This window comes from Cynocephalus volans, chromosome 10, assembly GCF_027409185.1.
Source record: "Cynocephalus volans isolate mCynVol1 chromosome 10, mCynVol1.pri, whole genome shotgun sequence".
NCBI lineage: Eukaryota > Metazoa > Chordata > Mammalia > Dermoptera > Cynocephalidae > Cynocephalus > Cynocephalus volans.
This window is the reverse complement of record NC_084469.1, coordinates 116,716,887-116,860,319: the sequence shown is the minus strand read 5'-3', so window position 1 is coordinate 116,860,319 and position 143,433 is coordinate 116,716,887. Positions and strand designations below refer to the sequence as shown.

The window sequence follows — 143,433 nt, the reverse complement described above, 5'->3', positions numbered from 1 at the left end:
AGCTAGTCACTATTTCTTTTCTGGAATTTATATTTAAAACAGTTTACTTAAGAATTCTGGAAGTCTCAGTGTGCTGAGATATGGTTTGCACATTAGAAATTTATTTGGGAAATCTGGAAGTGTCTAGACAGACACTGGGCCCGAAAGCCTGTGTGACGTCCCCAAGTTGGCCGTCACCTTATTTCTCTTCTTTGGGCACTGGATTGCTCAAGTCTCCAGGGCCCGAAGGTTACAGTGTAAAACCCACTGTTGCTTTGACTTCTGAGTCTCTTTCTCCTAAAACCAAATCTATTTCAGTGTTTTGGTCTTGTTAGTTCTAATGGCAACACTATGTGATATGAACCAAAGAGAAAATAAAATTCACTGAAAAAAAAAAAATAGAAGGCATGGGCGGACAGCTTGTCCACCTCCTGGGTCAGAGCTTCAGAGTCTGCCCTCCATGGAGCAGTAGCCACAGCAAAATGTCCTCTGCAGAGTCTGGCCAGTCCGCTGGGATGGAATGAAGTCGAAGCTTGAAATTTCAGCACAAATGGAAATCCCAGCTCTTCAGAACTGCCCCGCTGGCCCACCAATCTTTGAACACTGACTGGTTGTTGACACCCTAAGGCAGGGTTGTGGCTGAGCAGGGAGGGCTGGCCCAGCACTGTTTTCACAGAAATGATGAGCCTGTGAGTGCGGAGGCTGTGTGTCCTTGCTCAGCTCCTCGGCATGGGCTGCTGAGTATTGGGAAAGAGGGCAAGTGGCTGCCCTGCGTCTGCACGGTCATGTGGTTCCCATTTGCCTTGGAATACCCCAGAGCTGAGCCCTCTCACTGCGCTTAGTAAAGGTGATGTATCGACTCCTGTTCTGCCCTTAAAAAAGAGAGGCAGCGAAGATAGAACACAAAACCAGGAGCCATCACTTACCTGGAGCATGGGTCTGGAGGGAGAGAGAGAATGCCAAATGCGCAGATCATACGTGTACAGTTCAATGGTTTATCACACATTTACACACCCATGTAAATGTACAGAGCATTCCCAGGGCCCAGCAGTCCCGAGCTCACTCTTTGTCACTACCCCCGTCCCTAACAGTAACCACTAACCTGCCGTCATCATATATCAGTTTCTCAACATTGGCACTATTGACACCTGGGGCCGATATTTCTTCATGGTGGGAGCTGTCCTGGGCATTGCAGGATGTCGAGCAGCATCCCTGGCTTTGAGCCACTAGATGCCAGTGGCACTCCCCTCCAGTCCTGACAACCACAGATGTCTCCACTATCCCTGGGGGTACAATCACCCCTGGTTGAGAGCCGAGGCCGTAGACAGTTTTGACTGTTTGGAACTTTATATCAGTGGCATTGTATAGTCTGTAGTCTCTGTGTCTTCCTGCACTCAACATTAGTCCTCTGAAACGCATCCACGTGGATGTGTGCCCGGAGATCCTTCCCTCTGGCTGCTGACTAACGTTCCATTTTGTGAGTATACCACAACAGATCTGTCCCTCCATTGCTGTGGAAAGTCTCTCATCCAGTTAGGGCTCTCACGAACATGCTCCTACGTGTCTCCAGGTGGACGTGTACCCTGCTCCTCTTGGGTGCACACTCGGGAGTGGAACTGCAGTGTCCTGCAGGCATCGGTTTAGTGAGGGTAGACATTGTCACAGTGTTTCCAATGTCCACTCCCACCAAGCCCATGAGAGGATGCCAGTTATGAGCTATGATCACGATTTTAAATATGCTGCAGGATTAATGCAAACATTTTGATGTGCTGAAAGTTGTTTTGTGTTGAAATTTACTATAATGGGTTTAAGCTCACAGAAATATATCCAGAGTTTGCCAGTTTTAATAGCAGTATATATTCACTAATATATTACAGACAGTCCCAATTTAGGATGTGTGGCTTAGGAGTTTTTGACTTTACGATGTTGTGAGGCCATTCTGGTTTTCACAGAATGTACAGTATTCAGTAAAGTACATGAGATATTCAACACTTTATTATAAAATAGGCTTTGTGTTACATGATTTTGCCCAACTTCAGGCTAATGGAAATGTTCAGAGCACATTTAAGGTAGGCTAGGCTAAGCTAGGATGCTCAGTAGGTTAGGTGTATTAAATGCATTTTCTACTTAAGGATGTTTTCAAGTTACGATGGGTTTATGGGGACATAATCCAAGCAGCATCTGTGTTCTCAAAATGGCAAGCTCTCGTAGTTCTGAACTATGTAACCCTTTTCCTCCTGGTTGCCGTTCATTGAACACTCAGTGAGTGATCAAGTGCCAGACTGAATGGCTGGTATTAAGTCTTTGCACCGCATCTTCCTGTCCTCACCAGAGTCTTCGGGGATGGAGGGATTAGTCCCATTTATAATGAGGAAATGGAAGCTCAGCTAGTGGTGGTTTTCAAAGTCACCGTGTTCTGTGCACCAGGGCACGCCTCCTCTCTCCCCTAGTCAGTTTCCACGACCTCTGGGAGACAAGCAGAAACTGGAGCCATATTTTCTGGATGATGTTTGGGTGAGTGGCAGGTGCAGCTGGCACGGGAATCCTGTCTCCTTGTCTCTGGGCCCTGCCTCTGGCTTGCCACCCTGCTGTCCCCTGCTACACACAGCAGGGCTACCCAGGCCATCTCTGGGTGTCCTTTAAGCCTGGCCAGAAGGGCCCACAGCTGATTAATCACAAAACCCTCCCTTTCATTTCAGCCACACGTTTGCCATCTTTTTGAAAGCCAATTCCCAAAGTACAGGGAAAAAACACTGGGAGGAAATGCCCTAGTCTAAAACATTACCAGGGGTTGTCTTTGTAGGGTTGGGTTTTTTTTTTTTTTTGGGACCGGTAAGGGGATCGTAATCCTTGGCATGGTGTTGCCCACACCGCGCTCAGCCAGTGAGCACACCAGCCATCCCTATATAGGATCCGAACCCTCGGCCTCAGCGCTCCCAGCGCCACACGCAGCCGAGTGAGCCACAGGGTTGGCCCATAGAGTTGGTATTTTGTTTGTTTGTTTTGAGTATTTTTGTTTGTTTGCATATTCCAAGTTTTCTGCAATGGGCATTTTGTACTTTTTAAATTTGAAACTGTTTTGTCCTTCTGTGTCTCCATGCTTGAGTGTTGCAAGCCCAGGGTAGCAACTCTCTCTTCTGTCCTCCACATCTCTGAAAACCAAGGGTCTCAGTTCTCTGAGGCCTGTGGTTTGGCCTTGTTACAACCCAAGAGGCTTATCTTGATCCCAGTAATTGAGGGACACATTTGCAAAGTTTATACTCTCTTGAAACTGAAGTACTAGTTTGAGAGTAAACGTGAGATTCAGTTGCATACATGAAATGCAAGAATCTAATTCCACATTTAAAATACAGGGAGCACAGACTTCTTGGGCATCATATGCCATTCCATTCAGATGAGTTAAACACAAACAAATCCTAAACCTAAGCATTAAATTCTCCTTTAAATACTATGGGTTTCCAACTTCAGGGGAAAATATGCCTGGGAAAAATGTCTTGGGGTTTTCATCAAACACTTGGAAAATAATCTGAAGACATTTTTCCAAACCCGTGAGTGGCTCCAGCCTGATTCCTAATTGATACTTAATAACTATGTCTATAGGGGTTTTCTCAGTCTATTATTATTACTGTAAATGGCTAAGAAGACATCTGAATGAGAACTTACACTGGTACAAGTTGGGTCTGGGGATCTCCAGTGGTCTGGTCTGGCCAAGCTCTCTCTACCACACAAACAGCTTTTTTTTTTTTTTTTTTTTTTTCACAGAAATACTTGCCCCAAGTCTGCTGTCAACCATCACCAGAATCAGATCTTGGGCCAATATCAAGTGTACTTATTCTTTCATCAAACACTCATCAAACACCGACTCCATGTCAGGTTTTGTTTATAGTTGCAGGGAGATCAAAAATGAAAGGAGATGAGGATTTTGACAGCTCCTCTCTTGATGAGCTCACAGTCAGTGGGAGAAAGCAAGACCCAGGTGGCTGGGAGAATGCCGGTGCATCTGATGTCCGAGTCGCAGAAGGAGAGCCCAGGGGGCTGGGTGAGCCCAGAGCAGGGGTGGACGGGGCACTGTGAGTTCGCCTTTATTCTTCTTTTTCAAAATCACTTTATCTATTCTAGGTCCTTTGCCATTCCGCATAGATTATTAGTATCCACAAAAACTTATGCTGGAACTGTGTGTATGTTACCCTTTTTTAAACTGATGATAATTGTACATAATTATGGGGTTCTGTGTGATATTTCAAAACATGTATACATTGTTTAATGAACAAATCAGGGTAATTAGCTTATCCATCACCTGAAACATTTGTCATTTTTTGTGTGGGGAACATTCAAAATCCTCTCTTCTAGCTCTTTGAAAATATGCAATAAATTATTGCTTTTGTTTTGTTTTGTTTTTTAAAGATGACCGATAAGGGGATCTTAATCCTTGACTTGGTGTTATCAGCACCACGATCTCCCAAGTGAGCCATGGGCTGGCCCTACAATAAATTATTGTTAACTATAGTCAACCTACAGTGCTGTAGAACGTCAGAACTTATTTCTCCTGTCTAGCTGTAATTTCATATCTGTTAACCCATCTCTGTCCCTCCCGGCTACCATTCCCAACCACTAGTAACCACAATTCTACTCTCTACTTCTATGAGCTCAACTTTTTTAGCTCCCACAGATGAGTGAGAATACTTATGCTGGAATTTTGACTGGAATTGTGTTAAACCTATATATATATCAATTTGGGGAGAATTCATACCTGAGTTACATTTGAGGCTTTCAATCCATAAACATGGCATGTGTCTGCATTTATTTAGATCTTTGATTTCTTTCATCAGCATTTTGTTGACACACACAAGATCATGCTTGATTTTGTTAGATTTACACCTGACTATCTCATTTTTGGAGAGCTATTGTAAATGCGTTTTTTACAACATTTTCAGTTATGTGTTGCTTATTGTTAATGTATAGAAATATGGTTGATTTTTCTATGTTGACCTTGTGTCCTGACATCTTGCTAAACTCATTATTTCTGTAAGCTTTTAAAATAGGTTCTTTAATCTATTCTATGTAGACAGTCATGTTGTATGCAAAGAGGGCGAGTTTTATTTTTTCCTTTCCAGACTGTATGCATTTGATTTCTTTTTCTTGCTGTTTTTCACTGGCTGGGCCCCTCAAATGTGGAATAGGAATGGTAAGAGTGTATACATTGCCTTGTCCCTGCCCTTAGCAGAAGGCGCTCTATCTTTTGCCATGAAGTAGATGCGAGCTGTGGGGTTTCTGTGGGTGCACATTATCAGATTAAGGACGTGCACTTCTGCTCCTGTTCCACTTGCAGTGTTCCGAGAGTTTTTGTCAGGAATGGATGACAAAATTTTGTCAAATGTTTTTTCTGCATCAGTCGATATGATCATGTGGTCTTTCTTCTTTAGTCTGTTAATATGATGGATTACATTGATTTTAAAAATATTCCACAAGCCTTGCACTCCTGGGATTAACCCCACTGGGTCATGGGATGTATATTTTTTTATGTATTGCTGGATTCGGTTTGTTAATATTTTGTCCAAGATTTTCATGTCTATGTTCTTGATGGACATTGGTCTGTACACATTTTTTTTTCCCTCCTTCTGTCATTGTGTGGTTTTGGTATCAGGATAATACTGGCCTCATAAAATGAATTGGGAAGGATTCCCTCCTCTTTTATTTTCTGGGTTTCATTGTGTAGAATTGGTGTTATTTCTTCTTTAAGTGTTTGGTAGAGTTCACCAGTGAAACCATCTGGGTCTGAAGATTTCTTTTTGGGAAGGTTTCCAGCTGCTTTTGAGTGTAGGCCAGGAGGGAGAGAGAAACATGGAAACCCCCCGCAGGTCAGTGTGCTTGAGTTCTGGTCCCTTCCCCAGGCTGTCTGCCGCTGTTTACTCTCCAGAATCCCTGGATAGCAGCACCCTTGCATTCTGTTCAGGGGGTTTGCTTGCATTCAATGGGACAGGCAGGGCAGACAGCACTTACTCCATCTTGTCGAACCAAGCCTGCATGTTTTATTTTTAGTAAGAATAACTTGTGTGGTAGTCTGTGGCTGCTGAGGGTGTGTGGAGTCCCAGCCGTCTCCTGGCATCACAGGGGCCAGGAAGTCATCAGATTTAGATTTAGGAAGCTCTCCTCCTTTATAATACTGTAAGATCCCACTCTAAGACTTGAGCTTTTCTGGGCATGTGTGCATTCCTCGGCTCCATTCCACATTTTGAGTGTTGAGCTGAATTTAGTTTGGCTTTGGAAAGGTGAAGGTCAGAGTGTAGGGATTCTTGGAGAGCTTGCCAGCCTGATCATGTTACCAAGTGAGAAGCATGTGGCCTCCGTTGTGGCACAGCCAAGAGTCACTGCAGTTCCCCTGCCCTTCCCAACATTAGGTATCAGTGTGAGTGAGCCAAGCCCCAGCCAGCCTGGACGATGCTGGAGGGTGTTTGGGGTCTCTGTTAACAGCGCCTGACTCATCCAGGGAGTGAAAGTGCTCAGGTCAAGCACGCACAGCCAAGAACCTATATTTTAAATAAAAATGATAAGAGCCCCATTTATTACACCCTGAGCACTGGACATTCACTAAGCACTTCATGTGTCCGCTTGTCTGTCCCCGAGGCAGCCCAATGAGGCGGATTGCCTTTGTTATACTAATTTACAGAGGAGGGGAGTGAGGCCCAGTGAAGGAAGTGACTTTCCCAGGGGCACACAGCAAAGATTCGAACCCAGGCCTGAGTTTCTGGTGCCTCATAGCCATGAGAGCCCAGCCGCAGTGTCCATAGACACCTCCACCTCATAGAAAGGCTGAGCTGGTGCTCTCTCAGATGACTTCAGTTTATTGGTGGGAAATGTTAGTAAGGAACCATTTCCTTGAAAGGTTTGTACATTTATAGTGTTTTGTTTTGATTAAGGATTCTGGGAAGGCTGAGACATCTTTCTGCCTAGAGCTGTCCCCGCATCCCCCAAACTGGCTCTTTCCAAAGATGGAGCAAGTTGTGTCCCTCGTGGGAACTTTGTGACCTTCTCTGCAGCTGAGCCCATCCCAGCTTTGGTCGGCAAGGCTGACTCAGAGGGGCCTGCACCCAACTTCATTTCTACAAAAAAAAAAAAAAAAAAAAGAAAAGCTTGTTGAGATTTTGATTGGTATTGCACTTAATGTATAGACCAATTTAAAGAGATCCTGAAATTCTGGGTCATGAACACAGTGCACTTGTATTTCTTTCTATATTTAGGTCTTTAATTTCATTCAACAGTGTTCATAGTTTTTAATGTGCAGGTCTTGTACATCATTTGTCAGACTTAAGCCTAAGCATTTCATATTTTTTATACTATTATAAATGGCATTTTAAAAATTTCATTTTACAATTATACTTTTTTGGTACATAGAAACACAATTGATTTTTGTATATTGGTCTTGTGTCTTGTGATCTTACTAACTCACTTATTAGTTCTAGGATCTTTTTTGTAGATTCCACAGGATTTTCTACATGGCTGATCACACTGTCTACAAGTAGAGTTTTACTTCACCCGCACATCCTAACCTTGTTCCAGATGTCAGGTGGAAGCGTTCACGATTATGTTAGCAGTAGGTTTTTGAATAAATGCCCTTTATTAGGTGGAGGCAGTTTTCTTCTATTTTTAGTTTGCTGAGAGTTTCTGGTTTGGGTTTTGGTTTTTTCCTTGCTGGTCCATACATGCTGAGAGTTTTTAAATCACAAATGGATGTTGTTTTGTCAAACATTGAATCTTTTGAAATGATTGTATGGTTTTTCTTCTTTAGTCTATTCATATTGTGAATTACGTTGGTTGATAAAATAAGCTTTTCAACTTGGAATCATTTTAGATTTTACAGAAATGTTACAAAGATAGTATGGAGAGTTCCTATACACTGCTTGGGTTATAATTGGATGTTACATTATTTTTTTGCTCTTATTGTTCCAGCTTTGGTCATTGGGAAGTCCTTCAGGTAGGCTCCTGTGTCCCTTGGACATGCCCGTATCTTTTCGGTTTTTTTTTTGGGGGGGGGTGTTTTTTCTTTTGTGTTTTATTTTTTGTGTTTGTTTTTCTGTTTGTTTTGAGTACTTCCTCACTTTCTGGTGCTGCAAGGTGCTCCAAGCTCATCTTGCGTTATCCTTGTCCCAGCTGTCGAATCTACTATTTCTCCAGGAAGGCCTGGTTCCTTTTGTTTGAGGATGGTATACGGAAATCAAGATGTGGGTTCTGGGTGAGCTCCTTTTCTGTATTGCCGGATTTGATTTGTTAATATTTTGCTAAGGATTTTCACACCTGTTCTTACAGGGTATTGGCCTGTCTGATTTTGGTATCAGGGTGATACTGGCTTCATAAAATGAGTTGGGAAGTACTCCTTCCTCTTGTGTCTTCTGGAAGAGCTGGTATAGAATTGGTATGATTCTTCCTTAAAAGTCTGGTTGATTTCACCAAACTCACGTAAGCCATGTAGTCACAAATTTTCCTTATGGGAAGTGTTGTAACTAAAAGGTCAATTGCTTTAATAGATTTGGAGGTATTAAGGTTACCTATTTCTTCTTAAATGAGCTCTGGTCTTTCAATGAATTTGTCCATTTCATCTAAGTGATCAAATTTACTGGCAAAATATTTTTTACAGTATTTCTTATTATCTTTTTAATGTTTCTAGGATCTGTAGTGCTGTTCTCTCTTTCCTTATATTGGTCTGTCTTACTACTTTCTATCTTGTTTAATATGGATAGAAGTTTATTGATTGTACTGAGATTTTTCAAAGAACCAGCTTTGGGCTTTGCTGTTTTTCTCTGTTGTTAATTTGTTTTCAATTTCATGAATTTAAGCTTTTGTCTTTATTATTTCCTCCCTTTTCTTACTCTAGATTTGCTCTTCTTTTTCTGGTTTCTTAGGATGGAAACTTAGGTAATTGGGTTGAGATTTTTCTCCTTTCAAATGTCAGCGTTTGACCCTGTTAATCTCTAAGTGCTGCTTTAGTTGCAGCCTGCAAATTTTGTTAAGTCATGTTTTCCTTTTACGCAGTTAAAAAACTTCCTATTTTCCTTTGTGATTTCTTCATTGACCCATGGGTTATTTAGAAGTGTGTTGTTTAATTTCCAAGTGTTCAGATATTTTTCTTTTATTGCTTTTTTAAGCTTAATTCCGTGGTAGTCAGAGAACATATTTTGTAAGATTTCAATCTTTTAAAATTCGTTGACATGTGGTTTTTTTTTTTTTTTTTTTTTTTTTTTTGGTTCAGGTTATGACCTTAGTGAACATCTTATACATTTGAAAAGAAAGTATATTCTGCTGTGGTTGGGTGGAGTATTCTATAGATGTTAATTAGGTCAGTTAGTTGGCAACGTTGTTTAAGCTTTCTGTAACTTGCTAGTTTTATGTCTGCTTGTTCCATCAGCTAGTGAGCGAGGAGGTGTTAAGATTTTCAGTCATGATTTGGATTTCTTTTTCTCCTTTCAGTTCTATACATTTTTGCTTTATGTACATAGGAATTTTATATACAGTCATGTGCCACATAATGACGTTTTATTCAATGATGGACCACAGACGTGAGGTGGTCCCATAAGATAAAACAGCTGTACCATGTAGCCTAGGTGTGCGGTGGCTCCACCCTCTAGGTTTGTGTAAGGGCACTCTGTGAAGTACCCACAATGACAAAATCACCTAACAGCACACGTCTCAGAAAGCATCTCCATCGTTAAGCGACGTGTGACTGTATTCTTGATGAGTTGGCCTTTTTGTCATTATGCTAAGTCCCTCTTTATCCTTGGAAGTATTCCTTTTTCTGAAGTCTACTTTGTCTGATACTAATATCGCCACTCCAGCTCTCTTTTGGTTAAGATAAGCATTGTTCCATCGCTTGACTTTTGACTTATCTGTACCTTTGTACATAAAGTTGGTTTCTTGTAGACAGCCCTAGCCAAAGGATACTTTTCTTTAACAAGTGCTTTCCACTTCTTGTCCTCGCTAGTACACGTTCTTGGGTTACGTCGCTCCAGTATATCAATTTTAGGGAGTATTATGGGGGGCTCACAATGTGCCAGGCACTCAGTGCAGAGTTTTGCCTATGTTTGCTCATTTAATCCTCCCAGCAACATTGTGAGATTGAAGCTGATTAACCTCACTCTGTAGCTAATGAAACAGGGCTCACGGAGGTGAAGAAAGTCGCTGGAATTCTACCCTGTGCTGTCCAACCATCAGGCCCAGATCTTAGACCCTAAGTCATCCCAGGGAGGGCCTATTGTTGCTCAAATTTCCTGTTTCTGTATTTTTTTCTCCTGGTTGAAATTAACAATAATTAATTTCACAGGGCCTTCTGAAATTTCTTTCCCTTTCAAGTAGCAGTCTTGTGCTGGGGCTGGGGATACAGAGGGAGTAACACATGGTCTCTACCTTATAGGTGCTCACAGGAGAAGAGATGGGACTGTTCATTGGAACAGTTACTGCCACAGTGATGCTGAGAAAGCCACCTCCAACTCGATGGCTTTATTTTTTCTCCCATGTCTGCAGATCATTGGAGGGGGGTGATGGTGTGGGGTCATCTGATCTATGCTGGGCTCAGCTGGGCTTGCCTGCGAGCTGTAGGTTGGATCCAGTTCTATGCCATGGATCTTTGTTCTGTGACCACTGGGTTACCTGGGGCATGTTCTCCTTGTGGCCATGGCAGAAGCCCATTAGTCAAAGCAAGTCACATGGCCAAGCTCAAAGTCAAGAAGTGGGAAGTACTCTTTTCCCACCATGAGGCTATGGTTAGCCCCAAGGCCATGGGGCTGTAGAATAGTCTTCCAGTAGAGTGAAGAAGTGGGACCGTAATTCAATTTATCTCATCCATTTTAACAGGTGAGGAAAGTAATTTGCGTGATAAATGCGAAAAAGAAGAAGCAAGATGCTGTTAAGGAAGAAGAGATATAAGCAACTACCTATGCTGCCAACCACATGCCTTCACAGAAGAGGTGATGTTTGTGCTTGAAAGGTGGGCTTTCCCAGGTGGAAGGCAGAGTGTGTGCAAAGGCCCAGAGGCACAGAAGGCCTCTATGGGTTCAGAGAGCAGGAGAAAGTTTGGTGGAGCTGAAGCACAGGGTGGGCGTATGTGTTTGTGGGTGGGCAGGAAGGGGGCAGAGCAGGGAGGTGGGTGTGGTAGAGGACCCAGAAAGATGCCATTGATAAGTAAGCAGGAGCGTATCTGCCCAGGCTTGGGTTTTCAGATGATAATTCTGGCTGCAAAGTGGAGAACAGAGAAGAGGAACCACGGTAATAATAACTAACATTTATAGGTTTCAAAGAGATGCTGGACACTTTAAGTGCCTAATTGCATTTGAACCTCACAACGACCTAGTAAGATAGGTATTATTAATTTCAGCATAGAAATAAGTACATTTTTATTTACTTAAAAATATTTCCTTGTTGGCCAACCTTGATGAGCTGGAGGCTTGGATGTGCTAACCTGTAGGGATGCTGGCATTTAGTGTAGTTGCTTGTTCCTGCAGCATGGAGGTTGGTATTATCATCCTTATTCTCTAGATGAGGAAACTGAGTTCTGGAGAGTCTGAGCAACATCCCCAGAGTCTCACAGTGAGGGAACAGTGGGCTAGGATCCAACCCAGGAGCTAGGCAGCTAACCACTGTGCAGCATTGCCTCCCTAAAGGGTGAGGCCAGAGGCCCAAACCAACATGGCGTAGGGGCTAGTAGGGAGGACTGACACGACCTCTACCCGTGTCACATGGACAGGACTTAGGACCAGTTTGAGGGTCGAGGTGGGAGGATAAAGGAGGGGTCAAGAGCCCTCCTGAACATGCTGTATGATTCCAGCTATAGAACATTCTAGAACTTGCAAACAAGTCTACAGCAAAGCAATAGAAAGCAGATCAGTGATTGCTGAGGGAGGTGGGAAGCCAATGGGAGGTGAGGACTAACTGGGGTGAGGCATGAGGGTGATGGAAGCATTCTATGTTGCGATTATGGTGGCAGTTACGCAGGTGTAGACATCTGTCGAAACTCGTGAGCTGTACGCTAAAATGGGGGCACTTTATTGTGTAGAAACACCTCCTTAAGGCTGATGTTAAAAATGCCTCTGAGGCCTCCTGCTGGTGAGACTGGGTCATGGCAATGTGTCGGTCACTGTCAGGAGGATTGTATTTTTTAAAACACAGGGACATGTTTTCTTCTTTTGCATTTTGGGGTGGCTGACATTTTCCCTTCTCAGCTGAGATCCCTGTCTGCCTCAGGGGACTAGGAATGCTTAGCAGGAGATCAGCAAGAAAGAGTCAAGTTTAGCTTTTAGAGTTCTTAGTGAGACAATAGCCCTGAAAACTGACGTAGGTCAAAGAGAAAAGCATTCCCCAAACTCCTTTAGCAGCCACTTCTGCATCAAAAGTCAGGCCTGTTGAACTTGAACTTCAAACTTATTATCAGCCAGAGGGGAAGTAAAACCCAGTGCTTCAGGTGAGGGATGTCCTTGTGACACAGGGAGGTGGAAAGTCCTGCCCTCCCAGTTCCAGGGGGCTGAGGGGGAGGGATGAAAATGAGCTGCCGCCTCTGGGTCTGAGCTCTGGAGTTGAGGGAGGATGTAGATTAAGGGGAAGGCTGTGCGGTTTGGAGGGGACGCCACCGTGCACGGCTGCTGGTGTGGCCTGGAGAGGAGACTGGCCAGACGTAGAGCCCAGGTTTGCTGGGGTAGGTTAGATGATGTCCCCTAAAAAGATATGTCCAAGCCCTAACCCTCAGAACCTGTGAATATGACCTCACCTGGAAAAAGTCTTTGTAGATGTGTTAAAGTAGAGGGTTTCAAGGTGAGATCATCCTGGGTTACCCGAGTGGGCCCTGAGTACAATGACAAATGTCCTTAGAAGAAGGGAAGACAGCCACATGAAGACAAAGGTAGAGAATGGAGTGATGTGGCCACAAGCCAAGGAACGCCTGGAGTCACCAGGGCTTGGAAAAGACAAGGAAGTCTCCTCCACTAGAGCTTCTGGAAGGAGTGTGGCCCTGCCACACCTGGATTTCAGACCTCTGGCCTCCAGCACTGGGAGAGGATACATTTCTATTGTTGTAAGTCCCTCAGTTTGTGGCAATTAGTTAGAGCAGCCCCAGGAAACGAGTCTTGGCTTCTGTGTTGTGTAAAATGATCTGGGGGTGGGCTCCTCCTCCCCTTCCCTGCAAAACCAGGAAGACCCTAAACTCCTTTCTTTCGCCCAGGCGTCATGTTAGGGAGGGGAGGACTACTTTCCTGGGAGAGACTGTTTCAAGTGAGCAGAGATGATAGAGCGGGACGGGGGGGACCGCTTATCGTCCAGTCTAAGTGCCACCCCCACCACCTGTGACAGCAAATAAGTGCGCCACATTTTCACACACACACCTGAGCAGCTGCGGGCGTAAAGGTGGCTGCCCTGTCCCAAAGATGAGACACACACGAAGGAGTGATTAAGGGTAATGCTAGGGATGACTTGGTCTTTCTGTCCATGGACTCGGCCACTTTCCAGTCCAGCCTGGCCAGAGCTTCTGCAGGCACCTCCAGGCTCCCCTGATGGTACACAGGCACCTGGGGACATGGGGGTGCAGCGGTGGCCACCCAGGCTAAAGAACCCAGCAGCATCTCCTGCGCGGGTCCTCCCAGACCAGGCAAAGTCTGAGATGGGCCATGGTCCAGTTTTTGCATCTGGAAAGTGTTCATTGATGGCTAGAAAAATCATCAGGGTGAAGGCAGGGCATTTCTGGTAAGGAGGCTCTGAGAGACACCTTTCGGAGCCAGATGACTCAGGGCTGTGCTGAGGTGTGTGTGGTCTGTGAGCCGCTGGCTGCCTCGGCTGCGCTGCGCTGCCCGGAATAGTCGGTTGCGCTGCGGGCTGATTCACGGTGGGTTCCTCCCGGAGGGCAGCGCAGGGGCTGTGACCAGTTCTGCGGCCTCCCTGACACAGCTAATCATGGATCTGTACAAGTTTCCTGTGGCTCCTCTAACACATAACTACGAATTTAGTAGCTTAAAATAGCATAAATCTTATGGTTCTGGAGGTGAGAAGTCTGAGACAAGTCTCACTGGGCTAAAGTTGAGGTGTTGGCAGAGCTGGTTCCCTCTGGAGGCTCCAGGAGAGAATCCCTTTCTCTGCCTTTCCCAGCTTCTGGAGGCCCCTGCAGTGCTCAGCCGGTGGCCATTTCCATCCTCAGAATGCGTTGCTCCAATCTCTGCTTCCATCATGACAGCAGCTCCTCTGACTCTACCCTCCTCCCCTCCTATGAGGTACTCTTGTGATTCCCTGGGGCCCACCGGCTAATTCAGGATAATCTCCCCATATCAAGATCTTTAACATAATCGTATCCACAAAGGCGCTTTTACAATGTGTCCTGGGCTGAATAGTGTCTCGCCAAAATTCATGTCCGCCTGGAACCTCAGAATGTGTCCTGTAACACGTTCACAGGCTCCAGGAATTAGGACGGGGGCTTATCTGGGAGTCACTATTCAGTGGACCACAGATCCTGAACAGAAAGGAGGAACAGGGCAGCCCCATGCCGGGCAGAGCTGGAGACTGCAGACCGTGCCATGGAAGGGGCCCTGCTCAGCCATCGGAAGATGTGGGTCTTCTAGAACAATGCCTGCCACATAGTAGGTGTTCAGTAAACCCTCGCGTAGTAAGTGGATGCGTGAATGTGGATGCTGTAGTCGCGACTGTCCCACATGGCCAGGCACGTCTCGGGACCGCACCTCTCGCCGTGTGCACTTGGGGAGGTTGGGCAGGGGCCTCAGCGTTTCACCAGTGAAAGAGGAAGGAAAGTCACACCCACCTCCCGCCTGCAGTGTGAACGAGTGTTGAGTGAGCGCCTGTGGGGGTCTGGCAGGGGTTGGGGCTGGAGTCCCCTTCGGATTTCACCAGGACTTTGACTTAGTGTCCCAGCTCGGGTTGGCGAGCTGCTGCTCTTTGTGAGAAGGTGAAAGCGTTCAGTCGGAGCTGGGAGACACCAGCGACCCAGGAGGAAGTTCTAGCCCCTGGGGGTTAGCACATCACCCAGGCACTCAAGCCTGTGCTGTGCAAACCTGGAGAAAAGAACGTGGCCCTCGGAGATAGAAACCTTTCACTGTCCCGAGGATGGCAAGCGGTGGTCACATTGAGGTGGACGCAGGCTTCTGACTCAAAGGTGCAAAGAAGCCAGGAGGCAGGGACATCGCTCTGAGCTGACAGGGCCTGGCCAGAGCCGTGTCCGAAGCTGTATTCTTCTCTAGGGCCATCATGACAAAGCACCACACTCTGGATGGCTTAAACAACAGGAGTCCCAGATCGAGGTGTGGCGGGGCTGGTTTCCTCTGCAGCCACTCTCCTTGGCTTGCAGATGGCCTCTTCTCCCTGTGTCCTCATGTGGCCGTCCCTCTGTGCGTGTCCATGTCCTCATCTCCTCTTATAAGAATACCAGTCAGATTGAGCTAGGGCCCACCCATATGACCTCATTTTACCTTAATTGTCTCTTTAAAGGCTCTGTCTTCAAATACGCTCACATTCTGAGGGACTGGGGGTTAGGATTTCAACATATGAATGGCAGGGGGGTGGGACACAATTTAGCACATAACAGAGTACAAAATATTCCTCAGAATTTTTCTGTGGACAGTTGGCTGTCTTGGAGAAGAAATATGTGGCTTCCAGAACATTCTCTGTTTGATAAGGTTTGTCATTCCATGTCATGATCTGTTAGCTTTTGTTGCATAACCAAGGCCCCCACATTGCAGAGGCTTCAAGCAGTGATGTTGTCCTGTGGGTTGACAACCTGTTGGTCCTTCCACCGGCTCGTTGGGGCTCCCTCAAGCAGGTAACTGAGCTGACGGCTCTAGGAGGTCTGGGGTGTCCGAACCGGCTTGCTCATGGCGGCAGCTGGTGCGGCTGCTGGCCCATGTGCCTCCATGCTGGCTAGACTGAGATGCTTCATGACATTGTTGTTGTCTCAGGTCCCAAGAGAGCAAGAGCTGAGGCAGCAAGACCCCAGAGTCCCCGGCTGGGAACAGATGCACCAATATTCCCCATATTCTATGGGCCAAAGTGGCCACATGGCCATCCCAGGTACAAGGGGGCGGAGATGAGGGGACGATGGGCAAAGCCACATTGAAAAGGGATGAGCACACAAGGAGGCAGGGTGCACTGGGGGCCGTCATTATAATGATTTGTCACATGGTCCTTACTCTGAAGAAGAGATGTTTTTGGCTTTGGCTTGGGTTGAAAGCAAGGTCCAACGAGGAACAGACCCCAGTCATTCAGCTGACGACAGTGATCTGGGATAAGTGCATGCAGGATGAGATCACTCTTGTGGTTGTCCCCAGGTCAAGGCACCCGCCAGGACTCGCATGTCTCTGGACCTCGTGAGTTCACTTACTCACCCACTAAAGCCTGCCAAGGACTGCAGAAGGTCTGTCTTCCATTATGGGCCAGTATTGCCTACTCAACAGGAATAATGAAGCCACCCCAACATGTGGAAATAAAACTCTCAATCTGTCTTGGTCTGGGCAAGAGGGAAGACAGAGCCCTGACATGTTCTATCGAATAGGTCACTGCGTGTTAATGGCATAAGTGTTGCCACCGTCAAGGAGTTTCTTGGGGTTAAAGATGAATCTGTTCCAGTCAGCAAGCATTTGGTGAATGCCTACAGTGTGCCCAGCACTGTGTTGTAAAGACAAGGACTTGATTGATCTGTCCCGTGCCTGCTATCTAGTGCTGTGTAACAAACCACCCCAAAACCTAGCAGTGCGGAACAACAATCATTTCCTTTGTTCATGCATTTGCGGTGTAGCCAGGGCTTGGCAGGGAAGGCTCATCTCCGCTCCACATGCACCAGCCGGGGCTGGGGGGTCCATTCCCAAGACGGCCCACTGCACAAGTGCAGGTCGGTGCTGGCTGTCGGCTCCTCCCCTGACCATCGGGGGAGCTTGGGGTCCTCACCGCATGGGGGTCGGCTTCCAGAGTGAGCGTCTCACGAGGAAGAAGTAGAAGCTGCCAGTGTCTTCTGGGCCCAGAAATGAGCACAGCCTCACTTCTGCCATATTCTTGGTCATGAAGTTCAGAGTGCAGGGGAGGAGGACACAAATGCTACCACCCAATGACAGGAAAGTCGAAGACTTCTGGGGCCATTTTCAAATAGAGTACATTGACCCTAGCTGGGTGAGCTCACTGAACCATCTCAACGTTCTGGGGCAAGATGTGGAAGGAAGCTGAGGGAGGAACTGGGCCTGGGACACTGGGGTCCCGAGCCCCGGCCCCCTCCGTGCCCTCAGCACATCCCCCTTCTCATGTGGGCCCCCCTAGCATCTGGCTCTATTTCAGACCTTCTTTCATGTTCCAAAAGCAGTAGGTGACCCCTGCCATCCCCGTGGTAGCCAAACCTCCCCACTGCCCACATCCCCAGCTCCACGCTGCTCTCCAGGGTGGGAGTGGGTGCTCACGTGGGCTGTCAGCCCTTCTGCCCCCAGTGCTGGAAGGGGCGGCCCCTCCCTTGTGGCCACATTAGGTCTGTGGAGAGTAGGTGATCTGTGTCCCCTCTTCCCCAAGTGACACATCCCTAGAGTCTCCATCTGTCCCAGTTCCTGTACCGCGAGCTCCCCGTGAAGGTCAGTGTGGGGAAAGTGGATGCCACGCCCTGTTATTTTCTATCCCAGTAATAATACTGTTGTTGTCATTAATATTGGTAATAACTAATCTTTATTTAAATCTTAATAACAATAGTGATATTTACTGTGAGCCCAAGCTCTTCATGTTTTCACCTACTGTACTGGACTGGATAGTGTTCCCCAAAATGCATGTCCACCTGGAAACTCATTTGGATATAGGGTCTTTGCAGATGTAATTAGTTAAGATGAGGTCATACTGGATTAGGCAGGCCCTCATGACTGGTGTCCTTATAAGACGAGAAGACACAGACAGACAGACGCACAGGAGGCCATGTGACCATGGAGGCAGAGGTTGGAGTGATGCAGCCACAAGCCGAGGAACATCAAGAATCGCAGGAGCCACCAGAAGCTGGAAGGTGCAGGAAGGATCCTCCCCTAGAGCCTTCAGAGGGAGCTCAGCCCTGCGGACACCTGGATTTCAGACTTCTGGCCTCCAGAACTAGGAGAGAACAAACTTCTGTTGTCTTAAGCCCCGCAGTTTGGGGTACTTTGTTATGGCAGCCCTAGGAAACTAGTGCTCTCATTTACCCTGCTTCTCAAACTTTGACCACAAAATATATTTATTTGATGTTTTTCTAGGGTGAGGGTGACTAGGGTGTCCCATAGGAGGTAATGATTGGCAGTCACAGTATTTGTAGAGAAAGGAGCATCGACAACTCAGCGAACAAAGATGAAAGGGAAAATACTAATGCCTAAGAATTCTCAACAGTTAACTCATTTAATATACCAACATTAAAAAGTGAGTTTTATTATTCCCATTTTACAGATGAGGAGACTGAGGTACGGAGAAGTCAAGGCACTGAAGCCAGGAAGTGGTGGAGGTGAGATTCGAGGCCCAACAGGGACCCTGAAAACTCAGGGTGGGGTGATGCTGACTCCTCGCTGAGGCTGCGGGGGGAGAAGTTTCCATTCTGTCCTGGGCTGACATAGAGGGGTCCTGGCTCACGTAGAGGACCCAGCACCCACCCTGGGGCCGAGGATGCCATCTGTAGGAGGGCTAGCTGCATCTGTAGCCTTGGCTTCCCTGCACGCAGGCTGACAGAAAGGCTCAGAATCTTCCAGAAACACCACACCCTGGGCATGACATCCAGGGCCCATCCTCCTCTGGAAAAGCCTCCTGATTGTGCTCGGGGGAGAAAGATGTCATGGCATCGTTTACCAAAGGAGCTGAAAGCCGGGCGTTTTCCTGAGGAATTCCACTCCTGGTCATCAGCCTGGTTCTCTGACTCCTGTGCTTGGACGTCAGAGAAACCAGAGGGGGCAGGGACACAGGAACCGAGGTGTGTTTCAGATATGGGTTTGGGCTGTCCTGGGTTAGTGATTACAAAGCAGTATGAGCAAGAAGTCTTACAAAACTGTGTAATGGAGCCTCCCTCCTGTTTGCAGAGATGTCATCATACTTCCGTTTTGTGGTTTTCCCCCACGGATGAAGAGGTGCCAGATGGAGGATTCAGAGGAGAGAAAACTCAGAAACAATAACGGAAAAAATTCCCTTGTTCTAATGTTAGATCTAGTTTTACTTTTAAACTAAAGGTGTATCAGGATTAGCCTCTGTAAGTAACAAAGACCATGCCATTTCTCACCACCTAAGTAGGGATAGAACCTTATTTCTTGTTTATGTAAAGGAAGCCTGACAGGCAGTGGGGCTGGTACAGAGATCTATAGTATCAGGGACTCAAAGTCCACTGTTTATGGCTTCTGTTCCCAAGGCACCTCATGGTCCAGTATGGCTGCTGTTCTCCAGCCATCATACCCACATTCCAAGTAGGATGAAGAAAGGAGAAGGATGAAGGGCACACATCTCCATTCAAGAAGATGTCCTGGAAGCCATATACGACTATTCCACTCACTGCTTTTTGGCTAAAATTTAGTTCCACAGACAGGAGAAGCTACAGGCCGCTGAGAAGTAATTGTCTTTTGGCCGAGTAACTCTTTGCTCATTCAGAAATTAGGGTTGTTAAGGAAGGGAACAATAAGATATCAGGAGGTCACTTGAACAGTCTGTGCCACTGCTGGGGACTTTGCGGTAAAAGGGGTCTGACACTGAGATGGAGAATCGGGAAGCTGGCATTATAGTCCCAGCGTGGCCACAGACTGTCACCCTGGGTGTTGAAGACTTGGCAGCCTCATCACTTTTTATAAACTTTTCCTTGGCTGAGGAGTAAGGATTCATGAGTATTCCAGGATAGTGTTTATACTTCAAAACTGTAAAAGCATTTCCATCCCAAGTCCTGTGGCAAAAGACTTCCTGAATATTCCAGTTTGTTTTTTTTTTTTTTCTTTAACCTGCATTTGCAGAGTCTCCAGCAATGAGCTTGTACTGCCTTTATTAAGAAACTCCATAACAACTGGGTCCAGGACACTCACGGGGACCCCCAGCTCCACCCCCACACATGAGAGGTTCCCAGTCTAGTATTTTCTAACCCATGAATTCGATAGACAGCCCCTTCTGGCCCCCTCATTGCCTTTGCAGGTATCCCTCACTAGCCAAAAGCTCACAATCAGAACTCAGGACCCAAATAGATTGAGACTGAGTGAGAGACCTGCATTTGACCTATTAGTGATTTCACAGAATTGTTAAAAGGTCAGGTTTTGGAGTCTGCCGGGTTCATTTTCTCTGGATCTCCTGCTGTGCCACCCTGGGCAACTCGTTTAGTGCATCTGAACCCCAGTTCTCTTCTCGGTTGGATGGAGATCCTGCAGATCCCACCTCATAGCACTGGCATGAAGGTGGAATGAGGATTCCTATAAAGCTTCAATAGATGATGAACCGGGCATTCCTAGTTCTCTCCAGCATGTTCACCAGGCAGTGAGTGGGGTCACCGGGTGCCCAGCATCTTCTTTGGTGCCAGGAGCTTCCCTCCCAGGCCACCCTCATGGATGCCCCATGCTCTGCTTGAAATGGAAATCTTGCTCTCTGGGGCTCCTGATTCTCTGCCCCCTCAGGTTAAAGCCTAAATGCTTAGCAGGCTTCACTCAGGCGTCCACCTCTCCAGCCTCGCCGCCCTCCCACCTGCGATCCTTTCTCACATGCCCTGCGTCTCCTGCCTCTATCAGCGACCCCCCGAACCTGTCTCCTGTTCATCCTTCCAGATCCATCTGCTGTGGCCATCTCTCTGTCCAGCCCCCCTTCCTTGGAGCAGCTTCTCTCTCACTCTGATCATGTGACTCTGATGGGACAGCCAGTCACAGACCATTACCCTGGCCACTGGGTGAGCATATGACCCGGGTCAGCCAACCAGAAGGTCCCATCCCCTGGCCATGGGCTTGTTCCAGTGGCTGGATGTCTCAGTTTGGATCCCCCAAACAGACTCTGAGGTAGGATGTAAATGAAAGTGGTTTATTTGGGAGATGATCCCAGGGAATACCAGTAGGAGGGTGAGGAAGTGAGCAGGGGAAAGCAGCCAGTAAAGCCTGGGTCATCAAGTCAGCTGCCAGTGTGGGCGCCTGGAGCATAATCTCCCAGGGGACTCTGGGAGTGTGTGGAGCACACCCCAGAGTTCTCCCACCTGGGGAGCAGGGGAGTGAGGGCATTCATTCTCCAGTGACTGTTAAATTATGGGTGGATGCTGCTGCCACCGAGGGGTGTGATTGTACACTGGTTCTGGCCTGCGATGGGCTCCTGTGCCCAGAGCAAGCTGTCAGGCAAAGGAACGCACAGACTGGCAGTGGGAGGTCGGGACAGGAGCACCAGGATGGGGCATGACATCATTTGCCAGAGTCAGCATGTGACCTGAGCCAGCCAATCAGTGCCTTTCCCTGAGATTTTGTTTCTCAATCTGCAGCAAGGGGAGGTACCTTCCTGCTGGGCACAGAGCGGGGATGGGTTGAACTGGTAGCCGCCAGTGGCCATCGTCTCTGCCTCATGGGGAAACAGGAGGGAATGTGGCCACAGAGAGCCAGGCAGAGCCAAGAGAGGAGCAGAGAGATGGGGGGAAGGGAGACAGACAATGGCCATCGTGCTTGAGGTCATAGACTGAGGCATGCCTGATGCCTGTGCCTCTCCTGGGCTCCTTAGAAACTTCTGGATCCTTCTGTTGTTGCTTTGAGCCCAGAGGACAGCACCAGCCTCTCACCCAGGATCCCTCCATCAAAAACTTTGTCTCATGTCTGCCTTATTCCCCTTATTAGTCCCTGTCTCTTTTTCCCCTTAATTCCTGGTCCCAAGAAAGTTCTCAATAAATGCGGTCAGATAGAATTTGTCAGATAAATTTCCAGTTTTCTGACCCTATCATTCTTTTAAAAAAATCTCTTTACATTGCCTGTGTTACTTCTTGTGGGGTAACTTAGGTTGGATAAATTTGCTATTCACTGTTGGATGAAGAATTTCCTTGAACTTGCCCTTAATCACCTCTCTCAAACCTTAAGGGGATGCCCATCATATCTGGGATTTGGTATTCACTTTTCCTATGTGAGTCATAGTTTGTCCATAATTAAATAATGCCACAGCTCAGCCTTTGGCTTCCCACACTGTTCTTGTAAAAAGCCGTCCTCTCTTTATACGGTTATTTGGACTTTCTCGATACTCTTCCGTTCTCTCCTGTAATTGCTCATCAAATATTCAATGGATACATGAAGGAAGGCACAGATAGCCTAAGAGAATAACACTGACTCCTGGGCCCCTCTCCCCAAACTTTGGGGTCCCTGTCTTAGTTTGGGTTCTCAGAAGCAGACCATGAGCCCAGGATTCGAGGACAGGCAGTTTATCTGAGAGGTGCAAGACATGGAAAGAGATGGGTGAGTGGTGCAGGGAAAGGAATGAAGCGGTCAGGTGTGCATCACGGTGAACTTGGCATTCCCAGTTCCCTCCTGTGTGTTAATCAGGCAGTGAGTAGCATGCTGGGAATGTAGGCTGTCACAGCATTCTCGAGACAGCTCACAGGTGTGTGTCCCTGCTACTCTCTGAGCTGGACGCCAACTTTCCTTTCAGTCAGGGTGAAAGGAGGTGGTGAGAAGCCTCTGTGGGTGATGCTATTCTATGGGCAGTTCAGTGACCCCCAGGGGCCCAGCATCCTCTGTGGCTCCAGGAACTTCCTTCCCAGCCACCCTACCATGTGGCTGACTGGCAAACTCTCCTGGGGAGCTCTGGGAAACAGCTCTGAATCATGCCAGCCAAGGATGAGGGATCTGGGGTATTTATACCCCTGCCCTGATAGCTGTTGTTAACCAATGTCCTAGGGGATATTAAACCCTAGGCACTTCTGGGCCACCATGCTTATGGGCTAAGCGGGTTCCAAGAGGCAGCCCTCCGACAAAGACAACAGAGCCCCACACCCGCGGCTGCTCCTCCTGTGTGGAAAGCTCATGCCCCAGATCTCCCCATCAGCAGGGCCTCCACTGCCCCCAAGAGTTGCCTGCCAATGTAAGACATGGGGCTCACCCTGTACCCCTCCTCTCCAGCTAGGCAATGAGTCAGCCCCACTGAGAGCCTCACAGGGCCACACGACTGGCACCTGTCAATACAGAGGTGTCACCATCTTCCAGTCCTTTTGGTTCCTCTTTCTAAGCCACACACATCACGAAATGATACCCCCACGTCTCCTTGACTCAAATTGCTAGTGGTCTCGATGCCAAATTGAGGCCCAGTGACATTCTGCAGCTGTGGAATGGGTGTGGTAGGAGCAAATGAGAAGCGGGAACTCCCCGGCCTTGGCACTTGATTCCAGCTCAAGAGCCTCCAATGAAAATAACTGGTGAATAAGAAAATTGGTGCGAGGACAAGAGCTATCAGCCCCACAGCTGTCACATCGAGATAGGAAAGAAAACTCCCGGTCTCTGCGTTGATTAAACATTCATGACCGCTGGTCCCGCCCCACCATCCTGCAGTCACATGTGTGGTCTTCCCATCAGCCCACCTTGGACCCAAGAAAGAGTGGGCAGAGGGCTGAGTCCCTCCAGGATGTCCCTACCAGGCCTTTTTTCAGGTTGGGCTTCAGTGTGACCACAAGAATTTTTTCCTTTGTCTCCGATGCTCCATGACTTAACTCCCTGCCTGGGTTTTACAAAGATACTGCAAGGATTCTCTGCGGGGTTTTCCGAGGATATTGGTGGACAGTCGCTTCCAAGGGGGACACTTAAGTGCATCTTGGCTTTGTCCCATCCAGGACTTCCCAGGAGTCCATGTGGCCCATGACCCACCATTTCCTTCAAATTCAAATGTTATTTTTTGGAAATTAGATTCTAAGATTGCCAAGTGATGGAAAAGTTAATCAAAACTAAACTTCTCTCCCTCTTTATGCTTTCCTGGCTCCAATAACAGTAATATTAACTAATACTTGCCATGTGTTAGGCCCTGTTCTAAGTACTTTCCATATATCAACCACTTAATGGTCACAGAGACAGAGAGACGCCATGATTATCATCTTCATCTTATAAGGACGCAGAGAGCCGAAGTGACTTGCTCAAGGCTACCCCCTGCAAGGGGGGGAGCCGGGATTTGAACCAGGCCTGACGCTAAGAACTCTGTCTGCCCCTTTGGTGATCCAGCTTGAGGAGCAATTGTGACTCAGAGAGGTCAGGCAATTGGAGCACAGACACACAGAAGGGGCATAGTGGAGTCAGGATTCAAACTCAAGTCCATTCAGATGCAAAGATGTGCTCACTGCAGCGGGCCACTTGGCCCAGCTCCCTAAGAAGGATGAGTTGTCTTTTATTTATTTATTTTTAAATTTTATTTTATTTTGTCTATATACAATGTGGTTGATTATTGTGGCCCATTTCCGAAACCTCCCTCCCTCCACCCTCTCCCCTCTCCCTCCCAACAACCTCATATCTGTTCACTTGTCTATCAACTTGAAGGAATTGTGATTGTTGTGTCTTCTTCCTTCCCCCCCGCCGTTTATTTGTGTATTTATTTATTTATTTTTAGCTCCCACAAATAAGTGAGAAAATGTGATATTTCTCTTTCTGTGCCTGACTTGTTTCACTTAATATAATTCTCTCTAGGTCCATCCATGTTGTCACAAATGGCAGTATTTCATTCTTTTTTATAGCTGAGTACTATTCCATTGTGTAGATATACCACAGTTTCTGTATCCACTCATCTGATGATGGACATTTGGGCTGGTTCCAACTCTTGGCTATTGTAAAGAGTGCTGCAATGAACACTGGGGAACAGGTATACCTTCGACTTGATGATTTCCATCCCTCTGGGTATATTCCCAGCAGTGGGATAGCTGGGTCATATGGTAGATCTATCAGCAATTGTTTGAGGAACCTCCATACCATTTTCTGTAGAGGCTGCGCCATTTTGCAGTCCCACCAACAGTGTATGAGAGTTCCTTTTTCTTGCCAGCAACCTCGCCAGCATTTATCATTCACAGTCTTTTGGATATTAGCCATCCTAACTGGAGTGAGATGGTATCTCAGTGTGGTTTTGATTTGCATTTCCCGAATGCTGAGTGATGTTGAGCATTTTTTCATGTGTCTGTTGGCCATTCGTATATCTTCCTTTGAGAAATGCCTATTTAGCTCCTTTGCCCATTTTTTAATTGAGTTACTTGTTTTTTTTGCTGTAAAGTTGTATCAGTTCCTTGTATATTCTGGATGTTAATTCTTTGTCAGGTGTATATTTGGCAAATATTTTCTCCCATTCTGTTGGTTGTCTTTTAACTCTGTTAATTTTTTCTTTTGCTGTTCAGAAGCTTTTTAGTTTGATATAATACCATTTGTTTATTTTTCCTTTAGTTGCCCGTGCTTTTAGGGTCATATTCATGAAGTCTGTGTCCAGTCCTAGTTCCTGAAGTGTTTCCCATATGTTTTCTTTAAGAAGTTTTATTGTTTCAGGGTGTATATTTAATCCTTTAATCCATTTTGAGTTGATTTTAGTATATGGTGAGAGATATGGATCTAGTTTCATTCTCCTGCATATGAATATCCAGTTATCCCAGCACCATTTGCTGAAGAGGCAGTCTCTTCCCCAGTGTATAGACTTGGTGCCTTTGTTAAAGATCAGATGGCTGTAGGTGTGTGGGTTGATTTCTGGATTTTCTATTCTATTCCATTGATCAGTGTGTCTGTTTTTATGCCAGTACCATGCTGTTTTGGTTATTATAGCTTTGTAGTATAGCTTAAAGTCAGGTAGTGTTATGCCTCCAGCTTTATTTTTTTTGCTCAGCATTACTTTGGCTATGCGTGGTCTTTTGTTATTCTATATAAATGTCTGGATAGTTTTTTTCCATTTCTGAGAAAAATGTCATTGGAATTTTGATGGGGATTGCATTGAATTTGTATATCACTATGGGTAGTATGGAATTATCAGAATGTTGATTCTTCCAATCCAAGAGCACAGGATATCTTCCCATCTTGTGTCCTCTTTAATTTCTCTTAGCAGTGGTTTGTTGGTCTCATTATAGAGATTTTTCACATCCTTGTTTAACTCATTTCCTAAGTATTTTATTTTTTTGGTGGCTATTGTAAATGGGCAAGCTTTCTTGATTTCTCTTTCTGCATGTTCACTATTGGAGAATAGAAATGCTACTGATTTTTGTGTATTGATTTGTATCCTGCAACTTTGCTGAAATCATTTATCAACTCTAAGAGTTTTTTTGCATAGGCTTTAGGCTGTTCAATATATAGGATCATGTCTTCTGCAAACAAGGACAGTTTGACTTCATCTTTTCCAATCTGGATGCCCTTTATTTCCTTATCTTCTCTGATTTCTCTGGCTAGTACTTCCAACACTATGTTGAATAGGAGTGGTGAGAGTGGGCATCCTTGTCTAGTTCCTGTTCTTAAAGGAAAAGCTTTCAGCTTTTCCCCATTCAGGATGATATTGGCAGTGGGTTTATCATATATGGCTTTAATTATGTTGAGATACTTTCCATCTATATCTAACTTGTAGAGAGTCTTTATCATGAATGAGTGTTGAATTTTACCAAATACTTTTTCAGCATATATAGAGATGATCGTATGGTCCTTGTGTTTGATTTTATTGATATAGTGTATCACATTTAAGATTTGCATATGTTGAACCAACCTTGCATCCCTGGGATGAATCCCACTTGATCTTGGTGTATAATTTTGCATATGTGTTGCTGTATTCTGTTACCTAGTATTTTATTGAGGATTTTTGCATTTATATTCATCAAGGATATTGGCCTGTAGTTTTCTTTTTTAGTTGTGTCTTTACCTGGTTTTGGTATCAGGGTGATGTTTGCTTCATAGAATGAATTTGGGAGAATTGCCTCTGTTTCAATCTTTTGGAATAGTTTGTAGAGAATTGGTGTCAATTCCTCTTTGAATGTTTGGTAAAATTCTGCTGTGAATCCATCTGGTCCTGGGCTTTTCTTTGTTGGGAACCTTCTGATAACAGCTTCAATCTCTTTTATTGTAATTGGTCTGTTAAGATTTTCTACATCTTCTTGGCTCAGTTTAGGTAGTTTGTGTGTGTCCAGAAATTTATCCATTTGCTTCAGATTTTCAAATTTGTTGGCATATAGTTGTTTATTGTGGTCTCTAATGATTCTTTGTATTTCAGAGGTATCAGTTGTAATATCACCTTTTTCATTTCTAATTTTTGTTATTTGGGTCTTTTCTCTTCTTTTTTTAGTTAGTCATGCTAATGGTTTGTCAATTTTATCTATCTTTTAAAAAAAACAACTTTTTAATACATTGATCTTTTGTATCATATTGTGGGTTTCAATTTCATTAAGTTCTGCTCTGATTTTAATGATTTTTTTCCATCTGCTAACTTTGGGTTTGGATTGTTCTTGTTTTTCTAGTTCTTTAAGGTGAAGTATTAGGTTGTTCACTTGCCATTTTTCCATTCTTCTGAAGTAAGCATTTAATGCAATAAATTTCCCCCTTAGTACTGCTTTTGCAGTATCCCACAGGTTTTGGTATGATGCATCATTGTTTTCATTAGTTTCAATAAATTCTTTGGTTTCCTGTTTGATTTCTTCTTGGACCCATATGTCATTAAGTAGAATGCTGTTTGATTTCCATGTGTGTGTATAATTTCCAGAATTTTGTTTGATATTGATTTATAATTTTAATCCATTGTGGTCTGAAAAAATACATGGGATAATTCCATTTTTTTAAACTTGTTGAGACTTCATTTGTGACCTAACATGTGACCTATCCTGGATAATGATCCATGTGATAATGAGAAGAATGAATATTCTGAGGTTATTGGATAGAATGTTCTGTAGATATCTGTCAAGTCCAATTGGTCTAGAGTATTGTTTAGATCTTGTGTTTCTCTGCTGATTCTTTGCCTAGATGATCTGTCCAATATTGATAGTGGGGTGTTCAGGTCCCCTGCTATTATGGTATTAGTGTCTATTTCCTTGTTTGGGTCTACTAGAGTTTGCTTTATAAATCTGGCTGCTCTGACATTGGGTGCATATATATTTATGATTGTTATATCTTCTTGATGGATGAATCCTTTTGTCATTATGTTGTGGCCCTCATTATCTCTTTTTATGGTTTTTAGCTTAAAGTCTACTTTACCAGATATAAGACTAGCTACTTCAGGTCATTTTTCATTTCTGTTTGTGTGGTAAATCTTTTTCCATCCTTTCACTCTTAGTCTATGTGAGTCTTTATAGGTGAGGTGGGTCTCTTGAAGGCAGCATATAGTTGGGTCCTCCTTTTTAATCCAGTCATCCAGTCTGTGTCTTTTGATTGGGGAATTTAATCCTTTTACATTAAGAGTTGTTATGTAGTTGATTTACTCCTAGCATTTTATTGATTTTTGTTTGGATGTCTTAAGTCTCTTTTGTTCCTTTCTTTCTGATTTACTATTTGTCTTCTGTATTTGTTGGTTCCTTGGGTTGTAGATAAACTTTTTTTTCTCTTCATTGTTGGCATTTTTATCTTACTAGTGGGTTTAGATTTTTCTTGGGTTTTTATGGCAGTGGTAGTTACTTTTCAGGTACCAAATGCAATACTCCCTTGAGAATTTCTTGTAAGGGTGGTCATGTGGTAGTGAATTCCTGCAGTTTTTGTTTGTCTAAGAAATATACTATTTGCCCTTCATTTCAGAAGTATAGCCTTGTGGGCTAGAGTATTCTTGGCTGGCAATCTCTGTCTTTTACTATTTTGAATATATCATCCCATTCCTTTCTGGCTTTTAGGGTTTGTGATGAAAAGTCTGATGTTAGTCTGATTGGGGCTACCTTCTTGGTGATTTGACAGTTCTCTCTTGCAGCTTCTAAGATTCTCTCTTTGTCTTTGAGTTTTGCCAATTTGACTGTAATATGTCCTGGAGAAGACCTTTTTGGGTTAAATACAGTTGGGGATCTTTGAGCTTCCTGAATCTGAAGATCTGTGTCTTTTCCTATACCTGGGAAGTTTTCTGCTACTATTTTGTTGAATATGTTTTCAATGCCATCTCCTTTTTCCTCCCCTTCTGGAATACCCATGACTCAGGTATTTGAGCGCTTAAGGTTGTCTGATATCTCTCTTAGACCGTCTTCAATGTTTTTAATTCTTTTTTCTTTTTTGTCTGCCTGTGTTATTTCAAACAGCCCATCTTCAAGGTCAGAAGTTCTCTCTTCTGCTTCTGAAAGTCTGCTGGTTAAACTTTCTGTTGTGTTTTTTATTTCATTGAATGAATTCTTCAGCTTGGCAAGCTCTGTTACATTCTTTTTCAGGGCATTGATTTCCTTGTACATTTCTTCTTTCAGGTCCCGTATACTTTTCCTCTTTTCATCATGTTGTCCAGCTGAGTTTTCTTGTATCTCATTTAGTTTCCTCAGAATTATCACTAGAAATTCCTTGTCAGACATTTCAAGGGCTTCTTGTTCTTTAAGATCTAGAGCTTGAGAGTTATTACCCTTTGGTTGTGTACTTTCCTGATTTTTCATATTTCTGGTATCTTTCCTTTGATGTTTAGTCATTGAGGCAGGGGATTTCACAGTCTACTCATTCGACACTATTGTATGGCTAGGATTCTGCTGGGGCTGTCAATTTTGTATGGCTGCCTCAGTGTCTGCTTGGTTGCCCGCTGGCTCCTCGAGTGTGTGGTCGCCTCAGTTCTTGGGCCTCTCTGGGGAGGCACCTCTCTGGTTGGCTCACACTCAGCCGGGCTGGGGACGGAGACCGGTGGTGGCAAGGCCTACCTTCTCGGTTGCGCGCTGGCACCACAGGATGTTTGGTCTCCACAGATCTCGGGCCTCTCCAGTGGGGCACCTCTCTGATCAGCATGCACTTGGCTGGGCTGGGGATGGAGTTGGGTGGCGGCGAGGCCTACCTGCTTGGTTGCGTGATGGCACTGTGGAGTGCATGGTCTCTGCGGATCCGAGGAGTTGTCTTTTACTGAGTGTTTGCTCAGTGCCAGGCACTGGGTTATGTGTTTTCATATATCTTGTCTTCTGGAGAGGTTTTTAAAAGTGTCTGCGAATCCCTCGATCTCCACCTATACAGAGGTGTCCCCTCATCTTGAATCTGGCAGGCTCTGTGATTCATTCAATAGAGTGTGGAAGACTTCCAATGCTCTGTCATAAAGGGTCATGCATCTTCCACGTGGTTCTCTGGGGAGGCTTGCTCTAGGGGAAGTCAGCCACCAAGTAAAAAGTCTGACTACGCTGACACTGCAATGCTGGAACGGCCACATGGGGGCACAAGAGCTTCAGCTGATCTCCCAGCAGACATCCAGCATCAACCGCCAGCCCTGTGGGCGAACCAAGTGAAACTTCAGCCCATATGAGCCTTCAGGTGTCTACAGCCCCAGCCAACACCCGACTGCAGCCACATGAGGGACCCCTCAGGAAGAACCATTCAACAGGGCCTGACCCAGATTCCTGACTGACAAAATTATGAGCAAAATAAAATGGTTCTTTTAAGCCACTACATTTTGGGATAATTTGTTATGCAGTAATAGTAACCATAACATCCCACTTAAGAAATTTATTTATTTAGCTCCTCAGAAATATTAAAGAGAAATGAAATAGCTCAGAAACATCCAATGGGTTCATATCACAGCAAATGGCTCAGAAACCAAGGTCACAGGCCATCTTAGTCCATTCAAGCTGCTAGAACAAAATATCATAGACTAGATGGCTTATAGACTATAGAAATTTCTTTTTCACAGTTCTGGAGGCTGGGAAGTCCGAGATCCAGGTGCTGGCAGATTCAGTGTCTGGTGAGGACCCGCTTCCTGGTTCGCAGAGGGCGCCTTCCTGCTGTGTCCTTATGTGGTGGGAGGGCCAAGCCAGCTCTCTGGGGCCTCTTGCACAAGGGCACCAATCCCATTCATGAATGCTCCACCCCAATGATTAATCACCTCCCAAAGGCTCCACCTCCTAATATCATCACGTTGCTGATTATGTTTCAACATATGAATCTTGAGAGGGGACACAAATATTCAGACCATAGCATGGGCTCCAGTACCGGAGTGCTCGAGTTGGAGTCCCAGCCCTACTACTGAACAGCCAAGTGACCCTGAGCAAGTGACTTTACCTACCTGAGCCTCAGTTTCCCCATCTATAAAACAGGGCCAATGATAGCTCCTTCCATTATGGGGTTGTGAGAAGTTCACCAAACAATGCCCATGAAGCCCTGTGAACACACCTGGCCTATGGAGGTGCTCGCTGGATGTCATCCGGCAGTGGTGGGCACAGTTAGGCCCTGGAGGTTCAGCAGAGAAGGTGAGAAGCAGTGAGACCAGGTGAGGAGAACACAGAAGGAGAGAAAGAGAAACTGAGGGAGAGGAGGAGGTAAGGGTCTGGAAAGTTCTGGAGCTAGGGCAGCGGCTGGCAGGTGAACAGGAGATGGCAGCTTGGCCAGGGGATCACATGCTTGTAGAGCAGTGATCTCTGGTTGCAGCTATGCCAATGGTGTCCCTGGGAGGTCTGGGCTGGGAAGGGTGCCTCCAGAACCCTGCAGGATTGCCATAAAAAGCATCTGGGAGGAGGTGGAGGTCAGATTAGCACAGTTGTGGACATTTCCTTATTAATAACCACTAACCCCTCATCCAAATGTTGGATCCATGAAACATCTGATTCTGTGTACCTTCCTTTCCTCTTTGCTAGGGTGGGTGTGGAGCAGGGGCCCCATTTATCCCGTTCTCCTGTACCCAAGGTTTAATGGTCACAGGCCATGGCAGCTGAGTGGGCAAGAGGCTGAGTTCAAATCTCAGCTCCTCCATTTGGGAGGTGTGTGGCCTTGGGAAAGTGCCTTACACTCTCTGTGCCCAGTTTCCTCGTTGGAAGAATGGGGCTGATAATATCAGTACCAGTCTCAGAGGGCTGTTGGGGGTGAGCGGTTTTGACAGGATGATGCTCGTGAGGCCAGGTACATGTTAATACCTCTGTTATAGCACCTGTTAATACAAATCTCTTCTCTCCTTGGGTTTGTCCTTTGTCAAGCAAGGGCTATTGTTCTGGAACAGTTTTATTGAACGTTGAACCCTCCAGTGCTTGGAAGAAAGCCCAGCACATGGTAGATGCTCAATAGTTTTCGGATGAGTGTCAGTCTGAGATGATGCTTCAAAAGCTGAGAGGAGCAAGAAAAATAAAAGAAATGGGAAAAAAAAAAAAAAAGGTAACAGAGAATACCTGCATTGCTCTTTATCTGTATTTGAGCTGCACCAAAATCTTGGGCAAGGGTTTCCAGTTTGAACCCATGTCACACACGTGGTCTTCCATCATCCTTGCCCCTCCCATTTCCCATCCCTTTTCCCCCCACAAGCTCTGACCTGTCTAGAAGCCCCAGGCTCTGAGGTGTCAGAAGGGTCTTGTCTGTGCCAGCTCAACAGTGCGTAGCACAGCGCCTGGCACAGTGGCTCGATGACTATCTATGGAAGGAGTTCATGATGAATGAGCTAATTCTGGTGTCTTCGTGCAGAAGTAAGCGACGTGGGCAGGCTCCCTCCTGCTCTTGGGTGCCAGCATCATGCCTGCACACAGTAGGTCCATACTACATGACTGAGAGGGAAGCATGGGGGAGTCCCTCAGCTCTGCTAGCCTCAGTTTCTTCACCGGCCAGGAAGGGACTTGGATTTCTATGTTTTAAATGTGATTTCTTCTGGCTTTAAGTTGATTTATGTATAGGTACACCTGCATTTTTAAGTATGTTACCTGCCTTCAGGCAAATGTAGTAAGAGGAAGGTTTGAACTGCTAACTAGCTAAAGAAAGTGGGGCACTCTCTTTTCCAAGCCTCAGTGACCCAATCTGGGAAATGTGATACTTTCCACCTCACTGGGTTCCTTTAAACATATACTGGGATAACGAAGGTAAAAGGTGTAGCCTAGACCCGTATTAGTGTCCCCGAACGGTGACATCTCCAAGTTTTCGTTTCTTCATCTGCACATTGAGAATTGGGTGTGCATATGTGTATGTATGCATGTGTGTATTAGGGTGGCAGAGTGAAGTTTCCTACCCACGTGTAGACAGAGGGTGCGAATAAACTGCCCCGCAGTTTACAGAGCCCACGCCCTCGCCGATTTCCTCTGCTACGGTCCTGGGAGGTCGCCTCCCTCTGTTCCCATCTTCCAGTTGAGCTGGAGAGCTGGGATTTAGTAAATTTGCAAACGCCTGGTGGAAAGCGCTTGGCACCGCGCCGGGCGCATAGTAAGCGCTCAGTGAAAACGCTACTTTTATGGTCACGCTGAGGAAGCTGAGCGCGTCCTCTTCCCAAGCCTGGCTCCAGTCGCCAGCGGTCCTGGCCCCGCTAGCGCAGCCCGGGCGCCCGCGCCTCCTTCTGCCGGCGGAGCCCGCGGGGCGGGGCCTGGGGGCCGGGCAGGGCGGGGCGTGGCGGGCTGCGCGGCCCTATCAGCGCCGCCAGTCACGGGGGGGCGTGGCCTCGGAGCTCCGGGCGGCCTATAAGAGGCGTAGGGCTGGCTTCAGGATCCACTCGCATCCCTCGGTGTCTCGAGTGTCGAGTCTGGCGATCGGCCCGCTGTGCCCGCCTTGCCCGCGCTGCCGCCGCCGCTGCTCGACGCAGGAGAGCGACGTGGTGACTGGAGCCCGGAGGAGGTAAGTGTGACTTTTTGCAAGCCGCGAGCTGCTCTCCCTAGGCTGCGAGGAGCTTAAGTCACCAGAGCGGATGCCATCTCTTAGGGCTGACTGCGGGCAGGCACCGTGCGGAGTGCTACGCCTGCATCTCGGAGCCATGCTTTGCCGCGTGCCCTTTCACAGATGAAGAAACTGAGGCTCAGCGAGGACAACGCACGTGCCCGGGCCTTCACAGCTAGGAAGCGAAGGAGCCGGTCTGAGCGCATCCCGTGCTCCCGGGAGGCTGCAAACCCTTCTGCCTTCCCCGTGCGGTTCGCTGGCCTTTGTCGCTCCCGTGTTCACAGTGGGTGTCGGTAAACGGAAAGCGGAGCGCGTGGATGAAGCAGGTGTTAGAATGTGCTCCATCCACGTGTGGAGGGCTGGGGTGATTTTGGCAGCATGTGCCTTCTGCGCTGAAGTTTACAGGGCCACGCCCCTTTATGATTTCATTTGCGACAAACCTGCAAGCTAGAATTTTTCTTCCCATATTTCAGATGACACTGAAGGTCAGAGAGGTGAAGTGAGTTGTTCAGACACGGGGCCATGTCAGAGTTCTTGCAGTTTGGGGGAACACATTTCTGGGTCTCTTTAGCCAGAGTGGGCAACTGCAGAATTCCTCCTATAGGTAGAATTGTCCTGAGAGCTGAGGGCTCGCTCTGGGGTCCTGGGGAGATCGGCTGCCCCAGATGGAGAGAGCCAGGGTTAGCCCCCTGTGCAGTGCAGACACAGAGCCTCCCTTGCCAAGGGCTGGGCTGGGTTGGTGGACAAGCCAGGAAAGGTTTAGCTGATGCCTGCTCGCTGCAGTCTGACTTGATGGGTATTTTCCATCCTAAAGGTGAGTTGCTGCTCTAGTCCAGAGAAGCATCTGGGAACCTGTGCAAATGCCCAGCTCATCTTGCAACCAGGAGTGGGTTTGTGAGTTTACACCTTGAGCCTTTGAATCCTTTTCCCTGGTAGAATGGGGTGAGCCTGCCTTCCTGTCTAGAATCATATCTGACAGCTGAGAGACCGGAGTCTTGCAAAACAAGACCAGGGGCGTTCCTCCCAACCCCCCAAATAGACTGATAGGGGACCTCCCAGGACTCTTTGTGTATGTGCCCCTGATGTTTGCTTCTGCCCCTGATCTGGCTCTTCCACACAGGAGAAGGAGCAGGAGGCATGGGGCTGTACTGCTGCTGAGTCAGGTACTTTACTTGCGTTATCATCCCTGCAACACATCTGGCGAGTAGTTCTCTTGATCCCCATTTCACAGCTGAGGAAGCTGAGGCTCAGTGAGTGAAGTGTTTGCCCATGGTCCCCCAGCTGGTATGCAGTGCTGTCACCCCCAGGTCGATCTGGCTGGGTCTTGCTTCCTTTAGACACTTATCCACCCACTGCTAACTTCATCTCTGAACCTGACCTTCACATAGGCATTGTTTTGTCTGAGAGGGGCTCCAGGTAAAACAGCTGGATGGTGTATCCAGGGAGAAGAAATGAAGAGAGTCCATTGAGATAAAGAGTAGGAATAGTAATAACATCATTTATAATAATACTAGCAACTGACATTTATCCAGCATTGACTACAGGCCAGACATGCCCAGGGTTTTCATGAATGATCTCACTGACTACTCTGTGAGGTGGGCACTTTTCACAAGGAGTAAGGTGAGGTTCAGAATGATTAAGGCATGTGCCCAGCATGACAAAGCCAGGGCAGGGTAGTGCTGCCATCCTGGCTGGGCCCCACCCTAGATTCTGGGGGAAGGTTCTGGTCCAATGACTAGCCACACAACTGTCACAGCAGAGCCTGCTACTGGTCAAGGCTTTTCATGCCATGTGGGTACTTTTAATGTTGCCAGGGATCTGGGTTCCCATCTCTGGTTAGCGGTGGAGCTGGAAGGGGATGCGCTGACACAGGGGCTTGGGCTCAACTCTGTTGACAGGTACCAGTATCAATGTACTGAGAGTCCTGCCCCGGGACCCAGATCAGTGCTGCGTCAGGACTGGAGAGGAGAGCTGGCTGGACAGGGGGAGCCTGGATCAGGGGAGGAAGAACGTGAGGCCTCTTAAAGCCCCCGCACTTCATTCCTCAAAGACCCCAAGTTGACTATCTGGCCTTTTGTGGGCTGTGTTTGAAAATTTATAGAGGCAGGACTCCCAGTGCTGACCTCCTTGGCCTCTGGGGACTGGAACATTTCTTTTCTCTGTCACCAGGGTAATTTGCTATGTATGGGAGGTGCCTCCATGTCTGCCTGCTCCTGACTCAAGAGGCTTTTTTTTGTTGTTTTTTGTTTTTGCGAACTCACTGGTTTTTGATCAGTCCCAGATGTGCAAACCCAGCATCACTCAAAGGGGCTGATGGCTTGTCAAGAAAGGAAACTAGACAAGGGTGTGATTTTATTTCACTTCATCTCCAGTTCATTGAGCTGAACAGATGCTCAGACCTTCATGGGATGGGGACCCAGAGCAACCTTGTAAATTCCTAAGTGGAGCATGTTTTGTTCTGGAACAGGCAGGGTCAGGCAGATCCGGGTGATGATTGGTAAGACTGGCCATGTTCTTTTTCTTTTTCTTTTTTTTTTTTTCCCTGAAACAAATTTTTATTGTGGTAAAATACACATAAACATAAAAGTTACCACTTAAACCATTTAAAAGTATTCAATTCAGTGGCATTTAGTACACTGACAATGTTGTGCAACCATCAGCACTATCTAATTCCAGAACATTTTCATCATCCCGTAAGGAAACCCCATACCCAGTAGCAGTCACTACCCATTCCCTCCTTCTCCCAGCCCCTGGCAGCCACCAATCTACTTTCTGTCTCTATGGATTTTCTTATTCTGGACATTTCATATAAATGGACTAATATCATATGCGGCCCTTTGTGTCTGGGTTCTTTCACTTAGCGTAATGTTTTCAAGGTTCATCGTGCTGTACCATGTATCAGAACTTCATTCCTTTTTATGGCTGAGTAATATTTCATTATATGGATAGACCACATTTTGTTTATCCATTCTTCATTGATGGAAGTTTGAGCTGTTTCCACCATTGGCTATTATGAATAGTTCTGATATGAACATTTGTGTATAAGGTTTTGTGTGGATGCACGTTTTCATTTCTTTGGGTACATACCTAGGAGTGGAATTGCTGGGTCATGTGGTAACATTATGTTTATCTTATTGAGGACCATGCATCCTCTTCTTCTGACTTCCTTCTTGAAGAAGCATCAGCTCAGTACATCTCATTCCAGAATATGCTGAGGTCTTTCCCCATGGGTACAGGGAAATCCTGGCATCGGGATGTTTTATGGACATTGTTGACATTCCACCCAGCGTGACAGCAGCAACTGCCAAAGCATCCTGTCTGAGACACTGCTTTGTACCCGAGGCTGTGCAATTGTGGGTACTCTTGGACAGACAACCCCCCCCCCCTCAAGGCTGTGAGGACATCATGGTCCAGCCCGAGGAAGATTTATCTTCTTTGATTGTCTCAAGTGCTAGGTCAGCTTAGACAAAAACCAGAGTCAGAGCAAAAAAAGTTCTAATAAAGATTATGCAACTTCTGGACCATCATTAAAAAATATTATAAATTATGAAATCCCACATTTTCAATCCCTATTTTGGAACATGTTCCATTTTGAGTGCAGAATGGCAAGGCAAGGTCCCCCAGGTGGAGGCACCATGTATACCTGGAGGAAGGAAGGGGTGGGGGCCCTTGCAGACAAGCAGGAAATTCTGCGCAGCTCAAGTGTAAGGTTAGGCTCTGCAAGGGTCTGCCCTGCAGGTGTGCCGAGCTGTACCACTAGGCAGGCACCACCGAGGGGGGCACTTCACATAGGAGAGTAGCTCGCTGGCATTTGCATTTGAAAACAGCTTACTCTAGAATGAGCTGTGTCTCCCAAAGTGTGGGGAGCCCATTGCTGGTTGTCCCCAAGATGGCTGTGTGTGTGCATAGAGCCAGGAGCAAAACCCCCCAGTCCAAGAGCTGTTCTTTGAATTCTATGTCAGTTCTTCTGCTTATGGTGAGGTGGAAGTCTCAGGTGGTGCCATCTGTCCCTAACACATCCCCTACACCCTGATCTCCCTTTACAACGAAAAGTGAGCATCCCTGACAACAAAGCCTTTGGCCAGCATTGGCGCCCAGCTGGGAGGGAATAACTTTGTTCTGTTTTCATCGTGTTTCATTTCATTCCTCACTCCCCTCCATGGCAGAAGCGGTCAGGTGTCTACGAATGGTGGCAATAAAAAATTATCTTTTTTTTTTTTTTCCTTTTTTGTGACCGGTAAGGGGATCGCAACCCTTGGCTTGGTGTCGCCCGCACTGCGTTCAGCCAGTGAGCGCACCAGCCATCCGTATATAGGATCCGAACCCGCGCCGGGAGCGCCGCTGTGTTCCCAGTGCCACACTCTCCCGAGTGAGCCACAGGGTCGGCCCCAAAAATTATCTTTTTAAAGTAAATTTCTTGGAACCCAACTTAAATAAAATATGAAATATGTACTGATACAGGTGGATGGCAGGAAGGTGGGCAAAACTTGGGAAGGAGGGATATGAAGGGCTGGGGTTTGGGAAACGCTGGATCAAGGTGAGGGAAGGGGAAGATCTGAGAGATGGTTGCCACCACCTAGAGCGCCCTTTCTCCAAGTGGGTTTCTTGGAGCAGCAGCAGCAGCCTGGGAAGGGGAGTGGGGCCTGCAATCTGTTTCTTAACAAGGCATCCAGCACTTTCTGATGCAGGTTCAAGTGTGAGACCCGCTGCCCTAGAAAGCTGACAAAGGCTTACCCTGGGGCCCTGGCATGAAGACGGGGTATGGAGGGGCTGGCTAGAGAGGGCAGATGTGAAGCCGGATGGAAGGTCCTGTCTACAGGGCTGGTGTGACCAGAAAGAAGTTGCATCGCAAGAATGGGGGAAGTGGCTTGGGAGCTAAAAAACCACTCCCTCCAGAGTCAGTGAGGCTCCCTAAGAACAAGTTGGTGTATTTATAAGCTGTTGGCACTCTGTGCTAAGGGCTGTGATTCCTGGTGCTCTGGGGCCTGAGCAAGTGTCCTGAGGATTCCAGCATCTTCCTTTACAGCATTTAGTGCCCCTGTGTACTCAGGAGCCTGCATCTGTTTATAACCCCTAAAAACCACCCCTGAAAGAATGCACGGTTTCCTCAACAGCACTTAACAAGTGTGCATGTGCATGTACATCATCTGCTGCCATCCCTCTCTGCCACCCAGGCCAGCTCCAACACAGCCGGTCTGTTCTCGTCGGGAGGGAAGTGCCCACTGCTGAAAACGTTGTTTATTCCTGGGGACCTTCAAGGCCTGGGCTGCCCTGGGACTGAGGAGATATTTTCAGCAGGGCTTTGGCGTCACTGGACAAAGTGCTCTCTCAGACGTGGGATGAACTGGGCCCTGTCTGGGAGAGCTGGTGCATTGGTCCAAGGGGGAGGCCCAGCCGTCAGCAGGGCTGTATCTGGGCTCCGACGTAGACGTTCGCTTTGAAGGGCTGTCTGGACCAGACCCAGCCCTGTCTCAGCTCAGAGCCTCTCGAGGGACAGCCCATGGGGATTTTCTCCTGCATAACGGTGGAGTGCTCCTTGCAGCCACTCATGCACCTCCTAACCCATCCTTCAAACTGACGTCAGAGCGATTCCAAACTTTCTTTTCCTGCTTTTTGTTGAAGTTGAGCACACTAGAGAAGAGCGCACAATCGTTCGTGTCCTGGTGGATGAACTTTCACGCGGTGAGGCAGCCCCAGGCCAAGTTGCAGAGCCTGGGCAGCCCCCAGAAGTCCCTCGGGGCCCTCCCATTGCCCTGCACCCCCCAAGGGTAACCATTTCCGGACTTCTAATGGCACAGGCTGCTTTTGTCTGGTTTTGAACTTTACATAAATGGAAACATGCGTCTTTAATCATAGGAGTCTGGCTTCTTTTGTTCAACGTGATGTGTGTGAGGTTTGTCTGCGTTGCTGCATGCCAACAGGCTTTCGAAACATAAATCAGACCCTATCGCCATCCGGCTTAATTCCCCCTGAGGGTTTTTTTTGTGTGTGTGCATTTGGGGCAAAATCAGAACTCCTCACTATGGCCTTCAAGGCCCCTTGCCACCTGGCCTGGGATACCTCTGTGGCTCATTTCTCCCAGGCCGCACTGGCTTTGTGCCTGTCCCTGGTCATACCCCCCTCTGGGCCTTTGTCCTCACAGTTCCTGCCATCTGGAATTCCCTTTCCTATCTCTGTCCACTGGACTAGAGTGGTCTCTGCCCCCTCCTCTGCCCCCACTAACCATCTCTTAGCCAGGGCTGTTTTCCTCGCACCACTCTGGCTCTGAAACCTTCTGTGTTTACCTATTCGCTGCCATGTTTACTGTCTGTCTCCTCCCATTCCCGAGGGCAGACTGTCTTGTCTGCTCACAGCTCCCAGGGACTCTGCAGGGTTTGCTATGGGGTTTTTCATCTGTAAAGCAGTGTGGAGATTCTGCAGCCTGGTGCCCCGAGTTCTTTGCTCATCCTGGCTGATGCCACCCAATACCAGTGGGCCATGCAGTGCAGGCAGGGAGGCTGGTCCTAGCAGGCAGCCCTGTGGCCTGGAGCAGAGATGATCAGGGACCCTGGACTTACCCAGGAAGAGAAGGGAAAGAAACATCATTAAACATCCTTAAGTTCCTGGGATTCTGCTGCTGGGCCCTTTATAAACACTAATATGTGTGGTCTTTGCACCCTCCCTCCCCCAGCCCTGGGAGAAACTCAGCTTCGTTGCTTAGGTGACAGACTGTCGGCTTGCAGAGGTTGAGGGCAGTAGTCTGCTCTCGTGGTAAGGTGTGATTCGAACCCAAGTCTGACCCAGTGTCGGTGCTTCTCCACACTGCCTCTGACGGTCAGTAATTGAGGTCTCCTGTCATTTATCTAAAGCTTTACTGGGAACGTTGTTTCCTGGGAAACATCCACACATCTGCAAGAAGGGAGAGGGGGGTCCCAGGAATTATGTACTGGATGTTTTAAGAATATACTAATTTATTATCCAGTCACATTAAAGTGGCTTTTGTTTTATATTATTTTGGCTTGCATCGAATGCACCTAGTTTTCAGTTCTTTTTTTGCACAAAGTAGATAAAATAAGTGTTTGTTGAATGGTTGTTCTTCTCTTTTTGTACAAAATTTTGTGTATTCTCAGCATAGTATTTAAAAAATCAAATGGGGTTTGTATATTGTATTTGTTTGATCGAGCATCCAGGCATATTGTCCCATAAATCCCACAAGGGTATATCTTTTGCAGGGGACAGAAGGAAAAAAGGTACGGGTGGGGGACCCTGGTGTTGCTGTTGAGACAGTGGGACTGTTGGCCATCCTTGGCTGTGGGGAGACCAGCCTGGGCAGAGTGGCAGGCGGCAAGGAGCCGGCCTGTTTCCTCCCCTGGGTCTGGCCCTAATCCTGTTGAGAACAGTTTCAGGAAAACCCACAGGATCCAGCAGAGGACGGGATGCCTCCCCACCCCCCTGCTCTGGTACTTACCCAGTCAGTCTTAACGGGACGTTCTGCCCAGTCCTGAGATCTGCCTGAGACATGCTGTGTGTGTTGGGGGAGGAGGGCATCCCTCCTTCCAGCCACCACTTCATTCCTGGAATTTCTGGGTGGTTTGTGGGTATGACTCTGATCTGTCCTTGGCCTCTTGCTCAAATTTTGAGTTCTCCCTTGTTAATTCTGAGGAAGAACAGAGGCTGGGGAACCCCCCAGCCTTTTGGGATTCCTGGTGTCATGTGGGCAGCATGCCTTGGCTGAATGACGTGGGGCAGTAGGTCAGAACTGCCCTGACGTTTTGGAGAGTCGCTGCGTTTAGAGCCAGGATCAGTAAGTGATCGGTGCATGATGAATAGATCGACCTTGTCTCAGGCCTTCCCCTGACCCCGAGCAAGCTGCTTGTCTGTTTTGAGCCTCAGTTTTCTTATCTGTGCAAAAAGGCTAATAATTGCCATGACCCAGCACCGAGCCTGCTGCCTCATCTGCCCGTCTAGCACTGGCTGCATTATTGTGATAGTGTTTGTTGGGGGTGTGAAGTTGGACAGGACACAGTGCCAGCCAGTGGCATGTGAGACCTGGCTTGTACCAGCACGTGAGAGCTGATAGTTAAGTTTCCGGACAGGTTGTGAGCCAGTTAAACGCAACAATCGTTAAATGTTAAATTATATAAACTTACAATTCAGTAAGTTATGTTGAAAATAGGGTAATAAATACTCAAAACTTATCACTTTTTCATTTTTTATTACATTTTGTTATTATCTCTGCTGTTGAGGTTGTGATATCTACAGCATCTGTACAATGGAAAGACTACATAACGGTGTGCTGTTGTGGATAACTTTCTGGAAACTCCACATCCAGTGACTTCATGTTGGTTGCTTGAAATTGGCCATGGTGGGAGTATTTACACCAAGGGAATTGGCAAGTGCTACAAATCAAGGGTTGTTTGGTTTGGTCTGGTTTTGAAAGTTGATTGTCAAACATTCGCCAGCACACCACTGGTTGTAGCCTTTAAGAAGTTGGTAGTGTAGCTGCAGAGGCAAGCATTCTAAGCAGACACAACCCAGGGTGGTGGGTTCTAGGGCTGAATGAGACCCATGGGCCTGTTAGCTCCCCTCAAATTGAGCCATGGAAGGGGACAGAGCCATGTGACAGAGTGAGTAATTGTCATCAGCATGAACTGTGCAGTGCATGTGCACTGATGGTTCCTGGCCAGGTGTTGACATTAGCCCTCCAGACCTGGTTCACCATATCTTGGAACCTCCTTCTTCAGAAAATTGGAAAAAAATGACCAGTGCCCAAGGCATATACTGAGCTAGAGTACGTTTCAAATTTAGTGGAGGGTTTTATTCTCCTATGCATTGGATGTTTCATAGGATTTTTACAAGTTGGATTTTGTTAAGGCCAAGGTGGTGCTTTGAAATACGATGCAGAGAGAATCACGTCTTCGCAGCATTCCATGTCATTAGTCTCAGCCTCTGCAGCTCCTCCACACAGTGCACTTGTGCAGCGTTGTAACAGCTAGCACTTACTGAGGGCTGACGTCCATCGTCTCAGTCATTCCTCACAGCTGCAGGGTCTATAACTCCCCTCTGCCTTATAGATGCAAAACTGGGGCCCAGAGAAGCTAACTGCTGTGTCTGAGGCCACGCAGCAGTGAGAGGCAGTGTCAGGAAATGAACCCAGGTTTCTCTTCCCTAAGAGCCCTGCCGCAGTCAATAAAGAAGAAGCCAAAATCACACATAGTCCTAATATGGCTCTTCTGATGTACTTGGGAGGAGGAGAGCCACACATTCATTCCAGAAATATTTATTGACACCAACTTATCAGACATTGGTGATTCTGCGGTGAACAAGAGCGACAGACTTCCAAGCGTAATTAAGCCCGAGGAGGCTTCCAGGAAGCGGTGACCTTTGGGTTGAGTCTTTCTCGATGGGCAGGAATGAATCTGCCTGGCCTGGGCCAGGAGCGGGGCACATCGGGGCCATGGGATGAGCTGTGGGAACAGCATGTGCAAAAGCAGAGCGTTTGGCGCGACCTCAGTGCTGCGGCTGACGGGCTCAGTCCTGAGATTCATCTTTCTGGCAGCCTTTCCTAAACACAGGCAAACGCAGCCCGGGTGAGGTGACGCAATGCTCTTAAACCGTGTTCCCTTTCTCTCGCTAGCTCCTGGGCGTTGACTCTGAGGGGGGCGTCGCCCAGGAGGAAACCATCAAGGAGACCCCTCGCTAGATTTGGAGCACAATGATTTGCTACTAAGTGTCACAAAACCCTTGGACAGGGTGGAGGGGGGGCGGTTGGAGGGCCATACTGGAGCAGAGGCATGCTGAAATTTCCCTGGGCTTTTGGAAAGCTTGATTTCCAGTCTTGGTCTCACCTTACACTAGTCATACAACCTCACAAATACCAGTGAATGTCCCTTGGGCTTGAAAGCTCTGTTAGTTCCTGTCCCAGCCTCTGCCGTGTCCTCGTCTTGGGTGTGTTCTCATGAGATCTTGGAGCTGTGATCGTACTTGTGGTCTCACGGGCTCAGTTTTGTAACTCCGGCAAAGGAGAATGACATCTTTCAGAGATCTTGTCTGCTGTGCTGCACCGCAGTCCCCGGTGGATATTTCAAGTTGTTGGCAAGAGGCTGGGGTGACAGAGAGTCAAGGAAGGCTTCTCTAGAAATGACGCTTGCCTTCAGCAGCGCCTGGGAGAGCCAGGGAGCAAAAGTGCAGAGCTGGAGTGTGGGCCTTGCCGCCAGGTACCGAGGCGAGCTCAGCTCGACCCATGACATGGGAGCCCCTCCAGGACGCTGGGAAGGCAGTGGGGCCTGGGTGTCCGGAAGGCACTCTGCACAGAGCATCCGTCATGCCAGGGCCAGGGGTCAGCTTGTCACATTTGAGTCAAGGGCACAGCAAATGGACATTGGATGGGTGCCGAGGGCCAATGAGAGGGCACACTTTGGAGAAATGTCACTGTGCTGTGAAGATTTCTTTCCTCTCCCCTGGGGGTGTTGTACTGGTGTGTTCCCATGGACAGAGTCATCATTTGGCCCCAGAGACCAGTATCCCTGCCCCACTGAGCCCAGTAGCCCTCCCAAGAGGCGGAGAAGGGTGGTTGTGTTTGTGGGAGTCCCTCTCCCTGCATGGGGGTGGGGGAGGGTCTTGGACTTTCAGACCCACAGGAAAGCCCGTCCTGGGGGAGGCAGAGCAGCAGGAACAAAAAGCCAGGCGTGGACTTTGAGGTCGGGCAGTGCCCCCAGCCCCAGGCTTCCTGCCTGTCAGTCGTGCAACCTTGGGCTGGCTCCTTACACTCCACGGACCTCGGTCTACTCATCTGCAGAATGGGAGTGATAGAACCCAAGCCTCTGGGTCACTGGAGGCGAAATGAAACAGAGGAGATGGAACGCTCACACAGCGACTGGCAGGGGGTGGATCTTCCTTGGTACAGCCCCCTTGTCCCTGAGGTTCCCTGGCGCGAGCACGTTCCTGTCATTGGAAAGCCCTGCACAGACAGCCCCACACAGAATGTAGCCTCATTTGGGGAAAGTTTTTGTTTTTCACTTGTAAGTGAAAAAGGGTCAGAAGCACTTCAGCCCCAGGTCTGCCTGAGCCACTGCAGCAGCGGAGGCCGAAGGGTCACCCCGGCTGAGGGTGCTGGGCATCGTCCCTAGGGACCGGGCCTCGGCTGGCTCATTGTGGCTTTGACAGACAGTGCCCACCAGCTTCCAGCAGGGACCCCAGCCTCCGCCTCCTAAGCTGCCTCTTCTTCCTGCTTGTCGCCTTCCACATGGCAGCCCAGGGGTATCTGGAAACAGTTGTGTTCACACGTTTGTTATCTAACGTGTGTATTAGTCTGACAGGGCTGCTGTAACATGGTACCGCAGACACAACAGAAATCTGTTTCCTCCCAGGATCCCGAGGTCGAGATGTGGCAGGCTGGTTCCTCCCGAGGCCTCTCTCCTTGGCTGGCAGACGGCGTCTTCTCCCCGTGTCCTCACATGGTCGTCCCTCTGTGCGTGTCTGTGTCCTCAACCCCTTCACTTATGATGACAGCAGTCTTATGGATTAAGGCCCACCCCTATGACTTCATTTACCTAAATCATCCTTTAAAGGCCCTATCCAAATACAGTCATATTCTGAGGAATTGGGGACTAGGGCTTCAACATGTGACCCAATTTGGGGGGAACACAACTCAGCCCCTAACTATGTGCTTGTTTTCTGTGTGCCAAGCACTGCCCTGGGCTCTGGGGACGTAGACCTGAAAGAGACACTGGCCCTGTTAGCATGACTTTTCTGCTTAGAATCTTCAATGTTCTCCTGCAGCCCACATAAGCAGGAGCCATCCAGATCTGGACCTTGTCCCCTCCCCAGCATGGGAACCCACCAGTCCAAACCACTTCAGACCCGATAGTTTGTGTATGCCACCCAGGACACCACTGCCAGCAGCTTGACCGAGGGCAGCTCTGCATGCCCCAGGCCAGTGACTGGCAAGAGGCATGGGGAGGCAGTGGAAAAATCACCCTCCTCTCCCACTTCTGTTCTCTTACGGTGTGGAGCTTCCACTAAACTCCGTGCTTCTCCCATCTCTTGAGCTCCACCCATCACTTTGCAAATTCCCTTTAGGATCCTCGAGAGAAGGACCAGCCTATAAGCCAGGGAAGTCCCTTTAACAGTCAACACAAAGGCGGCTCATCCAGTCTCTTGGAATAAGGGAGCACTTGTTCAGAACTTGCCGGAAGGGGGAGTTTGCTTCACTGTGTTTTCATGCGTTGGCACTTTGTTTTGGGGTGTTAAATAACACTTTCAAACAAAAGAAAACAGACAAGCACAAAGCCTAGCAGGGCCCACCACCTCGGCCCTGCCCCTGACGACACCCTCTCATGGTCCCCATTCCGCAGTTCTGCCAAAGTGCCTGTTCACCTGCATGAACAGATGGTGACATCTTGCCATAGTTGCTGGAGATTTTAGAAATAGAAATAATATATATGAAAGATAAAGAAGAAGCCACTCACATTCTCCTCTCCAGTTCTATTCCCCTACCCCGGAGTCAATGCCCACCATGAACTTGGTCTGAATTTAGTACTGGTTTTATTACACACACACACACACACACACACACACACACACACCCATATGCACATATGTACATACACATACATATATGTATCTACACACCATGTACACATATGTATACATACACATATACATGTGTATATGTATGTATACATATATCCATAAATTATACAAAATATGGTTTAGATGCTTAAATTTACATAAATAGTATCGTTAACATCATTAGTATAATATCCTACTAACTTTCTTAACTCACCATTGTTACTTGACATTTATTTATGCTGACATGCACACAGCCCTAGTCCTCTTCTTTTACCCACTGTGTAATATTCCACCATGTGACCCCTGTCCCCCCCCCACTGCCACACACAATTTACTCACCAATCTCTCTATGTATAGCCCTTTGAGTTGTGCCCATTGGTGATTTAAACCAGGCCCAGGTTTTAATCTAGTTGGGTCACAGGATAGTCACATAAGCAGTTTATGCTTCATGCCCTTGAGGGTCCCCTGCCCCTCTTGCCACACAAGTGTAGAGTACAACAAATCGGGTGCTATGGTAACGCCAGGGGACACCCAGTGATGTCCGTTCCCGCTCTCTTGAATCTTAACCTGACATCACAGCTTTTTGAGAGTCTCTTTGAGCCTGGCCTTCTGCACTGGACATGTTCATATATGGTGGTGTGACTAACCTGAGGGAGAAGCCAGGGACTCTGAGAGAGTCCACATTCGTGGGTGGTTCCCAGCAGGGCCAGTGAGTACGCGGAAGCCCTCCCAGCCATTCCTGGGCTCTGCCCCAGAGAGGAGGCCTTCGAGGAGGCCAGCACATCCAGCCCGCTGCAGAGAAAGCTGAGCCTCTCCTCTTTGCATGGGGGTTATTTTTATCCAAGGCACAGGCTCTGTCAGGACCTTGGAGAGTTTCCAGGGGGTTGGAGATGGGAACGGCCGCATTCCCATAGCTCTTTGGCTAACTCTGTGCCGTCTGGTGCCAGCGTTTCTGCTTTCTGGGATGCCCGTCTTGGACCTATCCCATCCCTGCCTCCATCCATGTGTTGCCCCTGGAAGAGGACGCCCTTCTTTGGCTGCCAGTTTGCAGTCCCAGCTATCTTGAGAGGTGAAAACCTGGCCATTGCCATGTGGGCAAAGAACAGGGAAGGCTTTTTGAAGGACCGAACCCTGTGTTGAGGCACGGCTACCACCCTCCCCATCCAGGCAGAATCCTGGAGCCCCATGCTCTGGCCCCCCAAACCCCTGCACTGTCTTTACTCAGCCTTGTCCCACTGGGTGGAGACCACGGTTTCCTCCTCGAGGCCAGGGACTGCGTCATCTTCATCTTTGTGTCCCTAGTCTCCATCCCAGGGTCCAGCACAAAATAGGTGCTCAATAAAGGCTGTTGTACAAATGACCACTCTTCCCTGGGGGTAAAGCAGAGGCTGGGGCATAAATGGACACACCCATCCAGGCCCTCCCTTGTCTTCTTGGACGAATCATATGTATTTTTTAGATGACAAGCCAGGAGGAGGACATCTATGGTTTGTGGCCCTTCAGTGGAGGTGAGACAGTTGGCCCCCAGGGACATAGGAGCCAAGGCAGCTTGCTGGAAATGTCTGGGTCTTCAGAACTATCAGTTTGGGCATCAGCATCTCCATTTACTAGGAGGGTGGACTTGGGCTTATCTTGCCCCCACCCTAGGCCTTGTCTTCCTCATCTGTAAATGGGGATGGTCAGAGACTGACCTCCTGGGCTGTCACAATGATCAGAAATGACGTACATAAAGTGACCAGCCGGTGAAGGTGCTTACGAAGGGTTTTCTGAAGGAACAAGAGGCACGGCAGGAATCTGCCTAGTAAAATCCCGACCTCAGCATTTTAAAGTTTGTAAGTTTGTGAGACTGGGCTAATAACAGGTAGGGAGCCTAGTAGTCAGTTTTCTGTGGCTTATAATAGAAGATCTGAAACTGGGTGACTTATAAAGAAATGAATTTTTTTTTTTTTTTTTTTTTTTTACAGTTTTGGAGTCTGGGGATGTGTCTGGTGAGGGCCTTTTTCTTGGGGACTCTCTGCAGAGTCCCGAGGTGATGCAGGACATCCCTTGGCTGGCGGGGTGGGGAGCAGGAGCACGTTAATGCATTCACTTGCTCTCCTTACAAAGCCACTAGTGAACACCCATGATGACCCATTTCTCCATGCCGGAGTCCCGCTCCAGCTGGTTCTTGGAGCCCGAGAAGGATGTGTGGAGTCGGTGAAAAGAAAAAAAAGAAAAAAAGACGATGACGGACCGATGATGTCTAGTGCATCAGTGGACGACGGACAGAAGTCGTTCTCCTTTATTTATACCACGTCTATCCTCTAATTACAGAAAGCAAACATTTTCCATCAAGTTAATATTAAACTATGAGCACAAATAGATCAATACAATATTTAAATCATCCTTTTTTGATTCTATTGAATCATAACTTTTAAAAGAACTACATGTCATTATTTACAGATCATAATCTTTTTAAAAAGTACATATCACTCTTTAAAGTGAAACAGACTTGACCAGCAAGCAAGAGTTTCAAACCGAGGTCTGTGGCCAGTGGCCAGAGACCTCACGGTCGGCAGCACATGCGGTTTTTAAGTAAAACATTTCACCCTTACAACATATGATTTACATATCCATCACCTATTTTGATTTTAATTTTTTATCTTAATCAACTAAAAGCAACAATTATTTAAAAAGCACGTCTTTTTCTAATATGATTTAACTATTTGTGTAAAACGATTCTTTGTTTTAAAGTTTTTGAACAACTTAGGGGCCCAAACCTAACTAATTTTTTCATAAACAAAAACTTTAGATATTTTACTCATATTTAATCTTACCATACCAAATATTTATCCTCTCTATATGGCCCTGTATTAAAAAAAAAAAAAAAAAGGTCCATCAGCTCCTCCATGTAGCATGCCATTTCTTCCTCCAGGAGCCCACCAGACTTTTAATATTTAACCAACATAATTGTCGTCTCTGACAGTGAAAACCGAACCCCTGCATGGTAGGATAATGACCCGGGCAACTTGTGCCTCGGGTAAATTTACAGGAAAACTTATTGTTATTTTACTCTGCTGCACCGCCCCATCTGTCCATCTGTACAGGAAGGCCTCGTGGCTTCTTTGTACCTTCTTTTCAGAACAATGGTTAGAACAAATCATGGACCCAGGTATACTTTTCGACATTTTTACCTGGGTTTCATTAATCAAATCAAACTTGTTTTTATTAACTGAGAGGTTTCCCAAAAGGCCAGTTTCGTTAACCAAGAAAAATGTAATTTCATTTGTATCATTATTAAAAGGTACAACTGCCGCCTCACACAGATGAACAAGAGCATAAACATTCCCATAAAACATCCGATTATTTCCAGAGGGGTTGACAGGTGCATGCAATCCAGAGAATACCGGAATAGGGATTTTGGGGAGAACTTCTGCGGGGCCCCATACCACACACACGGAGATTCTCCGCAGCTCTGCTGAACAGAGAACCGTCCTCCTTACATTCCCACGCCGGAGTCCACGGACACATGGCTTCCCACGTATCCACTAACTCATTTACCCATGAATAGATTAATCCACTCTTGAGGGCAGAGCCTTCACAATCCAATCACCTCCCAAAGGCCCTGCCTTTCAGCACTTGCACACTAGAGATCGTGCTCCCTCATGAGCTTTGGAGGGGACAATCACTCAGACCATAACAGGGGGTTTCTTTATTGCAGACATGCTCAGTGCCTTTAGTAAAGCAGTGGGCACCATGGATCTCTGAGAGGGATGAATCCCACCTAATGTGACCTGAGGACCATGTCCCACAGCACCCCAGCCCCAGTATGCATCAGGGTTAGGGCTCCAGGAACATGCTCGGGAAGTGAAGCTCCAAGACAGGGCCATGAAGGTCCAGGAGTCCTGGGCCACCATCTTCCTTCTGTCCCCTCAGCCCTGCTGTTGGTTTTATCAGTCAAAGGAGATCTGGCTAAATTCTGGGAAATTAACTAATACCTGTCTGGACATGATCACCAACAGGTAACCATCCTGATGTGGTCATTGGGTACTAATCACCCATATGAACCTCTAACTTAGAGCAAAGGTCAGCAATGCAGTGTCTGCAGTAGGTTCCTAATCAGCCAGAAGCAGGCTGTCTCATGGTTTTTGCCTAGTGGGGTTGGGGCTAAGAGTGGAGTTTAGAGTCTCCCTTAGAGACCGTTTCCTCTGTCCACTGTCACTTTCTCTGAGGATCAAATCAGCAGGTGAGCATTGCTCTGTGGAGCATGGGGCTGAGTCCTTGGCTGGGCTCTAGGTGACTATGTCGTAGTGTGTCACAGATACATGAGTGGAGCCCAGTGGGAGGGCAGTGATCAGAGGAACCTGTGCAATGATGGGTCTGGCGTGGTCTGTAGACCATTTTTGGTAAACTGAGTCTCACTTTACAGGGACTAGGAAGTTTGCCACTAACGCTGGTTAATTGTGGATCCTTTGGTGATGTGAAATGACTCTATCAATCCCTTCTGGGGACGGGAGACAGAACTTAATTCATGCATGTGTAGAAATGCTGACTCAAAACAGTGTCAAGAGAACACTTGAGGCCAGGAGAAACTCCCAGGAGATCCTATTTGGTATGCAGAGAGCTCGCTTGCTAGAAACCCCTGGGTTGAACTCCAGCTCCACCACTTCCTGTCTGTGGGACCTTGGTCAGTTAGCTTTACAAGCCTCAGTTTCCACATCTACAAAATGGGGAGAATTGCCCTGCTTCAATCGCTGCTCAAGCCAGCGCCGTTGTGGGTTCAGTACTAACCTGACTTTTCCTCCACTGCCTTCTGCTTCCTTCCAGAGCTCTGAGCGCCCAGCTCTGCCCCAGGAGCCCAGGCTGCCCTGTTGCCCGGTCGATACCACAGGTGTGGAGCCATGCGCTGTGTCCCGAGCGGTGGCGTCCCCTTGGGGCTGGTGTTGCTCGTCTGTGGGGCCCACGGCTTTTTCCTGCCCAATGTCACACACTTAGAGAAGCTGCTCAGCAAATACCAGCAGGACGAGCCTCACTCGCGCGCGCGGCGGGCCATCCCCAGGTCAGACAAGGAGGAGATCCTCATGCTCCACAACAAGCTGCGGGGCCAGGTGTACCCGTCAGCCTCCAACATGGAGTATATGGTGAGCACCGACGCCGGATGCAGGGGCTGGCGTGAGCGGGGGGGCTGGGGCCGCCATCCGGGTTGGTCCCCAGTTGGTGGGAGGGGCAGGCCCAGTTATTCGTGGGTTCACCGTGGAACCCACATTGCCTTGCTGCCGACTCCTCACGTTGCCTCTTTGTAGCTGAACCCAGAACCCAGCCCTTGCCTCTCCCCGCCAGGCCCCGCAGAGGCACCTCCCAGCTGTGTGACCTCGCATCGCCTCAGCTGGTGTGAGCCAGTTTCCTCCCTGAGCCTCGCTACTTGCATGGCTCTGGTGACAATGGGATGAGGTGGTGCAAGATGCCCCACACAGAGACACTCACATACCTGGGCTGCAGTATCACCGCCATCATTGTGCCAGCCTGGGTTCTACCCCACCCACCTTGGGCTGTGTCTTCTCTGAGTGATGAAGGGCTGCTGAGTCCATGAGAAACGGGGTGTCTGTCAGAGGGGAGGCGGTAGAGAAGAGGCAGTGGAGGGTCCTCCTGGGAGAGGAGAAATCCATCTCAGGAGCGGAGGGGAACAGGCTCTCCAAGTCTACACCTCCTGCCTCCACTCATGGAGCTCCAGGGTCCAGTGGAAGTTTCCACATGGATGTTGTCTGTCTAAGGCCACGCTGCCCAGGGGGACGTTCTTAAAGGTGGAGACTTCTGTCCAATACAGGGCCATTATCCATGTGTGGCTTTCGAGCACTTGAAATGTGGCCAGTGTGACTGAGGAACTCAATTTTTAATTTGATTTCATTTTAATTAACTTAAATTTAAGCAGCCACATGTGGCTAACAGCTACCATATTGGACAGGACAGGTCTAATGGGCCAGAGAGAAAACTCTTAACCACCCTCTACGCCAAAAGATCTGCCTTACGATGCCTGTTCTGACATTATCATTTCCCATTCTCCCAGCCCTGTGAAGTAGGTAATGCTATTTCCCCACTTCATAGATTAGGAAACTGAGGCCCTAGGTCACAGCTGGTAAGTGGCAGAGCCGGGATCTGAACCTGGGTCTAGCTGACTCCAGGACCCATGCTCTCAGCCACGGCTCTATTATATTACGAGGGCTCTTCTGCAGCATCTCCCACCCTCTCTCCCAGCCTGTTCCTGTCACACCTCGATTATCGAGCGGCCTCGCCCTGGCGGGGAGGACTTCATTGCCTCCCGTTTTTCCCACTTCCAGCCCATTCTGAATCCATTCCTAAATCTTCACTCCTTTCCATCCTTTCTCCTGCTCTGGAAACTCCTGTGACCTTCTGTGTCCCTGTGGGAGCCCAAATGCTTTTGTCTAGCACCGGAGCCTCATAAGGAGCCCTCGTCTGTCTTGATAACTTCTTTCTCCCACTTCGCTTCAGCCAGAAAGGCCCACCCGGTGCCCTGCAGACGCTCTGCAGGCACGGCCACCACCCTTATGCTGTCCCTTCCCGGAGCCCTTTCCTCCATTGCCTGCTTTCTCCAGCTCCTGCACAGCCTTCATCCCAGGCCATGGCACAGCACCTCTCTGGACTTGGCTTGTCGATGGTCACTTTGCTCTCATGGCCATTGTGGTCAGAGACCACTGCGTGCCTGAGAGCCCCTCTGTGCACACACGAGATCTAGGACCAATGAACTGACTGTCTGAGCAGAGCCCTCTGAGCCAGGCTGGCCTTCAGGAATGTTTCTCAAAACTGTTCTTCCCTCAAGAAAATTGTCCTGGCATTTATTCCAAGGGCTTGTGCTAATTTTAGAAGGAAATATGAGCACTCTTTCAAAACCTAATGCATTGGGCAGCTTGTGCAGACCTTTTTAGGGTTAAAGATATAGAACATTAATGTAGATTTCTTTTGGACTTCAGGTGCAGACTCCTGCCCCATCCTCCCTGGGGCCACAGCCAGATGCCAGGGCAGGAGCTAGCTGGGCACGGTGACTGCGGGTGGGGAGCCCCACCCAGGAGCCAGCATGCCTGGGTCCAGGTCCCAGTTCTGTTACTTGCTAGCTGTGTGACTTCGAGCAGATTACTTAGCCTCTCTGTTTATGTTTCCTCATCTGATCCCTGGCCTTTGCCAACTGGGGAAGGAGTTAATGGTGACAGAAGGCAGCCATGGTCAACCCTCCCGGGCTCGTGGGATGGGCTTTCCAGATGTGGCTGGGTGACATTGCCATTTGTCCCCAGACTCCAGGGCAGAAATTTCCTTCCTGGCTGGTTTCCCAGACCATGGGGAAATGGGCCTCACTCTGTTGGGGTCACTCCTTGTCCACTGATCAGGAGCCTCCACTTTGTTCATTCATCAGCTCTGAATGACTTTTAAAAATCCGGGTCTCAGAGGGTAAGTATCTGCCACTTTGGGAGACATACTTAAGGGTGCCCGAATGCCACATGCATAGCCATCATCTTTGGAAGGCGCTCTTGGCCTCCAGGTAATGTCTTTGAGAGGATACATTCTCAGCCGTGTCTTTAAAGCTGTTGTCATGTTACTTTGTCAATGGGCTGAGCTGACCTGTTGGCACCCCTGCCTGGATGAGGGTGCTACCAGGAGCAACCCCAGGCCAGGTGGGCTGCATGTCTCCCCTACAAAGTTGCCATGGAGGGCTGACATGAGTGCTGAGTGGCCGTTATGTGCCATATGAATTGTGTCCTGTGTAACCCTGACAGTAATGCTGGAAAATAGGGAGTTTTAGCACCATTTTGCAGATGAGAAAGTTGAGTCTTGAAGAGGTCAGCCTTTAAAGGGCTTGCAGAAACCACACAGCTGTAAATGGTGAAGCTTTGATTCAAAGCTACCTTGTCTCTCCCCCAAATCTGCACACAGGAGGTGCTTAATAACTATTTATTGAATGAGTGAGTGGAAGGCAATCTGGCCTCCTTTCTCTGCTGCTCTGCCTTCTGCACACCTGGGATTTCATTAATGAGTTAATTCTATGTGTTTATTGAGCGCCTCACATGTGCCCAGCACATCGTGAGATTCTTGATCTAAAGAGGTAGACGAAATAGATGAGATTCCTGTCCTCCTGGAGCCTACACACTGGTACAGGAAGGAAGTATTTATGGAGCATCTTCTATATGCCAGGTGCTGTTCTAGATTCTGGGAGGAAACATAATTATGAGACATGCAGAGTATGATGAAGAAACACAGGGAGCTATAAGAAAGAACGTTAGGAGTGGGAGAACCTGACTGAAGTTGGGGTGTTAGGGGGCCACTCTGTGGAAGCAGCATTTGAATTAAGACCTGAAGAGTGAGAAAGATTGAGCGACAAGTGTACAGGGAAGGGCATTCTGGGCAGAGGGAACCGAAGTTGCCAAAGCTGCCACCACCTCACGAGTCTCTTTCCTTAAGGGGGAAAAAAGCTTGGGGCCTCAGGGAGCTCTCAGAAAGCCAGTGGGGCTGAGACCTGGTTCTGAGGGCGTGAGGCCATTGGAGGAGGTTAGAGAGGCAGGCAGGGGTATATCACACAGGGCTTTGAGGCCAGGTGAGGAGCCTGCATTTTATTCTATGAAAAGGGGGGTTTGAGAAGGAGGATACATTCATGACTTTGAAACACTGCCGCTGCCGTGCGGAGGAGGATCGGAGGCCCAGTGGGAAGCAGGGATTCCTCTGCGAGGCAGCTCAGTTGGGTAGGTGACAGGGTGGGGCTCGGTTGGGGAGGACATGAAGGACAAAGGACCATCTGGAAGACATTGCCCACAGGTTCTGGTGATGCTCGGTTTTCTGCTGCTGTTGCTTTTTCTCTGTTTCTCTCCGAGCTCTGCATCCCCTACAGTAAAGTCCCCTGGAATCAGAGCGATCCCGTCTAGGGGCTGTTTCTGAAGGGGCAGAGAGTGGGCAGAGAGATGTCACAAGCTCAGGATCCCAGACTTTCCCTTATGCCTGCTTTAGCCTGAATACACACTATAGCCCTTTCAGGTTTTTCTTTTTCACTCCCAATCTCTGAGAGCAGAGGGGGCTTGCTGGAAATGCTGTAGGGATGTTTGCTTCATGAAAAATGAAAGGAAAGGGACCACAGAGAAGTTGAGACCAATGAAATGTCCCATCCACCTAGCCCTGCTGGCGTGGCCTTGGTCCCCGTGAGGCAAGGGGGCTATGCGCCTCTCTCTGGACAACCCACCCTGCACCCAGGGACTGGGCTCAACTGAACCCTAACCCCCAGGTTCCCAGATGCTTCCTGCCTCTGTTTGGGAGCAGACTCGGTGCAAGCAGGCCTTCCACACAAGTGGAAGGAGCTCATCTGCAGCAGGGCAGGCTGGGCCACCCGGACAGCCCGGGATGGACCTTTCACACTTTCCTATTCCTGTCCTTTGTGATATTCCAGGATTGGAGTTTGGATCTGCGTCCTTTGGTCTAGATGGCCTGCCTGTCAGGGATGCCGAGCCTTTGTCGATGTTGTAGGGGCACCTCTGAGCAGCAGGGCCACGAGGAAGGGGAAGGCAGCCAGGCCCAGCCACTGCACCCCAACTCCTCCAGCCCCATGCTGCCCGTCTGCTCTTGTTTCCACCCAGACAGGCGCCATTGATTTGAGAAAGTGTCTTGAAAACGTGGCTTCCTGCTCAGCACTGCCTGTTGGGGCTTTGAGCCACAGCCCTTTGAAATAGCCCTAGCACTGAAAGGTGGATTTTAAAACTCCTAAGAGTTAAGACACACTGTTCTGAGGTTTCACAAGTGGACAGGTTCTGCAGCCAGCCTGCCTGGCTTGAGGTCCCAGCTCTGCCAATTGGTAGCTGTGTGACTTCAGGCAGATTGCTTAGCCTCTCTGTTTCTATTTTTTCACCCACACAGTGGAAACAATTAAAGTACCTTTCTCATAGGGTTGTTTGGAGGAAGTATTGAGATGATGCATGATATGTTCTAAATAAACGTTAATTATATTGTTGTTATTATTTTAATAACTATTATTATTTTGGTGGGGTAGGACCAGCATTTGGTGACAGTGTGCAGAGCAGAAGAGCCCCCTTGGAAGCCAGACGGGCTGGGTTGTCTAACTTCTGACTTCCTGGTTGTGTGACCTCATGCAAGTTACTTAACCTCTCTGAGCCTCAAGGTTTTTTAAAAATCTGCAACATTGGGAGAACAAAACATCTCAAGGGCTTGTTATGGGAATTAAATAAGAAAATGACACAAACGTTTCTAGGACAGCCCTGCAAGTGGCAAGTGTTCAGACAACAGCAGCTCCAGAGGTGCAGGACCCAGCACTGCCCCTGGCACATAGTAAGTGCTCAAGAAAATGAACTTCCTTGATATCAGGGTCCTGTTTACTGAGGACTACTTTGTCCCTCACCTGGGGGCTTGATGCTTGCTCTCATTTAACCTCCCCCCAATGCTATTCCAATAGGTATCATTAACCCATTTAGAGATGAGGAAACTGAGGCACAGAGAGGTGAGGCCACTTGCCCAAAGTAACACAGCAAGCAAGGGGCCAAGCCCACCCAGGTACAGCTGGTGCAAACTCTCTTACCAGTAGCCCTCACTGTCCTGTGCTCTTTCTTCTTCCCCGAGTCGTCCCTTTGAGGGGTGAAGAATGTCCTCCGTGCCCTTGCTGTAGAAGGAGGTGGACCAGTGTCTTCAGGTGGGAAAGCAAAGGCTGAGCAGGAGATGAGGGCCAGGAGGGGCTGGAGGAGTCAGTGACAGCCGGGTGAGCCTGGTGAACTGGGTCTCATTCCTGCGTGCATTATTTTGGGGTGATAGTCAAAATATATATATATTTTTTAAATTTAATTTAATTTTATTTTATAAATGTCCAACGTGGTTGATTTTTGTGGCCCATTACCAAATCCTCCCTCCCCCTCACTCTCCCCCCTCCCTCCCATCAACCTCATATCTGTCTTAACAACTTCAAGGAATTGTGATTGTTGTGTCTTCTTCCTTCCCCCCACCGTTCATTTGTGTGTTTATTTGTTTATTTTTAGCTCCCACAAATAAGTGAGAACGTGTGATATTTCTCTTTCTGTGCCTGACTTGTTTCACTTAATATAATTTTTCTCTAGGTCCATCCATGTTGTTGCAAATGGCAGTATTTCATTCGTTTTTATAGCTGAGTAGTATTCCATTGTGTGGATATACCACAGTTTCTGTATCCACTCATCTGATGATGGACATTTGGGCTGGTTCCAACTCTTAGCTATTGTAAAGAGTGCTGCGATGAACATTGGGGAACAGGTATACCTTCGACTTGATGATTTCCATTCCTCTGGGTACATTCCCAACAGTGGGATAGCTGGGTCGTATGGTAGATCTATCAGCAATTGTTTGAGGAACCTCCATACCATTTTCCATAGAGGCTGCACCATTTTGCAGTCCCACCAACAGTGTAGGAGGGTTCCTTTTTCTCACCAGCAACCTCGCCAGCATTTATCATTCACAGTCTTTTGGATATTAGCCATCCTAACTGGAGTGAGATGGTATCTCAGTGTGGTTTTGATTTGCATTTCCCGAATGCTGAGTGATGTTGAGCATTTTTTCATGTGTCTGTTGGCCATTCGTATATCTTCCTTTGAGAAATGCCTATGTAGCTCCTTTGCCCATTTTTTAATTGGGTTACTTGTTTTTTTTGCTGTAAAGTTTTTTGAGTTCCTTGTATATTCTGGATGTTAATCCTTTGTCAGGTGTATATTTTGCAAATATTTTCTCCCATTCTGTTGGTTGTCTTTTAACTCTGTTAATTGTTTCTTTGCTGTGCAGAAGCCTTTTAGTTTGGTATAATCCCATTTGTTTATTTTTCCTTTGGTTGCTTATGGTTTGGGGGTTGTATTCATGGTGCCCAGTCCTACTTCCTGGAGTGTTTTCCCTATGTTTTCTTTAAGACGTTTTATTGTTTCAGGGTGTATATTTAATTCTTTAATCCATTTTGAGTTGATTTTGGTAGATGGTGAGAGGTATGGGTCTAGTTTCATTCTCCTGCATATGAATATCCAGTTATCCCAGCACCATTTGCTGAACAGGCAGTCTCTTCCCCGGTGTATAGACTTGGTGCCTTTGTCAAAGATCAGATGGCTGTAGGTGTGTGGGATGATTTCTGGATTCTCTATTCTATTCCATTGATCTGTGTGTCTGTTTTTATGCCAGTACCATGCTGTTTTGGTTATTATAGCTTAGTAGTATAGTTTAAAGTCAGGTAGTGTTATGCCTCCAGCTTTATTATTTTTATTTTATTTTTTGCTCAGAATTGCTTTGGCTATGTGTGGTCTTTTGTTATTCCACATAAATGTCTGGATAGTTTTTTTCAATTTCTGAGAAAAATGTCATTGGAATTTTGATGGGGATTGCATTGAATTTGTATATCACTTTGGGTGGTATGGACATTTTCACAATGTTGATTCTTCCCATCCAAGAGCATGGGATATCTTTCCATCTTCTTGTGTCCTCTGTAGAATTCTACCAAACCTTCAAAGAGGAATTGACACAAATTCTCTACAAACTATTCCAAAAGATTGAAACAGAGGCAATTCTCCCAAACTTATTCTATGAAGCAAATATCACCCTGATACCAAAAACAAGTCGAAATATTTAACACTGTGTGAGAAGAGCCTTAGCTGGCTATTTCTAGAAGGATCTTGCTGTGTGTGCAAGCTGCTGCCCACCCCCACTGCCCACCTGTCCAGGTGGACGGTGTCTGTCCTTCATGGAGCATTGGGTGTTCTCCTACTTAGAGATCCAGCCACCATCTGCCTCCCTGAGCCTCAGTCTCCCCATCTGTAAGTTCTGAGGGCAGTGTCATCTTCACAGGGCTGCCAATAGAACAGAGAACACCCTTCAGGGTGCTGGGCACAGACAGGAGGCCCCGGGAACACCCTCTACCCTTGACTCGGAGTCTCATCAGTGCCCTAAGTGAGCTGATCCTCTCGGGTAAAGTGAAGGTCTTTGGAGACAGTCAGAAGTGCAAAAAGGCTGGATCTGGCTGAGTGTGAGGAAACCCAGTTCAGAGCAGTGATGGCAGCCGTCGGTCTCTCTGGGCATTCCTTCATTTCATCCTAGGCACACCTTGGGGGACAACAGATCAGCTCTGTTCTGCAGAGGAGGAAGCTGAGGCACAGCAGAGCCAAGGGACGTGCTGAGCTGGGCGTGGCAGAGCAGGAGTCGCGCCCTGACTGGGCTCTGAGAGGGGGCAGCTTAGTGTGGGCTCCCCCAGAGCAGAGTCCCAGACAGGACTTGGCTGCAGGTGGTTTATTGGGGAGGGGTACCCATGAGTCCAGAAGACAGGAAGAGTGAGTCCAACATCAGGGTGCTCTATGGGGGAGGCACGGTGGGAGCAGGAGCTTAGCTCTGCCAGAATCTGCGGAGCAAATAGTGTAGAAGTTGGACCTCCCTCCCGAAGGCAGGAGGTGGCTGCATTTATCCACAGGCCTGCTCCCTATTGACCAAGGGTCACCCCGGGGGCCTAACGCCCCCATGTCAGGCTGTGCATGAGCACAGCTGGGGAGTGAGGGAGCTCTCACAGTATTGGAGGAAGATCTGAGATGGAAAGCGGCTCTGGGCTTGGTGGGCACTGAATGTGGGGCACTGTCGTCAAGAAATGAGTCTGAGCATACCCAGAATGTAATGTCCACTGCTGCTGAAATGGGAGTGTGTCAAGGAATGTGGCCAGGGCACCAGAGGCATCTGCCCTGGGGCAGGACTTGCGCCTGGACGTGGAGGAGTCTTGGCAGGATGGGGGAGGGAGGGAGGCAAGGCGTTCCGCTGTGTTGGCAGCGTCATGATATTCCACACTGGGGGCTTCCCTAGTTGGTTTAACACGTCCCGGGCTCTGCTAGGACAGTTTTGCATGAGTACCTACTGTGTGCCAGGGGCTGGGGATGCCCAGGGCAAGGGGACAGCCCCTGCCTCCCCGGCACTGCAGCAGGTGTCGGAGGACTGCAGGGAGGCCCTGCAGCAGCAGCTGGCTGGCAGCAAGCCGAGGGCCGCCCGGCATCTGCTCCTCCACAGAAGCCATCCGCCTGCTTTGTTCCTGATGGCCTTTCCTGAGGAGTTACTTGTGCTCCCTGGGCCAGCTGCGAGGCGGGCCAGGCTGCAGAGCCCGTCTTCTGATTCTTTGGCCCAGACCTCTGCCCAAAGCCCCCTGATTCAGGATGGGCTGTGCTGGGAGGTGAGCAGGTGGTAAAATATACATACCATAAAATTTACCATCTTAACCATTTTAAGTCCAGTGGCATTAAGCACATTCATGCTGTTGTGCAACTGTCACCACCATCCACCTCCTGATCTGTGTCATCATCCCACACCGAAGCCTGGTACCCAGGCATCTGGGCACTTTTGTTGCTGGATTCTCCAGCGGGAGGCCAGTGAGGATCTCAAACACCCCGCAGGCGCCCTTGACCACTTTTCCTCCCCTGCCCGAGAGCGGCTGGCATGGATGAGGCTCTCACCGACCAAATCCAGGCCCTGGCTGTGCCCCTGGCAGGCTTCATCTCCCCTAGGAATACTCATGGTGAGGGCATCACCACGCCCGTGTTACAGAAGAGGAAACAGGCTCAGAGGGTGAATACGTGCACAGGTTCACACGGCCATTCTGAACCACACCCCCATGCCACACGGATTGTTTGTGATTTCTGTCCCCAGGCCTAGGGACAGCATCACACTATCTGCTGTGGCTGACACAGAACAGTGCTCGTAGAGAGAGCTCAGGCTCCAGGTTTCTTCAGATCTGGGTTCAAAGCCTGGTTCTGAAACTGGCTGGCCGTGGGACCCTGGGCAAATGATGTTGCACCTCTAAGCCTCGATTTTCTGTAAAATGGGAATAAGAATGTCTACCTCAGAGGCCCATGGTTAGGGTGCAATGAAAGCGTTCTGATAAAGTCCGAGGCCTGCTGCACCTGGTACACGTTTAACGAAAGGGAGTCACGATCATCAGGACAGGCTCCGGGCCTCCCGAAGACACCTCTGCTGGCACTCACCTTCCCTTCCACACAGTGGGCGGTGCTATGCTTTGTGAGCCTTCGGCATGGCCGCCCCATCTTACAGATGCTGAGGCCCAGAGAGAAGGGACTTGCCAGGGTTGTTGGCAAGATAGACGCTGAGCCAGAACTCTAAGAATGGCCTTGGAGCCGGGCACCTCTGGTCCTTCCCTGACTTGCCCTGTCCAACTTGCTAATTTAGGAACCCAGCATTATAGAGGCTGAAAACCGGCCCGCAGGTCAACCTGGGGTGGCCGCTACAGTTCGGGTTCTTACACCCTTCCTGATCCTGACATGGTGCCCGTTTCTCTTCCCTCTGCAGACCTGGGATGAAGAGCTGGAGAAGTCGGCGGCAGCCTGGGCCCACGAGTGCATCTGGGAGCATGGGCCCACCAGTCTGCTGGTGTCCATCGGGCAGAACCTGGCTGTCCACTGGGGCAGGTGAGAGCTGAGAGCTCCCCTCGAGCTGCCGTGGTCCCCCCACGTGTGAGCTGGCTGTCACCGCTGAGCACCTATGACATGCTGGGCTTGGTACTGTGTCCTTTATAGAACTCAGCCCACAGAGAGAGAGAGAGAGAGAGAGAGAGAGAGCGCATCTATCCATGTGCATGTAAGAAACAGAGGCTCAGTGCCCAGAAACACTTCCAAGTGATCAAATGGATTTGAGTCTGATTGGCTGATCCCAGATACTGATGACTGGTTGAGAGGTTTATAGAGCTTGGGTTTCCCTTTCCATCTTTAAAGGGCTCTGCTGATGGTGGGGAAGACCTGGTTGGGTGAGCTGGGAAATGGGAGTGTCTGCTCTTTTCGTGGGCGTCTTTACTGTCTTGTCGGCCCCCAGCACGTCTGGGTTCTGTTCCCTCCTTAAGGTCGAGCCAGGTTCCACCCTGTCGGGAAGATGCCCTTTGCCTTCCCCCTTTGTCCAGCCATCAGGGGGTGTGCTAACTCCTCTGACCCTCCAAGGCTTCTTGGTCTGGCAACGCCTTTGTCCCCTTTCCTGTAAAAGGTGTTGACAGTTGTCTGTTAAGTGTGGCCAAAGTAAACTTGGGCCATATATCCATGCACCCAGAGAGGCGGGCAGTCCCCCCCCAGGGGCTGAGGGCTGGTTCATTGGAGGAAGTGGAGAAATTGTCTTGTGACCACAGCCAAGATAACGACTCATGACCAACAAGACCTAACCAGCAGGTGGACATGCAGTGCCCAGAGTCCTGAATTCACGTCCTCAGACCCAGCCACACTCTGGGGCCTGGGATCTGCTTCCATTTTGCCCTGTTCATGGAAAAGTTGGATGGGCTTTGAATATACTCTCAAAATAGAGATGAGGGTTTGCGTTCATTTCAAACTGAGATATTCCCTGGCATGGAGCTCCATCTGGCTGGGAGCAGCTACACTCCTCTTCAGGCCAGTGTGTCTTCAGAGCCCTGGGCAGGTGTGAGGTGGGCCCACAGCTGTGACTTTGTGGAGGAGCGCTGACATGAGGTTTTTTTCTTCAGTGAATTTCACTTTTTATAAACAGTCTTATGATAAAATTAAAAGAAAATGTCTAAAGGAAGGAAAGTCTCCCATTCCACCAGCGTGGTTCAGCTCTTCATTTTTCTGGGTTTCTTTTGTAGCATTCGGCTGTATGCCAACATAGTTTTACCTGCTGGTATCTGTAGCCTGGACAGCTTTTAATTCTTTCCCCCCACTTCTCCTACAATAGCAGATAATTTTCTATTATATAGTGTCATGATTGTCACCTCGTAAAGGCCACCGAATGGTGCCTCAAGTTGACAGACCAAGATGCAGCCATTCCTTTCTTGCAGCTTAGTTTTTGTATTTTGGTTTTTTGTTTTGGTTCACTTGAATTATTTCATTAGGATAACTCCTGATGGGTCCCAGGGAACAGAGACTTTTCCCCTTCTTGAAGAATTTTGCTAACTTGCTTTCCAAAAGAGCTCCTCACCGCTTGGCCCCTGTGGCGGCCGAGGGTCCACTTCCACATGACCGTGCCTGTGACCTTAAGTCCGCGGGAAGTGGACGGCGGTGAGTGTCCCTGTGCTCTGTCGCTCCCTCATTGCGGGCACGTCCCTCCCCGAGCTGGCTCCAAGAAGAGAGGCCGTGGCCTGGGCACATCCCTGACCACTGCCATTCGCTGTGGGTCCAAGCAGTAATTGTTACAAGACCTCTAACTGCCTTGCTGACCACATCTCTCTTACAAATGCTCATTTTCCCCTGCAAGCCTTTTCTCTTTTCTGAAACCACTTTGTTTACACTTGCTGGTGATGGCATGAACATGGATTTGCATCCATTTTTTTTCCTGATTAAAAAAATTACTGGCGCCAACCTGGCAGTTGGGGCTGAAGCAAGGGGACAGTGGCCATGAAGTGATGACCTCGTGGAGGACGTCCCAGGGAGAGGGTAGCTGGTGGCTCCCCTGGGAGATGTTGATGGTGCCTGGGGCCCTCCTTGTGGGGGATGGGGTGAGGGAGAGGATCTAGACGATAAAATCCTAAATAAGTTTTTTAAAGTGTTTGCGCCTGACTGCAAAGCTCTGAATACTTGGAAGTTTCTGTGCCTTGAATGAGTTTTCTGCTTTGTATCTGAGTCCTTGGATACCCCATGGAGCCGAGGAATGAAGCCAGTTCTGTTACAGAAACATGAGGCTATAGACTCCTCTTTGTGGGGGTGACAGGGACCCCTCTGCTCTGTCCCCCATAACCAGACATTTCTCAACTTCCAGACTCTCCTGTGCCATGGCCATTGCCCTATGTGCGTATCACCTCTTCAACTGCTTACTTAATATTTTTCTCTATATCGACTTTATATGGACTCATGTCTTAAGTTTTGTCTTAAGCCGTAATATCTGTGAAATATGGGGTTCGTGGGCTGCATATGTTTCCTCAGCGAACATGAACATAGATGCATAATTAACATGAACAAGAACTCGTTGGGGGCCAGGTAAAAGTCTCCTGCATACAGGTGGTGTGTGGGCCACCCCGGGAGCCTGCTGGAACCCAGAGTGACTCCAGGGACCCCAGGTGTGCTCTTCACTTTTCTGGTTTTAAGCACTTTTAACAGGTGCTGGGTGGAATTAAGGGCTATTCCCCCTAAGCAGTGCCACCCCCAGCCTGCCCCCAGGGTGGCTCAAGCTTCAGTCTGTACTGGTGGGTGTGCGGTGACTGGGGTGTGACAAGCTGTTCCTGTCTCTGCAGGTATCGCTCACCCGGGTCCCACGTGCAGTCCTGGTATGACGAGGTGAAGGACTATACTTACCCATATCCTCATGAGTGCAACCCCTGGTGTCCAGAGAGGTGCTCGGGGCCCATGTGCACCCACTACACACAGGTAACCAGGGGGACTGGCTGTGACCTCAGTCCTGCACCCCAAACCAGTCATTCACACACAGACACACCCTGGGCTATCACTGCGGAATCCATTCAACCTCTGTGCTGTTATTGCCTTAATGTTTTTTCTTCAATTCGGTTCTACCCAAAGTGTAGCCAGTGGGCCCAGCTGTTAGTGGTTAGAAACTGAGAGGAAGCGCTAGAAACTTCTATGGCAATTTACTTTGGTGGGGCATTTTCATTGTTGTATGTGGAGGGTTTCTGGTTTTTTTGTTTTTTAAGAAATGTATGTATCTTCAATGGGTTAAGGGAAAATATCTGCTCTTTCACCCCTTCACCGCATACCCCTCCAGTGCCACACCTTGTAGATCCAGGCCAGATTTTGTCACCCTGATGAGCTGTAACACAGGGATGTCATCTTTTCAGATAGTATGGGCCACCACCAACAAGGTCGGCTGTGCTGTGAACACCTGCCAGAGGATGAACGTCTGGGGAGATGTTTGGGAGAACGCGGTCTACCTCGTCTGCAATTACTCCCCAAAGTAAGAACAAGACGGCATGGTCATGTAGGTTGGGATGCATTTGCCTGCCATGGAGGACCCAACTAAAACTGGCTTACCAGTGGAATCCCTTCATTATCTCACATAAGAAGGAGTCTAGAGGTTGGCACGTGTGGTTTAGCTTCATAGCTCAGCAGTGTCAGTGAGGACTCAGGCTCTTTCTTCCTGCTCGGCCACCCTCTCTTCATGGTCCCAAGATGGCTGCAGAGCACCGGCATCACATCTTCTCCAGCAGAAGGAAGGAGAGCCGGTGGAAAGGGCCCTCTGCTGAGGCCTCTCTCACCCTTGGCCCACTTCCTCTGTATGTCATTGGCCAGATCTAGACCAGTCATGGGTAAGGGGAACAAGATAGCCCTGCTGGTTTTGATCAGTGAGGTTGTTGCAATTGGTTTTGCTTGTCATCCTCTGGGACCACCTGAGTGAGGTCAGAAGCAGGAATAGCTATTGGCTGGGCCACAAGCAGGGTCTGCCATGCAGTATTATTATTTTTTCTCTCTGAAAACACACTATAGATAGCACCCTAGAAAACACATGTTTGCGTGAGAACTCGTTTTTCCTCTTTCTAGTTCCCCTGCTAAAAGGGCCCACACCACATCTTCTTACCGCAGCCTGTCTCCCTCCTGACAGCATCCTCAGACCATCGATGCGTCATTCACCCCTTACTCATTCACCTTGGCCGCTCACTGGACAAGTACGTGCTGATTCTCAGAACTGCTCGTCCAGTTTACAGCCTGAGGTTTTGCACACTGGTCACTAAGCTGGCAGCCACCCTAGCACCGTCCCTGCACACAGTGGGCCCTCGAGGCATATTTGCTTAGTGACAATGAAATGGGAATGACCTCATTTATTTGGTCTGGATCAGGAATGGCTTCAAGAAGGTAAGATGAAAGGGAATCACTGAGGTTTGCAAGGGAAATAGAAGCAATCCAAAAACAGTCTGGCACGCCTGGGGTGGCACTCACTGTCTCAGCAGCCCACGTGTCTAAGAGCAGGGGTGTTGTGTCACCACTGGGGAGGCATGCACACGCCATGAAGAGCAGTGAACTGGTCCAAGATGGTGAAATTCGTGGTAGAGAGGCAGGTGGGGAGCAAGGAATGATTTGATTTGACTCTTTATATAAAAAAATACATAAGAAGTTTCAATCAGAAATAAAATCCTTTTCTTTTTTAGCCATCCCCCCTTGAAAAAAGAATAACCTACATATAGTAAAATATGCTAATCTTAAGTGTACAGCTCAACACACATTCCATGTGTCAGTCTGCTCTGGCTGCTATAACAAAATACCACAGACTGGGTGGAAAAATTAATTGAAAATTAATACAAATCTTCCCATGCACTTTTTGAAGTACCCTTGGATTTCACATAGTCCTGGAAGCTGGAAGTCCCAGATGAAGGCGCCAGCACGGTCGGGTTCTGGTGAGGGCTCTCTTCCTGTCTTGCAGGCAGACGCCTTCTCACTGTGTCGTCACATGGCAGCGAGAGAGCAAGCTCTCTGGTGTCTCTTCTGATAAGGACACTAATCCTGTTGGATCAGAACCCTACTCTTGTGATCTCATTTAATATTAATTACTTCCGCAGAGGCCCCATCTCCAAATAGAGTGACCTTGAGGGTTAGGGCTTCAACATATGAATTTGGGGGACACATATATTTGGTCCATAGCAATAGGTATATATACCCATGGAGCTACCATCCAGATTAAGATAGGGAATATTTCCAGTGCCCCATTGTGCCCCCCAAAGTGACCACCATTCCAACCTTTGTCCCCATCGGTCAGTTGTGTCTGGTTGGGAGCCTCACATGAGTGGGGTCATACATGTCGTCCTGTGCCCAGCTCTACATCGTATCTGAGAGATTCATCCGTGGTGTTGAGTGTGGTTCTTTCTTTTTGACTGCTGCGTGATATTCCATGTTCTTTCTTAAAGAGAGACTTTGAGCCCCTGGACTGTGCAGACTCTGTTCCAGGCACCAGGGTGGGGACAGTGGCTGAGAGGGTGGGCTTGGGTGTGGTGCAGGGCTCAGATCCCTTGGGGACAATTTTTGGCTGGGGTGGGGTTGGGGATGGGCTTGTACCTTGATGCTAATGATGTGTATGAGGGGGGACAGTGACACACTTCATGGGACTATTACAAGAGTAAGGAGCCCATCTGTCTCATTAAATGCTAACTCAGAATCATTATTGCTCTAGGAGCATTGGAGGTGTGGTTTGTCTTTGAGGAAATCTGGAACCCTAGATATGGAGGAGAATTTGGCTGGGGGGAGCAGGATGTATCCATGTGGTTTCCCAAATACTCTCAGGAAACCTACTCAGCCTCACCTAGGACGGGCTCTGAAGCACTCTCAGTCAGCTTTGTGACATTCCATTTGAGGGAACCATCCCCAAGGCCCCTGTGAGTCCCAAGCCAGCCTGGATATCTGAGCAAGGGTGTCAGATGAGCGCGGTTTGTGGCATGGTACAGGACACTGTCACTCTGCCATCTGCAGCGTGGGAGGGTAGAAGGAGCGGTGTGCTCACTGTAAGGGCTGCGGAAGCCCCTCCCCCAAACCTGCCCCTCACCCGCCCACCCTCCCTAGGTCTGATGCCCACACGCCATGGTCAGTGCCATCCCACTATTTGGAGCTGCAGAAGGTTCTAGGCCCACCTAAGGGTACGTGTTAAACAGAGACTGCGTTCTCTGCAGCTTGTCTTCAGGCCAGCACTAGCAGGGCCCCCTTCCTCCCTCCCTGGAAAGTGGTCAGAGAACGTTCCCAGCATGAGCTTGTTGATTTAACAAACTCAGAGTGCAGCCTCTACCCTGAGCCAGGCACTCAGGCTGGCCACAGTCACCCATGTAATGCTCACAACAACCCTACTGTTACGAGCCTGTTCTACAGAGAAGGGGGCAGAGGCTTGGGGCTAGAGGAAGTCGGCTGAATCTGCCCTTCACTGCTCCCCTGAAGGAGGCCAGGATGACTGGGCAGCCAGGGGGAAGTTTCTAGAACAAATCACAAAGACTTGTCCCTGGTCACTCATGGCCCCAGCTTGTGCTGCTGACGGGCTTAGGAATTCCACTCACCACCTGCTACCCAGCCCCCTGGAGAAATCTGATGGAGCAGCCTCCAGTTTTCTTGCCCTGGGAACTCCAGAAGGAGGTGGATGGCATCCGTGACACACAGAGAGACCTTTGTCCCAGCCCCTGGAGCAGAGTGTGCCAATGGCTCTGAGCCTGACAGCCGGAGTTCAAGTCCCAGCCCCACCAATTGCTTGCTGTGTGACCTTAGACAAGTTACTTAACCTCTCCGTGCCTCAGTTTCCTTCTCTGCAAAAAGAATGAATTCGAGCTCTTCCCTCCTGGGCTGTAGGGAGGAGGGGGTGAGGAGCACAGAGAAGCCCATAGACCAGGGCTTGGTATGTGGTAGGAACTTGGTAAATTCAAGCTTTCTCTGGAACATGCAAACTTTCACTCATTTGAGAAATGGCTTAAAAGGGGCATCCTGGCAGCTTTTAGTGCAAAGATGCTAGACTCCAGCAAGGCCCAACGGAGCGACTTTGGTAGAATGGGGCTACAGGGGTGTTGGGGTCCAACAGCACACACACTGATGAGACAGGACAGAGGTGCAATGGAAAGGTGTCTTGTAGCTCCCTTCCGTAGCATTTCTGGGATTCTAGAATTCTCTAGACTCTGTGCACAGGAAGGCCCAGGACGGCTGCCTTCCTTTCACAGGGTGCACAGCTTCCTCCCTCTCTGACTCACCGGTGACTCTGTTCAGGCCCCAGAGTGGACCTGGGAAGAGGATCGGTCCCCAGGGCCTGGAGCGGTGTTCCCTCCTGACGGGTGTTTTTGGTCTGTCTTCAGGGGGAACTGGATTGGAGAAGCCCCCTACAGAAACGGCCGGCCCTGCTCCGCGTGCCCGCCCAGCTACGGAGGCGGCTGCAGGAACAACTTGTGTTACCGAGGTAGGAAGGGATCTCCACACCACGTGGGATGGGTTTTCCCTCCATCTGAGTCACACAACGGTGTTACATAAAATGTGAAAATTAAAAAGTGGAGTCAGAGATGCCCATTGCCCCACTTCAGACCCCCTGAGCACGTCCCAAGCTCCCTTGCCATGAGCAGGGATTTACCTCCAGATGCCAGGAGACCCCGTGCTTTCCCCTGGGAGGTCCGCCCCCCAACAATGGCTGTCTCCTGTGGCAGACACTGCATTGGGCGCTGGACAGAGCATCTAGCACCGATGCACAGCTCACCTTGGTTCATGCTCACAGTCTGGAGTAAGGCAGGCAATCAAACCAGAAATAAACAGCAGACAGCAAGAACGTGAGGGTCCCACACGGGGGCACCAGTGCCCAGCAGGGCCCGGCAAGGGGCTCAGCCCGTCCCTCCCATCCTCGCCCCCCTCTGGCCACCCTTCCCCTGACCATGGCATAAACGTCCCACCCCCCCACAGTCCGGTCAGACCTGGAGCTTCACAGGCTGCGTCACTGTCCACCTGTCCACCAGCTGTTTACCGTTGGCCATTCAGGATGTTTCCACGTTTTCTGCTGCTATAAATAATGTGCAATTTTCATGCCTAAAGCATTTCTCACGTTTTGGAGTATCTCTCTGGGCTCTCCAAAGTGATGTCCCAGAAGGGCCGTAACTGGGCAAGGGGCTGACCATGCTTCGTGCACTTGAGATTTGTTTTTCTCGTGGCTCCACCAGTGGCCTTGTAATGACCGACAGGCCTTGCTGAGATTTGGTGGGGCTCCACTCAAAGGGGGAGGGTAGGCAGGAGGGAGTGACCCTCTGTGCTGGACCTTACCTGCGGGGTAGACGTGGGGTCAGTCCTGTGGGCTCTAGGGTGAAGGACAGGTGGACTAAAAGGGGAGTCCCAGGCCCTCTGCAGACCAGGTGCCCCCTTGTCCCAGCCAGCTGTTCACGGCTGACTCTGACCACTGGGGGGGTGGGGGAGACATCCCAAGGGGGAAGTGGACAGAAGAAGCAGGACACTGAAGGAGGGGGATGGATCTGTCTGCGAACTCTGCTCTGACGAACCAATTGGTGCCTAGTTCCCTGGGTCATGAGTTATGTGCCACAGTTCTAGTATCGCCCTCGGGGGAACCTTCCTGGACTTCAGTGCACCTTCCTCCATGCTCATTACCCCCAAACCCCTCATGAACCTTGATCACCTGTGGTTACAACTGCCGATTCACTCCAGGACCTCCAAGAGCATGTAGCAGGAGTGTCCCACATGTTGTTAGAATAAACATACCCCCAATATCTACAGAGTATCATTCTCACAGAACAAATGCACATGGAGAACTTAGATGCCAGTTTACCCACCTTTCAAAGACCCATGTATACTTATTTCTTTATTTTTGGTGGAAAACACCCAACTTCACTTGGCAGGTGTCTCAATTTTCTCAGCTAACCATGCAGAAAGTCTCGTCTAAAGCAGCTTATCTGCATAAGCTACTTAATAAGTGTGTATTGAGGTGCCTGGTAAGGCCGTGACCTATAATGGAGATGGAACAGGGATAAGGGTAGAAAAGAAGAGGTTTTTTTTCTCTCCGGCTCCTCCCCATGTGGTGATAAAAGGCATGGACTTTGGGGAAAGGTGGTTTGACTTCCAGCACGGCCACTTCCCAGCTGTGTGAGCTTGGCCAGATTGCTTAGCCTCTCTGAGCCTCAGTTTCCTCATCTGTGAAATGGGGCCGATCATGTCTCCTCAGGCAACAAAACGCCAGGGAGGGCTAAGCTGGCATGGGATCATTTGGCCCGTGTTCAGTAAACGTTAACTCTAAGCTTTGACACCACTTTTAGAACCAGGTGGGAAAGCGCTAAGCGATGTAAATGATGCTTGGGCCTCGAGACCCCTGGCCCGGAGCTTACAGGGCATGGAGTAACCTTGCAGTGACCTTGGCATGGAATTTCCCTAGGCCTGTGCTGGTCTGCACGGGGACCTTAATTAGGATGTGCTCAGCCCCAGCCTGTCCTCTGGTTAAGCACTCCACTTTTCATGTGTGTGTCTGAGGGCAAGAACTGTCTGCCCATTTTCTTAAATAGTGAGCCCTCAAATGCTTTAGCCTGCTTTACCAAACTATATTCAGCTAAATAAAGCTGCGATTATGAGGTATAAAAATCCTAAAGGCCAGTGGAAGAAAACCTAGCTTATTCCAGAGACAGCTCCAGCTTTCAGTAAAGGGCAAACCTGAATAGCCACATTGATGGGAAGAGCAGACAAGAGACAGGCTTCGGGTGCCAGCAGGCCTTTGCAAGTTGGTGAAACCATGTCTTCATGAAGTTTCCGCCTATAGCTCTTGCTACAGATGGTGTTTTCAAAGCTCCCTTCTTAAATGTCTTTAAACTTTGTCACTAGGCATATTTTTTTCCTTTAGGTGACAGAATTCCCTGGGGAGTTCGATTATTCATTCATGCATTGAATTTTGTTGAGCAACTACTGTGTGCCAGTGCTTGGTGTACAGGGATATGAGAAGCAAGCAGGCTCCTGGTCTCTGGGCACTGACAGCTGGCGGATGGGGCAGACCATGGTGAAATTAGAGCTGTAAGCGTGCTGCCCCAGAGCAGGGCTTGTGGCCCATGAGCGCCACTAAGGATAGAATTGGGTCAGGATCACTTTTTACCTTCTGGCTTAAACCCATCCATCCTCCCCCTGGGACAGGGCTAGCCTGGGGTGGTGGTCATGGGGTGGTGGTCGTGGGGTGGTGAGCTGGCTGGTAAAACAGCTGCAGAGCACCCGGCCCAGAAAAACACCAGAGAATCGCTCATTTGGCCCTCAGGTGGGCGTTTGGTGCTGTGGAGACACAAAACCCTGGCCTGCCCTTTAGCAAAGAGAGCTCATTGCTTTTAAAAAGAAGTGGAAATAAAATTTAGGGATCGATGAACACTTGACAAAACTTGAGTTTTAATCCCAAAACACTAAGAGGCCTGCGAGGGTGTTTATTTCTCCTCCTTGAAATCAATCTTTTCCAAACACCTGTGTTGCCTTGTTCATGTGAGGGGCTTGGGAGGCGGGGCTTTCCAGCTCTGGGCCACAGGCGTTTGTGGGCCTCGGGAGGTGCACGCTGTCAATGACGGTGGAAAGGGATCCCCTGGCAGAGATGCCCACCAACTCATCTTTGATAAGGCCACTCAGGCAGATGAAAATAGCCATCAGTTTCTTTGCTTTGGCTGGATTTATAGTTTGGTATCCTGGTGGTCTGGTTACAGATCCTGGTGGGCAATTTATAATTGCCTTTCATGATGAAAACTGGAAGATAATTGAACTGATGTTTAATAAGTGCAATTTGTTCAGTTAATTAAAGTCTTTTAAAGCATGGGGGTCATGGTCATGATTGCAGAAATAATAATATACGATGTCCTGGAGTGGGGAAAAGATTGGGACTCAGCAAACTACACATTTTTTTAACCAGTACTTGGATCTTCAGGTAGTTCTGCATCATGGCTTCGATGTTACTGGACAACAAAACTCTAGTGCAGAGACGTGAACTCAGCTGGTTAAGTGGTTCTGACTCACAGGGGTGGAGAAGGGAGCAAGATGTGCTGGTGGGGAGGAGAGCTGGGTTCCAAGAGCAGGGACACGGGTCTTGTGCACCACAGTGGTGGCACCACGAGAAAGACCCCACCCCCATGAAAACCTAGGGGCAGAGGGGCCTCAGGGGGCACAGCCACAGCTTTGGGCACATATTTGTGTGTAGGAGGAGGTGGACAAGAACCCATTATGACAACCCAGGTGTGGGCGCTAGGACCCCTGATCTCTGCTGATATGACCCAGCAGCCCTCAGGTTGGTCCAGGGCAAACCAAGCACAGAAGCTGCCCACTCAGCCTGGCTGGGAGGAGTCCGCCTGGCCAGGTCTCTTCAGAAACCCAACTTTCTCTTTGCTGCTGAAACAATTCTTTGCAAAATCAAACCTCAGACAAGTTTAGTTTTCAAATTGCTTTTTTCCCCAAAGTACGTTTTTGTTGAATCCCAGCCTGTTATTTTTTTCTCCCACGTCGCTATGAAGAAGAGACCCATGACCAAAAGCCTGAAACAGATGAGATGAACGAGGTGGAAACGGCTCCCGTCACCGAGGACAAACATGTCTGGGCCCAGCCGAGGGGCAGCAGACCTACGAAGCCCAAAAAGACGAAAGCCTCCGCTGTCACTTACATGAGTGAGTCGAGTCTGTCCTCCCTGCCCTTGGCGCCAGCTCTGAAAGGGAGGCCGGTTTTCTGGGGGCTGGAGGACGGGTGCGGGTGGCAGCAGGAACAGGGCGGGGCATTGCTTGCAGAAGTGCAACCCTGAGATGTTTTTTAAAAAATGATATTTTTAAGTCATTTCACAGGCAAGCATTATAGCAGTTTTGTTTGGATGGCATTTTTTCCCAGGCAGGTATTTTAAGGTTAGATCTTCCCTCGTCCTTTCAAAGGAGACCTGGGCTGAAATGCGGTTCCTCTGGGAAGCGCTGGCCTCCCTAAGGGAGGACACAGCCTCGAGGCTGGCTCGGGGAGGTGCCACTCACTCTGCACCAGGTACCGGCTGTGCCCTGGCCCGTGACAACACTCTTTGAGACTCGGTTTGCTCATCTGTAAAGTGAGATAATAATGCCTACATCAGGGTTGCTGTGAGGGTTATTTACAGTAATGGGGTCATCCAGCATCAGCTGAAATCCTCCTACACCCTGAGACCATCCTGAAGTTGCCTCCAATATCCCCTGTCGGATGGGAAGTTGAGTGACCTCCCAAGAACCCCACATTCCTGTGCTCACCCCTTGCCCTGGGGATCTCTCCTAAAGCTTTTCCTCTTTCTGCCTTCACCTACCCACGGTCCAGAATTCAGCTCCCTTTCCCACTTCCCAGGACACTGCTCCTGGGGCCCTTTGTACAAAGATTGGGGGCTATGGAGGTGCATTTTCTTACAGACTTGTCAGTAGGCCTGGGCTGAAAGCCCCTGGTTCTCTCTCTGTTTCCCCCCTATGCATCCAACGGATAAAACTGCATTCACCCTCTTTCTCAGAAACCCTCTCCTGTTTCTCCAATGACCTTCTCCCCTGCCCCCCACCAGTCTTTCTGTCCTCTTGGACCTGCAACATCTTTCTCCTGACATTGGATCATTCCGTAGTTTTCTTTGACCAGGAAATATGTGGATGCCCTTGTCTGTCCAGAAGTTCAAAATGGTGCCATTGTGTTTTTAAGTGAACAATAATACATGTCTTTTTTCAAACTGTAACACTACTCCAAGACTTTGACATGTCCCTATAAAATCAACCAAACAGGAAGGCTCGGCAAGAGTCATGTTGGCCATGGGGGAGGCGACTCAGGTGACAACAGCTGGCCCTCTTCACTTCCTGTGGGTCCCACCTTCCACAGCCCTCCGTGGACCAAGCACCCTTTCGTGGCTGTATTTACTGTCTCACTTGATGCTCTCAAGTGAGACAGTAAATACCCTTGGAGGTGAGAGCTACAGCCATCCCCATTATCCGTATGTGGAAATTGAGCCTTGGAGAGGGGAAACTACTTGCTCGAGGTCACACTGCTGCCATAGACGGTGGGTCTGGGATTCGAGCCTCCCAGCAGAAGCCTGCAGCGTTAGGCATTGCTCTTGCTCCTGTCATGGATTCCAGAGTGTTCTAGGATGCCCCTTGGAGTGGGAGGGGTCTACTCACCCAAATGCACCCTCCTGGTTTTGGGCTGTGACATGTATTTCCGTATTTCTCTCCTAGCCCAAGTCGTCAGGTGTGACACCAAGATGAAGGACAAGTGCAAAGGGTCAACGTGCAACAGGTGAGGTCTGGGCGGTCTGCGCTGCCGCTGCTCCCAGTCCCTGAAGCACCTGCCACGAGCAACAGGTCACATCAGGATCAGTTAGTCACTTGCCACCCAAACCAAGCTGGGTAGAACTTACGGGGAAAACGATATTCACTACTTTTAGCACAAAAGAGGTGCCAGGTTGAGCCAGAAGCCAGCTCAGCTTGCTCCGTGTCATAAGTCAGACTGACCAGAGTTCCTTCTCACTACTGCTACTTATTAAGAGCTTGGCACACAAAGGTGGTCCATTTCTGTCAACCTAGACTGGGGTTTGCCAACCTGGGCACTACTACTAACTACTAACATGTTGAGCCAGATAGTTCTTTGTGGTGGGGGCTGTCCTGTACACTGTGGGGTGTTTAGCAGCATCCTGGCCTCTACTCGCTAGAGGCCAGTAGCAAGGCCCCCAGTCATGACAACCAAAAATGTCTCCCAACATTGACAAATGTTCCCTGAGGGGTAAAATCACCCCCACTTGAGAACCACTGACCTATAGGGTTGACCCACCCTCTGGGGGTCATTGTAAGTGTTTTGTACCTGGTGGGGAGGGGGTCATATCTTGCAGGCCACTGTGAAGTCCATTCCACTGGAGAGGTGAGCACAAAGCCTCATTATTTTAACCCAGTGGTTCTCCACCCTATCAGTGCTGTGCCGGTAAACCAGCTCTCAACACAAATGACAACAATGGATTGTAGCCTTTGCCAATTTCCGTGGTGTAAATGCTGCCATCATGGCTGCCTTCCAGCTACCCAGGGTTCAGCACCAGCTTTCGATTTTATTGAATATTTACAAGCTCCCCTCACCAGCCAGAACTCAGGCTCCAGCACACTGCTGATCATGCACTGGAAGCACCTGGGGGAACTTTTAAAAACTACTCATTCCAGGGTTCTCTGCCCAGAGATGCTGACTTAGTTAGTCTGAGATGGGCACAGGCACTGTGTGTGGTTTGAGGGTTTTTTATGGGTGTTTGTAAAGCCCCTCCAGCTAATTCCAATTGGCTAGAGTGTATGTTCTCAAATCTGAGCGTCTAGCAGAATCTCCTGCAGAGCCTGTTAAACGTATAGATTCTGGGGCCTCACCCTGATCCAGGGAGGTTGGGTGAGCCCAGGAATTTGCCTGTCTTTCCTTGAGAAACAACAGACCAGAGGACTGGGAGGATTCACCAAGCTACACCTGAGATAAGATGGCTGTGGCCATGGAGACATTTGCTTGAACTTTAGCTACAAGGAGCTAAATCGCAGGTTGGGGGTAGGGGTCTGGCAGAGCTAGAAGTGGAGGGGGCGGGGGTAGATTTGGGCTCGATGAAAACAATAATGATCTTTATGGCAATAATAACAACCATCGTAAAAAGCCCCTTCACCTGTGTAGGTTCACTTAATCTTCACGGCATCCCTGTGAAACCCCCAAAGGCTGGGAATAGGGAACCAATTGATTCCAGTTTCCCGGGACTTTCCCTGGCTTTAGCTCTGAAAGTTTCAGGAAACCCCTCGGTCCCAGGCCAACTAGGGTGCTTGGTCACCCTAGCTGGGGACGTACTTTAGACAACATCTGAGAGAAACTGTGGCCTTTCCAATGAGATGAATTTTACAGAACCTAAAGGAATCCATGACTACTGTGTCCCCAAGGTGCTCTCTCCGCAAAAGTGTCTCTCCTCCTTACTGTTAGTTAGTTTACCTTGTCAAGGCTGAGCTTTCCAGCAGGTGCCTGAATTACAGATGCTCTGGATTATTGGTTAAAATGGAATTTGCAAGCTATAGAAACACCAGATGTGCAAGGAGCAGATGTGTTATAAACATGTTATAAATGTGAAATCTTGGCCAAGGTTTTTGCCTGTGTTGAGGGCTCTGTTCCACCTCTCTGTGTGGAAGGGGGTTCCAGAGTTCTGCGCTGCAGATGCGGAGGGGAGGCTTAAGTTGGGCAAGTGTGAGGGCACATATTGGCCAGCGGCACCTGGGCCGGGAGCAGATCGTACAGGATGACTGAAGACCTGACTGGGGTTGTTGCCCGATGGGCCCCACCAGATAAATGAGCCATCAACGTATCCCCCAGTAGGCGAGTGAATTCATCCTGCAAATGGAGTTGTTTAATATCGTCCACTCGATGTTGAAGGTCTGCCAAAAAGGAGTTTGGTTTTGGCAGTGCAGCTGCCGGGCTGCTCTTTCTGGCAGGAAACAGCCAACAGGTGCAACCACCGCACGCAGATCCTCAGGTTCATGATGGGAAAACCATGTCATCGGCAGAGGGACCTTACTCGCCATCCTGTGAATTCTGGCACGAGTTTGTCTAAAGCTGAATCATGTTATTTAAGGCCCATGTTAACAAGAGGGGACGTCAGCTCCTATTTTACACTGTGGGGCTTTGGAGTTTGGTTTGCCAGGGGTGTTATGAAATGGACTTCAAGCAACTCAGGATAAGTGATTCAGTGGGCTCCTGCGTGGTCCCGTGAACCGCTGGCAGAAGGTCAGCAAGTACTGCAGACTTAAAACTGATTAAATTGTTGGCGAGATGAGCCAGATGTGGTGATGATCGGTGGTGGCCAAGCTGTGCCTAAAGCCTGTCTGTCCTCGTGCACAGTGTTGGCAGGACATTTGCACATCTCTGTGCTCGGCAAGTTGGGAAGGCAGCAGGCAGCACCTGGAAGTAGAATCCACTCTGCAAACTCAGGTCTGGGATTTTTGGAATTTGAGTTGTCCTCTTGTGATGACACTCCCTTCTGCACTCCGAGCTCATCGTGAGAGGTCCTCACCTGAGTACTCATCGAAAAGAGATGCACAAGGACTGGAGGACAGTGCTTCTCAGACAGCATGGAACCAGCTCCAGAGCTGGGGTGGCTGGGGCACTCCACCGCAGAGAAGAGGCGGGGGTCTGTCTTCAGTCAAGAAATGTAGTTCAGCCCCAACCTGCAACATGAGAACGTCCACAGTCTTATGATCTGGCCGTCCAGTTTTCTGTACATGGTGATTTTACACAAATGATATTCACTGGGCTTTTTTCCCGACCTTAAAAGGTACTCTTGTTCATTGTACATAATTCAGAAAAGAAACACGAAAAAGTATAAAGAAACAAATGTCTCAGAATCTTATCAATACCAGTAGCAATTTGAGGTATTTCCTTCCAGTCTTTTTTTCTGCACATAGATGAGGCTAATACTGCTAATGCATCTTCAATTAATATTTTCCCAAGTCAATAAATATTCCTGAAACACTTCATTTTTAGTGGCTGCATAATACTCTGACATATGCAGGTACTTCAGAAAGTTTGTGGAAAATAGAATTAAAAGATAATACAAATCTTTTCATGCAAAAACGGAATTAAAACATAATACGAACTTTTTGAAGTACCCACAAATGGCTAGACAAAAATACCTTTGGCCATTCCTTTGACACCTGCTGGCTTATTTCCAGGTTTTCACAATTACAAACAGTTGGACTATACATGTAGACTGCTTGTCTGACTTTTTACTTGGGATATATACTTATAAGGGAAGTTTAAGAGTCAATAGATGGGGATTTTTAAGGTTTTCTTAAAGGTTAGAATAGTTTATGTTCTTTCATGAACAGGAACGCCATCATTGAGTTTACCCTGCGAAAAAATCCTTGCAGTCTGATAGAAAATGGCATCTGCTTTCAACTTGCCCTTCTTTGATGACTGGGGTTTGAGGGATTTTTGCATCTGAAGCCACCTGTCTTTCTTCTGTGAATTGTCTATTCATGTGCCTTTGACGCCAGTCTTAAGCCCGTGAAAATAGTCTTTAAGACTATGATGTTTGTGTGAACATGAACTTCAGTCTGGGCCTGGGGAAATTGTGCCTTATTTGAAAACAATAGAATCTACATTAATGAAGCTTTTCTATATTTAATAATAGAGCTATTGAAGAAAAAAATGATAAAATCATTGCGCAATCTGATCCACCTGTTTATCTCTGAACATCATTTTATTTCCTCTCCGTCAGGTACCAGTGCCCGGCAGGCTGCCTGAAAAACAAAGCAAAGATTTTTGGAACTCTGTTTTATGAAAGTGTGAGTATTTCTTCAAATGGCTTGGTGTGGAATCCTACCGTGTATTTTTTAAGACAGTTGGTGGCTTTAGTAGGAAAAGATCTTCCTTCCACTCGTTAGTCAAACCTGACATTTCTAGGATGATTGTGCATGTATTTATGGGCTCACACACTCACGAGGCCACTTTCGGGAAGCAGGACAGATTCTCAGGAAGGCCAGGCTCCACTGTAGACCGAGCATTAACATGCTCGACTGCATGGGGAGAAAGGGCTGCTTGTCACTGTTCTTAGTGTGTAAAGCAACTCAGATGGGTTCTTAAAGATAAGCAAGCCCAGGAACAAAGACATGGCTATGGAGAAAGGTAAGAGTCGGGAGTGCATGAGCTTTGGCCCGTCTTTTTGGCTTTTAGTGGACTGAGGACAAGTGTCTTGGGTATTTCTGGAGAAGATCACTGACAAAGATTAATTCAGAATATGTTTACTGTCTTACCCCTCCCCTTCCTGCCAGTCATCCAGCATATGCCGGGCTGCCATCCACTACGGGATCCTCGATGACAAAGGAGGCCTGGTGGATGTCACCAGGAACGGGAAGGTCCCCTTCTTTGTCAAGTCCGAGAGACACGGCGTGGAGTCTTTGAGGTAACTCTTCTGTGACCAGGGTTCCTTAAAACATTTTCTTCCTGGTTATTAAAGTATGGTTCAAACTTTGAAAAGTATTGAACAATATAAAGAGGCAGATAGAAATAAAGACCACCTTAGTCCCATAACTCAGAAATCACCCCTGTAGGCCATTTAGCCTATTTCATTCCAGTGGGTTTTTCCTGGTGTGTGTTTAACTTGGCTGAGTTTTGAATCCTACTTTTTCTACCTTCCTTGACACAGAGAACGCTTCAGACACGTCATGGTTGCTGGTCGGTGGTGCCCTTGACCGTGTAGACTAATTCTTGATCAGCACTTTTTCTTACTTCCTAGAGAACAGGTGGATGGGGGGGGCAGGTTGTTCTCATCACTGACTTCCTGGGTGGTGGTAGGGAGGCGGGGAGGGCAGCAGAGTCTGGGTCTTGGGTGTTCCTGTCTGCTCTGTCTGTGGAACCAGGAGCCCTGGAACCCGATGGGGACTTTGGGACCAAACAGACCTGGCTCCACTCTTCCCTGCTGCCTGACTTTGGGCTGGGTTCTTCACCATTTCTGGGTGGCAGTGCCCTCACGTGCAATGAGGGTCATAGTAGCACTCAGAGCTGACACCCAACTGGTGCACACCCGGGCAGTGAGCTGGTTGATAAAAATGGAAACATTCCCACAGTGGTTAGGAAAGAGCTGTTGCCCTGAGCCCTTGAATCTCCTTCTGCCATGCCCAGGAGTCCCACTCCCCATCCAGGACCTAGTGCCTGGCACAGCAGGGGGTTTTGGGAACCCTGCTGCCCTCACTGCAGCCCTGGGCCATAGTGCATCTCCAGGGCTTGACCTTGTGCTGATGGAGCTTCCCCTGGTGATGTGGACCCACAGGGGAGATCTGGGGCCCCCCATGTCACATGCCCACTGAGGGTCTGCAATGAGAGGAGCTCTGAACAAATGTTCCTGAGATTCAAAACCTAGACGAAGAACCCCCTCTGAAAGGTCACGTTCTTCAGGTGATGGTGCAACAGTCCATCTTCTGTCTGAGCCGAGAACCTGGGATGGGGGGTTATGTAAACAAAACAAAGAGCAAGAAAGTCTTCATAGAAGCCAAGAAAAGATTCGCAGAGATATTTGTTGGGTAGTCTCCAATCCTGGCCAGCCAAAATGAGGCTCAGCACAGGCGGCCTCACGAATGGGAGCTCTGCAAAGGGTTCAGATCCTGCATCAACTGGGACTCCTGCCCCGGAGGCACTGTGTCCCTTCCAATGGCCAATTTTGCATGTAGAGTGGGGGGTCTTCACGCTTTAGAATTCAGGGGGTCTGCAGACATCAGCGCAAAGCAAATTCAGCTTTATGCTCACTACCTCTAAGTGAGATGCAGGCCCTTCCTTCCATTACGAATGCTGGCCACAAACCAGGTTAGCATTAGCAGGGCCGGTGACTTTCTCACGGGTAGAACCCAGTTGCTACAGACATCTTGAAACAACGTCCCTGCTGTCATTACCCTGAAATGACGGTAGTTAGAAGACCCGTCTCTAGGCTCTATTCAGTGCACTAATCACGAAGCATTGCTCTAGCTCTAGTGCAAATCCATTTTAATGCTTTGATAATGATATTAATAATAACTGATTTTCTTGGTAATTTAAAAAATTTATCTTACCCATTTTAAAATCATTATTCTGCGAAGGGGTCCATAGGCTTCACCAGGCTGCCAGGGGAGTCCTTGGTACGAAGAAGGTTAAGTAGCCTTGCTCTAGAATATTCTAAGAGCTTTCAGGCTGATGGGAAACGGGTAGGAAAATGGAAGCTGAGACTGTAAATAAGGTAAGTACAGGAGCAAGTGTGCACTTTAAGAAGCATTTCTGTTTACATTCACCTAATGTTTTCTTTTACAGCAAATACAAATCTTCCAGCTCATTCATGGTGTCAAAAGTGAAAGGTAAGCTGTCCAGTCTCTTGTGCGACCATAGGACACGCGTTATCTTGGATTTCCCTTGAAATTCCACTTCCTTTAGTCATTACTTAATGTTTATCATGTCTGCTAACATCACTGATCTCAGCATTATAAAGGCTCTTTCAAGGAGTTCCTGGGAAGGTCATTTCTTTAACTAGTTTCTAAATATATCTGGACATGAAATTGGCCGTAGGTTGCTGAACCAGAAACATAGGCCTGGGGTTGCCAGCTGATTGTCAAAGAAATACCGATGCCTGGAGCTAGTGTGGCTAAGAGGTTTCACCGGGAGTGCCAGTTTCTGATGGGTAGTGGCTACCAGGAACATTGTGTTGAGAAGGATTCTGAGGTCTCAATCTGGGCTCAGGTAAACAGAGCTTGATAGATTAGTGATCTCTGCTGTGGACAAGACAGGGAGACTCAGGGAAGTGTGTGGTACATGTTTGCCATCTCCGGCCCAGCTTTTTAAATTGCTTCGGATGTGTTCATTTGGCAGGTGGGGTGTATCGATGGGAGAGCATGCTTGAACCAGAAGTGGAGGGGTGGGTTGTAGTGTCCAAGGGGGCCGTTGGCTGGAGTAAACTAGGCACCGTTCCTGCATGCTGCTCTGGAAATTCGCCTGCTGACCAGTCCTTTCCTTTGGGAAAGCAGCTCTTGTCATTTGCCTGGGATACAAGAACATCTGGTTAGATGTCTTTATAAAAATGTGTGGTAGCTTTTTTTCTTATTACAAAAATAATGCCTGTTTATTCCAGATAATTAAAAAATACAGAGAAACATTTTTTTTTTTAAATGACCTAAATTCTACCAGACAGATAACCACTGTGAACATTTTGGTAGACATTCCAGTTTATTTTCCCTATGTATTAAAAGTATAGATATTGGGAATATATACATCAATAAATTTAAAAAATTTGAAATGGAATTACACACAATTTCGTAACCTGATTTTTTAAAAAGTAATTATGTGTCAGGAATATATTTCTGTGCCTTTCAATGTTCTTCTAAACCTAATTTTAATGGTCTCCCCAGCATCCCATTGAAGTCCCTTGATGTACTAAACCAGTCCCTTTGTTGGATAGTTGTGTATCTCCATGGCCTGTCCAACTGGTAGACTGTTTGTGGGCCAAATCCTGCCTACCTCCTGTTTTTATAAATAAAATTATATTGGAACAAGCCACACATTTGTTTACACATCATCTGTGGCTGCTTTCTGCTTCAACAGTAGTGTTGAGTAGTCTTGATGTAGACCACAGGACTCACAAAGCTGAAAATATTTGCTAACTGGTCCTTTAAGAAAAAGTTTGCCCAGCCCTGGACTAGATGGGACATGCTGTCAGAGACCACAGCTGACCAGTGTTAGAACTGTTTTCTTACATCTGTCATTTAAACACAAGTGACCTTGAAGAAAAGAGTCACCTGCCCCCTTGGCAGGGATCAACTCACAGGGATTAGAGGTGGGAGGCACACAGGACAATTGCAAGGGCTCTGGACTGGGAATTGAAAAGCTGGGCTCGCCTGCCCTGGAATGCCTCGAGGGGTCTCTTAGCTCTTTTGAGCTCAGCTCCCTCATCTGTGTGCTTAGCTACCATTTGCCACGAGGATCACGGGGGATAAAGTAGGGAAAAGGCTTCAAAATAAAAAAGCACTGGTCAAATGAAAAGCACCCTTGGCCCCTGGGGATGACAACATCCTCAAGCTGGTCACAGGTTATGTCTCATCCCTTGAGTGGCTCTAAGCAGGGTACAAGTATCTTGCAGGATTCTGGCCCCAGCTCTATTCAGGGGCCCAATGAACCCACAGGCCCCTGCTGTTCAGTGGCACACTTCACAGGTCGGTAGCCTGAGGCCCATGCTTGCCGGGGACCTGACCCTTTCCCTCCGTATCCCTGTTCACAGTGCAGGACCTGGACTGCTATACCACTGTTGCTCAACTCTGCCCATTTGAGAAGCCAGCGACCCACTGCCCAAGGTAAGGTGGGGCAGGGTTCGGGGATCTCTTCTCATGGGCAGGAGGCATCACCTTCTCACAGGGCCTCACTAGCATCTGCTTTTGCCTATGCTGGGTCTGAGAGAAGAAGACACCATGCCAGGGTGCACCCAGAAATCAATGGCTTGGGGCTTAAAGTCAGGGATGCGCTGGCCCTTTCCTGTAGATGGCTGGCTCTCCATCTGGGCTGCACGTTGCAATCAGTGGGCGGCAGGGGGCGTTAAAAACAATTCCCAGGGCTCCTGCCCACACCATGGAAAGCCTCCCTGGGTGAGTGCAGTGTGTGGCTGGGTCCCAGACGGTGCTCTAGCAAATGTAACTGAGAAAGAGAGCATGTTCCACGTGGCAATGCTTTGACTGACGGGAGAACACAGTTGACCTGGAACAACTCAGGTCTGAACTGCACAGGTCCACTTATATGTGGGTTTTTTTTCCAATAAAAACTGTCAATATTTTCTCTTGCTTATGATTTTCTTAACATTTTCTTTTCTCTAGCTTACTTCATTGTAAGAATACAGTATATAAAACACATAACATAAAATATGCATTAATCAACTTAATGTTATCCGTAAGGCTTCTGGTCAGCAGTAGGCACTTAGCAGTTAAGTTTTGGGGGGGTCAAAGTGATATGTGGATTTTTGAGTGTGCCCCTAACCCCTGTGTGACTCAAGGGTCAACACTACTTTTGTTTGTATAAATGACTTTATTTACCACTAAGCTCTTCCCAGCATCCCTCAGTACTCGAGATGTTTGTTCCTGTCTCTTAGATCAGTTCTTCTTGTCCCCTTTAAATCAGCTTATTGCTTCTGTATTTGATCTGTAATATTTTCTATGGATCACTTTAGAAGTAGCTTTCTAAAAGATCAGCTTCATTGAGGTACACAATAAAATCCGCCCATTGTAAGCCTGCGATTGGATGTGTTTTGACAAATGTCTGCCGTTGTGCAGCCACCACTACCATCAAGACACAGAACATTGTCTATTTCTTTATCTCCCAAGAAAGTGCCCTCATAGTCAGCCCCTCTCCCTCTGCCTCCACCCACGTCCCCTGCAGACCATGGATCTAATTTCTGTCACTCTGCCTTTTCAGCACTGGGGACATTTCAGTGTAGACTCTGTATCTGGCTTCTTTAGCTCCGCATCTCGCTTTTGCAGCTCATCCATGTTGCTAAGGGTTATCAGTAGTTTCTTCTTTCATGTCTCCGCCTAGTGTTCCATCTGGAGGTGTAGCACTATTCCTCCAAGGAATAGCTTCCATAAGAATCTGCCCAAACCTCAATTAACTGATTCTTGGAAGATGATGCCTCATAGAATAAAATAAAGGGTATCCTGGTAGCATTTGTCTCTAAAGTACCTATTAGGACCTCTTGGAAAGGGGACACAGAAAACATCCTCTTTTTCTAAGACTGAATGGGCCCTATGTCTCTTGGACGCACCCACTTGTCATACAGATGTTCTGTAGCCCTCAGAAGATGCATCATAAAGCTAAGCTGCCCTTCAGGCAAGCTTTCTGCTCCATGGTAAAGGTATAAATACAGTGCAAGTCCCCTGGTGCCCTGGGATGAGATGCTCTGGGGATAAAGACAGCCAGCTCAGTGGCTGGGTGACACAGCATCCCAGAGCCCTCATCCTGGGCCTGGAGACTTGCATATTCTCAAGGGACAATGGGTGGAGACCCCTGAGGTCTGAGCAGGGAGCAGCCCCAGGAAAGTCCCGGTTAGGGAGAGGAGACTGGAGGGGCCGTGTTCCGTTCCCTCTGTCCCTGCTCCCCGCGGGGCTCCCTTTCCAGCTCCCTCTGCTGCTTGCAGCAGCTTGTTGATACCCCTTAAATGTTCAAGTGGGGTAACAGCCTTTTAGTAGATTTTCCTGATTAAAGAGAAGCAGAAGGAAATAATTTGTTTGTATCCCAGAAAATATGAACAACAAAAAAAACCTGGACAGAGTACAAATCTCCAAACTGTAAGTTTCTGACCTGCCATTCCAGGAGAAGTAGGAAAGAACGTATTTAGACTCCCAAATTCTGTTTTAGTTTTTTTTTGTCTCCACACACACACACACACCCCTCCCCCTCCCCACAAGAACAGTTCCAGCGTCTCAGTCCCTCTGCCTAGCTTCTTTCCTTCCAGGAATCCCGCCTGTCTCGGAGCCAGACGGCTTCTGGCCACCATTTTGGTTCCTTGGTCCTTGGGCGCCAGCCCATGGTGTACTGTTCCAGATGAACACAGAAGGCCTTTTCTCAAGTAAAGCTGATGCTTTTTCCCGGTTTGAATTTCTCAAACCACCTAGGGTCCGCCCATTTCCGGTTTGAGGCACTTTCCTCACCCCCGGTGCCATGGGTAGGGCTGTGGCGACTGACACAGTGGTGATCTAATCCTTTACGCCCAGGTTATCAGCACCCCCTCCTTGGAATATTCTGTGACTCACTGAGGTGAGGGCCCTCCACCCTTTCCTCCCGCACATAGGGAGGTGGCCTTAAAAAGTTATTGATTATAATCTCCATAATGTACCCGCTGTATGATCTGGCCAACACCCAAGAATGGGAGGTACAAACTCAGAATTTCATACCCCTCTTGTGCAGACTTTTATTCCTTTTTACCTTTTGTTTGTGCATGTCTTTTTGCATTTTTTAAAAAAATTCTATATGCAGTATTTAAGAAGAGTAAAAATATCTTTACTACTGCTAGGGTGGGAGAGGTATTGTTTTTCTCAAAGAGTAAAATGGTGTGGTAGTTTTCTCTCATCTAAGAATTGAAATTCTGGAATTCACATAGAGCTAGCTCAAGATGTTTTTTGATTATACCCATCACATAAATGCTTCCTGTTTTTCAGAGTTCGCTGTCCCGCGCACTGCAAAGACGAGCCATCCTATTGGGCTCCTGTGTTTGGAACCAACATCTATGCAGATGTGAGTATGTGGGTATTTTCAGTGACCACCTCTCAAAGCCTATTAAGACTTCAGAAACTAAGTCCCAAGGTCTAAATACCAGAACCCTGATACTGCGTTCCAGTGCCTCCAGCTAAACTTAGACAACTCATTTCTGCGACGAATGCCCTGGTTTACCCATTCAGGGAGACATTATGCTTCCACCTACCTGTACTATGAATGCAGATACAGGTGTGACTCATCTCACCCAAACGTTTTCATAGTTTGGAGACTTTCATGCGCCACATGCTTCATTTTGCCAGATATTTAATCATCCTTCCCCTTCTCCTGATACATTTATAGAAACTGGTCCCCTCTGTTCACTGCATTTCTTTCTGGCTACACACACACTAAGCTAAAAGCACACAAGAGAAAATATATTACCCCTAATTTACAGTTATTCATAACCACTCGTTAAATATAATGAGTCTCTTCTTCTATTCTTCCCTCCTAGTTTGGCAAGGAAACTTTAGCCCCATTTTTAAGTAAATCCTCTAGAATGTAGTCTGTTCCCTCTAGTTGTCCAGGGTTTAGAGATGGGGTAACCCAGAAGATGTGAATATGGACTCAGCTCTGTTGCCAACAGGCTATGTGAACTGCTAAGTTGTTTACCTATCTGTAGAATGGCCCACAGCTGGGATTATCTAGTCGAGGGAATTTCTAGATCTAAAATCTCATGATTAGATCAGCACCATTCATCTCCAGCCAACATTTTCCTCAGCCGTCTCTCATCTGTATTTTATAGTTCTCTCCCACCCACCACCACTGTCTTTGCCTCTACCTGCCTACATTTGATCCCGATTCCTGTAAGTGTGAGGTCACTGAGTTTTATAAGGTCAAAGCAATCTTCATGACTAAGCTTTCCTTCCCCATCTTTTTCTTACCTCTTTAAGTGAATCTTTTTCTTCTTGAAAGGTATTCAGTTAAAATTGAGTTCTAAAAGTTAGAATTTTTGTGAAGGAGTAAAATAATGAGTATCGATTGTTACACTAAGTGTTTGAACAAAATCCTGCTGTTAAAAGACAGAGATTGTGATTTTCAAAATGATTTAAAAATAAAGGATGGGCAAAGCCAAATACAAACAAAGAAAAAATCAGGAGTGGCAATATTACTATCTGACAAAGTGGAATTTAACATTAAATAAACTGATAAATATGTACAAGTTAGTGTTTAAAAAGTTAAAAAATAAAGTTAAAAAATAAAGCTAAACTAACTGGGACAAAGACATAAAAGGTATAATTTATGAAGAAGATACGAAAATCAAATTTATATGTATCAAACAACATAGCAGCTAAACATATAAAGCAAAAAGAAAAAGGTAGAAATACAAGAGGAACTTGATGAATACTTAGTAATAATATAAATCTACCTTTTATTCAACACCTACTATGTTTTAGGTTTTTCAAAAACAGCATCTCTAAGTATCCTTATCCTCATTTTACATGAGAGGAAAATAAGGTTCAGAATAACCTACCCAAAAACCACACAGTTAACACACAGCAAAGGTGAGATGTAGATGAAGGTATGCCTGCCTTTAGATTCTGTTCTTTCCCTGCTCTATTAGCTTTGCTTGAATTTACCTGCACTCAGAATTACACTGATATGAACAAGTGTGTGGGTAAAAACCTGTATGCACTTTTTAATTAAAGTATTCACTAGGGCCTTGAGGTTTTGGAGCCACAATGCTTGTGACAGGACTTGGCACACAATAATTGCTCAGTCAATGTCTGCTGAAGAAAAAAACAAATGAAGATATTACAGTGGTTAATGCTTAAAGAAAGAATGAGGGAGGGAAGAATAAAGGAGAGAAGGAAGAAAGCCGCCATTCGTTTCAGAGGTTCTTTTCTGGCCTCAGTTCTAGGTCACTCTGTATTCTGGGAAATGATGATGACTTTTGGAAAATGTCTGTTTAGCTAAGAGATTTATTTTGGGAGAGTTGTCTGCAGACCTTCGAAGGGCCTAATAGTGCCTGCAGTTCCTGCCTGGTCACCAGGATGCATTTCTTGGCAGACTCTTCACTTTGTGGTGAACTGCAGGCAGGAGGAGCATGAGGGAGTGGCCCAGAGAGCAACGCCTGGGTCAGGAAATTGGAGCTGAGGCCTCAGTTGTGACATTTACCAGTTGTGGGATGTCGGGCAAGCCTCTCCTCCTCTTCAAACCTCAGTTTTCTTATCTGTCCTCCCCGTCCTGCTGGGTGTCCTCACACTTGTGTGTGTGCATCAGAAGCCCCCCGGAAATGGTTCAGACAGATTCCTGGGCCCCACCCCCAGCATTTCTGACTCAGAGGGTCTGGGGTGGAGCCAGAGAATCTGCATTTCTAACAAGTTCCAGACGCTGCTGGTGCTGCCAGTCTGGGACTGCATTTTGAGGACCGTTGGTTAGAGATGTTGAGAATTTTTGACAATAGTGATGGTGACAGTGACAGTTATGGTGGTGGTACTTGTCTTATTAAGTAACGTCTGTTCTCTCTGTGAAGAGTGCCCACTGTGTGCCAGCCTGCATTACACCCTGGGCCTTAACCTTCACAGTAAATCTCTTGCCCCTCACAATTACTATCCTGTGTAGAACAGTGTGCAGTTTGCTGGCTCTGGATGGCAGTCCTGGCTCTCTTATTTAAAGTCTTTAAATAAGGAGCGAAGCATTTATTCTCCCTGACTCTCAGTCTGTTGAGAGGGAATAGTCATCATAGCACCTACTCTGTAGTGTTATTGGGATTACTATGCCAGCATGTGTGAAATGCCTAGAAGAAGGCCTCCCTGGTAAATACTCAAAAATGCTGCCTGTGTTGATTCCCCACTCCATATCGAGAAAAGAGAGGTTCTGGGGTGAACATAGGTCATCCCCGGTCACACGACCAGCAAGTGTTGGAGGCGAGAGTGGCTGCCATTCTCTGTACAGATAGCCAGATAGCGGTTGTTAACAAACATTGAGGCATCGTGTTGCATCAGGCTCTGAGAAAAAGGAAGCGGACACCTTGCACATTTTGCAGGAGCGTGGTGAGAGGAGGGGTGTGGGAAGAAGGGAGGGAGAAAGAGGAAGAAACATGTTTGCCGGACACCAGCGGTTGGAGATGTGCATTGACGATGGGGCGGGTGGTACCTGACCTGTGGGGTGAGAAGGACCAGCCACGGGTGGCGGCATTTTGTGCTCATGGCCTGCAGTTTGATGTTATCACAGAAAACTCCCTTGATGCTGGTGTCCAGAAATCCTCTAGGGATGGAGGCAAAGGGCTGTCAGCAGTCTGCAAACCAAAGCCTCTTGGCAGCTCTCACTGAAGAGGATGCTCCTCCCCAGCCAGGGCTTGCAGAGGGCGAGTTCGTGATACCAGAGGGACGAGGGACAGTCCCTCCTGGGGCTCCATCGTAAACAGCCCCAGGACCTCCCCTCTGCTGTACTGCCGTCATGGGCAGAGTGAGCCATGCTCAGAGCAACCAAATGCCAGCTCTGCCTGCCAGTGAGAACAATCGGCATGCCTGTGTTCGCTTACAAAACTCATCCCTCCTAACAGCGCTTTCAGAGGAATTCTAAAATAACCATTTCGTTTAAGTCTCCCTTCTTTGAGAGGGATGCAAATGTATTGCCTCTTAATCTTTGGGGGCAAAAACCTCTTTGAGGATTGAAAGTTATGAATCCTTCCATGGTGGCGGGGGTCGGGGAGGCTTCCTCATGCAGATGGGGTGACAATTATCCTAGTTTGCCTGGGACTCTGGGGTGTCCTGTTTTTGGTGCTAACACCAGGCCCTGCAGGTGTGCAGAGCTCTGCCTGCAACGTCAGGGCCTCTCAGACCCCCTGGAACCCACTTTGGGTAAGGAGCCCTGCCCCGTTTGTTCAGTCTATTTATTGAAGAAGACAGATATGTTAGTGTGGGATTACAGCAAGTGGCTTCAGTTTCTCAGTACACCTGTGGTGCAGAGCGAGACCCGTGGTGCAGAGCGAGACCCGTGGTGCAGAGCGAGACCCGTGGTGCAGAGTGAGACCCGTGGTGCAGAGTGAGATCCGTGGTGCAGAGTGAGATCCGTGGTGCAGAGTGAGACCCGTGGTGCAGAGCGAGACCCGTGGTGCAGAGTGAGAGGTCCAATTTTCTAGCCTTTAGTCTGAGTGTATGTGTCGGATCCAAGACTCTTCACCTTTTTAACAGCAACATTAACTTCCCAGGAAAAGGGCAGGGCAGTTTTTCTTCTTATGAATAAGCAGTGACTTCTCTTGGAATGATCCAATTTCTGAAGGATGGGGTGGTAACCGGCAGTCCGAGGGGAGGATCCCTGAGGAAGGAATGCTGCCGCTTCTGAGCAGGCTGTGGGTTCCAGCAGTAGCAACTGCCAGCTCCGGTTGATATTTTAAATCAGTACATTCCAGGAGCCCACCTCAGTCCGTTCGCTCGCGTATGGTACCTGCTAGATAGGTTGTTTGTCCCATTCAAAGGGCGATTCAGGGAAGCTCTTCCAGTCTAACTGTCCTTTCATTGTGTCCTCTCTTTAGCCTTAGAAATGCTTCAGGGGCCCCCAGATGGGCCAAGGACGATGGCAAGGACAGGGGACAGCAGCTGTGCTGACCACTCTCAAGGGTGCACTGATAAGTTCTGCAAAGCATTGTCTACTGAGCTTGAGTGTCGTCTCTCTCTCTCTCATAGTAAAAAACACACAACTTAAAATTTACCATCTTATTATGTTTTGTAATTATATATATCCTAATTATCCTGATTTGATCATCCCACATAGTACACAAGTACTAATAGTCAACTCTATACCCCACAAATATGTATAGTGTCCACAAAATATTTACCACGCTAACTGTTTTTACGTGTGCAGGTCAGCAGGGTTAAGTGTATTCACATTGAAGTGAATAGGTCTCCAGAACTTTTCATCTTGCACGTCTGAAACCCTGTTCCCACTGAACGATGCCTCCCCTCTCCCTCCCCCAGCCCCTGGCGGCCACACTTGTACCTTCTGTGTCTGTGACATGACTTTGGATACCTCAGATGAGTGGACTTGCACAGGGTTTGTCCCCTTCGCTCCCTCTTGCTCTCTTTGCGAAGGAGGTGCGGCTTGGTTAACCAGCCATGGGGACTTTATTTTCCCATGGAACACTGGGGGTCCCTGGGACTGCGCAGGGGGGTGGGATGGAGAGAAGATGAAACCCAGACCTGCTCCCCTGCTGAGTGACCCACTGCCCTAGTGATGTTTACGTTTTCAGAGTCAGATGTGCCAGTGGTGGCCTCTGTCCACACTCAGCACCACACAGTGATGACATAAAGCACAACTAACCCAGCCCGTCCACTCTCTCCACCCTGGACGCTCCCAGTGCCTGTGGGCTGAGCCCCTGTGATGGCCACAGCTGTAGACACGCGTCACTAGGTTGTGAACCAAATCAGGGCTGGAGTCAGTCCTCCCGCCCTGTGCACAACGGGTCTGACTTTTCAGCTTTCTCTAAACTGGCAAGTTGCTGAGCCAGGCAGAGCAGCCGAGCCCATCAGCCAGGGTGAGCGGTTGTCACAATGTCAATGGCGCTGTTCTCCTGGGGACTCTATTTTCTGTGTAATTCGAAGTCATCATACTTAAGGGACTTACTAAATCAGACCACTAGACCCATATACTGGTTGGGACATTTTGTTGACAGTGGTCAGAAGCTGCGTTAGTTTCCTATTACTGCTGTAATAAATTACCACAAATTTAGTAACTTGCAACAACACACAATTATCATCTTACTGTTCTGGAGGTCAGAAGTCCCTCATGGGACTCACCAGGCTAAAATCGGGGTGTCTGCAGGGCTGTGTTCCTTCTGGAGGCTCCAGGGGAGAATTCGTGTTCTTGCCTTTTCTAGCTTTTTGAAGCCTAAATTCCTTGACTCGTGGCCCCTTCCTCCCCCTTCCAATCCAGCAGTGGCTGATGGAGTCCTTCTCATGCTGCTCTGACTCTGACCCTCCTGCCTCCCACTTACAAGGACCCTTGTGATTGCAGTCGCCCACCAGATAATCCAAGACAATCCCCCTCTCGAAGTCTTTAACTTAATCACATCTGCAAAGTCCCTTTTCCTATGAGAGCTCACACAGTCACAGGTCTGGGATTAGGATGGAGACACCTTTGGGGGCCATTATTCTGCTGTCCACAGAGGCAAAGACTTCACCCCAAGCCAGCCTTCAGCTGGAGTCTACCAACTCATTAAGTGCCTGCGTATCCTCTGCAAAGTCGCTGGATCTGGCTGCGCCCATGTTTTCTGGCTGCAACATGGGGATGACAGTGGCCGCTCATCTCATTTGGAGACTGAAAGACTCAGTGAGATGATGAGCAAAAGGCAGTTAGCACAGGGCCTGCTACTTCATCAACTCAGAAGCAGTGTTAGCTCTGCTCCCTGAGCAGGAGGCTGTGCACCCACACAGATTAACCCAGCCCCACTGTGTGCAGCCCCGGCTGTCCCTGGGAGCCCCCTACTCTCGGGCTTCATCCCAGAGCAGCTGAATCCAGTGGGGAGTGGGAAGGTTTAGGGGACCTGGGCATCATTATCGTGGAAAGATCCTGCAGGTAGTTTTTTTTTTTTTGAAAGATGACTGGTAAGGAGATCTTAACCCTTGACTTGGTGGTGTCAGCACCACGCTCTCCCAAGTGAGCTAACCAGCCATCCCTATATAGGGATCTGAACCCATGGCCTTGGTGTTATCAGCACCACACTCTCCCAAGTGAGCCATGGGCCTGCCCCTGTAGGTAGTTTTGAGGTGCAGCAAGGATTGAGACCACTGCCAAAGCCAACGTCGGACTTTGGCGGAGGCCAGGTGAAAGGATCACAGAGAAGGTGGGAGGGAGGTGGCCAGGCAGTTCTTAACCTCCAGTGTGCACCAGAATCGCTGGCCCTCGGCTAGGGAGGATCTGTATCAGCAGCTCAGGGGGAGGTCCATGAATCTGCATCTTTACTAAGCACCAGCCACCACCCCAGCCCCAAAAGAATGTCCTCATTATTGAAAAATGTTGATCAGTGACTCTCAGACAACCTGTCCTGAGGACAGTTTTTCTGTGGATGTTAAGACCCTAATGAAAGTTTAACATGAGGGTTTTATTATCCAGGAACTGAACTACTTGAGAACTTTAGGAAACAGCACATCCTACCTCTGCTCAAAACCCAGAGGCTTCCTCAGCACCTAAGTAACCCAACCCCCGCTGTGGCCCACACCAAGATTGGTCGGTCCCTGCCCACCTCTCGCACCACCTCTGCCTGACTCATGGCATTCTATGGCCCTGGCTCACTACCTACTCCCTACCCCAGGGCCTTTGCACAAATTGTTCCCTCTGCCTGGGAGGCTCTGCACAGAGATATTCCCATGTCTGTGACTGGTTCCTTTTTGTCACTTAGTTTTCCCTGAACTGTCTTCCCTGACAAACTATTCTAAAAGAGCTCCTCCGCCCAGGCTTTTTTATCTCATGATCTGGTTTTATTTTCTTCATAGCCAAAGCTGCCTTGTCTGTGTATTTCTTATTTGTCTGCCTCCCTGGACTCCATGAAGGCAGGGTCTTTATTTTGTTTCCTGCTGAACCCCCCAGTGCCTAGTACAGTGCTCGGCACATGGTAGGTGCTCAAAAAATGTTTGTTGAACAGATGGATGAATGAATGATGCTAGGTCTCTCTGGAGAGACCCTTGAGGAATCAAGGCAGTCATGGTATTTTCCCAGGGATTGATGTCGTGAACACCCCACCAACCAGGGAGCCAAGGAATGGTTGGACCTCTGCACCCCCAGCAGGACTTGAACCTAGAGCTTGAATCTCCATCCTCAATCACGGCTCTTCTGTGTTTTCAGACTTCGAGCATCTGTAAGACCGCGGTGCACGCGGGAGTCATCAGAAATGACAGCGGGGGCTTAGTGGATGTGATGCCGGTAGACAAAAAGAAGGCCTACGTGGGCTCGCTCAGGAATGGAGTTCAGTCTGAAAGGTAGGGTGGCGCTCTCTGACTCTCGACACTCAGGGCCAGCTGGTAGTGGCCCCTTGGGAAGCCTGGGAGGAGGCCAGAGTCACCACTCTTTAGAATAAAATTGGGTAGACTTGTGTTCATTCTCACCAGGACACCCAGATCAAGCCTGGCTTCGGTTCTCTTCTCTTCCTTTCATTTTTCAAAATAAGAACTTCTCTTTCTATTACCAATGGATGCTTTTGTAGAAAATTAAGAATCTGTAGGTCATCCATAACTCATCACCTGGTGGAATTACTGTTAGATTTTTTTGGTGTGTATCTTCTGGTCCTTTTTCTGTGTGTGTGTGTGTGTGTGTGTGTGTGTGTGTGTGTGTGTGTGTGTGTGTGTGCAGGAGACAAAAATAAGCACATTAGTTTACCTAATAGTTCTACAAAGCTACATAATAACACACTTACACAGAGTTACTTAAATAAGAGCAGACAATCTGGGGTCCAACAGACCTAGGCTCTGCATCTTACCAGCTTTGTGACCTGAGCAAGCCACCTGATGTCTCTGAGCCTCAGTTTTCTCATCTGTGAAGTGAGGATAATAATAGTCCCTACCTCATAGGGGGGGTCAGAAGGATTAATTGAGGTGGGGGTGTCCAGTGCCAGACAGTAGTAAGCGCTCCGTAAGTCTGGGTAGTGGCGACTGCTCTGTATTTTCACTTAAGAGATCACAGAGGTTGGTCTGCACACCTGCTACACTGTGCCGTTGGTAGCACCAGCATGGAATTGTGTCTGATGCGTGTGCCGCACTCCACTTCGTGGGAGGTGTAAGCTCTTTCCCGTCCCCTGGAAGCTGACCTTAACCCTGGTGGACATCTTTCTGGGGCAGTGTCCACATACTCCAGACTATTTCCTGAAATCCCCAAAAGTGAAATTTCTGAGTCAGAGCCTGTGCAGACTTCTAAGGCTTCGGGTACGCCTTTCCAGAATGTTCTTCAGAAAGGGCCCAGCCCTAGTTCAGGCTGCCAGTTCATCTTCTGGCACACACTGCCCATTCTCATGGGAATCGCTGTTGTCCTTGGAAGGAAGTCACACACAGGCCTCGGGGTTTCCTCTTGAGAGCATTATGACTTCAAAGGCACCAGCCCTTCCCGAGCCTCAGTTCATTTATCTGTCAAATGGGAATGATTATCATACCCACCCAAGGCAGATCCAGGTGCGGGGTGTGTATCAGTCTGCTCGGGTCACTGTAACAAAGTACCACAGACTGGGGGGCTTAAAAACAGATAGATGCTTATTTTCTCACAGTCCAGGAGGCCAGAAGTCTGAGATCAAGGCGTTGACAGGGTTGGTTTTACTCTGGGGCTTCTGTCCTTGGCTTTCAGACATCCATCTTCTCCCTGCGTCCTCACGTGATCCTGTCTCTGTGTGTCTGTGTCCTAATGTCCTCTTCCTATCGGGACACCAGTCATATTGGATCAGGGCCCACCCTAATGACCTCGTTTTACCTTAATTACCTCTTTAAAGACCCCATCTCCAAATACAGTCATATTCTGAGGTACTAGTGGTTAGGACTTCAACATATGAATGGGGGGGGCAAAATTCAGCCCGTAACAGGGGAATGCTGAATATTTTATATTCGATGGGCCTCTTTAGAAAAGGAGTATAAAATCAAGACTGGAATATGCCCTGGCCCTCGAAGCCTAAGCTGTCGTAGTCTCCCGGGGCGTGGCCCCTGCTCCCATCCTGGCCTCCTGGGGTGCTGGCGAGCACCAGGTCATGCTGTGCAGTGTCACCAACACCCAAATCGTCCCCACCTCCTCCCAGGCCACGCTCGGTTCTGCCATCAGCCCCCGTGGCTAGCATCAGCAGCTTCTGATTTTCTCCTTCAACATTTGCGAGCTTTGTCTGGGAAAAGCTTAATGAAGGGAAATTCCATTGATTTAATGGGAGGGAAATGAAGTGGCTGATTAAGTGGAATTTCCTGGCCAGGCTGGAAAGAAGTCCCAGGGCGCCGATTTGCTGGGCTCTGTGCACCCCCGTCAGGAGGAAACGGGCTTCCTGAGGAGTGTGGTGGGCTGGTCACTCCCCCTCCTGTCATCCATGAGAACTTCCCGGCAGCCTCCCTGTGGGCTGGGGACAAGGGCCTCATTGTGGGGCCCCCACAGGTGGGTGTCTGGGAAGCTTAGGCGACCGAGAGGAGGTCCCTGCAGTGGCATCTCTCCCCATCACTCCCTGGGGGTCTGTGGTTTTTTCTCTCTTCCTGTAGGACCCACCCAAGAGGCTGCTGTCATCATAAGTGTCTTCAGGCAGCCTCTCCAGGCACAAATGTCACTGACGCCTGCCGCTCGATAGAGAGATTTGAGCAACGTGTCGTGGCATTCCCAGAGCCAAGGCCCTGCCCCGCTTCCTTCTCGATTCTCTCCTCCTGAGCCCTGTGGGCTGGAGTCTGGGAGGATGCTTCAGCACGTTAATCAGCTTTTCTGTGCCTCAGTTTCCTCACCTAGGGAGGGGGGAGTGATAGCAGCTACCCCCTGGGGTGGTAGTAAGGAAGCAGGGTCCAGACGGGGTCCCCAGACCGACCGCACCCAAACCGATAGGCGGCTTGCTAGGAGACCACGTGCCCGGGCCCGCCTGCCACCTGCGGAGTCGGAACGTCAGGAGTGGCTCCACGTCTGTGTCTGAACACACCCTCGAGGGGTCCTGGTGCCTGCTCGGGGGGGGGGGGGGGGGGGTGACAGCTGCTGTTGTAAGGATGATGTGAAGGTGACAGTGACGTGTACCTGGCCTAGAGAGTCAGCTCTACACCTGATTCTGACATTTTGCTCTTAAGAGTCATCCATTTACTGAACATTCATCGAGCACCCGTATGTGTAGGGACCTGTGCTGGGGTCCTGCAGGCACACAGAGGTGTTCCAGACCAAGGAACTTGTAGCCCAGAGGAGGAATGAGCACTTGAGCTGCACACAGGCTGGCAGGGAGGGCGCGGGGTGACCGATGGCATGAGGACCCCACTGTGCTGTTGACAGCTGGGTCACCTGGGGCAGGCAGTCTCCCCAAGCTTCAGTCCTGCCTCTGTCAAATGGGTCGTGTGAAGATTAAGTGAGATAGTATGAGCAAAGCCCTTACCCAGTGGCTCATAGGAAGTGTGTGATCAAATCTGGTGGCACTGTCGCTATGACGTGACATCTGAGGTCTGTTTCAGACCTCAAGATGTAATGCTTGTTTTCACATAGTGACTTGGTCATAAGAAATGGCCTCTATCCATGATCTCTTGGGACAAGGGTAAAGCACCTTGCAGGAATTCTTTCACACTTCTGTCCACACTTGCAGCAATTGCTCATCCACGCAGGCATCACACTGGGTGTCCTCACAATGTCCAGGCACCCGGGACCCAGCAGACAGCACAGTAGCCAGAGCTCTGCCCTTGTGGGACTTGCTGTCTGGTGGGGGCGGGGGGAGGGAAAGATGATGCAGAAATGACGAGGCCTGCAGCAGGGTCCAGGTCACCATTATTATGGAGGGACGGTGAAAGAGTCCCTAAATTTAAAATGCAGTTGCCATGAACTGGTCCCAGTATGTCCAACACCCATATCTCCCTTGAGACCGAATGTGGTGACCACCCCCCCCCAGTGTCCTTCTTGATGAGAGCAGCAAGTAGGGCCAGTCTTGCTGTCCAGAAGGGCCTCCTTGGTGACGTGGTTCCAGCAGAGATGTCTCCAGGGACGCCTCGGGGTGACCGTGCCCCACCTCCCCTTGTTTAGGTGGACCTCAGCAGCCCTCTCTCTCCAAAGCATGGGGCTGGGAAATATCCCGGAAGCCTGTTCCCAGTAGGGACTGTGTGCCGGAGGGTGGCTCTGTCCCTGATGGCTGCTGGGACACTGGGATATACTGGTACCAGTTCATGGCAACTGCATTTTAAATTTAGGGACTCCTTCAATCAAACACACAAACAACCAAACCTTCCTGAACAGAATTCTCAGCACCCAGGCCAAAAGTTGGTTCTGCTCCAGAGTGGCTTTGGTTTAGCAATGTCCCTTTTCTAGAAGAGGATTTCCTGAAAGTTTTGAAAGGTGACCATGCAGATGTGCAACAACAGAAGAGAAGAGGCACCTTGTCCCTCTCACCCCACCCACCCGGACGGCAAAGGCAGGACAAGTGTCAGGAAGAGCTCTACTGTTGGGACCAGGGTGTGTCTGGATATTCTCAGGGAAAAACTGGACATGAATGTCAGTGCAGGGTTTTTTCTTAGACCCATTTTGTTAAGACACATTTCACAAGGAGATTGGGAAATACACCACCAATGACATATAGCATTCTCGGTTGCTTGGTTTTTAAAAATGTAACCCATATAGAGAGGTATATGTAGGTAGAATTCCATTTAAGTAGTGAACTCATTCACCTACATTTGTGGGCAGCTCCTCTGTGCTGGGTACTGTCCTAGATGCTGTGGAACAGGAGGGAACAAAGTCCCTGTCCTCAAAGGACTTGTGTCTACTGCGGCAAGTCCAACAGGTGTACACTACAAGCTACATACGGGATTCTTAAGTTCCTAGTAGCCATAGTTAAAAGTAAGGGGCTGGCCGGTTAGCTCAGTTGGTTAGAGTGCAACCTTATAACACTAAGGTGACAGGTTCAGATCCCCATACTGCCAGCTGCCAAAAAAATAAGTAAATAAAAGGCTGATATTTTGGCCAGTTAGTTCAGTTGGTTAGAGCATGGTATGATAACACCAAGGTCAAGGGTTCAGATGCCCTTACTGGCCAGCCACCAAAAGAAAAAAAATTATAAAAAATAATAGAAGGGAAATTTTAGAATGCATTTTATTTATTTATCCATAAATTATCATTTAAACATGTAATCAATAGAAAAAATTATTAATAAGAAATGTACACATTTTTGTATAAAATCTTGGAAATATGGTGTGTATTTTGCACTTGTGGCATATCGAAATTTGGACAAGCCCCGTTTCAAGTGCTCAGTAGCCACCTGTGGCTAGTGCCTACTATATTGGACAGCTTAGCTCTGGGAATCTCAAGGGTTAGGCGACTGAAAATCTCTGTGTCTAGAAATTCTGAGAAGCAAAAACCGTTGAGCTGTTATTTCCAGATTTAATGTGCTGTACAGTCTCCCCTGAGCCAGGCTGGATCCAGTCTCGGGTGTTAGGGTCCCTTTGCTGTGCAGAGGAAACGCTGATAGCAACTGGGTGGGTTTCCCTCTGGATTTGTTTGTTTCTGTTGCTTTTAATAGAATACCTGGAACTGGGTACTTCATAAAGAAAAGAGCTTTATTTCCTACAGTTTCAGAGGCTGGGAAGTCCATGGTCCAGGGGATGAATTTGGTAAGGGCCTTGTTCTTGGTGGAAACTCTACAGTGACTCAGGATGTCACATGGTGAAAATGGCCTGAGCAAGAGAGCTAACCTGCTCACTCGCTCTCCTTTTAAAGCCATCAGAACCACGCTAGTTGCTCCATGAATGGGTCAATCCATTCATGAGGGCACGGTCCTCACGGTCTAACTACCTCTTAAAGGCCCCATTTTTCAAATACTGAATTGGATTTCCCACCTTCTTAACACTGTTACAATGGAGATCCAGTTTCCAATATAGGAACTTTGGGGGACACATTTAACCCCTATCACCCTCCCTCCACCCATTTCCCAACTGTCTGCAATCTGTACATACATTAGCTCATCTCATCTAATCCCAACAGCCATATGAGGCAGGGACTGTAATTATCCCTCTGTTATCAGTAAGGAAGAAGAAACACAGAGAGGTTAAGTACCTTGCCCAAGGTTGCCCAGCCAACAAGAGGCAGAGCTTGACTCAAACCCAGGCCTCCTGCACCAGCATGCATGCTTTTAACCAGCACACCTGACTTCCTCGGCCCAGATAGTCACTGAGCTTGGGGCATAGACCTTTCCCAAGAAGGGGCCAGGGTGAGCCTTAAATGCTAAGGCACACTTGTTTCTATCTTGAAAAGATTTATTATAAAAGAAATTTATAATTTAAATAAGTCTAGCAAGTAGAAAATGAGTTTCCAACATGCACCCTGATAACCTCTGTTAACTGTTCATCTGTAGCAGGACTCCAAGGGGCCAGCTGCCAATTCGTGAACAGCACCTCGGTCCCTCCTGAGCAGGTCACACCACTCCCGGAGCCAGCTGTCCTGTCTCTCTAATCCATTCTGTGTCGTGGGGCACCACATAGCGAGCTCTTCCTCCCTGAGGGAGTTTCAAGGCAACTGAGGGGAACGAAGCCAGCTTGCCCTGTCCTGGCTCCCTGGGGATGTCCTTAGAGAGCCCTGGATTGTTCCCTGCCCTTTCACCTTGATCTTTGAAAGGTCTTTCTTTAAAAAAAAAAAAAGAACAATGATTAGGGAAAGTTCAAGAGATAGTAAATAACTTTAAGAAATTAATAAGTGGCATTCCACATTCCACACCCAGAGACAACCACATTCTGGTGTACTTCCTTTCAGAATTTTTCTGTACATACCAACATACTTTTAAAACAAAGGGTGGGGGCATCATATTACTAGTATTGTTGTATTCTGTGGTGTGGATAGACTGTCGTTTATTTACCCAGTTGATTAATATCTGGGTTGTTTCCTTTTTTTCTTTCATTGAAAAAAACACTAGAAAGAACGTCTCTGCACAAGCCTGTGCACTTTCCTGACAATTTCTTTAGGTAACTTCCCTTTAGTAGAATAGCCACAGCCCCCACAGTGCTCTCTTCATGTAACGCACAGTGGGTCTCTTATTTAAGGCCCCTGCCCTATGCTTTCCATCGCGCCTAGAATAAAATCCACCTGCTCACCCCGAGGCTGCAGCCGCCTGCCCCGCCTGCTCACCACTCTCCGCGCTCCTGCTCACTACACTCCCACCTCACTGCCTTCTCTCTGTCCCTCCAACACACCAACCATTCTCACTTCAAGGCCTTTGCACCTCCTTTCATCCCATCCAGGACCCTCTCAGCTTCTGTATATTCCTGTGGCTGGGTCCCACTTGTCATTTGGATCTAATCACAAATGCCACCTCCTTGGGATGCATTCTACTGCCATCAAGTCTGAAATTGCCCTTCTCCTCACTGATCTGGCCTGTGACATTTTGCTCCCACGACTCACTGCCTTCTGGAACTGTTGCTTACACACTACGCATATGTAGCTGTTGACCTCCCCACCCCAGACTGTGAGCCCCATGGAGGCAAGAATTCCAGCAGTTTTGTTAGTCCACATCCCTGACACTGAGCTCAGTGACTAGCATGTAGTAGATGCTCAGTAAACACTGACTGAATGACAGACAAATTACTGAGTTCAGCAACTGCTTCAGAACTGGTTGGGGTATTTTTAATATCCTTTATCAAAATTGTTCAGTGTCCTTTATGAAACTTGCTCAATACATTTTATAAAAGTGTATTTTTATAAACACATTCATAATACCTGGAGGCTCTTAAGCAACCCAAACCTGGGTGGTTCTTTGTCTGAGGCAGTGGACGGGACCAGCATTTGATGTTGGCAGTGGCACATCAACACCCTTGGTGGTGTCAGCACACTGCTGTGTTGAGAAATACCCACCTGGCTCAGAGGGGCCTGCTCTTGCCTCCAAGGTGGACAGGCTGTTTAATGCTAATGCTTGGTAGGTCCAGACAAGAGGTCCTGGTGCCTCGGGCTGGCAGCCTCTGCTCTGGATGGCAGCCTGAATGGCTCCCTTGTCCTTCGGTTGTTTGGGGCCCTGTAAGTCAAGGAGAATACAAAACACAGCTTGCCCACCATGCGGAATAGCCGGGTAGCTTGTAGCTCTGGGTGGTTCTCCCAGACTGTTCATTTGGGCAGAGAAACCAGGGAAATCTTGCAGCCTCGAAGCCTGAGCAGAGCCCTGGAATCTGAGCTTTCCAGAAACCAGCAGGGCAGCCAGGGTAACTCCAGGCCCCAGGTGGCTGCTGTCCTCCCTCCTCTGGTCCAGTGGGGAGCCTGCAGCCACATTCCGCTGTGTCTTGCCTCTTGGCTTTCCTTCATGGTTCCATCCCTCTGAGGGAGCCCATCTGATACTCGTCTCCACAGTTCAACCCCAGGGTAGCCAAAAGCCTGAAGCTGCCATAGGGAAAGGGAGAAAAACAAGCAGGAATTCCAAGCAGCCTGCTCTCGGAGGATTGCTGATCTCACCCAGCAATCAGAGGGCCAGGGTCATCTGTCTGGTCCAGGAGTTTCCAATCTGGGGTCTCTTGTTAGGAAAGGGGACCAGAAAGGAAATTGTGCTTATAAATCATGGCTCGGCTTTTAACCTGATGCTCAAACTCATTCAAAGTGAATGAAATACAAATTAAAACTGTACCTAGATGCCTTTCCTGACCTTCAGTTGTCCAAAAACAAAAGCCAGATCACACACCATGCTGCCAAGCAGTCTCACACACTGTCACAGGAGTTGTCAGTTGGTACAGCCTGTATAGAGGGCAATTTGGCAGCTGTCAATATTAGAAATGCAGAAATCCTTTGATCCAGCAATTCCACTCCTAGGAGCTTGTCCTTGGGTACTCTCGTACATATGCAAAAATTTCCGTGGACAATAATGTTGTTGTTTGCAAAAGCAAAAGATTAGAAAGAACTACATATCCACCAGTAGGGACACAGGTAAATATAATACTTTAATACAATAGAACACTATGCAACTGAATAAAAAGAATAGGAACATTCTTTATGTATGGAAAAGAAACAAATTCTAAGTTGTATTAAGCAGAAGAAGCAAAGTGCATATTAGTATGCATATGTAGTATGTACATAGCAGCACATGCATAGTACTTGTGTGGAAAATGGGTGGGAGAGAATATACGTAGTTGTTTACATGTGCATAGGATGCCTCTGGGGAGGAGAAGTTGGTGCAGAAAAACAGGGTGGGGAAGGGGAATCTTGTTACACCTCTTTTCCCTGTGTAACAGAGATGAAAAAAAGTACTGTGTATGCATTAAAGCCCAGACGGACTGCACTTCAGTAATTTCCCATTAGGAGGGGCAAAACTGAATGTGTCAGCTCCCTCCAGAGTTAGCCTCTCCCTTTTGTTGTAAAGACAAGGAAGTTTTACAAGAAAATTCAGTTGATTTAACCATTACAAAAACACAAGGATATCAGCAGAATTATGGGTAACACATGGAAAACTAGTAACATCATTGAAATAAGCAAAGTGACATTCCATAATGCAATTTGCAAAAGGTTAAGTCGATCCACCAACAAAAGCTTGTTCTTAGCAAATACTGTGTTTTCCTGCAGCAGTTTCCTCAGTATTTTTACATAACAATCAGTAGGTTAACCTGCTCTCAAGGGCATCGGTCCTTGAGAGCCAGCAACTTTGCTGTGTTACAATTCTATATCCACAACAGAGACTTTAGCCTGGGGAAAGTTTCCTGTCTTTTGCAAGGTTAACATTTCTAGATGTAATTTTAAGAAGTTAGGCTAAACCTGAAACTACAGGGCTTTGGAAACTAGGCCCTGTGCAATACATTTGCTTTATGAATGTTAGTGTATTCCACAGAGTCTTTGTGCCTTTATCAGTTAGAACCATGTGCAAGGATTACCTCCTCAGAACCAAAAAAGTATAGCTGTGTTATTCTTGTCGATTTTACTTTTGATGTTAAAACTCCACTCCTAGCTGCACTTTGTGAACATCTACCTACTTTGGGGTCTAGAGGCACTGTGTTGCCCCCTGTCAAAAACCAAAATTTTAATAAATTAAGGTTTAAAGATCTAACTGGCTTTAAAAAAACAAAAAGATGACCAGTAAGGGGATCTTAGCCCTTGACTTGGTGTTATCAGCACCACACTCTCCCGAGTGAGCCACAGGCCAGCCCTCTAACTGGCTTTTATTATCGATTCATGAATTGGGCAGCTTCCCATCTATAGGATAGAAAAGCGCCCCCATGAGTTGCACAGAGGGAGTGAGCCATTTAGGCAGAGACAGGCAGCAGAAAGCAGAAACAAGAAACAAAAATCGGATTGGTGGTTCAAAGTTACTTAAATCAGAGGGGACTTCCTTATTATGACTGGGCCCCTTTCAATTGGTGGCTGTGAATCTCCTGTTTTTTGGAAAACTGGCCCATTTCTATGTTCAGTTTGATTATATGGCACTTAGCATGAGCGACTCCATTCTGGTTTGGACTAGTCTGTTGGGCCTGGTGCAGGAGCTCAGTCCAAAACAACAGCCTCCTGTCAATTTAATTCGACACCCTCCTCCCACTTTCCCGGTCTCACATGCTGGTCTCCTCCCTGGGCCAGGCATTTTCATGACACACTCAGGAAGGTACATATATTTATAAATCAAGAGACTTAATGACTTGCCAAGGTTGCACAGCTGGTGTTGGTGTAGGAATTAAGACTCAGGGTTGGAAGAAATGCTCGAGAGGCGCGGTCTCCAGAAGGAAGGGGTGAGGCGTCCGTCTGGGAGGGCTTCTTTCCAGCAGCAGCGCTCAGAAACGGCCGTCCCGGGACTCTGGAAACACAACAGACTGCAAAGACACACGACAGACTAGGAAGTGCTTGTTCAAAACACTTGAACCTTGGGTCAGAGCAGAGAGAACCTGTGGGGTCTGAGCCCGGGGCTGCTCACACCCACCCCACCTACAACCCCATCGGCTGGTGGTTCTGCCTGTGTGGGGCAGACTATGAGAACCAGCAGCTCTGCTTGATGGGAAGCTGAGTGTGGAAAAACCACAGAGCTCTGCCTGTTGTCCAAGAAGGTGGGATCCCCGTGGCACACAACCAAGCCCAGCGAGCCTGAGGCTGCAGCCACCGGACTGAAAGACTGGCCCAAAATTCAATAGGGAGTTTGGAGGAGACAGCCATGGGGGCCTTGATGAGCTCCCACTCTCCCTGGTGTCCTGGAAAGCTGTGGACATGTGACAGCGAGGAGAGAATGTGCTCTGAAGCTACAGTGATCAAGACAGTGGTGCCTGCAGAAGGACAGACACACAGATCAAGAGAACATCATGGACAGTGCATGTTTGCAGTCAACTGACCTTCAACAAGAGGCCGTGACCATCCAATGGGCAGAGAATAGCTTTCTCAACACGTGGTTCTGGGACAACTAGGTATTTACATGCAAAAAACGATGACATTGGTATGCCTCACACCATATTTAAAAATTAACTAAAAATGGATCAAAGACCTAAATGTAAAAGCTTAAAAATATAAAACTCTTAGAAGAAAACAAATTTAAATCTTCATGACCTTGAATTAGGCCATGGGTTTTTAGATATGGTGTGCCAAAAGCACAATCTGTACATTAAAAAATTGATATATTAGGGCCGGCCCGTGGCTCACTCGGTAGAGTGCGGTGCTGATAAAAAATTGATATATTGGATTTCATCAAAATTAAAAACTTTTGTGCCTTAAAAGACACCAGTAAGGAAATGAAAACACAGACCACAGACTGGGAGAAAAATTTTGCAAATTGTGTACCTGGTAAAAGATTTCCCCGTGTGTGTGTGTGTGTGTGTGTGTGTGTGTTTATATGTATGTGTACATACATGTATTTAAACTCTTACAGATTAATATTAAGAAGACAAATGACCCAGTTAAGAACTAGAAAAATTATTTGAATAGACGTTTCAGCAATGAAGATATCCGAATGGCTAATAAACATGTGAAAACAAGCTCAGCATCACGAGTTGTTAGAAAAATGCAAATTCAAACCATAATGAGATTCCACTGGATACCCACTGAAATGGCATAAGACAGACAGTAACAAGTGCTGGTGAGGGTGTGGAGAAACTGGAACCCTCGTGCATTGCTGGGAATGTAGAATGGCCCAGACACTTTGGAAACCATTTCTCCTTTTTTTAAAAAAAATTGAATGTACACTTAACATACAACCCAGCAATCCTACTTCTAACTGTGTCCCCAAAAGAATGAAAACACACACCCACACAACAGCTTGTGTGTGAATACACCTAGCAGCACTATTTACAGCAGCCAAAACATGGAAATAACCCAAATGTCCATCAACTGATAAATGGATAAATAAAACATGGTCCAACCATTCAATGGAATATTATTCAGCTATAAAAAGGAATGAAATTCTGATACATGCCACAACATGGATGAATCTCAAAAGCACTATGCTATGTGAAAGAAGCCAGACAAAAAGACCACGTATTGTATGATCCCATGTATATGAAATGTCCAGATTAGGCAATCCCTAGAGACAGAAGTTGCCAGGGCCTGGGCGTAGGGGGAATTGATTGTAAATGAACATGAAGGATCTCTTCAGGGTGACTGATCTAAAACTGGATTGTGGAGATATTCACACAACCCTATAAAATCTCTAAAAAATGCTGAATGGGACACTTAAGAAGGGTGAATTTCATGGTATGTTATACCTCAGTAAAGCTGGTAAAAACTGTCTTTGGTTAACTGAAGGATTTGACTCCTGTTGGGAGAGGGCAGTTTTTACCAGCGATGTGACCTTGGGTAAGTCACCTGGTGCCTCCATTTCCTCACCTGTAAAACAGGGAAAGTAATAGCACCTGCCTCAGAGGAAGGTGCAAATGCTAAACAGCAATTGGCACAGTGCTCCACACAGAACCCAAGACAAATTGGCATGCCCCATTTTATTTATTTTTTCTTTTATACAAGTTAAATGTAGCAAGTGTGCCTATTTCAATGGCAGCAGCATGTGCATTATTGTTATAAGTGGTACTATATCCTATTAATCTGTCAACCAGATGGCCACTATTTGGGTTGACAGGTGGTATGAAACTGGGCAGAAATCTTGGAGGGTGAGTCCAAATTCAGACAGACTGGGGCCAGTAAATCCCTGAGTTAAAAGAAAATAACTTAACAACCCTGACCTAGATTCAGACTGAGTCTCATTTGCCGAGAAAGTGGGACCCGCCAGCTGCTCTTGACTCTGGGCAGGCCCTGTTTTCGGTAGCTGTGGGGAAGTGTCCCTCAGCCATGGTTCTTCCACTGCGGGGGACACATGGGCCCCAGCTGTCCCTTCCCGGCCAGAGTCTGTGTACGAGGCCCTCCAGACCGTTCAGTAACACATGCTCTCCCTTCTTTTCCAGCTTGGGGACTCCTCGGGATGGAAAGGCCTTCCGGATCTTTGCTGTCAGGCAGTGAATCTCCAGCACCAAGGGAGAAGGGGGCATCTTCAAGAGAGCTTTGGGGTTTTGCTTTTTATTTTTATTTTGTCATTTGTGGGTGGGGTAGGGTGGGAAGACAGGGGTCAGGAAACTTCCTTTGAATGGTGTTCAATGTCACATCCCTTCATGGCCTTTGGCGTGGGTGACATCTCATCCCCTCACTGTGGAGAAACAGCATCCCCAGGAGCTTGGCTCGATGGCTGGTGACCAATCCTGCCAAGGCCTGGGGGTCTCTCTCCGTCTGGGTGCTGTCTCTCCTTTAGAGATCTGACCCACCTCTTAAAGGCATTTTGTGGTGTGGGAAGAGGCATCTTGAACAAGCACAGGGTGAGTTCCAGGAATGGAGTAGAACGTAACTATTTTAAAAAAAACAAAACACACTCCGTCCCTACCAATGGAGAAAAATGGGTTTAATGTTTGCTGGTCAGACAAATGGGCTGGAACGAGAGGGTGTGTCCTTGCTAGTGTCCTGCCACGGGCCCTGGCCACGTGCAGGCCAGTTAAATATACAGCAGTGCTGGTTTATTTAGAGTTCTGCAGTAACTCCAGAGATTTATCTTGTCTTTGTCATTCCTTTAGTCCACGTGGCCCGTCTGTTTTCTGCCGTGACCTTTGGTCTCATTGAGGACTAATGAATCGGATCCTTTCTTTACCCCCTACCTGTTGTGGCTCATGCCCCACTCCTGACTAGTTTATGTGTCAGAGCTCACACCCAGGACTTTGCTTCGCTAGCAATTCTGTTTGAAGCTCCCTTTCTCTTAACTCTTGCCTCTTATGGTTCCACTGAGATGTCTGAGAACAGCCAAAGAAGGACTGCTCTGTTGCTGCTTTTTAAACACGGCAATTAAATGTTCAGATTCCCCATGAATCGGATGGCCTATTTTTTTCATAGTGGGAGGAGTGAATTCCTTGGTACATTCCTCACCGAGGTTAGCAGCTCAGTTTGTGGTTATGAAACTGTCCTGCAGAGTAATAACAGGAGCAACGGTAATACTGGAAGGATTTCTTTTCCTGTTTTTGTGGAACGACTCTCGCCAACGTTCCCAAGGCCCCAAGGAGTACGGTGTGCTCCAGCCTCCATCACTTTATAAAAGTCCTTCATCAGCCCAAACCAAAAACCCACAGTGAAATGAAATACCCTTTTGTAAATAGCATTTCTTTGCAGAAGGTAAAATTCCACCCTTCTCTACCAGGCTGGCCAATATATCGCTTTTGTGAATGCTGCTTTCCAATTTGATTTCACTTTCCATCAAAATATTTCTTAGGCAAAAGAACCAGCAGAAAAAAAACAAAACAAAGATCTGAGATAGTCTGGACAAGGAACTCTACCTGGGGACCTAGAATGGTGCTTTCTTCATTTGATTGCATCTCTAATTAATGCAGAATCTGAAGGTAAATAGCTTTAAAAAAAAAAAAAAAAGCCCTTTAGGGTGTTTGAAAAGGCAATCAAACTGTTAGTGTGACTGAGCTAAAGTTTGCACAACTGTTTTTGCTTTGTGCATTGTGGGCTAGTAGTAATCACAGGTACTGACTATTCCACCCCCAATGTCTGAGTGAAAGAAGTGGTCAGACTGCCAGCTGGTGTGTCTGGTTGCCACCAAGTACCTGTGAACTTCTGGATACCGGGTGTCATGCTGTCGGGCTTTTGCTTTGTCACCAGCTGTTTGTGACTGTGGCAGTGTCAAGACGGCAAAGTAGATCAGATCCCCTCGCTGGGTTTTATAGAATCAGTGACCAGTCCAGGGGAATTCCAGTGGGTTTGCTTCTGAAACATCCCACCCAAAGGAGAATTGAAACTTCCAGTTCAATAAAATTTTAAAAGAAGTTTCAATAAAAAGATTCAATAAAAACTTTACTTTAAAATAAAGTTCCCAGGTTCCTCCAGGCCTCCTCCACCGGCCCATCCTGATGGGCCGAGGGCCCCTCCTGGGCCAGCCTGGCTGGCTTCTTCACCCGCACCAACATTTCAAAACTGGATCCATTTTTTTTTTTTTTCCCAAAAAATGGAAACAAGACCACAAATTATAAGCCCTCGTCATTGGGGACCACCTCTAATTCTGTGTGTTTATCAGGCAGGGCCCCTTGTGCTTTCGGTGCTAACCCCATGTTTAAACTGCGACGGCGAGCCCATGGTGCTCTGCGTCTCCTGCCCCCCATGCAAAATTGTGGTTTCCTTCGGATTTTTGCCCTATCGTGTTCTGAAGCGTGAGCCGACTTTTCCTGTTGTCTGTAGGCTCACTCAGCCCGCAGTTTACATGTGTGCTTTTTTCTATGAAAAATGATGTATTTTACTACTTCCTATGTACAAAAGTTCATTGTAAATGTTTTTTGTGCTTTGGGTGAACAGGGGCCACGTTGTTGCTGTTGTTTCAATAAAACTGGTTTGGTTTCTAAAGCATTTCTGTAACGTCTTTTATGGATACGTCTGAACAATTTGTGAAATAAAACATTGAAAACCTCCTCGCAGGCTCTCAGCTGCTGTGTGTGTGACCCTTCTACTGGAACGTCACAGGTGCTGGGAGACACTTGTCCCTGGAGCCTGGTGGAGCCCCTCACCGGATCAGCAGCAAGAGATGCCAGTTAAAGTGTGGGAGTCACTGGGGGGTGGGTGGCACAGGGTTGCCAAAATCCAGATTCTGGGGCAGGGCCTGAGACTGCATTTCTTACAAGCTCCCAGTGAACACGGTTGTTGTTGGTCCCTGGATCATACAGAGAGTGACAGTTCCTTCTGTCACTGTCTTAGTCCATTAGGGCTGCCTTAACAACAGACCACAGACTGGATGCTTTAAACAACAGACATGTATTTCTCACTGTTCTGGAGGCTGGAAGTCCAAGATCAAGGTGCCAGAGTGTTGGTTTCCTTTGAGGCCTCTCTCCTTGGTTTGTGGATGGCCATCTTCTCCGTGTCCTCACATGGCCTTTCTCTGTGCACGTACACCCCTCGTGTCTCCCTCTCTCTTCTTATAAGGGCCCCACACCTATGACCCATTTAACCTTAACCACCTCTTTAAGAGCCCTACCTCCAAATCCAGTCACATTGGGGTTGGGGTTTGTTGTGTATGGTTTCAATAAGAAGCTGATCAAAGTATGATTTCACAAATCACATGGTTTATCTCCATACACAGAGAACACTCCCCTTAGGTTCACGATCCGTAATGAGGGGGAGACTAACGAGAACAAATCTCACAGGGAACACGCTTGGCGGACAAGTGCATTCGCCACGCGGTGGGTGAGTTCCCACGTCGTGAGCGTCTAGAGCTCGGGATGGAAGCAGGACTCTGCGGAAAGTAAGCGCTGAAGCGCGAGGTGCGCCTTTACACGAGCGGTTTCTTGGGAGAGATGGTGTCCAACACAGTGGAAATCCACGACCACAGTTAAGGTCCCTTGACACTAGCAGGCCACCTCGGTGTTGGGGGCAAGGCTTCAGAGAGTAGCTCCAAGGCCAGCAGGGTGCAGCCCCGTCACAGCCTGGGGCTGTGGTCTCCAGAGAAGCAGCTGACAGAGGGCAGCCTGCTGTGGCCTGCGCTCTCAAAGTGTCTGACATCTCCACATGCTTTGTGTCTTCTCTTCCTTCGTCTTAGGAAGGCCACCCTGCCACAAGCTGTCCCCACCCAACTGGGGTTGAGACAGGAAGAAGGGATAGGAGTGGCAGGGACCTTTTTCACACAGTGTTCTCTTTATCAGGAAAGAAAATCTTTCCCAGTAGCATCCAGTGGGTCTCTTTTTGTGCCCCTTCCATGGGCCCTGTGCCCATTCCTAGACCTATCATGGGTGAGGGTTGAAAGAACAGGGATGTTTAGACGGGAGAAAGAAAGACTCAGGGGCCCATGAGAACTGTCTTTAAATACATCGAGATTTGCTTTCATAGGAGGCCACCTGGTGTACTAGTTAAGAGCTGAGGCTCAGATGTCCTTGGGTTTGAATCCCAGCTCTGCTATTTACCAGCTGTGTAAATTGGGCAAGTTACTGAACCTCTCTGAGCATCAGTCACTCAGAGACATTCTAATGGGCAGAACTGTCTAAAAACAAAACAACCGATGTGGAGAAGGAATAAGTTCTCTGTTCCTGGAAGAATACAAGCAGAAGCTGGAAGGATTTTGGACTAGATCAACCTGAAGGCCGCTTTCCAAATTCTGACTCTCAGCATAGACCCTCCTTTCCCTCCTGTGCCCCACCCAGAGCACCCTGGGGACCCAGGGAAGGGGTGACATGGAGCTGTGGAATCCTGGATCCTCCAACCATGGCAACTGCTCTGAAAAAGAAAAAAATATATACAACTTGTGCAGCTATGCAGGTGGTCCTGAAACCGTTAACTTTTATTGGGTTGGGTTTTTTTGTTTGTTTGTTTTGTATATCCACCTTCCTCCAAATTTTTCACACTAAACCAAAACCTGTCCTAGACTGCCACAGGGGCTTAAAAAATCTTTTAGGCCCTTTAAAAATTTTTTTCTTTGGTGCTGGAGGCTTGGGTTTTGGAAACCTCTCAACATTCCTTTTACCCTCTCATCTTGGCCAAGAAAACTGGTGGCAGCCTTTATCCAAGAACCAGGGAGACGGGCCCATCAGCCAATTCCCTGTGCCAGCCCCTGGCCTGGCTCTGAGGTGGGCAGAGGCCTCCCTGAGAGCCCTGGATGCCACCATGCTGGATGGAACAGGCTCCCAGCTGACCTGCTTTCACCTCCTTACACAAGTAGCAGCTGTGATCTAGAGGATGTCCCTCAGCATCTACTGTCACCAGCCTAGGCCCAATGCCCCCACAGCCTGACACAGGAAAGGAACAAAGGAAGTCACCTGTACCAGGTGCCTGTATCTGTGCCAGGTACTAGCTGGATGTTGAGCCTATGCTGTTTCCTTTAATAAGCACACATCTCTTTCAATGACTGGCAGGTTCTCAGATGCTAATTCAATTATATTTCTCAAAGAATCAGTTAGGAATGCATTTGGATTCATGGAACAGAAACCCAACCACAGGGTATGGTGCTAGAGAGGTCACCAGTGACCAGGTTCCTCCTCAGTCCCTGCTTTGACCCTAGTGTCCTCAGAATATGGCATTTGTTCTCATGGTTGGAAGCTGACCACTTTATCTTCAGCACATCATGTACCTTCTAGCAAGGAAGAGATTCAATAGTGAAGGGCCAAAGGCATATGCCAGCTGAATCTGCCCCTTTTATTTCAGATACTGCATTTTTGAGTTCTAGAATTTCCATTTGTTTCTTTTTCTAAATGTTTTAAGTCTTTGTGAGATATCCCATGTTTTCATTTATTTAGATATCCCATGTTTTCATTTATTTAGAAGATATTTTCCTTTATGATCTCAGCATCAATATAAGTCAGCTAATTCCTACATCTGGGTCATTGTGGGGTCCATGTCCATTGATTGACTTTTCCCTCGAGCAGGAGTCAGCAAACGTTTTCTTAAAGGACCATATTAATAAAATTTTAGGATTGCAAGTGTATTAGTCCGTTTCTGTTGCTTATACCAAAGTACACTGAACTGGGTGATTTATAAAGAAAATGAAATTTATTGCTTACAGTTTCTGAGGCTGGGAAGTCCAAAGTCCATCTGGTGGTGGCAACAGCGACCCAGAGGTCTCACATTGCAAGATGGTGGAAGCAGAGAGAGCAGAGAGAGCAAGACAGACTCTCCTCTTCTGTTAAAGCCCTCAGAACCACACCCCTGACCACCATTTTTAATTCATTCACTACTGCATGGTCCTACAATATAATCACCTCTTCAGGGCTCCACCTTTCAATTACCATAATAGGATTTCCCACCATCTTAACAGTCACAGTGGGGCTAAGTTTCTAATACATAAAACTTGGGGGACACAGTTCAAGCTTCAATGAGTTTTAGGGGGCATAATTCAATCCACTACATTCCACCCCTGGCCCCCCAAAACTTGTGTCTTTTCACATGCAAATACATTCATTTTATCTCCAAAGTCTTAACTTGTTTCAGCTCAAAAGTCCAAAGTTCAAAGTTCCATCTGTGAAATCAATACAAGTTGTCTACTTCCAAGATACAATAATGGGACAAACATAGGGTACATATTCCTATTCCGAAAGGGAGAAATAGGCCAAAGCAAGGGGGTAATAGGCCCCAAACAAGTCTGAAACCCAGCAGGACATGCACTGAATTTTAAAGCTGGTGAATCTTGTAACTTGACTCCATGTTCAATGTCCTCTGCACGTTGGTGTGGGGGTTGGGTCCCCAAGTCCTCAGGCAGCTCCACTTCTATGGCTTTCCTGGTCTTAAGTGATGCTTTAGTTCTCACAGGCTGGTGTTGCACGCTGGCAAATCCATAGGTCTGGGGTCTCCATTGCAGTCCCACTCCAAAAGCTCCAGTAGACATGCTGCTGATGGAGTTTCTCTGCTGCAACTCCGACCCCACATTTCCACTTTGCATTGCTCTAGTGAAGGCTGTCTGCGATGACTCTGCCCATGTGACAGATCTCTTCCTGGGCCCCCAGACTTTTCCATACATCCTCTGAAATTGGGATGGAGGCTCCCAAGCCTTCACAGCTCTAGCATTCTGCAAGCCTGCAGACCTAACACCACATTGATGCCACCGAGAATTCCAGCTTGTATTTTCCAAAGCTGCATGTCCAGTCACACCTGGGGCCAATTTAGCCACAGCTGGAGCAGCCAAAGCAGCTGGGGTGCTGGTGCTGGAAGCAGCTTCCTGAGGTGGCCCTGGGCAGTGAACCTGTGGAGGGTGCCTCAGGGCTGTTCTCCAAGACCATTCTGTCTCCCTAGGCCTTTGGGCCTGAAATGGGAAGGGTTGGCCCCAGAGCCTTCTGCAATGCTTTCAGGGCCTTTTTCTCCTTTTCTTGATAATCCTTTTCTTTTGAACTAATCTTCTTAGCTAATGGTCACTGGGCTGCACCATTGCATGCTCTCTGCTTCTCCACCACATGGCCAGGCTGAAAATTTTCTAAATCTTTACACTCTGCTTCCCTTTTAAATTCTGGCTTTATGTCATGCCTTTGCTGCCATAACTCAGTGTAGGCTGTTACAAGTAGCCATGCAGCTTCCTTAATGCTTTGCTGCTTAGAAATTTCTTCTGCTAAATACTCTCGTTCACAACTCTTAAGTTTCAACTTCCTCAAAGTCCTAGCGCATGGACACAATGCAGGCAAGCTACTTGCCAGTTCATAGCAAGGTGATCTTTGCCCCAGTTTTCAAAAAACTCCATATTTCTATCTGAGACATCCTTAGAATGGTCTTTACCGTCCGTATGTCTGTCAGCATTCTGCTCACCACCATGTAACCAGTCTCTAAAACTTTCTCTTGTTTTCTTGTCTTCTAAACTTTCACCAGCATCTAGGCTTTTTCTAGCCTGTTCTTCCAAATTCTTCCAGCCTCTTCTCAACACCCAGATCCAAAGCTGCTTCCACATTTCCAAGTACCTGTTATAAGCAACACCCCCCCCCCCTGGTACCAATTTTCTGTATTAGTCCATTTTGTGTTGCTTATAACAAAATACCTGAATCTGGATGATGTATAAAGAAAAATGACATTTATTGCTTACAGTTTCTGAAGCTGGGAAGTCCAAGGTCCATCTGGTGGTGGTGACAGTGACCCAGGGGTCTCACATTGCAAGATGGTGGAAGCAGCGAGAGCAGAGAGAGAGTGACAGACTCTCCTTTCTTTTAAAGCCCTCAGAACCACGCCCCTGACCAACATTTTTCATCCATTCACTACTGCACGGTCCTAAAATTTAAGCACTTCCTCAAGGCCCCACCTTTCAATTACCATAATAGGATTTCCCACCCTCTTCACAGTCACAGTGGGGGCTAAGTTTCTAATACATAAAACTTGGGGACACAATTCAAGCTTCAATGAGTTTCAGGGAACATTATTCAATCCACTACAGCAAGCCTTTGGGTCTCTGTCACGATAACTCAACCTTGCTGTTGCAGTGTGAAAGCAGCCGTAGACAACACAACACAGACAATATGCTCACATGTATGAGCGTGGTTCCAAAATACCTTTACTTTCATAAGCAGACAGCCAACTCACGGGTTATAGTTTACACACCTCTTCTCTTGAGTATGGGACACACTTTTTTTGTTTCTTTGTATATCCAGTAATTTTCGATTATATCTTGGACATTGTAAGTAATGTATGTAGAGACTCTGGATCATTGTTGCAGGAAATTCACTGAGCTGGATGCGAATCCGCACTCTGCTCCACTGCAGTCGCTATCTGGCTCTATCAGGCTTAGCAGGGGTGCAGGGGGTCTGCCCTGCCTGTGCACAGTACAGGGGTCAGCCAGAGATAACCATGGACAGTTGTATTTTATATTTTACCTTGGGTTTATGGTTGTCATGTGCATAACGGTTGGTCTGATCATAGCTACTTTGCCATTAATGAAAACTGAACCCCCGAGTCTGTGACTTTTAACCAGAAGGACCATGAAGCAATAGTTTTCTCAGAAGTCTCAGCCAATAAGTTTCCACTTCCACCTCAGTCAGAATTCTGTCCCGAAGCCACTCCTAGCTGCAAGGGAGTGTGGAGAGGTGAGTATTCTTCACTGTGCACATTTAAAAATTTTTTAATTAATTTTTTTTCTTGCACATGCTTATGGGGTACAGTTTGTTTCAATACATGCATATATTGTGTAATGATCTGATCAGAATAGTTAGCATAGCTATCACCTCAACACTTATCATTTCTTTATGGTTATAACATTCAAGGTCCTCTTTTCTGACTATCCTGAAATATATCCTGAACTTATTCTTCCTGTCTAACTGCAACTTTGAAACTTTCTGCTGGTCTACGGACCTCCCTGCTCCACCCCTTTTCCCTTTCTCTGGTAACCACTATTCTACTCTCTCTTTCTCTCTCTTTTTCTCTCTCTTTTTAATTTATCTTTCTTAATTGATCCATGATAATTATACATATTAATGGAATACAGTATAATATTTAGGTACATTCATACTGTATGCAATGACTGTATTAGGGTGCTTAGTGTATCCATCACCTCGAATATTTGTCACTTCTTTGTGTTCGTGACATCATCTTGACTGGCTGTTTAAAGATATGCAGTGCTTTCTTGTTAACTGCATTCTCCCTATGTTACTACGGAACAGTAGATTCAATTCTTCTTATCTCTCTAATATATAATATCCACTGGCCACCCTTCCCCCATCCCCCTTTTCCCTTCCCCCCACCAGTCTCTAGTGACCACTATTCTGATCTCCACTTCTACAAGATCAACTTTTTTAGCTGCCACGTATGAATGAGAACATGTGGTATTTCTCTCTCTGTGCCTGGCTTATTTCACATAATGTGTTGCTATAAATGGCAGAACTTCATTCTTTTTTATGGCTGAGTAGTACTCCATTGTGTATATATAACACATGTTCCTTATCCAATCATCCGTGGAATGACATTTAGGTTGGTTCCAACTCTTGGCTATTGTAGGTAGAACTATGACAAACATGGGAGTGCAGGTATCCCTTAGACACGATGATCTCCATTTCTTTGGATATACACCCGGTAGTGGGATAGCTGGATCATATGGTAGTTCTATCTGTAGCTGGTTGAGAAACCTCCATACTGTTTTCTACAGTGGCATGCTGCATACAATTTAGATCCAACGATGAAGTGGGTCTTGTTGTGAGGTGGAATGAGACAGGGGCCCTGGGATAGGAAATCTGCAGCTTACCTATGAACTTATCACAGGTACACTTGTTTCCTAGGGCTGTTGTAACAAAAGACCACAAATCTGGTGACTTAGAACAACAAAAGTTTCTTCTCTCTCAGTTCTGGAGGCCAGAGTTCTGAAATCAAGGAGTGGCAGGGACGTGCTCCCTCTGAAGTCTCCAGGGGAGGATCCTTCCTGCCTCGTCCACCTTCTGGTGGCTCTGGGCATTCCCTGGCTTGTGGCTGCATCGCTCCAGTCTCTGCCTCCATCCTCACTGGCCTTCTCCCTGTGTGGCTCTGTGGTCTCTTCTTATAAGGACACCAGTCATTGGATTTAAGGCCACCCTAAATAACCATGGTATAATTCTCCAAATTGAGAAATTAACATTGATGCGATGTATTATCTTAATTTGTAGAGCTGATTCATCCTAAATCTAGGATGATTTCATCTCAAGATCCTTAACTCATTTTCAAATAAGGTCACATTCTGAGTTTCCAGGTGGCCATGAATTTTGGGGGGACACTACTTAACACAACGCCACAGGCAAACACCCACCCCGCAGGCTGACTTCCCACTTGACATCTTACCTGCCTGGCCCTGGAGCCAGGTGGAAGTGCTGCCGTCCCCATACTGAGGCCTGGACTTGAGCCCCACCAGGCAGGACTCTGGGAATCAGCGATTCCTGCGGCTGCTCTGGTTTCTAGTTTGCACTCTATCCTGTTTTTCCTTTCAGCCCCTCATGACGTGAAACTTTGAAATCTTCCTAATAAAACACTCTGCTGGGGGCCAGGAGAGAAACCTGGAGGCAGAGGGTCTGCGTTCAAATCCCGGCTCCTCCACTCGTCACCTATGAGCCCTTGGACAAGTTACTCAACTTGTGCCTCAGTTTCCTCACATGTGAAATGGGGATAAGAAGAATCAAACAAGTTAGTACAGTTTTTTTTTTCTCTTAAAGCATTTGGAAGACATTCACACTCTCATTTTCTATCTTTATCTCTTTTCTAAGTTATTCGAGAGGAAGTTGTAGACTTGAGATCCTTTTATCTCTAAGCACTTCAGTGTGTATTTCCTAAGAACAAAGACATTCTCTTACTAAAAACAAGACGTTCTCTTGCATAACCACGGTATAATTCTCTGATTGAGGAAGTTAACATGGATGCAATATATTACCTAATTTATAGAGCTGATTCAGATTTCACCAAATATCCCAGTCATGTCCGTTGTGGCAAAAGAAAACCTCAGGTCATGATAAATATCATATACAGCTTGTTGTTTCTACTAATTTCATTGTATTAGCCAATGTGTTTTGCGTCCCCAGGATCTTCGTGTCCTCTGCGGCTGTCCCAGGCCTCCCCCGCCTCAGCCGCTGCTGTTCTGGCTTCTGCCTGGGGGGGAGGATGTCAGGGCAGAACAGCAGGAACAAAAGGGTCAGTTTTAGCTTTTGAGTTTCTAAACAGCATTTTTTGTTTATTTTTTAACTTTTTATTTTCACATAATTTAAGACGTGAAAAAAATGACAAGAATAGTAGAAAGAATAATTCCCATATACCCTGCATTCAGATTCCCCAGATATCAATATTTTCCCACACTTACATTATCATTTTATTTCTCTGTCTCTTCTTTTCTAAATTATTTAGAAAGAAGTTGTGGACTTGAGGCCCCTTTTATGTCTAAATACTTCAGTGTATGTTTCCTAAGAACATTCTTTTCCTAAGGATGAGAGATTCTCTTACATAACTATGGTATATTTCTCTGAATCAGGAAATTAACATTGATGCAACATGTTATCTAATCTATAAACCCAACTTAGTTTTCACCAAATGTCCCAGTAATGTCCTTTATGGCAAAAGAAAATCTCATGTCATGAATTGCCTTCAATTTTCGTGTTTCTTTAGTATCCTTGAATCTGAAATAGTTTCTCAACTTATCTTTGCTTTTTATGATGTTGACATTTTTTTTCAAGATTACTGGCCAAATGCTTTGTAGAATGCCTCTTAGACTGAGTTTGTCCAATGTTTCTTCATTGTTAGATTTGAGCTATACGTTTTTGGTCCCTCTCAAGGTGCTATATCGGGGGCCCATGACTATTGGTCCTATTACTGTTGATGTCAATTCTGATCACCTGGTGAAGGAATCCACCTCAATTCCTTACCTTGGGGGGAGATATGTTGAGACTATGTAAATATCCTGCCTCTGTTGGTGATTCTTGCCTGAATAAAGTATTTATGATGGCTGAAAAACAATGCTTTTCTAATTCCAGTCTATCTTCCACATTTATTAATTGGCATTATACTGTAAGGAAAAGGTTTCCCCTCTCCCCTGTTTATTTATTTATTCATGTACACACGCACATGAGTAAATACTGATATGGGAGGTGTATTAGTCCATTTTTGTTGTTTATAACAAAATATATGGAACTGGGTGATTTATAAAGAAAAACAAAATTTATTGCTTACAGTTTCTGAGGCTGGGAAGTCCAAAGTCTGTCTGGTGGTGGTGACAGTGACCCAGGGGTCTCACATGGCAAGATGGTGGAAGCAGAGAGAGAGCAAAAAGCAGACTCTCCTCTTCTTTTAAAGCCCTCAGAACCATGCCCCTGACCACTATTTTTCATCCATTCACTACTGCAGGGTCCTACAATCTAATCACCTCTTCAAGGCCCCACCTTTCAATTACCATTATAGGATTTCCCACCCTCTTAACAGTCACAGTGGGGGCCAAGTTTCTAATACATAAAACTTGGGGGAGACAGTTCAAGCTCCAATGAGTTTGGGGGCAACATAATTCAGTCCACTACAGGAGGGGTCTTCAGAAAGTTTATGGAAAGACATTAAGTGAAAGTAAGCCAGGGACAGAGAGAGAAATACCGCGTGCTGTCACTCATCTGGGGAAGCTCAGACGGTTAATCAAGTGGAAGTAGAGCAGGACTGCGGTTACCAGAGGCTGGAAAGGGTAGGGGACAGGGGAGAGGGTGAGGTTGGTTAAAGGATACAAAGGTACAGCTAGATAGGAGGAATAATATCCAGTGTGCTTTAGCACCGAGGGGTGACTATAATTAACAATAATTGATTGTATAGTTCTAATCAGCCAGAAGAGGGGATTTTGAATGTTCCCAACACAAAGAAATGATAAATGTTTGAGGTAATGAGGAAAAATCAATGGTTGCCAGGGTTCGGGGGATTAGGGAGGGATGAACAGGCAGAGCACAGAGGATTTGGGGGGCACTGAAACTACTCTGTGTGATACTATAATGGTAAATACCTGACACTATACATCTGGCAAAACCCACAGAACTGTACTGCACAAAGAGGCACCCTAACTGTAAAGCTAATTTAATGATAACAGGTCAATACTGATTCACGATTGTAACAAAGGCAGCTCACTAATGTAACATGCTAACAACATGGGACACTGCGCGTTGGGGAGGGTGTGGGGACCGTCTCTACTTCCTGCTCAATTTCTCCGCAAACCTGAAACTGCTACAAAAATAAAGTCTAAAAAAAGTTCATGAAAAAACGTGTGTTATCTTTTAATTCCATTTTTCCATGAACTGTTTGAAGTGCCCTCGTAATGTGTACATACATTATATGCATTGATATATATTATCTATCCACATATATACACACACACACATATATATAGGTATGGACTCGCTACTTTTTGTTCTGTGCGGTGGATTGCAATGCTTTACTATCAATTTTGTTTAAAAAAGTTCATGAAAAAACGTGTGTTATCTTTTAATTCCATTTTTCCATGAACTGTTTGAAGTGCCCTCGTAATGTGTACATACATTATATGCATTGATATATATTATCTATCCACATATATACACACACACATATATATAGGTATGGACTCACTACTTTTTGTTCTGTGCGGTGGATTGCAATGCTTTACTATCAATTTTGTTTTGATGCTCAAATTCTCCCAGATTTGAACAGCGGGAACCCTTTCCAGCTGGCTCCCACGTCCTTCTGACGTGGCGCCGTCATTTCTGAGGACATCCTGATTTTTTGGCACAGCAAGGTGTTTCTGGCTCATCCTGTGCTTCCTCTGGCCCAGTCCTGGAATCAGCCATTTCTCCAAGGAGCGTTAGTTCCTTTTAACGCAAGGGGTATTGAAATAGACATATAAAACTCTCTGGTTGAGAAAATAGTTTGAGAAAAAGGATGTTCGTATCTCAAAAACAACAGGTCTGGGGAGAGTCTGTCCCTCACCCTGCCCAGACCTGATCATGGAAGAGCAGAAGCCTAAAGCCAGATGCTGGTGATGTTCTGAGGGGCTGCCCAATCCCACAAGGCAGAGTCCTCTCCCTCAGTAGAGACATGGAGTATCTGACACTCGCTTTCCCAAAACTCTCTTACACCTAGGGGCCCTGTGACTCCTGAGCCCCTGTGACTTTGACTGGGAGCCACTGGCGCAAGGAAGTGGAGTCCAGAGACTTCTCTCACGGGGGCAGCAGGGGCTTTGGGGGCAGCAGGTAGAGATGTCAGATTTAGACAAAATAAAATAACAATAAAATATTGTATAGGACATACTTATACTAAAAACCTATTCATTGCTTATCTGCAATTCACATTGAATTGGGGCTCCTGTAGTTTATCTGGCAACCCCAGGTGCAAGTCTCACAGGAGAGTCCAGGCTTCCACTCCAGGGAACTGTGAGGAGAAAACTGCCCTGCCCAGGGCACATCTGTCCAGCAGGCGGGTGCCACCTGACCAGCTCCGTGGCATGACATTGGGTGTCATTTCTGGCTGCAGAGCCTTCCCACCTGGTCCTCCTGCTCTCCCTGGGATTCTGTGGGATCCTCAATGTCCTCGTAACAAATGCCTTTTCTGTTTCAGTGAGGTGAGGGTGGTAGGAAGCATGGCCTGTGCCCACTTCACGCTATGCTAAACCAAGTAGGGAAGAAGGAAGAAAGTCTCAGGTCAGTTCTGGAAAAGCAGAGCGAAGAAGGAACTTGTTCCCCACTTCCAGCCAGAACTTGCAGAATTCCCCAACCTGCAAGCTGAAGCACTAGTGGAAGAGAGAAGGCTGGGAGGGAGTTCCAGGGCAGAGCATGCCTGAGGCCCCCTGATGAGGCAGTGACACCCTGGAGTGGCATGGGAGAGCAGGTGAAGGCTCCCACGTCCCCAAAGGAGATCCTGAAGCGGGAAAGGGCATGGACGGGAGGTCTGGCCCTCTCAGAAGATGCCAGTACGGAGAACTCAGCAACGGTACCCCTCTGCTGGTGCTGTCCTAAACAAATGGTGCCCATAACCTCATGTCTCCCTTCAGACCAGGATGCTACATATGCCCTGATCCAACCAAATATCCATCCCTCCCTCCATCCATCTATCATCCGTCCATCCATCCATCCGCCCATCCATCCACCCGTCTATCCTCCATCCATCTATCCACTTGACATTTATTAAGCACCTACTATGTTTCAGGCACTGTCCTAGGTCCTAGAGATACCACAAATGGGGAAACACACACACACACAAATGTGTCTGCTTTGTGTGGAAAGCAGGCAGAAAACAAGACAAGTTACACGTTATATGTCAGCTGGTGGGAAGGACTACTGGGAAAAAGAAACCGGAAAGGTGGGTGGGGAGTGCTGGGGCAGGGTCTGCTGGAATTTTAAATAGGACAGTCAGGGAAGACTTCACTGAGAAGGTGACATTTGAAAAGGGCGAGATGGAGGTGAGAGGAGCTGCGTGGGTGTCCGTGGGAGGAGAGCCCCAGGCAGAGGCAGCAGCAAGGCTCACGGTGCTGCGACAGGAGCGTGCCTGGCCAAGGGACTTCATGGAGGGCAGCTCGGGAGGAGTCAGCAGAGGGAGAGATGAGGGCCAAGGGCAGAGAGCTGGTGGCCAGGTCACGGATGCTGTTTGGCTGCAAGAAGGACTTGAACTTCAACTCCAGGGAAATGGGGAGCTGTGGGAGGGTTCTGAGACAAGGAGGATAAGTTCTGACTTCTGTTTTTAAAGGCTATCAAATGTCACCCCAAGGAGTAGGGGTGCTTTATTCTACCAAGTGTGCTGGCAATGGGGGAGGGGGGGCTTGAGATCTAGGGGTCAAGTTTCATTACAGAAGAATAAAGCCACACCTGCTCTTGCACACCTGTGCATGGCGTGCAAATCCCTGGTGCCTCATGTGCACGCTCCTTTTTATTCCTCACCCCAGCCCCCTGAGGCAGCTGTTGTTATGTCCACTTTACAGATGAGGAAATGGAGGCTCTCCTGCTGAAGGTGCCCTGGCTAGACCATCCCCCAGGCCTGTCTGCCCCCTGACCCAGCTCCAGCTCAGTCCTGGCCTCGGAGGGTTTGTTTTTCAAGCTTCCTCCCGCAAGAGCCACCTCTGCCTTGCTTTTACATTCTGTGGACTTGGACAACCAAATGGAAACGACCCAAAGTCCCCACCCCACTTTGCCCTAGGCCTGCACCACTCTCTGTTCACATTGGCCTGCCAACAGCCTGCTCTGGACAAGTGGGTTATTGAGATGGGAGCATTTACTTTGGGACATGGACATGGGCTCAGTTTTGCCATAAAAGTAAGATGGCCTTGTGGTGTAGATGTGTGGGTCAAGTGGGCAAGGTGTAACTGTCCCAGAGAGGCCCTGGGACGGGTCCCATGATGGCTGTCTTCTCCCTTGCTGGGCTGGTGTAGGCAAAATGGTCAAGAATGGCCTCCCCCAAGCTTCCCAGAGCCACTGCGATGATCTGCCCATTTCTGGAAGAGGTTGGCAGAGCCTGAGATGCATGAGCCCAGATGGGAAATTGAAACCATGCTTCTTGTCACTCCAGCCAATGATAACCAGTCAAGGCTGCACACAAGCAGGGTAATGCGAACCATATGGCCACCCTCCACCCCTCTTCCTTTCTGGGGCCTTTCCCTGGTACTTTGGGAAGGTAATAAATGTGGCACGATGTCAAAATCCTGAGATGCTAGAGGGGTCTTGTCTGCCACTCTTTATTGAGCTGAGCCTGCTAAACCAAGCTAGCTTGTCTTCATAGCAGCTGCATGACATAGGAACTATTATTGTGCCCATTTCTTAGATGAGAAAACTGAGGCTTCAGTTAAATCTTTTGGCCAAGGTCATGCAGAGAAGAGGCAGAACCAGGATCCTGACCAAGCCTTCCCATGGACCCAGCTGCCCCTTTGTGGACATGGTGATGGTGCCTGGGACACAGCCCCTGCTGGCAGACTGCCCAGATGCACAGCAAGAACAAAAATCCCATATCTTAGCATCACCCCTGGCTTGCTGAGTGTAGTCAGTCATTAAGTCCCTCTCAAGCCCCAGCAGGAGACCAAGGCCACACAGATGATAGGTGCCCCAACCCCCAACACTCTGTCTCAGTCTTTGTGCTTCCAGTTTCTGAGCTTGTCACCCCCCAGTCCTCAAGCTTCAGATGTCCACCCCACCCTGAACCCTTCATCATCCCCGGCATCACCAGACAGGGGCAATAACTGAACAATTAGGAGCCCACAGTGCGGAGTCCTGGTGTGGTCCTTTCTAGCTGTGTGACCTGGGGCAAGTTCCTTAACCTCTCTGCACCTCCATTTCCTTATCTGTAAAAGGAGGACAGTAATAGTGCCTATCTCATAGAGCGGTTCTGAGGATTAAATGAGACAGTGTGTGTACAGCTTAAAACAGCGCCTGGGCTGTTCAATAAAGTAGTGAAGACTGGTGAGTGACTTAACAAAGAGAGCACTGTGACTGACATCTCTGGGAGACCAGAACACACTAGGGCCTGGTGGGAATCCAGGCCCAGGATCCCCACCCTTAACCTGTCTCTCCCCTTCTCAGTCTTCTACTTCCAGCGCTGCCTGGATGTCTTGGGGATGTGCAGAAAAGGAATCGGGGAATGCTTCAGGCCCAGCTCTGCCACTTACAAGCCCTGAGATCCTGAATCTCATCTTCAACTCCCTGTCTGTAAAATACTGATACAGGTAGTGCCCAGATCCCTGGCTCAGGGCTCCACAACCTGCAGAATGGTGACCAGGAGGACGATCACTTCGAGGCTGAAACGCCTCATCACTCTCTCCATTCGTGGCCCAGATGCTAAGGAACTGGGTCCAGATCTTCCTATTTGGCCAACTCCTTCCCTTCCTGACTGTGTGGGTTTGTTTTTCCTCGTGTTGCTTTGCCAAAGGCAAGAATAACAAATCCCACCACCTGCCACTTAGTAAGAGGAGAACTTTTATTTTAACCAAAGACACTGAATGAGATGTCAACAGAGATGGGTCCCAGCTCAGAGTGACCTAAGAATGTCCAGGTCCCGCCCCACAGTGTCCTCTTCCTGTGCACTTTCTGCATTGCCCCGTGGGGTTCGGTGACCTAACCCCACAGTCCAGTCAAGGAAATGGAGTTCAGAGGCCCCTGGTTTCTTTGGACTGGATTCGTGGCCTCAGCCTACCTCACCAGATGTCTTTCAAAATGGCCCCAGGGGGCTTATTCATTGCTTGGTCTGATCATGCAATAAGTGGCACTCCAGTCTCCAGTGAGTGGCAGGGAGGGTGGGTGGTCATGACAGTCTGGGGACTTGCAGCTGACTCAGCTGCACAAGAAGCTCTAAAAAATATCAACTGCCTTGAAGGAGGGCCTGTTGACTTGGGTAAGACATCCTGTTCTCAAACAAGAAATTCATGTAAGTTCTTAAAACTGTGGATGTGCCAATTGATGTACAGTCTGCTAACTCTGAGCAGGCCAAGTTGTCTTCAAGATTAGCCGAAGCATCGCCTTACACAGAGACGCTCGTCTCACACGTAGACATGTTTTGCTTGTGTGCTGTAATCTTTAACCAGTGGTTGTAACTTCTGTGTTTTACCCACTGATGAAAATTGGACAGCTCCAGTAGGGGCAGTCCCCCACCCTTTCCCAAATTTTCCCATAAAATCTTTCAGCTTGTAATAGACTTTGGAGGGCTTCCCATCTTTGTTGGTTTGTGCTTCCCGGATCAATCCTCACATTTGGCTTTCAATAAACCTTCATAAAATTATTTCTGCCTCAACAGCCTTAATTTCAATCCATACAGAGAACATTGGGGGCTGGGGGCTGCCCTTGGCAACCCTGATTACCCTCCCATTCCAGGAGGCAAGGAGTTAAGATAACCCAGGAGGATTTTCCGGGTACTGCTGTCTCTAGTCTCCACTTTTTGTTGAGTGATTTCTCCAGTATCTCTTTAGACTAAGAACCAGACCCATTTCTCTGATAACAAAATCCTCAGCATTTAGGACAGCAGGCACCAAAATTTTGTGGGTGTATAGAGATGTGTCAGACCAGGTGATCTCACTTCCTAAATTCCAACAAAAAGGCAAGAATTAAGAACACAGAGATACATCCACAGTGTGAATTGCAGGGCTGCTCTGACATTATGATCAACCATTCCATCGACAAACGCGGTTTAGAATGCACACTCTGCGTGAGCACTGGAGATCGAGAGCTCAAGAAGCACCCATGCTCCCCGCTCTCGGGGTACGTGGTGTCAGGGGAGGGGGAGACAATAGTCCCACAAACAACTGGAAAACAGTAGTGGCAGTCAGTGGCATGTGGTGTCTTCAAGTGGGGGATCTCATGTGTAAAGACAAGGAGGCTTCCTGGAGGAGGAATCTCGTCTTTATCCTTTATGTACTATGGATCATATGTCCCCCCATGCTATGGATCATATGTCCCCCCAAACGCACTGAGGCTTGGTTCCTACTGTGACAGTGTTGAGGGTGAAAAATCCTATTGTGGTAGTTGAAAGGTGGGGACTTGAAGAGGTGATTAGATTTTGAGGACCATGCCCAAGTAAATGGATTAATCCATGGATGGTTTAATGGTGGTCATGGATATCTGAGGACTTTATTTATTATATATTTTATTATTTTTTAAATGATGACTGGTAAGGGGATCTTAACCCTTGACTTGGTGTTGTCAGCACCACGCTCACCCAGTGAGCCAACCGGCCATCCCTATATCGGATCCGAACCCGTGGCCGTGGTGTTATCAGCACTGCACTCTCCCGAGTGAGCCATGGACTGGCCCCTGAGGACTTTAGAAGGCGAAAGAGTGAAGAGTTAGCTCTATCTCTGCTCTGCCATCTGCCATGAGACACCCTGAGTCACTAAATAAAGTCACCAGCAAGAGCAAAGCCCTCACCAGTTATGTTATCTGGACGTTGGACTTCCCAGCCTCGGAAACTATAAGCAATAAATATTGTGTCTTTACAAGTGACCCAGTTCCAGATATTTTGTTTTGAGCAACAGAAATGGACTCATACAAGCCATTAAAGTGTTAATCAGGGGGTGACTGGTCATATTTTCATCTTGAAGTATCATTTTGGTGACATGACAGTGTAGAACATGCGCTGGAGGGTTCAGGGGGTGTGAGGAGACCAGGTAGGAGGCCGCTGCCTGGCCCTGCTGAGAGATGTTGGTAGCTCGGATGGGGTGGTGGCCAGGAGGGTGGAGAGTAGACAGAAGACAGAGACACTAAGGCAGCAACACTGTCTTGGGGTGGGGGGTACACGGGCCTTGGGTCAGTCACCTCCTGGTTATCTGGCTTAACAAAACTGGACCAGTGGTGTCAGGTAATTCTGAGCTGGGCAGTGAAGAAGAAAGAAAAATCTTTGCCGTAGTAAGTTTTAAAAAAATACAAAATGCAATCTACCATATGACAGCGTCTTTGTTTGAAAAACGAAAAAAGGCGGAAAGGAAATTCACTAAAGAGTAACAGAGGTTCTCTCTGAACAGGAGATTGTCTTCTTTCTACTTTTCTCCATTTTCCAAATTTTCATTAATGATCATGTGCAATATTACAATTAAGGAAAACCACACTTGAAAAAACATGTACATTTGATCAACTCTAGGAAAATCCACGCCTTTTACGGATGTAGTTTTTCTGACTTCGTTGGTCAGAGCAGGGAGAGGCTGCTGCCCGTGCTGGGACTCAACAGACCTTGCTTTAACCTCATCCATTTTCAAGATGAGTTGCCAGCCATGCTCATCCCAAATCACTCAGGAGCTTCCACGAAGGAGATTTTTTGCTCCATCTGTTAAATCTGAGTTTGTGCAACCGTTCATTGTAAATTACTTTTTAAGTTCAATGTTATATTTTCTCCCAAAGAAACGACCAAACCACAGCTTGATGTGGTTGACATTTTCCTGTAGCTCTTGGGCCTTTTCAAAAAATAAGAGGAGTTTCCATCCCTGGCTTCAAAAAAGGGGAAGGGTGTTCCGTTTTGTTGTATTTCTGGCCCTGAAAAGAAAGGATTTGGGTAGGCAAGAACCACTTTGAAGAAACCTCTTCCATAAATCCCATCTGTTCTCTTGAGGAGGACAAGAGATGGGCTGCGATCCTGAGAGGCTGGAAGTGGCTGGGTGGAAGCCCTGACATGCAGGAACCGTCAGGGATGAACGCAGACACATTCCCGGGGCTATAAACCAGGCCACTCCCAAAACGCCAGTGCGGACGGGGGCAGCAAAAACACGGCCACTGCACCACTAGCCGGGTCTTCCTCAAGCCGTCCCTGCACCTGAGCCACAACAGTGTGGGCGCCAGGTGACACGGCTCTGCCCTGTGCAGGACTCGTAGCTGGATTCCTGGTCTGAGAGCCCAGAGCCCATCAGCAGACATGAGAGGGGGTGTCCTCTCGTGGAGGACAGAGCTCTCCTTCCTTGAGCAGATGAGAGTAATCGTGGAGGTAATAATAGTATTAATAGTCATGATAATAACAGCAATAGTGACAGTAATAGTGGTGGTGGCAGTCACGGTAGTAGTAATAGCAGCAATACTGCTAGTAGTGGTGGCAGTAGTAATAGAAATAATAGTGGTAGTGTAGTAGTTATAGTGCTGGCAACGTTAGTGATATTAGTGCAGTCGTAATAACAGTAGTAATTATAGCAGTGACAGGAATACTAATACCAGCAATGACAGAGTTTCCATGTTCATTCATTGTGTCTCAAACACTGTTTTAAGCACTTCACAGCGACAGGCGCAATTAATCTCTACTAGTAATAGAGGGTACTGCTATTACTGTCCTCATTTTACAGATGAAGAAACTGAGGCACAGGCTTTTCAGTGATTTGCCAAGGTCTCACAGCTGTTAAGTGGCAGGGCCAGGATTTGAATCTGAATCTGTGTCACTTCAAGTTCCCTGTGTGTATTTTCATCCAAACCAGCGGTTTTCAACCCAGTTGTCAATGAGAACAGCTGGAAACATCTAAGTGCCTGGGCCCCACCTCCAGGGACTCGGCTCCAGGCTAAGGAGAGCACGGGCTGGGCTGGGGTTGGCTTTATAGCATGAGCTCCCCAGGTGATTCTAGTGTGTACCTGGGCTTGAATGTCACTAAGCCAGTGATTCTCATCCTGGAGCCGGCACCCAAATCCCTTGCCAGACTCATAAAAATACAGATTGCCAGGCTCACCCCCTCAAGGTCTGGGGTGAGGCCCGAGAATCTGCACTTCTAGCAAGTTCCCAGGTTATGATGCTGCTGGTCCAGGGACCTCACTTTGCAAACCACTGCTCTGGGCCAATCCTTACTCCTCGGTGGAAACCCTGCTCATGTACACAAACCCTTATTCTTTCAACAAACATCACTCAACACCCCCATGTGCCAAGCGCTCTGCTAAGCACCATGGGGGACAAAGCAAAACAGACAACCCCTCGCCCTGTAGAGCTGAAACCCCACCCTCTGTTCTCCTGCCTTGACAGCACGGAGCCCTTTGGAGCTGGAGCTGGGAACAGGTAAGATACTGTGGCCGGGAGTGGGCCCGCCCCACCCTGTGTGGGCACTCATTTGTTCTTGGCCCTAAGCTAATCCTTCCTCCAAACTTCCCCTCTCAGCCAGTTACATAAGTGTTCCCTGAGCCCGGAAACTTCCAGGCAGCCCCGTGGTCCACCCCACCAGCTGCTCCCAGGATGTCATCCCCGGCCACTTCCCCGGGTCCCAGAATTCCCAGAGCAGCTGGACATGGAGCAGCTGCCGAAACACTGGGAAGGCCGAGCGGGCTGAGTGCGAGCCCCAAGCCCAACAACAGCCTTTGTGCGCCCCTGGCTCCTTCCCGAGAGCAGCTGGGCCCAGAGGGCGGGAGGGGACCCCAGTGCCAGCGAGGGCGGAGCTGGGTCCCCGTGACCCCAAACATCTGGGCCCGCAGCACAGACCAGCTGTGTATCAGCCTCAGCAAAGGCACACGGGTGATCTTCCCCCTCAGCCAGAACAATCTGCCCCTTGTCCTTCTCCTGCTTGGACACACTCCTGGCTCCTTCCCTTTGATGAATTCCCCCTGCCCCCAAGCCATCCTCAAAGCCATGTGCAGGGAACCATCAGGTCACCAGACCTCTGGGTGCATCAGAATCACCTGAAAGTCTCATTTTTAAATGCCCATTCAGGGCCCCACGAAGGGAGTTCGACCACACAGGGCTGAGAGTGGGCCCAGGAATCTTTCCTTTCGACAAGTCCCAGGCAATTTGATGCAGGAGTTCGTCAGACCATACTTAGAGAAACACGGACACAGATAATATACTCTCGTTTTATATGACTTAGGATCTATATGCAAGGGAGAGCATTTTATATTTATATGTGTACGTGTATCTATATCATCTATCTAGCTACAGATAAAGAGGTGATAGATTGATAGATATGGATATATATTAGTTTCTGTGGGCTGCCATAACAAATTACCACAAACTGGGTGGCTTAAAACAACAGAAATTCATTTTCTCACAGTTCTGGAGGCCAGAAATCAGAGATCAAGGTGTTGGCAGGGCCGTGCTCCCTCTGAGTCTTCCAAGGGAGGATCCTTCCAGCCTCTTCCAACTTCTGGTGGCTCCAGGCCTCCCTTGGCTTGTGGCTGCACCACTCCAGTCTCTGCCTCCGTCTTCATGTGGCCTCTCCTCTTCTGTTTCTCATTAGAACACACCTGTCACTGGATTTGGGGCCCACCCTAATCCAGGATGATTTAATCCAGCTCCTTTCTAGGTCCCTGCTGAAGGCTGACCCCGAGCCTCTTCTATTCTCACTGGATTCACTCTCCCCAGGAGAGTCATCTCGTCCCTGCTTTAAGTGCCATCTATGTGTAGGGGACCCCCACACCCCATCTTCAGCTCTTGCCTCTCTGAGTTCTAGGTTCATAAAGTCCACTGGCCACTGGCCATCTCCACGCCTCCATTGACCATTTATGAAGGTAGCAAACCTCCTTGCCTGTGTGAGCTCCCATTACCTTGTCCGTAAAAGGATAGTAATATAACCTTGGAGGGCTGCTGTAAATGTGCCAGAAGATACAGTGACGCTCAGCACATGGTAAGTGCTCACAGTCAGAGGCTGGTGACTTATAAGGCAGAATGTAGACTACACAGCCGTCTAGGTAGGAATGCCCAAGACTGAGAAGTGGGGCCTAGGCCAAGTGCGCCCAGATTCAGGGACCAGGGTAGGCAGTTAGCTCTCCAAGGCTCTTGGAAGGAACCCCCTACCTTCCCTGGTACACGAAGCTTAAAGACAAGGGAGAGCTTTTCTGTCCTGCAGTGAAGAGCTCTGGGAAGTTTAAATCTCCCCCAGCAGAGGAGAATCAAAGGCTTCAACTTATTCTTACTAAGGTGCAAATGGCTGATAGAAGATCTGTTCTCAAGAGAGAGCAAGTACAAGGACCCTGGCTCTGGGGTCTGGAGAGCAGGTGTCCGTTGGTGTCAGTCAGCACTCAAGGCACTCGTCCCCCTGTCAGAGGAGGCAGTGCGGAATTGCCCACCGCTAGGGGGCAGCAGAGCACCAGGGACCAATTTATAAATCTCAGCGCAGGGGTCAGAAAGAAACCTAAGTTGTAAAACTCCTCTCCCGCCCCATCTAGGCAGCCCCTCTCCTATCTTCCAATTCAATATCGGCTCCGTCCATGTATCCTAGATAGGATGCCAGACAGGGGTCCACAAAGATCCCGAGTAAAGCAGGAACCTCATTTGCTAAAAGCTGTTTTGCCCAAATAGAGGCTGAAGCACTTTACCTGTTATCCAAGAAATGGTTCTTGGGACCGGCCCCCATCCTGTGGATGTCCTGATGCTTCTAAGCCAGCTGTTCTCCAAGTGGGATCCCTGGGCCAGCAGCACCAGCCTCACCTGGGAGCTTGTTGGAAATACAGATCTCAGGCCCTACCCCAGGCCGATGGAATCAGGATCTCTGGGGTGGTGCAGGGATTTGAATCCAGGCCATGGGTTCCCCTCCTTCTGATGCCAGCAATTGTGTTTTAAGAAGCCTTCCAGGGGATTCTGATGAAGCTTAGATCTGAAAACCACCACTTTCAGGCCAAATGGGAACACATTTATTTCCACAGACACGTGTCTGTGATGCTTTCAGGAAGAAAAACATGGTACAGGAGCAGCATGCTACAAGGTGCTGGTCTGGAGCATGGATCCAGCTCTGTGGGCCTAGCCCCTGCTGGGCCATAGTAGTTGGTCCATATGTGCTGATGGATAAATGAGTGTGTTATGGTACCAGCCCCTGGACATACAGCGTCTGTGACTCAGCCCCTGATCGGATTCCAGGAGGAGGCATTAAAAAGTAGACCAGGGTTGCCAGTTCTCCAAAATGAGAACTTCTGTGGATAAAAAGGAACCCTAGGTCCTCCACAGATGTTTCTGGACACTAGAATAGAGGCCGTCCATTGGGAGGCATCAGAGCGAGGGGAACCCATGGCCTGGATTCAAATACCTGCCCTGTCCTTACGAGCTGGGCCACCCTGCTCAGGAGACTCTGCCTCTCTGAACCCCTGCTTTCCTGCCCTATGCAATGGGGACAATGGTAGGGACCAAGTAAGCTTGATATGGGGATGAAATATGATAACTCACGTGACGCCCTAGCACATAGTAAACATTCAACAAATGTTAGCAAATCTTTTAAATAAATGGGTCGTGTAAGTTGCAAAAAGTCTGTGTTTTCTCAATCTGGCTGTTCTTCAAAACGTTAACTGGAGAGTTGTCATGTGACCCAGCAATTTCACTGATACGTGTACACCTGGGAGAAATGAAAATTTACGTTCACACAAAAGCTTGTACAGGATGCTCGTAGCACCACTGTTCACAATAGCCGAAAAGTGGAAACAGCCCAAATGTCCATGAACTGATGGATGGACACACAAAATGTGGTTTCTCCGTACAATGGAACATTATATTGGCCATAAGAACAAATAAAATACTGATACACGCTACAATGTGGGTGGATGAACCTTGGAAACATGATGCCAAGCGAGAGAAGCCAGTCATAAAAGACCACATACTGCAGGATTTCATGTGCGTGAAATTTCCAGAAAAGACAAATCTGTAGAGATAGAAAGTAGATTAGTGGTTGCCAGGGGCTGGGGGATGGGGAAATAGGGAGTGACTGCTAATGGGTATGGAGTTTCTTTTTGGGGTGATGAAATGTTCTGGAATAAGATAGTGGTGATGGTTACGCAACGCTGTGAATACACTAAAATCCGTTGAATTGTGCACTTTAAATGGGTGGATTGTGTGGTGTGTGAATTATATCTTGAAAGAGCTGTTTTAAAAAATCTGTGTTTACCTCATGAGATGCTCTAATGCTGTTTTTATTGCTAACGGGGGAACAAAGGGTCACCCATGAACATTTTAATTTTTCCCAAATTGGCCTCTAAGCAAAAAAGTTTAGAACTTGAGTTCAATTCCGCCTCCAGATTAGAGGGCTTTGTCATGAGCCCTCCCTTCACAATACAGCAAAGCAAAGCAGACATCCTATTGTGGATTTTCTTTTTAAAGGCTGCAGACTTTCCAGTTGGATTTGTCTGTGAATGCTGCATAGCCCTAGATGTGGGTTAAGCCCCCTAAGTTCCTCGGGGGCTTGAGCTAACTTATCAGAAAAATTCCAGCATTTCCAGGGCCAGAGAGCCAGGCTCAGAATCCATGGCCAGCAAGCCTCGAAGGCGCCCTCCAGGGAGGCCTGGCTGCAAGGCCTGCCAGGCTTTATCTCCAAGAGATGTTCCAGCCCCTTCCAAATGTTTGTCCAGGCAGAGTCCCAGGAGGGTGGCGGCCCCAAATCACCTACCAGCGGGAAAGTCTCCCTCCCCTACCCTGGCAGAGGAGAGTCACCAAGGAACAGACGGGCTCCTGACAGGAGGATTCCAGCCTCCACCCCCTCCCTTGCTCAGACCCTCCCACAGTATCCAGTGCACTGGCCTTTGGGCTCAGAGGGCAGCCTTCGGGCTCAGGCCCCAACACCTGCTGCCTGTGCAGAGCCATCCCTCGGCCCCCCATCTCCTCCCAGCTCCCTCACACCCCAGGCCCTTGCACGGCTGTCAGCCCCAGCCCCACCAGGTGTTGGCTGTGTGCAGGTGGGCAAGTCACTCCCCCCAGGGCCTCAGTGCTCCATTTGTAAGTAGAGGAGCCTCACTGGGCTGTTTATGAAGAATCTACAAGACGAAGCTTGTCCTGCCCATATTCTGACCACCTCCCCCTCTGGATTGCTCCCTCCCAGAGTCGGCTGCTAACTGCCCACTCACCCTTCCAGCTGAAGCTGCCCTCCTGCCCGGCCCCCAGAACCTTCCAGACGGCCCAGCACTGGAGGGCTCCTGGTCTCCTGTACACCACGACTTCCCCTCTGTGCAGACTGTGCTAGTCGTTGCCTGTTTGCTTTTGGGCTGCACTGTCAGCTCCTGGAGGGCAGGGCTCCTGCGGTGGGTCCCCCGCTGCAGAGTGTGTAACTGATCGAGTGTGTTTCCAAAGCACTTTACCTTCCCTTTGCCCATTTGGTTCTCACAGGCACTTGGAGGCAGAGAGCCCGGCTATGGCTCCATTGTATACATCAGAAACTGAGGCTCAGAGCCCTGGGCTCACAACCAGCCTTCTCCTCCTCCTCAGCACCCCCAGGGCCCCAAGACAGTGGAGAAGGGTACCAGTCAAGGGGTTAATTGGGATGCTGCCCATGGCCCTTCCATTGCCCGGCACTTGGGATGGCCCTTTGAAAGGATGCCACTTGAGCAAAGCCTCCACGCCCAACCGGGGTGCAAGGTCACGTTTCCTGGGCCCAGAAGAACCTGTCCCAAGGGCACCATGAGTGTTTGCTGATTCATCAGTCCTGGCCCCAGATCCAGGCCGCTGGCCAGAGCGGGAGGAGCCGCGTGGCCTCCCTGGCACAGCCTCAGACCCGCAGCTCCAGCTCCGTTTATCTTCCATGTCAGGGAACAGGGCAATCAGCCCCGGCGACCCTGAGGGCCGCCCTCTGGAAGGAGATGTGGACACGCTGTTCGGGCCGGTGAGGAGTGGTTCTTTGCAGCCAGTTGCTGCAACAGCCCAGAAACAGGGCACAGAGCAGCCAGAGACTTTGATGCCAGGCAAGACCCTGGCTCCTCCGTTTCTAAGCACTGTGACCTTGGGAGACCTCGGGACCCCTCCAACCCATTTCCTTATCTCTAGAAGGGGGAAGAGCGTGTGTAATAATTGTCCTTACTCTGAAAGATGATTGTGGTGATTAAAGAAGGCCATGCAGGTTGAGAAATGTTGAGCACCATGCCAGATATGTAAGAAGTCCTCAATTAACATCATTTATTTGTCAAAAGCTTGCTCATTTGTAAGATTCATCGGAAATCTTCAAGGAAGAGGCAGAGTGAAAGAGAGCTATGTTTGTGGAGTCGGGGAGTGTGGAGGGATTCCTGGAGAGGTGGGGAGGCCGTGAGAGCAAGGGCTGAGCCCCAGGGGAGCAGGGCGCCCCACACGGGGAGCGCACAGAGAGGAGAGAGGGAGAGGCCACGCGAGCCTTCACTCTGAGGTTTCTTTGGGGCCGGGGTAGCCAGGGAGAGTGGGCTGCTGTGACACAGTTGAAATCATCCCATTAGAGAAGGAGGTGTCTCCAGAACTGCTGCGATGGCTCGGTGGGTGGGTTGGATCCACTTTAATGCTCTTTCTAAGTTCCTTGGTAGTTGCAAGGCAAAGATCTTACAAATTCTTCTTAGAATTATGTTGACTGCTGGGCTGTGTTTCTTCCACCAATATAACTTGCTGAGCCCCATAGGACCCTGAGATTTATCCGGGTTACATATCATCAGCCGACAGTGGCAGGACATGGGGGAGGATGGCCTCATAGGGGTAAAAGACCACCCAACGCCTGTTCTGGATCTTGGCCCAGCCCCCTCACTCCGATCAGGACCTGGGAGAGTAAGGAAGAGCCCCTGGTGCTTTCAACACATTTTCAGATGAGAAGGATCCCGGGTCATTGAACAGGGTTGTTTGTTCCAGAGCACTGCGTATTCATTTCCTAGGCTGCCTAGAACAGCGTCAGAGTATTTTCCTACAGCACTGGAGCTCAGAAGTCCAAAATGGGTCCTGCTGTCAGCAAAGCCGTGTTCCTTCTGAAGGTGCTGGGAGAGAGCTCACCTCCCTGCCTTCTCCCGCCTCCTTGGGGCCCTGCGTCCTCATCCCTAACTCGCTACTCCAGCCCCTGCTTCCCTTGTCCTGTGGCCCTTGCTTCGACTCTGACCCTCCTGCCTCCCTCTTGGGAGGACCCTGGGATGACGCTGGGCCCACCCTGACAATCCAGGGTCATCTCCCATCTCGAGGTCCTTAGCTTAATAACATCTGCAAAGTCCCATGGTAATGTAAGATCACATAGTCACAGGTCTGGGGACTCGAGCATGGTCATTTTGGGGGGCTGTTATTCTGCTGCCCACACTCTCCGTGGTCTATGCCTGCATAGTTGGAATTTTAGTCATACGACCTCAACTTTAGGGTTTTAATACAATAATAACTTCTCTTCCTATAGCTGTCACCAATCCCCATCCCCTCTTCTTTTGATGATAGAATGGCTGAGCTTCATTGGGCACAGGACTGCTCAGCTATGGACTGCATTTCCCAGTCTCCTTTGCAGCTAGGAACAACCATGTGACTGTGTTCTGGCCAATGGGGTGTGAGCAAAAGCAGTCTGTGCCACCTCTAGACTGTGCCCTTAAAAAAGTGGGCATGTCCTCCCTTTGCTTTCTCCTTCTCCCCACTGTCTGGAATGCAGGCATGATGGCAGGAGCCAGAGCAATCACTTTGGGTCCAGAGATTAAAAACCATAACACCAAAGTGATAACACTAAAGTACAGGGTTTGATTCCTGTACCAGCCAGCTACAAAAAAGTGTGTTGAAGCTAGCAGAGCTGTCCTACCAGCCCTGAACCACCTCCCTCTGGACTGTGAAAGAGAAATAAATGTCTATCTCATTTAAGCCAGTGTATTGAAGGACCTCTTGGTCACCCAGCTTCCACTGTACCCTAACTCAGACACACAGACCTGTGTACCTAAGCTGTGCCTTGTCCCTCACACTGCCAGGAAACCCCAAGGGCCTCTGCCTCGTCTCTCCTGCACCTCACCCCTGCTGAGCTTGTGGAAACTGTAGGCAACATGATCAAATTCCTTCTGACTCAGGCTGAGAGGGGACACTGTTCCAAATGTGCATGCTTGAGGCCCTGGCCACAGACCAGCAGCAGCAGGATCACCTGGGAGCTTGTTAGAAATGCAGAGACTCTGGCTCCAGTTCAAACATCCAGCCTCCAACTCTGCATTTCGGCAAGACCCCCGCTGACTAGTGCATATTGCTGCTGGAGAAGCTCTGGCCTCGCAATCCAGAGCTCTGTGACTGTCCCTCAGCTGAACACCTTCACACCCCAACTTAATGGACTTCAAGCTGTTCCCCAGACCCCTAGGGTTATCCTTTAGGCCCCCCATGAGGGAAATGGGGAGCAGGCGGGTCTAGACTCTCCACCCCTGCCTTAATGAAGGCAATACCACATTTTTTGTTTTATTTGATAGGATTCTGCATAAGATTAATGTGCTAAGGTGGAGAAGTCTGGAAGCCCTAGTCCTGGGCCATGTCCCCGCTCTAATGACAACTTCAGGGAATGCTGGAGGCTTGCAGGGTATAAGGCAGCAGAGGCAGTGGCTGCTGACGAACAGCAGGAACCCTCTCTTACATCCATATCTGACAATCCCCCCATTTCCTTTGAAGGAAGCATACTCCATGGATGGAAAGGCCTGGAGTTTTGTCTCCAGGTGCATCTGAGACTGTTATTTCTACTTAGTGGTTTTTTTTAGGTCATTTTCACTCATTTATTTAGAGGATCAATGTTCACTATTTGCCAGGCACTGTTCTGTGCGTGGGGTACCACATTGATGACAACCAACAGACTTTCCTTGGGAGGTTACACTTCGGTGCGGGTGGTAGACAGTGGCTGGTGAGTGGTGGTGGGGTGGCAGGAAAGATACCCGGAGGTGGGACAGGCACGGGATGGAGTTCATGAATCTGAACTTGCCTTTGTGATTCATGCAATGGCGTCTTTCCTGCAATGCCCTGTCTGAGGGCTTTCTCTGGCTGTGTGCATAAGAGGCTGGGCAGAAGGGCAAGTAGAGTGACTCATCCCTGTTTATCCAGAACATTCCTTGTTTTAGCACTGAAAGTCCTACATCCCAGAAAAAACCCCAGCCCCAGGCAAACTGGGACAGTGGGTCACCCTACAGAGCAGTGGATGTCCCCAGAGCTGCCCTCCAGCAATGAAAGACGAGGTGAGTAGAGAATCTCAGCTCCCTGCCCTTTACACGGGATGACCCTGGGGTGCCCAGCAGGCACGAGCTTTGTTGCCCAAGGGCCACCCCCACAGGACCACTGTCTTTATTATCTTCCCCCCCACACACTACCTCACGTCCCCACTCCCTCACTCACGCTGCCTGAGAGCACCTCCCTTCCCCCTGAACTATGGCATCCAAACCCTTGCTTCAGGCTCTGCTTCTAGGGGATCCAACCTAAAACATGAGGAAGAAGGGCTATTGACTATGTAGGGGACTAAGCCACCCCTTTGAACTGCTCCTGACTTGTCAGAAAGGTTCTTGGAATCTTGGGGGTGTCCCTGTCCTGATGCCCCTCTGGGCCTGTGCTAGGCCTGGCCTTGAGTCAGAGCACACAATACAGCTAAGAAGCCTCCCCATGGGGAGCCTCCCAAACATCCCTCTGACCCCTTCAACCGCCCCTCCCCAACAGCAGGTGGCCCAGGCAATAGCCAAGGGTGAGCAGCCTGTGTCCTCAGGCGTACTGCTGGGAACCTCTTCCAAGGCCAGTCAGCGTCCTGGTGTTGCCTCTGGCCTGCCTGCTCGGTGTGGCTTCCAGCCTGGCCTGAGTGGCCTGTTGGCCCGGCCTGCACTGGCTCTGTGTCCTTTGCTGGCTCTGCTGATGCTGACCTTGAATTGCTTCCTTGGCCTCCAGTCCCTGGCCCACCTCTCCCTATGGCCCTGGAGTGCCCAAATGAGTGGATGAAGTTACCAGGGTGATGTGGTGCCCTTCCTTGTGCTCTGAGCTGGCGGGGGCCTTGACCTAGACAGCCAAGCTTGGGCCAATGTGGACTTCTTGGGCTAGCTGGGCAGCTGCTGGCTGCTCTGTGCCAAGTGCATCCCACAGGAATGGTGGCCACTGAAGCATGGCTCCCAGGACCCCACGTGGATGGGCCCTTGAAGTGTGCACGGTGGCAGGTGGTGCCACACATCTGCAGCCCTGTCCCTGCATTTATGCAAAAGTCAAGCCTCTTCCAAATCTCCCTAGACCCAAGCACACGCTGGTGCAAAGAAACCTGCTCCTGCTCAGTTGTAACGAGCTCTCCAGCAGCCCCTTCCCAAAACCTAAATCCCATCATGCCTCAGTATTGACTGGTGGAAAGTTCTTTTTTTTTCAACTAACTTCATAGAATTGGCTAAATGATTTTTTTTTTTTTTTTTTTTGTCACGGCCATAAAAGAATAACTTGACTGTGAGGTTTGCAAACCAATTTTTTCTGAAGGAGGGTCTCACTTTCTTTCAGATGGAAAGATTCTTTTAGAATCAAAAGATGATTTTGGGGCCGGCCTGTGGCTCACTCAGGAGAGTGCGGTGCTGATAACACCAAGGCCATGGGTTCGGATCCCATATAGGCATGGCCGGTTAGCTCACTGGGTGAGTGTGGTGCTGACAACACAAGGTCAAAGGTTAAGATCCCCTTACCAGTCATCTTTAAAAAAAAAATAGAATCAAAAGATGATTTTGACTTAGTGTACTGTGAGCCCTTGAACAAATGAGTCCCATATCCTTTCTTGAACCTCAATTGTTTTCATCTGTAATGAGTTGAGTCCAAAACTGGAATCTGGGTGTGATCAGTTCTCTCTGGAGCCTTTGCCACTTTATAAGAATAATAAGTGTTATTATTTTTAAGTGCTCACGATGTGCCATGCCAGAGGTTGTCTGACTACTGTCTCTATTTTATAGATGAAGAAACAGAGCTCAGAGAGGTTAAGTAATTTGCCCAAGGGCACACAGCAGAACTCAAACCTAGATCTCTCAGAGGGCCAGAGGTGCCCTGGGTGACTCATTCCAGAATATCTGAGATTCCTTTTGAAATTTTACTCTTCTGTCTTCTTGTGGGTTTTGTTTTTCCAAATCAAAACCAGTTGTTGTTGTTTTTGATTTAGTTGGGTTCTGGTAGGTCCTCCCCAAAGCAGGAGACATGACTTTCCAGAATAAATGGAAACCATTTACACAATAGTTGTCAAATGCTTTAGCAGGAAATAAATCATATAGAATAACACTTGAAAAGCTGAAATGAATCTGTGTGGGCAGCTAGGTTTATCCCCAGAATTGGTTCCAGCCCTTTTAAAAACATTCTTCCCCTCTTTTTTCATGTTTGTTTGTTTCAATGTTTTGTTTTTTTTCTTGCGCAAATTTTCCAGACCTGGCTTTCTGAGCAGCTGTTAATGAGTCAAACAACCCTAAATGCTGGTCAGGGCCACTCCGATTCACAATTATCTTTATTCAGGTAAAGTCACCATGATGGGGGTGGGGAGCACCAACTAGATGTCTTGTAACTCAAGGGATCCCCACCTCAGGGTTCCAGACTTGGGGAACCCGTAGTATGGCCACCTGTGCCCCCCAAGCCCCTCCCTGCCAGTGTCCCCAATGCACATCTCCTGAATCCGTGAGGCTCGGGAATCTGCATGTGGATACATGCCCCATTTCAGACTCCTGCTCTCTTAAAGAAAACCTGGGCAGACAGAATCAAGTACCACAATTTCTAGCACCCGGCAGGAACCTGAGGCCTCCGTGTGAGTCAGTTCACCTGAGGAGAGAGTTCTTCAGGTTGACGTAGGCCTCTGGCAAACCCCAGCCCAGCCTAGCAGCAGCTCTGCCCACCCCAGGTACAAACCTCTGCAGGTCTCTGAGCAGCTGAAGGGCTGTGAAGGGTGTTCCACTACAGCATGGGAAGTGGCTTCAACGTCAAACATGTTAACTTGTTTCTACCTCACCGTCCCTCAAAACACCAAAAATATATCGAAGGAAGGAAAGCTAGGAATCTGTCATCCGTGTGTTTCCAAACCCATTTATTTACCTCAAAAGAAACACTTAAAGAAAAACCCTATATTAGGGGTTTCCAATTATCCATCCATTTAGTCAACAAATTCTTTACGGAGCTTCTACCATGTTGTAGGGAAAGTAAAGGAAAATGGTCAGGGCCCTTCAGATGTTCAGAATCTTGCCAATCATTTGATGTAAATAGGCACGTGTGCCCAGGTGTTCCTTGGTTATTGTCTAATGTAATTGCCCATGGGCACCCAGGTGTCCTGAGTTATGGACTTAAGTATAAAGGACGAGTGGCTGTGATCCACAGGCTCTCTGCTTCCGGGATGCCCCCAGGGGACCACCGGGAGGCAGCTACTGCTGCTGGAGGCTGTTGCTGCCAGCGCCTCCGGGATGCCCTGAGAGGCTACCGCTGCTGCTTCTGCTACTTCTGCTGCTACTGAATCTGCTGTAAGCTTCTGCGATTGCTGCTGAGGACTGAGCTCATGTCATCTGCCAATGGCTCCCAGGACCTTTCCCAATTACCTAGTTTGTTGACCTGCATGTAAGGGGTCTGGTGACCCAGTCTGTACAATGGGTTTGAAGGGTTTGAGCCCTAGCCCTGACAATACAAATGGAAACTTAGTATAACTAAAATACCATTTTGGCTTTAGTGTAGCTATTGCTGTAACCTGACAATTGGCGTAGTCGTGTAGCTATTCCCCTAGCTTTACACATGTACAAGGTATGGACAAACACCAACCAGACAAACACGTCCCTGCCCACATAGGGCTGACAGCAGGTGACAGACTGTGTGACTGCCAAAGAAAACCAGAGCCAGACAACAGTCAAAGCAGCAAAAGCAGATTTTATTCAGGAACTATTGCAATAGGGGGAAAAAGACCTCCATATAAAGCTGAGCTCAGTTCTGAATACAGCAAAGACAGGTGGGGATTTATAGCTAAGGAGTCGGGGGGAGGATACAGGGTAAGAGGAAATGTCAGGGTTAAGGGGGATTCTGGCTGAAGGCAGGCCAGGGTGCTCAGACTTCACGTGGGGGATGGTGGCAGATGAGGTATGTGGGCAGATAGTGAAGGCGATCACATATGAGGGTGGAGATTCTCCCTAAACTGGCTCAGCAGGGTCCATGCTGAATCTGGGTTATTCAAGGTTGAACACAAAAGCTCAAAGGTCCAGGCCTAGGTAAGAGGGGGGTTCAGAGGAGCCTGACTAGAGTTTGGTCCAGGAGAGAGTCTTCGTCGTGATTATGTAATTGGGGGCTTCCAGAGTTCATAAAGTTCCCCAGCTCTGACCCATTCAGGAAGACAGGGAACATTCCTGGGACTTCTGAAGGGTGGAAGGGCGCTGCGGAGGCAAGAAGGCTGGGGCAAGAGTTCCAGACAGAGGCACCAGCACAGGGAAGAGCCCGCAGTGGGAAGGGGCAAGCTGGGGCTGGAGAGATGGCCGGAGGTGAGGTCTCGTGCACCTCATGGAAGGTTCTGGAATACCTTGCACACGGACAGTCTCCACCTTCCTCACATCAGACAGGGCTCAAGTGAGCTCTGCCTCTCGGGTGTCCCTCAGGCCATCAAATGGGGCATTTCCGCGTGTGCCCCACCCAGTGGGAGGCTGCTGTCCCCTTGTGTCCTCACTCCCTGCAGGACACGGGAAGCAATCAGCGGAGATTGGGAAATAGGGTAACTTTTTCCAGATGTCCATAGCAAATGCAGGCCCAACTTCTAAAAGGGACTGTTTGTTTGGCTTTCTGAAGTTTACAAACAGCAAGATAAGGGCCCTCTCCTGACAGGTGGCTGGGACCCCTACGTGTGGTCATGTGGTCACGGAGCTGGGGGAAATGTCCCCCAGCTTCACCTGCCATACACATGCACAGCCTGTGGCTCCCGAAGCTCACCCTTCCCGGCCGGTGGACACTGACCACGGGAGACCCACCTGGAGGGACCAGCTGTACTCTGGGGTTTGGCCACTGGGAGGCGCCAGTTAGAGACTGAGGAGCTTGAGGAGATAAGTGGGCATCTAGTCCACTAATTCCCTGCCTGCAGGGCCACGTGGGCCAGCTGTGTCCTGTGCCCTGTGCCCTGCCCGGCCCCTCCCCACAGACCTCCTGGTTCACTGACAGCTCACCCCTGTCCTCAGCCCACGGTGACGACTGCTCTGCCCCTGCCAGCCCAGGGTGCTGCACCACCTGCCCCATCCCTGCACCTGCACCAC

The 143,433-nt window shown here is 48.2% G+C and overlaps 1 protein-coding gene across 1 annotated transcript; it reads left to right on the top strand.

The window, feature by feature from the left end:
• The first annotated feature begins 33,438 nt into the window (after positions 1–33,438).
• Positions 33,439–107,291, top strand: CRISPLD2 (cysteine rich secretory protein LCCL domain containing 2). Its single transcript, XM_063111833.1, has 15 exons — positions 33,439–33,539; positions 50,937–51,250; positions 61,443–61,561; positions 64,315–64,447; positions 64,873–64,988; positions 68,842–68,942; positions 72,994–73,143; positions 74,692–74,752; positions 78,729–78,795; positions 79,282–79,412; positions 81,287–81,330; positions 83,241–83,313; positions 86,161–86,236; positions 94,040–94,173; positions 107,191–107,291. The coding sequence occupies exons 2-15, from the start codon at positions 51,011–51,013 to the stop codon at positions 107,243–107,245; spliced, it is 1,500 nt and encodes a 499-aa protein (XP_062967903.1). The 5' UTR covers positions 33,439–33,539; positions 50,937–51,010; the 3' UTR covers positions 107,246–107,291.
• Positions 107,292–143,433: the final 36,142 nt, after the last annotated feature.

What these genes read in the sequence shown, in the direction of transcription:
- CRISPLD2 (XM_063111833.1), top strand. Translation starts at nt 51,011, where the DNA reads ATGCGCTGTGTCCCGAGCGGTGGCGTCCCCTTGGGGCTGGTGTTGCTC. An exon ending in AAAGGGTCAACGTGCAACAG is followed by an intron (nt 74,753 to 78,728) that starts GTGAGGTCTGGG and finishes CCTCTCCGTCAG; the next exon opens with GTACCAGTGCCCGGCAGGCT. An exon ending in GAACCAACATCTATGCAGAT is followed by an intron (nt 86,237 to 94,039) that starts GTGAGTATGTGG and finishes CTGTGTTTTCAG; the next exon opens with ACTTCGAGCATCTGTAAGAC.